General features: G+C 42.0%; 1 protein-coding gene across 8 annotated transcripts; it reads right to left on the bottom strand.

Annotated features, from left to right (window-relative positions):
* Positions 1 to 29,246: 29,246 nt before the first annotated feature.
* On the bottom strand, positions 29,247 to 130,358 carry TMEM260 (transmembrane protein 260). Of its 8 annotated transcripts, XR_013556102.2 has the most exons (19): positions 130,065 to 130,358; positions 124,238 to 124,269; positions 123,364 to 123,515; positions 104,859 to 105,036; positions 102,970 to 103,083; positions 93,025 to 93,204; positions 91,320 to 91,360; positions 87,540 to 87,623; positions 86,233 to 86,347; positions 85,078 to 85,247; positions 82,258 to 82,429; positions 78,745 to 78,893; positions 71,511 to 71,687; positions 69,488 to 69,541; positions 67,861 to 67,951; positions 41,452 to 41,560; positions 39,512 to 39,677; positions 32,299 to 32,723; positions 29,247 to 29,487 (listed from the first exon to the last, which is right to left on the bottom strand). XR_013556102.2 is itself a non-coding variant. In XM_078448224.2 (16 exons), the coding sequence occupies exons 1-16, from the start codon at positions 130,222 to 130,224 to the stop codon at positions 57,175 to 57,177; spliced, it is 1,920 nt and encodes a 639-aa protein (XP_078304350.1). In that variant the 5' UTR covers positions 130,225 to 130,358; the 3' UTR covers positions 56,719 to 57,174. The 8 variants fall into 8 exon arrangements, 7 of the variants coding, with proteins under 7 accessions (XP_078304350.1, XP_078304349.2, XP_078304348.1 ...); XM_078448224.2 differs by lacking the exons at positions 29,247 to 29,487; positions 32,299 to 32,723; positions 39,512 to 39,677; positions 41,452 to 41,560 and adding an exon at positions 56,719 to 57,225; XM_078448223.2 differs by lacking the exons at positions 29,247 to 29,487; positions 32,299 to 32,723; positions 39,512 to 39,677; positions 41,452 to 41,560 and adding an exon at positions 60,149 to 61,095.
* Positions 130,359 to 144,179: the final 13,821 nt, after the last annotated feature.

The raw sequence follows: 144,179 nt of genomic DNA, 5'->3' as shown, positions 1-144,179 counted from the left end.
CTGAAGGATTTTCAGCTGGGGGAGATAATGGTACCTTGGACTCGGGCAGTGTGGTTAAAGGAGAGAAGTGAGCGTATTTGGCAGACGTTTGGAAGTGAGATGCAAAAGCTTTTGGGGATTGATTGTTTATGGGGAGTGGCAAGAACCATTTTTTTTAAAGGAAGACTTTTTTGTTTTTGAGTTTATTTATTTTGAGATAGAGCACAAGCAGTTGAGGGGCAGAGAGAGGGAGAGACAGAATCCCAAGCAGGCTTTGCGCCATCAGCACAGAGCCCAATGTGGGGCTCAAACTCATAAACTGTGATATCATGACCTGAACCGAAATCAAGAGTCGGACACTTAACCTACTGAGCCACCCAGGTGCCCCTAGGAAGAACCATTTCTTTAAAAAAAGGCTTATTCATTTTTGAGGGAGAGCGTGTGCACGGGAGAGGGGCAGAGAGAGGGGAGGACAGAGGATCCGAAGCGAGCCTCATGCTGACAGCAGAGAGCCCTGTGCAGGGTTCAAAGTCAACAAACCTCAAGATCATATCCTGAGCCAAAGTCGGACGCTTAACCGGACTGAGCCATCCAGGTGCGCTGGGAAGAACCATTTTTCATTGAACGCTTTTATGTCCTGGCACCATTCTAAGAACTAATTCGTCTAATGTACACTGTAGCCCTGTGTAGTAAATGTATTATCTCCAATGCGTATATGGGAAAACTGAGGCACACGCCAGGTGCTTGGGGTCCAAGCCCTTCCTCTTGACCACTGTGCTTGAGTGCCCTCCATGTCTCAGTGGCTCCATGTATGAATGGAAACATCATTCAGTGAGATCTAAACAGTAGTAGAGGGCCTGCTGCAGGAGGCGGGCAGGGAAACTGGGGGTTTGGATTAGGACTTGTTGAATTTGAGTTCAAACGCATTGTAAACATCGAATTCATCTGACAGTCTTTCGCACCTTTTTCACCTGCTCCTCAGTCCCCAGATCCTTTTCTCAGATGTTACCTTCTCAACAAAGTTTACCCTACCCACTCTGTTTAAAATTATATCCTGCCCTATCTCCTTACACTGTGTCCCCACCTCCTATTTTCCACCCTTCAACATTTATCACCTGCTAATGTTTTACATATGTTACTTGTCAAATGTGTTGTTATTGTCTGTCTGTCCTTTGAGAATGTCAGCCGCTGCAGGGGAGAGAGCTTTGAAATTTGTCTAGAAGACTAAGGCTTATGTTTCTTTGTCAAAATCATGGAGATCATTTGTTGGAATAGGTCCATGAGCAACTTTGACTGATGTTACCTTAGTGGCTAATATTAAATTAGTTGATGAGGTCCATTTTGACACTTTGCCTTTTAGTTTTATGAGGAATGGCTACTGTCTCATGATAGGTAGTATTTGTTGAGCTTGTTAAGATGAAAAATTGGGCTTGTGTTTTCTCTTTTGCTCCCATTTTTCTTCCTTTATTCACATTGTATTGATGTGCTAACATCTTTAATATATTTAATACATTTAATATAAATAAGTAAAGCAAAGCTGGATCGGTGGTCTCTTCCTTTCTGCCCTGGTATCTGATGGATAAAATGAATGGTTCTCAGTTTAACCAAATATTGTCACGATTGGCACTTATTGGGGATTTTTGTCATGAACTGATGATGGTGATTCAATACCAGCCGGAGAATTTTAGTGGGATAGCAAAAGCACACGTTCATTATTCATTCTCCCAGATCCTCCAAGTTCTCTCACTATATTAAGTAAACCAGGAGAAAGTAAAATATTTAGCACTACGTTCTCGCAGCCCCTACTCCCCTTCTCCAAAGCCGCAATTAAACTATGGGCATTATGACCTTACAGTAAACAGGGTGGGTGCAACAGTTCTCTTTGAATATGTAAAGCCATAGTGGAGAGCATTATCCTGTTACCCAATATACTACATTCATGAAATCACATCATACATTTCTGCTGGAAATTAGTTCCTAGGAAAGAATTTCTCTTTAGTCAAGCGTGTGTGTGTGTGTGTGTGTGTGTGTGTGTGTGTGTTGTGTGTTGTGTGCACGTGCACGGGTTCGGTGAGGAAGGACATTCATGGAACCCAACATACTTTCCTCTTTGTTTTCGTTGCCTAGAGACTTAAAGCCCAAATCAATTTTCGGCAACACTAATTAACTCCTCTTACAGAGTTCCTGGAAGACCCATTTCCCTGCTTCCCCAGATGGTCTCCGTTCTGTTTCTATCTTTAATTGTTCCGTTTGATATGATGTTGCACACTGTAAGTCACCTGAAACCCTTTGTGGAAGATGTGAGACGCAATCTGAATTGTGGTCAGTTCTTCTGGTTTAGGCTCACATTTCTTGGAAGGGAATTGGAGAAATCTCTGGAAGCAATACTAACAGTGAAGGTAGACTTCTACTTTCCACTCTGGAAAATAAAGTGCTGAACACTTCCAATCCTTCACAACAGCCCTAACTTTCTGAATGTAGCTTTCTGCTCACAGCAAGCAAGTGCAAAGTCAGGGTTCTAACTGCAAGCTGCCACATTCGAATCCTGGGTACCGGAGGATAAGACGATGGTGTGTAGAGAGCCCCATGTTTTCCCAGGTGTACTAACTCAAGAAAGGGAGAACCCCAAGCTCCAGGCCCCTCCCTGGGGAGAGGACAGGGTGACATGAGCCCTGAGGCAAGGGCTCAACAAGGCACCCTCCACTGAACCCCTACTCTTGGTTCACCCCTTCCATACCCCTATGAAAGGAAATAAAAAATAACCCTCCCTCCTCAAGTTAAGGAATAAAAGACCTCCCGATGACCCTTACCCCACAGGCTGGGACCAGCATGGGGACTGTCCCCTAACCTCTCTCCAGCTTTGCTGGATCCTAAGGAAGATGAGAGTTATCACGGAACTCTTAGGGGGTAGGGTTGGGATTTCCTTTTGAGATTCTCTACCCCATCTCCAAACGGTCTCCTTGTCCTCTGTGAATTACAAAAAGCAGATTTCCAGTAGAACCAGGCCCTGGGACCAGCCTCCATCCTCCTTGGGTCTCGACCTTCCTTCCCCCCCAAGCATCCCATCTCCCTACTTGGTTTGAATTTTCCCTTCACTGGATTTTAAATCTCAAACTCCAGTTCTCCCCCATCCCCCTTCATTTTTCTGTTTTTCTTTCTTTTTCCCTATATAGCATGGTATCATGTCGAGCCCACCATCCTGTACTTCAGCTATTAAGTTGTTGGCCATATTACACAGTGGATTTTGATTCGGATCAGTTAGAGCTAATAGCAATTTTCAGTAAAATATTAACCAAACACACACAAAAGTCACTCGTGTGGCTCCATCCTCCCCTTCAATAGGATTAATCGAGTTAGCTATTTACTCTCGCCACCACTCCAGTGTTTTCCCACCTTCCACTCCAAACAAGAAAATGACGCTAAATTCATTTAATACAAATTTATATTATTGTCTGAGGCATTTTAAGCAATGCTTAATTTAATTTCCTTGTTTGGAGTGTGGTATTGGAGAACAGGACCACAGTGTAATATAAAAATAGGATTCATGCATCCACCAGGCACCCGGCTATATTCTCCAGTGATTCACGAGAGCTCTGTTTACATTCAATTGCAATTCAAATGTGCCACATCATCTCTCTGTCCTGCAATTAAAAAAAAAAAAAAAAAAAAAAAAGTCAGCCTCTGAAAGCAGATCATCCCGCCCCAGGCTGACAAAGTCCGAGGGCTTGACCTTCGGGCTGTGGTACAAGTCCTCTGATTTGATTAGACTTCTGACAGGTCAAATATCTTGACTGTTCACATCTCTTGGCCTAATAATCAGTTAGCTAGAATTCTAGTCCTTTATGCTCGGGGAGATGGAAATAACCTTTATTGAGCATCTATAATGTGCCAGGCATTAAAAAAAACCAACAGTGTCTCATTTTTAATCTCTTCGAAGTCCTGTGGGTAAATGGGGTTACCTACCTCCATTTTACATCTAAGAACAACGGGAGGAGAGAGGATATGTAATTTGTCCAAGGCCACATGGCCAGTAAGCGGACACTGTGTATACAGCCATATGCCCCCCAGTGCTGGCACTTTGCACTGTCTCCCAGGCCCAACTGCACAGGGTCACCCATTGTGGGGCAGAGTTTCTTAGCGAGGGGTTAGGAATGATGAGCTTCCGTCGGATCACTAATTCCCTGAAATGTTATATAAAATTTGTATGCTTGTGTGTACCTTTTGGAAGAGGACCCCCATAGCTTTTTTTTTTTTTTTTTTTTTTTTTTTTTTTTTTTTTATTCTGAAAGGCTACATGGTTTGAAAAATAAGTACCATTGCCTTGGGTTTTCCTTGAGGCCCAGTGACTGAGGGCTTGGGGGCAACCGATATACATGCTCCTCATTCTGCACTTGGATTTGCCCGGATACTTGAGGAACAATAATACATCAACAACCACCATTTGTTGAGGACCTACCATGAGCCAGCTGTCATCCATTGGAAGGGTTGGGGCAAGGCGGGGTAGGGGGACAGAGCATCCCTTTTAGAGACTTTCAATCCTACCTGGGTGGTAATAAGACCACAGTGCCCTGCAGCTGCTGATTGAAGAAAATCTCCAGGCAGCTTAGATTTCTAATATGATGTTCTCTTCTTTGACCCCAGTGTTCCTGGCCCCTGACTGGAATAACCCCATCAAGCTTAATGGCTCTGTCACACACAGAGCAGGACAGTGGGAAGGAGAGAGGCAGGTGGGAAAATCAACAAGCTGGGCTTCCAGCTCCTTTTCTGCCATCAACTCCAAATGGCTTTAAGCAGAATACTCTTGTTACTATTAAAATACTCCTCTCAGGGCACCTGGGTGGCTCAGTTGACTAAGTATCCTACTCTTGGTTTCGGCTTAGGTCATGATCTCATGGTTCATGGGCTTGAGCCCTGTGCTGGGTTCTGCAATGGTGGTGCAGAGCCTGCCTGGGATTCCCCTTCTCCTTCTCTCTCTTCCCCTCCCCTGCTTGTGTTCTTTCTCTCCCTCTCTCAAAATAAATAAATAAACCTAAAATAATGAAATTAATACCTACTTCCAACTCCACATCTTAAAAATCAACAAAACAAAACACAAAACAAACTTTAAAAATATGTGGGCATGAGTTAGGATGATCAAACTAATGAGATCCTAATTATTAAGATCAGGGAAGGCATCGGTAGGAGGTGACATTTGAAGATCTGAAAGGATTTCAATAGGCAGAAGACATTTTTGAAGCATGAAGAGCAGAGGGCTCTACAAAGGCATGGGAAGTCTGGGGTATACTTAGGTGATCAGCTGCTAAGGTCGCCTGGCTGGTAAGATTCCGCTGGGCCTACTGCTCCATTGGCACAAGGGCCAAATGGATTTACACATCACCCCTCCTCAAGAGTCTGATTTATTTATTTATTTATTTATTTTAAAACTTTTTAATGTTTTATTTATTTTTGAGACAGAGAGAGAGCATGAACAGAGGAGGGGCAGAGAGAGAGGGAGACAGAGAATCCGAAGCCGGCTCCAGGCTCTGAGCTGTCAGCACAGAGCCCGATGCACGGCTCGAACTCACAAACTTTGAGATCGTGACCTGAGCCGAAGTCAGGCACTTAACCGACTGAGCCACCCAGGCGCCCCACAAGAGTCTGATTTAAAGACCTCAGATGAAGTTCGTGCTTTGAAACTTTTTAACCCCCCCACCCCCCACTGGGGATTCTAATTTGTAGCCAAGGTGGGGGAACCACTGGGCTAGATGGTCTTCAGGTCCTCTCCAGCGCCTGAGAGATTTGTGCCCTTTCTTTCTTTTTTTTTTTTTTTTTTTTTTTTTTTAACATTTTATTTATTTTTGAGACAGGGAGAGACAGAGCATGAACAGGGGAGGGTCAGAGAGAGGGAGACACAGAATCTGAAACAGGCTCCAGGCTCCGAGCGGTCAGCACAGAGCCCGACGCGGGGCTCGAACTCACGGACCGTGAGATCATGACCTGAGCCGAAGTTGGCCGCTTAACTGACTGAGCCACCCAGGTGCCCCAGATTTGTGCCCTTTCTGATAAAGGTGACTTGGTTTGGAAACGTGGGGGGCTGGTTGTAATTGCTGAAAAGCTGATTTGAAACCATTTGTCCTCAGGCAATGGGTCCCTGAATAACCCTGAAGGACTGCTGTAAGAGCAAGGCCCAAAGTCTAGATCCATCCATAACGTCGTCAATGAGTTAAGTGGGACTGGTAGGGACTGCCAGTGGGTAGTCCCACCCCATCCACATGGGGAAGCCTCTGTTTGACTGCCAACAGCTGCTGTTAAGTAGGGACATAGGCCTGGGTTTGTCAAATCTTGTGACTTTTCTTTTCTTTTTTTTTTTTTTTTTAATTTGAGAAAGAGAGAGAGTGAGAGTGAGTAGGGGAGGGACAGACAGAGAGGGGGACAGAGGATCCGAAGGTGGCTCTGCACTGACAGCAGTGAGCCCGATGTGGGGCTTGAACTCACAAACCTTGAGATCATGACCTGAGCTAAAGTTGGAGTCTCAACCAACTGAACCACCCAGGTGCCCCAGATCTTGTGACTTTTCTTTTTTTTTTTTTTTTACTTTTTTTTCTTGGTTTTTTTTTTTTTTTTGTGACTTTTCAAGAGAAGCCAGGAATCTGACAGGAGATCTTGATTTATGTTAGTAAAGAACTTATTACGTTAGTAAACAATTCAGATTTTGATAAAACACGACGGCAAGCCCGATTCAATCAGTAGGTCTTTGGTTTAATCCCTCTGGTTTAGAGTTGTCATCATTAGAACTGGCTTTAAATTTTATTAAGCGATTGCTACTGGACAAATAATCTTTAGAGAGACAATGCTTTTGTTGACTTCATATATTTTGGGGGTTTTTTTTACTGTAATATTGGGCTAAGACATTAAAAAGCTTCCATGTGCATTTATCAATTAATGATCAATATTGTTTTATCTATGCTCACCCCTTCCCATATTATTTTGAAGCAAATCTCAGATATCATATTATCTCATCCATAAATATTTAAACATAACCACAATACAATTATCACACCTAAAAATTAACAAGTATTTCTGAACAATATCCCTTCAATGTTCAATTTCCAATCATCTCAAAATGTCGTAACTAAAAAAAAAAAAAAAAAAATCCAGTTTGTTTGAATCAGAATCCAAATAAAGGCCACACATGGCAGTTGGTTGATATGCTTATGTTTGCTTTTGATATTGTTTTTTGCATGTTGATTTTGCTGAATTGGCTATTATTAATGTGTTTGTGTGGAACCTTCCGCTAAAGGATTTGTAAAAATGTAATGAAGGTTTGCAAGGCCAAGCTCTGTGATTATATTAGAAGTTAGTTTGATATAGTAAGTCTTACAAACAGCTAAATTCTGTCAAAGAAAAATCCATTTTTAATGCATGATTGAATATTGATAATTAATGGGAACTATGAGGAAGTCATATGCAAAGATTAATTACCAACTGAGCTCTGAGAACATTTTTCTTCCTTTGTAATCTCACCTCCTGAGAGAAATAGTCTATATTGGTCCTAGAGTGAATTGACAGATATGTCCAGAAAGAAAAGCCACAGACTTTAATCTTTATTGGTCATGCTTAATTGGATGTACTATTATTTTTTATTTGCAGAGACAATATTTTTCCGTTAATTCTTTTTGTAATGCTGGAATGGGAAGGTGGGGGTCCTGAGGCTTTCTCACCATACTGGATGTATGAGGTTAGGAGTATTGGGCTTCTGAATATTGAGCTGTGTTGGAAGTTGTTGGAACTCAACTCTTTACAATGGAAAATCTAATTGTCCCAACCACGGTCAACTTCTATAGGCCAGCTCTCGCCGTAGCGGTCACTGAAGTCTGACCAAAAGTGATGCCCTGGGCTTTCCTCTTCAGAAAGTAACTTGAGTAGAACTTACCCCTGAAATCCGAGTGCATTAAAAGGAGGGAAAATACTGTGAGCCCGTCAAGTAAAAAGCCAGACAGGCATGGCTGTTTGCCCCTAGCGGTGGGCATTCCATTTGTACAGCTACCTAGACTTCTGTTCAGTGGCGTCCACAGGCCAGTCTATGACTGGCAGCAGCTCAGATTCAGTTTACAAAGGTGGCTGGTGGCCGGTGGCTAATTACACGTTTGATGAACTTGTTGTTAAGACAATGCCGCATGTGTCCTCCCCCGGCTGCAAACTGCCAGGTTACTGGAGCGTTTCCTGTGTGGATACTAATTACGCCTAATTTGGTCCTGAGCTTTCCTCATTTGTCTTTCTGTCACAAAGTTTGTGGTTACAAATCGCTCATGTTGACTGGGAGTGAGGCTAAATTTCTGATGGTTCACACATGTAATAAAGCCATTCACACAACCAGCGGTGTTCAGCTGACTTTACAAAACACAGAACATCCATGGTTATTTGCATCCCTGAGAAAAGTTTGCTCTCTCCAGGTACTTGTTTTCACAATGGACTAATCACCTGAAAAACAGACAGAGAGCTTCCAAATGTGACACCGTGTAGCAAGGACAGCCACACGCTACCTGAGAAGGGACAGACATTAAGTTCTTTGGGGGGTGTGCATTAGCCCCACACAGGTGGGGTGGAGGGTGACCTTGCTTCCCAGGGGGTGGGGGAGATGCCCCCCCGTTGTTCTCTCCAGGGTCACCCCTGCCTGAGAGACCCTGGAGAAGAGGGACTCGCTTGTCTATAGAAAATGGCAGGCAGCCCCTTAGCAGCAACTTCCTGAGCCAGAAAGTTCTTCCAGGCTGGGAGCCCCACGACCAGCTGGGTTCCTGTCTCCGGCTGCTGGGCACACAGGCAAGAACTGAGGCCCTCAGGCCCTTAGGTTGGGGGCCTCTTGATCTTCTTCACATGTACCTGAAGGTTTTTGCCAGGAGCCTGATTAAGACCCCGACTCTCAAATATTTTTCTCCGACGACAACTCTAATATAGTATTTCCTCTTCCCAGAAAACAGACTGTGAGCACCCCGCAGCAGGAGGAAGGCCCCGGTTCCAAGCCTGAGACTAAGGGTCCTGTGTGATGAAGAAGGGGAGGGACAGAGATGAAGCGGCAGGCGAGGACAGAGGTGAAGACGGATGTCCTTGCCGGTGTGGCTGTGGGGACGGGGTGGGAGGGCGTGAAACAGACGGATTGAGGTGAAAGGGTCCCTCCAGAGCTGACCTGGCTGCAGGGAGCATGAGCAGTATTGGGCAGGTACCGCAAGGCCTGATCCTGCCGAGGGAAGGAATAGGCAGTTGAGGACCGCCCCACATCCACTGCTCTGTCCTTGCCAGGTCTCCGAGCTGGGCCCCAGGTTGCCATCTTTCTCTGTCTTTAAGGAACTGTAAGTATCTGGGAGCTTAGCCATGGACTGGAGAACTCCCTTTGAGAAGGGCCTTTGGTGCTGTCTTCCCATCGGCTAAATCCCTAGATGTTTTCGCGAGATATGTTGAGTCAGTAATGTACAAACTCTTAAGTGGCTCTGAACTGATTTTATTTGGACTCGTGGGGTGGTCTGTTTCCCCAAGAGATGGAGGTGATCTTTGCTGCTCTATCAAAAAGCCTTCTGTGCGACCACAAAAGTCAGAAATCAGAGGGGTCTAAGGTTTCCCCAGCTGCCCTCGTTAGCATAACCAGGAAAAGACAGTTCCCTTGCTGCATAGAGGTAGCCCGTCTCTCAATAGGTGGTCACGATCCATACAAAGCAACTAGAGTCATCCACATTACACTAGAAATGAGAAAACTAATCCTGTTAACTAATAACCCGGATAAAGTCAACATCCCTGGCCGTAAAGATTAGCCAAGTGGCCACTCACAAGGTCGTGGAGGAAAGCTCAGACGGTCTTGTTTTCCCTTAAGAATGGCAAAGGCCAGGTGACATTAAGGTCTGTGATTGTCCCTCTCAGGTCTTTATCTGATTCCACTGAAATATGGATCATAACTAGATATAACATCAAGCAAGTTCAAGCCACAATGGCTCTTTGTATCAAGTGTTTTTCTCCAGGCTAATTTTGGTGAGGACTACCACTTATCTTGGAATTGGAATTGAATCAGCAAAGATCAACCTTGCTTTCTTTAAAAAGCACGATGCAAAGTTGCTGTGGTGTTTTCCTTTGGGTTTAATCCATCTTGAGATGGTGCAGGGGTGACTGGATGACCTCCCAAGGCTTTCTCTGTTTGTGGCCCTGCTAGATCCATTCTGTTTCCTCATCTGCTAGATGGGGAGAGAACAATCTCCTTTATACTGCAGAAAATGCGTTGCGAGCCTGAATTTGGCATTGCGTTTCAATTCCAGGATTTTCTGCCACTTCCTAACTGCTTGAGTGTGGACAGTACCCCAAAGTCTCTATGAGTTTGGTTTCTTCCTCCATGTAAAAGTCAATTCTTGCCTCACAGATGTGTTGTGCAGATCAAATGATAATGGGTAGAATAAAGCTCTTAGCAGGCGTGCCTGGGTGGCTCAGTCGGTTAAGTGTCCAACTTTGGCTCAGGTCATGATCTCATGGTTCTGGGTTCGAGCCCCGCGTCGGACCCTGTGCTGACAGCTCAGAGCCTGGTGCCTGCTTCAGATTCTGTGTGTGTGTGTCTCTCTCTCTGCCCCTCCCCTGCTTATGCTGTCTCTCAAAAATAAATAAACATTTAAAAAATTAACAAAAAATAAAAAGCTGTTAGCAGCCTGTAGCCCTCAAACCACAGCCACCAGAACGTTGTCAGTGACTGAGCCAGACGCAGTGCTCCAGCCCTGCTTCCCAGAAGGGATCCCTTGTTGAGACATTCAGATTCGTTCTGCCCACTGAGAAGCCTCCGGGGTGCCCTGGTTCCTTGTCCTCACTGAGGCAGAAGAGAGAATCCAACCCAATGCCCATAAAATTGGATGCTCCTCAAAAACACTGTTATTGTTCTCGCTCCACCCTCTCCAGCCCTGTTCCACATAAAAACTTCAGTTCCCAGGTTGTTTCAAGTTCTCCCGAGTGTCGGAGGCAAGGCCTGCAGCTTGCGGACCCTCTCGGCAAACAGGTTACTATTTTTCCTGGAAAGCCTGTCCTGGTGTGGAGCAGACTCAAAGCCCAAGGGGTGAAGGCAGGGGTATGAATGGATGGATGGCGGTGGGGTTGGCGGGACGATGGTCAGCCTGGGCACTCGTTTGCTGGATGGGCCCCCCCAGCCGATTCTCGGTTGCAGCTGCCTTGGGAGTACCTCCCACAGGCTGTCATCTTCAATAGCACACCCCATATGTTCATTGTCGCCTGGCTTTTCCATGAAAATGTGCTGCAGGCGGAAATCTGGCATGGTTGTCTCAAGCCAAGAAGAAGCTTTTATTTTTCCCTTTTGACAAAATTTTTAAATCATCATCATTCAGTCGATTTGACCCAGGAAAGTTATCTCAAAGTAGAGCTCCACCCCAAAGTAGAGCCCCGCCCCACCCAATCTTCTGGGGGTGCAGGCGCCAGGAACAACTTCTCTAAGATGACCTCAGACTACCCTTCTGGGACGGAGCCTTTAGGAGCTCCGCCCACAGCCTGTCCCGAGCACACTGGTATTCTCTCCTTGGTGGCAAACATCATAACCTTCCTCTTGGCATCATTTTCTTTTATTTATTCTGTGCCCAGAACTTCCCTGGGCTCTCATGAGAATCTTACAAGCAGAGAGAAAACAACCTCTGTATGGTGTAGACAGCATAAAAAAGGACCGGGGAGAATGAGGGATGTCTGAAGCCCTTAAATCTCATGCCAAATTGCTAAGAAGTTACCATTTTTGCTGGGAAAATTACAGACACGGAGAACCAAATAGAAAAATTTTTCTTCAGTGCAGAAAGGTAAAGTTTGCGTTTTTGTGTTTGATCAAAGGAAATTCCACTGCCAAACGAGAGCCCTTGAAAATGCCCTGTAGGCTACTTTCATTAGAAAGAAATTTATTGATAATTAAGAGCAAATTTTAGGAGAGCCTTTACTCTTAGGTTAAATTTTAATTAATCTTACTGTCCATTCATTGATTCATTCATCAGATATTATCGAGTGTCCTATATGCCAAGTTCTCACTGAGAAAATTTATATGGTTCTTTTCTGATGTTCTCCTTGGTAATCTTGTAATTTTATATTATGAGAGCATCTTACAAAATGCAGTTCTTATCATGAAAATTCATTCTCTGACGCTTAGAACTTTCCTTAGGAAGCTGAGATGCCAGAGAGAACCCATCACGCTGGAGCCTAGTTCGCATTGCTGAGATCAGAGTTGGAACTCTCTACCTTGACTCTCTTGGGACCGAAGTGGAAGACAGGTAGGGAAAACACTTTTCTTGTGTACCCATTATAGATCAGATGCTTCACAAAAATAATCTTATTTAATTTTAATTTTCACAACCGATAGGTAGATAAGATTTCCATTTTGTAGCTCAAAACACTGAGGCTGGGATGGCTGATGAAATTTGTACAGTCAATTCACTGTACAGTCAATTAATTCGCTAACCTTTACTGCCTTTCAGCCACATCACCCATTTCATGAGTCCATATTTATTGAGTGCCTATTGTTTACTAGGCGCAGTTCCAGGCACTAAGGATAAGTCACCGTCCTCATGGGGTTCCCAAGCCTGTGGTTGCAAAGACAGTAAACAAACTTGGTGAGATGCTTGGGGTGGCCACAGGGAGATGAAGAAAGAGGAAGCAAGTGAAGGGATGGGGAACGAGAGGCTGGGGCGACCCTGCCACGAACGAGCATCTCTGTGGCAGAGCACAGAGTCTCCAATCTGTTCCCGGATGAGAAGAAGGGAATGAGCACACACGTTGGCACCTGCAGTGAGTGGAAGGCTGCCCGTGAGGGTGGTGAGAAGGGAGGAGGAACAAGGAACTGAAGGAAAATTTGTAAAGAGGTGTTGTTCCTTGGGCTTTGGTCCATTTCTCTCTGTATGTCCTCTTTCAACTCTGTAATGACCACCTGGCCCAGTTAGTCTTTTCTCATCTGCACCCGTGAGCTTTGCTGTATACCCTGTACCTCCTGGGCGAGTCTGCTCTGAAGGTTGTAGATATCACCCCCTGTCCCACCCATCCCTCCCAGTCCCTTGGATGTCACCATTTCCTAGTGACCTTGACTTGTCTCCTTGATAGTGTACCCATCCTGTGTTTCAATCCTCCAGGGCCCATGAAGGAATGAGAGAGTTAATTTTTTTCTATACAGTTAGCTTATTTTGCATTTGCAATTACATTTTGATAAACTGCAAATATGCCTAATGTCGACGTGCCCCAGGACCTCTTCTTATCTTCACCTTCCCCTCCTTGGTGATCTCATCCAGTTTCAAGGCTTTAAAGACATCTCTATATAGATGACTCTTGAATTGACAACCATGCCCTCTGCCTATCTGATTTTTCCACTGGGATGTCCAATAGACATCTCAAAATGAAGACTGTATGCCCAAGCCCCAGTTTCCATCTACAGTCTTCTCCGTGCAAGTATATGGTAACTTTATTGTCCCAGCTGCTCAGGACAGCAAATTGGGGCCATCCTTTACTCTTCCTTTGTCCTCACATCTGAAAAGGATTGGTTCTCCTTCAAATAGATCCAGAATTCAACCTTCCCTCAGCTACCACTCTAGCCTAAGCCACCATCCACCCTATCCTGCTTTGGCTGTTCCAATAAGCTTCCAATAAGTTCCAATTCTCCTTGTGATCTACTCTTAACAGCCGGAGTGATCTTGTTAAAAAAGCAAATCACATCATCTGGCTCCTCGGTTTATACCCTCCCACGGCTCCTACTTTACTGGAGGAGTCAAGCGGGAAACTGTTCTCTTCACCTCTGCTTCTCTGGATAAAACAGAAACAAGCCCTGCTTGCTCTAGGCCCCTTCTCTTGCGTTTTCCCTGCAGCTCCTGTGGGGGGGGTGGGGGGGGGGTGGGTGCAGGGGCTCCTAATGTTTACAAGGCCACACCCAGCTGCAAAGTTATCCTCACATGCTAATCAGTTGGTCATTTTAAATTTGGTCAAGGTTAGATTTGTTAAGAAAGGTCTTCCCCAGATCCTAGAACTCTCCTCACTAGCCCTGGAAGATAAGACCTTGTAGTGGCTTTATCTAAGGAGAGATTGTCCCCTTTGTCCCCACCCCCCGACCCCCACCGGTGGCTGTTCTGTCGCCACAGGGCAGGTCAGGGCCCACACCCACAGGAAATGCCTATTTGTTTCAAGTAACATTTAACTCAGCAGCTTTCTTCTACTTGGGCCTGCAACTCCTTTTTCTCCCTTTTTTTCCCCCTTTAAGAAAACTAAGTCCATTTTAATTTTATGGGCTTGACAGAACTAGGACAATAGGACAATGTTTCCTCGGATCAAAATTTTTTGTGAGAATTTTTTTGGCAGAATCAGTGTTTGCAAGAAGCAGATAAAACTTGACTGTTGGAGAACCTCGCCGTAGCAAGCAGCTGCCTGCCAGCAAATCTTCAGTTAACAACAGAGCTGGAGTCATTGTTAGCCAGGTAGGAGAGATGGGGGGTGGGGGGGCGGGGAGAGAAAGCCCTAGAGCTTCCTTGTTAGGCTCTAAATGAATTGGTTGTTTAGCAATTACCGTAAGACAGCAGATCTGGGTACATGAGCTCTCTAAAGATAACATCTCAACTTGGTTTGCCTTCCTTACACAACATGGGTGCATATGCATCAAGGAAGCCCCACAGCCCCGAGATATTTTATTCACCTCACACTCGGAGGAGTTCACTGACTGGAATTCAATAGAAACTGTTCTCTGTGTGAAAGTAATTTCAGAAAGTAATCTAGTTTATGGAAATGAAAGGCATCAAAACACAAAAAAACACTGTTTCTCTACAAGTGCTTTGCCTCAAATATTTGACATGGAAATTTGTATAATCCCTCTGGGGGCACGTGGGTTTCACCAGTGTTAACATCTTTTGAAATGAATTTCACAAATGTTTATTTGCCGTGCCAGGCTGACAAATAATTTAGAATATCGAGGCATCTGACCGGAATCAACCTTGATACGGATCTCAGATGATTGTGGAGGTTAAAAGGTGTGAATTGTAATTGGGCATTGGGGTGACATCACTTTCAAACACTGCCCGGGGAGCAAAGGTGTCACTTAGCTCCTCTGGGTCCCCAGGTCTCCCTGTCAGGTGATGCCCTTCGGTAATGACAATGGATCATCCGCTGACATGTTCTGTTTTATTTTTCACATAGGAAACCAGTCTTTTTGCACCTGTCTGGAGGGAGGGCAGAGGAAGAAACTGAAGCAGTGGGCAGGCTCAGGTCTGATGTGGACAAAATCAGAAATGGGGTGAAATGGGGTGGTCCTTAAGAAACGAGTAGGCACAAGATGAGCCCGAGGAAGACAGGGTTTGGGTTTGAAGAGACTCAGGGAAGAGCAAGAGAGAGGGAAGGTTATGTGTTCCATCGTCTGAACCTGGAATGCTCTTTTCTTCCTTTGGGAGAGCACTGGCTTGTCATTTTAGAGGATCTCCTGTGGTCCCATGAGAACCCTTTTCCCTCACGAAGGCCCTTCCTTGGAGCCATGGGTCCAAGGCTCTTTGGCCCAGCCTCCTTGCCTCACGGTTGACCTTTTCAGTCTCAATGATCACTAAATGCTGATGCCTGGACCCGGGCCAGAGCAGGGTCTGCTGGACCAGGGAGACCTCAAGCAGGGGTCTGCGGACCCTACAGAGTGGTGGACACCACGGGTGGGACAGCAAGCTTCTGGTTTTACAACACCTCCGTCCCGTGACCTCTCTTTCCAAGTGTGCCCTGACACCCAGCCTGCTGCCTGTAAGACACCTCCAGGGGGAGGCCCCATGAGCCCCTCAAACTCTGTGGCTTCCATGCAAGCCTGTTCCTCCTCTTCCTGAATTTCCATCTCTGTTTATGATACCAGTCATCAAGTCTAGAAACCTCAGCAAGGCCAATGATTCGTACCTTCCCCTCTGCTCCTCCTCTATCCGGTCACTTGCTGAGTTCTGTTGACTCAGCCTCTAGTAGCGCATTCTATCTACAGTACTATTCAACAGGGCACAGTGGATGAGACAGTCCTTCATTTTGTGGGACTGTCCTATGGACTGCAGGTCATTTAACATTTCTGACCCTGCCCACCAAATGCTAGCAGTGCCTGCCTGTCACTGTGGCAGAAACAGCCCTAGACATTCCCAAGTGTCCCCCAGGCTCAGTGTCATCCCAGTTGAGAAACACGGGAACTTTTCTTCTGTCACTACCTGGGATTCTGACAGTTTTGCTTTTCATCTGAGATGCTGGATGTGGGATGATCTAACTGGCCTCCTCACTCTTAATCTCTCCCTTCCCCAAGCCGTTTTGCACGAAGCCGTTGAATAATGTTTCTAAAGCGCAGCTCTGATCACATTACTCCCTGTTCAGATCATTTAGTGGCGCTCTATGCCTGTGAATGAAATCTAACGCCTGAGCCTTGAATTCAAAACTCTGAATTTCCAGACTCTAATTAAGGCCCAATCGGCCTTAATATCCCTCTCTACTGCTTCCTTTTCCAGACCCTTATGTTCCCAAAGGAATGGTGAGCGACTAAATGCATATTTGACCAGAGCGCCAGTGTCTTTTTGCAAACACAGCCAACAGTGGAGGATTTGCAGGGCGGCCTGTTTAATGCCGCATCATAAAGCACTAACAACTCAGTGACTTAAAACATCGACCAACTTTATTTTTATTGTAAGTCTTTGGATCAGGAGTCTGGGCAGGGTTCTGCTGGGTGATTTGTTTGTTCTAGTGGTATCAGCTGGGATACTTGGCGGGTTAGTGCCTGGTCTGAAGAACACAAGACGGCATCACTTGGCACGTCCTGGTACCTCAGTGTCGACATCTGGCAGGATGGACTCAGCTGGATCCCTCTCTTCCATGGAGTCCCACTCTCCAGAAAGGGAGTGGGATTTTTTTTTTTCCATGGTGGCTCAAAGCTCTAGAGGAAGGAAGCAGAAACTGCAGTCCTCTTAAAGGCTGGACCCAGCATTGGCCGAGCAGTCATCGAGCCTGCCCGGACTCAAAGGGTGGGGTGCCCGGAGGGCCAGGGGTGCAGACAACCTGGCGGGAGAAGTCTTGAGGATTTGCAGCTCACTCTAATCCTTCACGACAGGGTCAATTAAACTGTACGGGTATAACAGCACAGATGTCAATCTGTGGCTTCCACTTTTACGATTCTGTAAATTTCTTTCGGACACTGTTGTCAGCCTAGCCCTGAAGCGGAACACATCCGCCCGTCTGTCCCTATTTAACCTCTGTCCTCTGGCGAGGCTCCCTGATTCTGGCCTACTCTCATCTTCAGCTTTGGAAAACCTTTCATCAGTGAGGCGTCATGGCCACGCCCAGGACCACCGCTGGACAGCAGGGTCCAGAGCAGCTCTGCCCGGTAGAAATATAACGTAAGCCACTTGAATTACTTTACGTTTCTCTTTTTTTTTTTAATGTTTATTTTTATTTCTGAGAGAGAGAGAGAGAGAGAGATGGAGCATGAGCAGGGGAGAGGCAAAGAGAGAGAGGGGGACACCAAATCCAAAGCAGGCTCCAGGTTCTGAGCGGTCAGCACAGAGCCGGACGCGGGGCTCGAACTCGTGAACGGAGAGATCATGACCTGAGTGGAAGTTGGATGCCCAACCGACTGAGCCACCCAGGCATCCTTAATTACTTTACATTTCTTACTAGCCACATTACAAAGTAAAAAGAGAGGTGCCTGGTGGGCTTAGTCGGGAGAATGTGACTCTTGATGTCTTGGGTTACCCCGAGTTGGGTGTAGAGATTACTTAAAAATAAAATCTTAAAAATAAATAAATAAACAAATAAATCATAAAAAGAAACAGGTTAAATCAATCATACGTTTTATTGAGGTCCCTGGGTGACTCGGTTGGTTAAGCGTCCAACTCTTGTTTTTGGCTCAGGTCATGATCTCACGGCTGGTGAGCTCGAGCCCCAAGTTGGGCTCCACGCTGCCAGGGCAGAGCCTGCTTGGGCTTCTCTCTCCTTCCGTCTCTCTGTGTCCCTCCTTCCCCAAAATAAATAAATAAAACTTAAAAAAAGTAGAATACGATTTATTTGCCCTGCTATATGAAGAAGTGATCATTTCAACATGTAATCACTAAATAATAAAATTATTGAGATATTTTACGTTCTTTTTTCATATGGTGTCTTCAAAATCCAGTGTGTATACACATACAGACCATCCTGATTCAGTCTGGTTCAGTCCTGCCTCCTCTCGAGTGCTCAACAGCTACAGGTGGTTGGTGGCTACCACAGTGGATAGCACTGGTCTAAAGCTCTGTCACTCTGATTTGTCCCCTCCTCGTCCTGTTAGGGAAAAATCTGTTATATGATGGCAGACGGGACTGATAAGGGAATTTCAGTCCCTGCCTAAAGACCTCCCTTCCGGTTCTTCCCACCCTGCTTGCCTCAGGCGCCAAATTACTACTCTTGAGGGATGCAGAAGTAACAGACTATAAATTGTCCCCTCTGTTGATGCTCTGGGCTCAGACCTCCAGAGAATGATCTCCTCTGAGCCTGCCAGTGTAAAATAAACCTCCTGCCTTCCAAGATCTCCGAGTGCCGCTTGGTTCTTCTGCCGGGTGATCCAGACCAGTTTCCGTAACAATCCTACCAAAAAAATAACAACACAAACCCCTACCCTACAAGTGGACTCATGCTAGAATAAACACTCAGGCATCCTTAAAGGGGACAAGCCACCCAAAGGGTCCAGATGAAGGAAAATTCTCCACTGACATCTAGGTGGGAGTGGGATAGACTGAGGGCTGTTATACCTTTTTCTGCAAGCTGCAGACCCATCACCTTCTCAGTGGTTGTCTTTCCAAGCCAGATCCTCAGTCTCTCTATCTTAAGCAAAGCACTCTACATAAAAATTCAGATTTGCTAAGGAGCTAAGTGGCTATTCAATTTAAATAAGAGTCTGCTTTACCAAAGGATTCACTTCAGAATTGCTTAAGCTAGAGCATTTCTCTCGTGTATTCCAAATACATCCATTTAATTTTAAAAGATTTAATCACATTTCACCGACATCTATTGAATGAAATAAATTATCCCTACACATGAAGGCTTCCTGAAAGTTGATTTTGGGGATGAGCAGGAGCAGAGAGGAAATACTCTAGAATGTGAGGGCTGTAACTTTGAGCTCACAGAATCTTGTCCACAGTTGGCACGTGCATGCACCTGGGCCGACCCTCCTCATGGGAGACAGCATGATGGCCTGCCTTGGAGACAGTCCAGTGTGGCCCCAGGCATCTTGTCTACCCCGCTGTCTAGGCAGCTGCTAACCAATAGACCTGCAGCAGCAGTGAGGTGAAATCTGCTATCTTTGTTCTTACATAACACCAAGGGCAGCTGTGGGATTACCTGCTGAACCTCTACTCTGGTAAATTTCTACTCTGAAATTTACCTGGGCCCCCATTCAGGGTTGATTGGTCTACAGTGGGCACCTCACTTAATCCAGGAGACCACGAGAGCAAGTCAGCGAGTCTCTCTGGTGGCTAAAGCTATGGCACAGAAAACTCAGGAGGTGCCTGGGCTCTGCTTTTCCACCAGGCTGGGGGATGACCCCTCATTTGTTCAACTCTCCTTTGGTTTCCACGACACCACGGTAACCATCTGTTAAGTTATCTTTCTGAGGAATGAGTGTGACTTGACTTCTCTCATTTGTGAGCCTGGAGTCATAACTGATACATAGGGCCAGCTTCATGGGTCTGAGACCTGGGCCTTCACACGAGGTCTGTCCTTACAAAGGCACTGTGCTTGGTTTAATATTCTGCTGTCGCCATCTTGAAATCCTTAATTTTTGAATAGGGGGCCGTGCATTTTTACCTTGTATTGAGCCCCACAAATTGTGTAGCGGGTCTTAAGAATATACCTTTGTTTCATAAGACGAGGTAATTGAGACTGCGATGAAGTCAGTAATTCATCTAAAGTCACAGACCTGGGTACAGCATCCACGTTCAGTCCGGTGGCGTCCAAGTTGGGACCGAGAAACTGACATAAACAGGTGATGAGGGGGAGAGGGAAATAATTTTTATTTCTGTCACTTTTTCCATGACGCAGAAGCTCCCTAACCCCAAATCTTAATGACCACTGTTTTGCTTCTCAGTTTCCCACAAATAAGCAGGAGAAGGGGTAGGTAGAAAAAGGCTGGCTGGTGTCACAGACCAATTGTTCTGAGAGAAGGAAACATTTGCCATGTTGCCAAAGCCGACCTCATTTCCCAATTTCCCAAAGACCCAATTTCCCCAGCTGCTTTGTTGACATAGCAACAGTGTATTCTGAAAGGGTTGTTATAATATTAATATGTATTTCATGGTGGGCTTGCCCTGTGTTCTTCGCTAACCTTGTGAGCCAGGCCTGAAAAGAGGGGCTGTTGGCATCTGGCCACTGAAAATAAGAAACCTGAGGCCCAATTCTCTGAGTGGGGTGAGAAGTAAGTGAGGAGCAGGTGTCTCCCTCAGCGCATTCAGACAACTGGAGGAAAGGTGGGGTACCCCAGCCCCCAGGCTCTTCAGCCTTCCCGAGTGGAGGTGCTGACTCTGGAGATATTTTAAGTTAAAGCTGCACCTTGGGATACATTTCCTTCCTCCTACTACTCAGGGTGTTAAATGTAGCACCTGTGAGCCATTGTGTAGAAAATCAATTATACCTTGGGCCCAGTGATAAGAATTCATCCCCCCCTGAGCTCAATTTTCAAAAGGCTTCAAAAGGCCTCCCACCTCTTTCCTTTTTTCCAATGCAAATGAGCAACACTCAGGAAATTTGCATGCCAAATTCCAACTAGGGTTTCAAGCGAGTAAATGGTCATATTTATTAGTAATAGCGGTAGTAGATGAGTACGAGCTATTTAATAAGCATATGTTCAATGCGTAGCATTTTGGTAGCACTTCACAGTTTTCAAAGCTTCCTCCCTCCCTGTACATCATCTACTTGATTCTTAAACAAGCAAACAAACCTAAGCGCCCCATGATGAGGGGTAGAGGGGGATTTAGTATCCTCATTTCTGAAGAAAAGAAGGCAGGAGAAAGATTTTTATCTCGCCTAATGTCACACGGCTGATTCATGACTATCAGAGTTGGGGTGAGAAGTTGAGGGTGACTCCAGCTGCCACTGTGTCACCGCTGTACCATTGCTGCATGGTATTTCAGAAGGGACAGATGGACAAAAGGGAAGTTGTACCAAGTGACTGCAGGAAAGTGCAATTAGTAACAGCTAAGATGTACTAAAGACTTACTCTGCGTCTGTCATGGATATTAACTCATTTGATTATTTCAATGAAACTTTTTAGTTTGAGATGATTGTAGATTCACATGTCATTGTCGGAAATAAGAGAGAGCCTGGGCATCCTTTATCCAGTTTCTCCCAGCAGTAATATCTTACAAGAGCAATGTCAGGACCAGGATACTGACAGTGATACAGTCAAGATACACAGTATTTCCATCACCCCTGGGTCCCTCGTGTTGTCCTTCTATAGACACACCTACTTCCCTCTCACCCCCTCTCCTCTGTAACCCCTAGCAGCCGCTAGTCTGTTCTCCATTTCTATACATTTGTCATTAACATGAATGGAATTATGCAGCACAGAATCTTTTGTGGGTTTTTTTTTCCCCCCCACTCAGCATAATTTTATGGAGATTCATCCAGATCGTTTCATGTGTCAGTAGTTCATGCTCCTTTAGTGCTGAGGACCATCCCGTGGTATGGATGTGCCATTTTTTTACCCACTCACCTGGTAAAGGATATCTGGGTTGTTTCCTTTTGGCTGTTAGAAATAAAGCTTCTGTAAACATTCCTGTACAGGTTTGTGTGTGAATGTAAGTCTTCATTTCTCTGGGATAAATGCCCAGGGGTAATTATTGGGTTGTAGGATCGTTGCACGTTTAATTTCTTAAGCAATTGCCAGACTGTTTTACATTCCCACGACGAATGCACGAGCGATCTCGTTTTTCCACGTCCTCACCCACATTTGGTTTGTCACTATTTTTTATGTTAGTCTTTCTGCTAGGTGTGTACCCATGTTTCATTGTAGTTTTATTTTACATTTCCCTAATGATGTTGACCGTATTTTCATGTGCTTCTTACAGTTTCTACCTACTTTTGGATGAAATGTCTCTTCACAGCTTTTGCTCATTTTCCATTGGATTTTTTTTTTTACTCTTGAGTTTTGAGTTTTTGAGTTTTATATATTGTAGATTACTAGTCTTTATTAGTACACAACTCGAGATATTTTTTCCCAGTCTGTAGCTTTGCTTTTCATTGTGTTAACGGGTTTTTTTTTTGTTTTGCTTTTGCAGAGCAAACTTTTCAACGTTGAGAAAGTCCAGTTTATCTATTTTTCCTTCTATGGGTCATGCTTTTGGTGTCAGCTGTAAGAACTCCTTGCTAGCCCTAGATCCTCAAACTTTTTTTCCTTATGTTTGTTTCTAAAAGTTTTATAGCTTTCCATTTTCCATTTAAGGCCAAAATCTGTTTCGAGTGTACTTTTGTATATGATGCAAGACGAAGGGAGGTCTTCCCCCACCGCCCGGGGCCCCACACCCAAAGGATGTCCAATTGCTTCAGCACCGGAAACTTGAAAAAGCCATTTTCCTCTGTTCAGTTTCTTTCGCAACCTTGTCAAAATTCCATTGGGCGTATCTGCGTGAGTCTGTTTCTCGGTTCTCTGTTGTGTCTTGTTTGCTTTTTAACAACCTCTTGCAATAGATGCTACTGTTACGTCCACTTCACAGATGAATAAACTGAGGTGCAGAGAGTGGAGGCAAGTTTTCTATCATCCAATATTTGCCACGGTAAGTGGCAAGCAATGAACACTAGCAAACACTTCTGCATATGAAGAGAGACAACTCTATTAAAAACAGGCTCAGTTACGTTAAAAGTTATCCTATAAGGAGTCAAATCAGAAAAAAGTGTCCATGCTTCCTTTGGAGATATCCTCATCCAGCTTATCAGAAAAGCACCAACAAACAAAATAACTAATTGTAGACAAAATAAAGTGCCTGCAGACTGGATTTATCATTCTATTAGGCTCAATAAACGTCACTTTGTTTTCCCTAACAAGCTAAGGAGAACTGTTATTTGTTCCATAAAGTAACTATCAGGTGAAGAAAAAAACAATGTCAATGGGGGGCCCTTTACCTGTTGATAGATTGCAGTGATGTGAAACCTGGTGCTGTGTCATGATTACTTGGGATACTTTAGAAAAATCCAGATTCTAACACCACATACTACAGCTATTCAAGCAGAATCTCCAAACTTGAGCTGCTTCTATGTATATATTTATTTATATTTATCCATTTATTTACCTTTTTTCCCCCTGTTTGTGCAAGGTTTTAAAATTCTCTAAGGAATTTATTTATTTACTCTAAAGTTTATTTATTTATTTTGAGAGAGAGCAAGTGGGGAAGGGGCAGAGAGAGAGAATTCCAAGCAGGCTCTGCACTGTCAGTGCAGAGCCTGATGTAGGACTTGAACTCATGAACTGCAAGATCATGACCTGAGATGAAGCCTGATGCTCAACCGATGACTGAGGGCTGCCCCTCTCTAAACAATTTTAATGCAGCTGGTCACTGGATGGGCAAGAGGGTTAAAAGAAGTTTTCGAAAATGAGGCCGACACTACCTTTTAGAGTAGGCGAGTCCCATTTTGAGAAATTGAGGGGACACGAAAAACCCTTTACAGTGTCCTAGGTTTGGTTTTATAGGAAAAAAGAGCTTCCAAAAGTTGCCCACCCACTTGTTTCTTATATCCAGGACTGGGTGTGATCACTAGCCATGTAACTGAGTTTTAATTAATAGAGATCGCTCTGCAGGGTTGAAAAGCATATTTTATGGGCTCTCAAATATTCAGTTGTGAAGTCCAAATCAACCCTGATGTAAAAAAATCTGTATCTCCCAATTTGAATTGTTTAAACAGATGGGACTTTTCAGGTAGAGGGTGGTGATGTGTTCAGGTGAGATTCTAACACAGGTTACTGGAATTGTCATTCTTTTCTCTTATAATCAAATAAAAAAATTGAGTAATCAACACATGGTCAACCCAGAACGACCTGCTCTCTGATTTCTGTGTCATTTGCCAAGAGTCTCAAAGGTTTATATTTGTTGTCTTCTTAATATTCAAACCACCTGGGGTAGATTTATGGTTCAGTCCCCAACATCCATCCTGTTTTAGATCAGCCTAATCTTGCAACACTGCTCATCACTCTCCCACCCCCTTGCAAGCTATTCATCAGTACTGAGCACAGTGACAGAGACTTTCCAGCACCCTCCCTATTTGGTTCTACAGTCCATCCCTAAGGCATAGGAAGATCACGCTTCTCCATCCACTTGCAAATGGATGGGGCCATATAACTAACGGGCCATGAACCAACGTGACAAGTATCATTCCAGGGTTCAACATTAGATTGTTGCACAAGGCCTTCCACCACTCTCTTCCTCCGACACAGCAACTGTGAAAGAATGTTTGGACATGCAGGTACCACAAGATTTCTGAGCCAACCCAAGGAGATCACCATCCTGGAAAGTCTCTGGACTCACGGCAGACTTTGCATGAAGCAAAAAGTAAACGTTTGCTGTGTGAAACCAGAGAGATTTGGGGGTCCTCCTTCCCTCTCAGCCTCCTTTTCTTCCTTATTCCCTTCCTTCCTTCCTTCCTTCCTTCCTTCCTTCCTTCCTTTCTTCTTTCCTTCCTCTCTTTCTTTTTGAGAAAGGCAGGCTGCCACATGCAGCACCTCATTTGGAGGTATCTGGAATCTCAGAAGCTTGACTGACCCCACCTTCTACAACTGGACCTCTAGAGCTTGTTTGGAGGTTCTAGCGGAGGAGTTATCCGAACACCATTGACTGAAGAAATATCCTCCTCTACTGGGGAAGGTTGTCCTCTCACACAGGTGAGCGGGCAGCTTTGGGAGGGACACACATGGAGCCATAAGGGAGGAAGGCAACACCCACCTAGGCAGCCAGATCAGCCAAATCAACCTTGGCCATCAATGGGGTGACAGATGTCACAGCCAGCTCGTCCTCATATCCTGGGGATTATTTCTTACTGGAGCATAATTTAGCTCAAGCTAAGACCCTCTTCTAGATATGAGCTACAAGATAAAATCAGATGGGGTGGGGGAGCGTTGGGAAATGTTTCTTTTCTCCTAAAAGGAACCACTAGACGAGGTAGTCTCTCTTTTTCCTCTGGATTATGGGGTCTGGGTGTGAAGCTTGGGACTGACTGCTACAACTTTCTCACTCCCAAAGGTGAAGCCAACACTTAACATGGTGGAGCAAAGAAAACTTGGGTCCTTGATGACATCTTTGAGCTGCTGACTCAACCAGCCCGGGAAATGTACCTCTTTTCTTTCTGTTATGTGAGAGAATAAATTTCTTATTGTTCAAGTTGGTTTGATCTGGAGTTTCTGTTACTTGCAACCAAAAGCATCCTAACTGATAAGTCATGGCTGATCGCAAGACAATATTAAACTTACTTAAGTCTGCTACAACTACTACTTTTGTTGCAGACATTGCTGAGAGCTTAATTTCTCATTTAAATGGGAAACTAAATTTAAAATAAGATCATGTACAAACTTGCGATTATTTCAAATGTTTTATAGTAAGTAAGGCTTTAAGACTCCACTTAAGCTACTGAGAGAATCTGCCTTCCAGCTGCAGGAACAAAGGTGCTGAGCCTTCCTGGCTACAGAGGGGTGTGTGATCACTCTCACTACATTCTCCCACAGAGGTCCTGCCTCCCCTCCTGCCGGGTTCAGCATCACTGCAAGTGGAATATACAGGTCGCAGAGAAAAATCATCACAGTTGCACAGGAAGTGCAGAGAGAGGGTAACGGAATTTGAACAGAGCTTGCTGGCACCCTGAGATGCCTTGCAAGATGAGTTTCTCTTCTTGGTGCCAAGATGGCTTGGTCTTTTATTATAGGGATACAGGTAAAATATGGGGATTATGTGCCTTGTCACCCCAGCTCTGAGTGATCCTAAAAACTCATAGAAGACCTAAAGTTTTTGCTATGACTGCCTTATCCCCTGGAGGAATCTCTGAAGGGAAGTCTATGCAGATCCAAATTCTATCTAAAAGATCACCCAGGAAGGCAGAAAAAAGGGATCAAGTTGGGGTCAGTTCTCAGTGGCTACAAAACAAGAGGCTCCAGAATGATGACAGGGGGGGAGTCACAGGAATGACAAAAGCATTCCTTGTGTGTGTGCACATGAGCATTTTTCCCCCTGAAATGTCCCTTAATTCTGTTAGATCATTTTATATTATATCGCGTTTGTATTTGGGGGGATGTAGATGTGGTTTAGGTAGAGTGAATAATTAACTATGATAAGTGTTAGGGAACAACCATGGTTCTCTTGCATTCACTCATTCATTTATTCTTCCATCCATCAAGAATGTTTATTAAGGGAGCCTGAGTGGCTCAGTTGGTTAAGCATCCAACTCTTGATTTTGGTCAGGTCATGATCTCCTGGTTTGTGAGTTCGAGCCCCACATTGGGCTGTGTGGTGTGGAGCCTGCTTGGGATTCTTTCTCTCCCATCTCCCTCTCTCTGTTCCTACCCTGCTTGCTCTCTTTCAAAATAAATAAATAAATAAATCTAAAAAAGAAGAAAGAAGCAAAGAAAGAAAGAAAGAGAAAAAGAAAGAAAGGAAGAATATGTTTATTAAGCACCAACTTCATGCCAGATTTGGTGCTGGGCACATGGAGACAGAGGAGATGCCATCCCTGAATTCGGTGTGTTGGGAGACATACATAAGCAGGCCATGACAATCGAACATGACAAAAGCCATAAGCGATTATGCCTAGATAACTATGGGAGGGGAGAGGAGGAGCACTGTCTCTCAACAAATACCCCACAGCCCAGAGATTCTACCTGTGGACATGTATTGTCTTAGACTGAGAGGGTCTTAAGAAGTCCTCTGTTAGAAAGGATGTTTTGCCTTGGGTTCTCTCCAAACAGAAGGCCTGAGATGAGGGCCTATGTGCAGGTAGTTTATTTTGAGAAGTAAACCCCAGGATCTAGAGTGGGGGGACCAGGAAACAAAACAAGGAGGAAGGGAAAGGCAATCCAGGGGGTGCATTTGGGAACTGGCTACCACTGTGGTCACATGGGTCAGTCCCTCAGGCGGAGCTTCTGAGGAACACGGGAGAGGGGAGAGGGAGAGTGAAAGACACGGGAGAGGGGAGTTTTACCCATGGGCTCTTGTCTCCATTGGTCAAAGTTGGAGTGTTGACTCCAGCACACCTCCAGGTCTGTGCGTGTATGTGTGTGCGTGCCCACGCGGACATGCATGTGTGGGGGCATGGCTGGGCTGGCTCCCACTGGCGGTGGGGTGGGGGAAGCCCTGAGGCAGGAGGAAAGGGGCTGCCAGGCTACATCCGGGTACAGGTGTTGCCACAATAACAGCTGGAACTAAAAGGTGGCCTGAGTCCACATGGGAAAGGGCACCAAATCTGTCTGGCATAAAGGAAATGTTATCTGTGGGGAAGAAGTCACTATTACTTACGTTAGGCCAGTGCCAATGGCTGAATGCATATATTCAATTCTAAGGAAGCTTTCCTGGAGCTTTCTACTAGGGTACCAGGTTGCTCGTTCAGGGTCCGCCAAAAAAATGGAACAGGGGACAGGTAAAGCTTGATAAGTCAGTGGAAGGAGAACAGTTTGGGAGCAGTGAGTGGTGGTAGGGAGGGGAGACCCATGAGGCTGCTCAGGTCCCAGCTGCCCGAGAAAAGCATAGCCAGAAGCCTGGGGTCCCCCGTGGAAAGCAGGAGAAGGTGCCCCAAGCACATCTCTCCAATCACTCAGCACTCCCTCTAAGAAGAGTTCAGATGAAGACACCTAAAGAGAGGAGGGCACTGGGAGTTTCAAGAAGAGGTAGGCTGACAAGTTTTAGAGAGGGCTGAGAAGCCCGAATCCTTAGCATACTTTCTGAACTAACACCATGTTGCAAAACCAGGCCATTACACATGCTTGAAATGTAAGACATGTTTCCCCAGAAGGCGAGGCCAGTTTCTCTAAAGGTTGGTCACGATGAATAGCCTTCTCATTGCTTCACCAAACTTGGGTTTCATTGGAATTGAGTTACTCCATTGCTGCTTCGAACATACAATACTCCTCAGCTGGGAGCCAACACATCACCTCTGTGGCCATAACTGCACTATAATGGAATAACTGTCAGAACCACTAGGCATCAGTTTTGATTCCTCTTTCCTTGCTGGTGTTGGAAAACACCTTAGATGTGTTTAAAAATAAATGCCCTCGTGTTTTATCTCAGAAGGCTAAACATAGCCTGGAATTTCTCCAGCAACCTGGGCCCCCACATACCCCACCTGGTTTGTTTTTTGCACGTGGAAACCTATAGTTTCAATGATCCATACGCATGGCTGTAATTCCCAAACCAGGAGATGCTAAAAGAGAGAAAATTATCCACAAATAAGCAACCAGAGTTTCAAATCTCCTACACTGTAGATATGTTTATTAATTAGAGCTACTGTTTCTCAAACACTTGCTTTGGGCCAGGCCCGTACGACTTGCACTCATCACATTTGGCTTTCCCAACGACAGCATGAAGTAGGGTTAGTTTCCTATCAAGGAAATTCGATAAAGTAACTTGCCCAAGATCACACAGTTTGAAGGGGAAGAGCTAGAACTCACACTTGGGTCTGAATCTGAAGCCCAGGTTTTGGATACTGAGTTGGGAAAAACTGATTTTTATAAACAAGAATAAAAATATGACCATGAAAACACATTCTCTCCAAAGGGATAGAGTTGAGACGTTTCTCATGGTTTGTCATAACTGCTCCAGGTTAGAGATGTTACCCTTTCTCCTCCCTGGTTATTCTTCTACAAAACTAGGCCACCCAGCCACTCCCTTTGCCAGCCAATTGGGCATACACACTCCTGCTAATTGTGCCGAGTTATTTAGGCTCTTTTGGAGGCAGAGGGAGTGGTAGGGCGAGTTGGCCATAAAACATCTTCCTTCCATGAGGAATATTCCTCTCTGGGGCTGAAGACTATTCTTGGCTACTCAGAGCTGAGACATAGTAAGGTCCCTGAGCTGAGAGACTTTTCCTTCCTTTTTGACTCTAAGGGATGTTTACTTGCATCCCATGGTGCTGAAAGGAGAGTGCACTGGGTAGATGGGCTGTCGATTTTGACTCTCCTCTAGGGTTAGGCTCTGGGATGATTGATTTGCCTCTCTTTATTACAAAGACTTCCTCTTTCACACACAAGGATGCCTACTGAACCCTTCAGAGGCCACTTGTCAAGTAAAATGAGGCACTTGAAAACAACTGAATGAACCACCTCCCTCTATTTTCAAATTTAAATCAATTCTTTCATTTTGCCCTTGCTCGGGGTGGGTGACTTAAGCGTTTTAAACGCACACCTTTTCTCCACTGTGCCCTCTTATCTGCTTTTGGTGCCTTTCACCTCCTTCTTGTGAAGCAGAATCAATATTCTGTTATTCTCTGTCATTTGGATGCTACTTTGGGCAAACGGTAGGGTTTTTGTTGCTGTCGTTGTTAGTTCAAATAACATCAGGAACTCTGCTGTCCACACAAAATCAACAACAACGAGAAACCAGAAGTGGATTACTACCGAAATCCTTTTTGTTCTAAATTGTAATCAACTATATTGGATGCGAGGTTTGTCCATTTTAAAAATTTAATAATGGGTTTTGGGCCTCCTGGTTCTATAAAAAGGGCATTTATAAATATTAATATGGAATGCCACGGAAAGAACAATACATAACAATAATGAGAATCACAAAATCCCATCACATTTGACACTGTCATATCACCAGCTTAAGGATTAGCAGGTTAACCTTAGAGTTAAAAATATTGCTTCATGATTAAAAAAAAAAAATCTCAGCATTAAAAAAGCTCCTTGTTGCATTATACATTCCTTTTGCCTTCCTTATTTTTCTTCAGGTTATGGGATCACTGCTTCGATTAACATTTTTGGGGAGAGTGGGCTTAGGGGAAGGTGGTGGGTTGAGTTATCTGCATTCTTTCTTGCCCACATCGTGCTCAGCTGGCTTTTGTATAATTCTAACCCCTGACACTGCTTGAGTCAAAGGCCTGGCGACTAATACCCCCATTTTAGTGGTGTTTTTTTTTTTTTTTTTTTTTTTTTTATCCACCCAAAGCACCATTTTAAATGATAAAGTTACCCAAGGTGTCAGTTTTCACCAGTATTTCTAAATACATCTAGTAAAAATGCAGCAATTTCATAGAAAATCCAAGCTATTGAGATCTAATCGCGGCTTAAGCTGTGGCTTTATTCAAATCTGGATCACCAATATGGCTTAAGATGTAAATGAAGTGCAGAGAGAAATAAAGCAAGAAAATCTGCGATGGCCTTTCTCTCTGCTATTTGATGCCCAGCCCTTATCAGTCAATTACTGCTGCTAAACTTCAGTGACAGCCTTGGTGTAACAGCCCCAGTAGCTGCTGTCCTCCTTCAGCCCGAGCCGAACAAAACACACTTTCAGTAGCCTTAATATGAAACGGAAAAAAGGTCAAAATAGACGGGCTTTGCCAAACAAATCCCGAAGATCCATTCTAATTTCCACCCATGGATCTTTTAAGTCGTCCTGGATGCTCTTTATGATACGTTGATCCACACTTAGTTTCATTAAAACTTTGTGACTTGGTATTTTTCAACCTGATAGCTTCACTAAACTAGTTCTCAGAGTGTTCGCTAAGCCGCTATGCATAAAACTACTTTGCTGTCATGGTGGCTTCTAATATCACCTAAATGCAGGCAGCGGCCGTTCTGGAAATGAACCTGATCTACATACATTCCATCTGAGCTTGGGAATTACTTTGCTTTTGCTTTTACTGGATGTCTTAGAAGGAAGAGGTGCTGGCCTCTACAGCCCCCACCCTAAGCTCTCCTGAAACTGAATGCTAAATTATCTACCACCCCCTATTTGTTCTGGAAGCAATCTACACAGAACACGACTTTTATCTGCTAAGGTTTCCAACTGGGATTAACAGATGCTAAAACATTTGGGGAGGAGGGAGAGAAGGAGGGGCCCAGAGAAGAGAAAAGAATGAAAATTAAGGTCTCTTCCAACAATGGCACGGCAAATGCAGACTAAGCTTAAGAAGCAAGGGGTTTCTCAGAGGGGTGCACCATGAACCTGGCTTCACTGGCATGAATTTTAAAATGGTGAAAGGAAAAGAAAGCACACTCTGGGCTCTCAGCCACCTTGGGCATCCCTCCTGATTAGTGCCACCTCGGCTTCCCTCTGCACTCTGACATCTGACGGAAGCCTTCATTCTTTATCAATTGCTGTGGTCACTTACACGTCACTGCAGTCAACAGAACTATTGGCAAAGGGTTTTGAAAGAGGAGGAGATCATTTTTCTAGGGGAAAAAGGGATTAAACATAAAATAAATAAATCAGCCAGGTAGGATAACAGATTCCTGGCTCCAGGGGAACGTGTAGTTATCCTGTGTTCAGGTAACACGGTGTCCCCCAAAGTTCCACCCACGACAACAAGAGGGCAGCCTTGCTCAGCGGCCACTTGTTGGCATAAGGGGGTGGGGTGGGGTGGGGAAGCCAGTCCTCACTTGAGTTGACCTTGTCTTCTTCCCTCAGCTTTGTCTCAGGCTGTGGAAGGCATGGGCTAAGATTTGACATCGGGCCTGCATTTTCATTTTGTACATTGTCAGCCTTTGCAACGAAATCAACTTGGGTTGGAAACCTGACTCTCTGGGCAGCTAGTCTCTCTGACTCTCGACTGCTTCATCTCTAAATGGAGACGGTAACAGAGCCCTCTGCTAGAGTAGATCAGATGAGATGATTTGTGTAAAGCACCTAGCCTGGTGGCCGGCACCTGCTTGATGCTTCGTAACTGACAGGTTATGTCATGAAAGTTGTTATTGTCCTGTGATACCTCTGCACATATGGACAACTGGGCCGAGCATGACTGTCCGTGGGGCCCTACTGAAGAAAACAAACACATCCTGAGGCATAAACTTCACTTTGCTACTGTTGTTGAAAGCCGCTCAAGATAACCACACTGCTTCTGGATGCCCACCCCTCCCCTCCCGCCCCTGGCCCCTGTTACGGGGGAGCTGAGGATATGTAATTCTACACCCCACCCCCTCCCTACCCCATCGCCAGATGGTGGTGGGAGAAGGATATGACAACCACAGGCAGGCTTCCATCCCCAGGAATACCGGGACAAAGTGAAAAGGCCTTTAGGGGAACTCTTAGAGCACAGCATTGTGGGCTCTGCGAGGGGACCCTAGCACTGCCTGCTTCTCCTGTTTGCTCTCTCCCTGGGGCATTTTCCAAGATGGCCACGGCTGATCTGCTTACAAGACCCCAGCCGACCCAACCTTACCGAGAATGCTCAGTTCTTCTTTCTTTGTTGCGAATCTATAACCTCTGGGAACCTGGTTCTGAAAAGTGAAGCCTTGTGAAGAAAGACTGATGGATGCAAAGCCAGAGGAGCGGAGGACGAATCAGCCACGGGGTGTGTTTCCTACAATCCGGAAGAATCGAGTTTGGAGGCATGGCTTCAGGCTTCCAGAAAAGTGTGCGATCACCTTTACTGATGCGTGAGGAATGAGTCAGTCACCTCCTTATCGATGGCATCAAAAAGTTTCTGAGGACCTGGGGTGCTGGTAGAGGCATCCTTCGAAGAGGAGTAGGTGGAAAGAGCATTGGACAGAGGGATCACGGACCCCTGTCCTTGCTCTGCCACAGAATCATTGGTTTCACCTCTCCCAACAGTAGTGTCCACATCTTGAAAACAAGGGATTATCTCTGAAGGGTAAGATTACATAGAGAGCTTTCACTCCTCACTCTGAACACCACTACTCATTTAAAAAAAAAAAAAAAAAATATATATATATATATATACACACACACACACATATACACATACTTTTACAACATAAACTTTTTTTTAAGAAAATGAGGCTTGAACTCAACGACCCGGAGATCAAGAGTCACATGCTCTTCCAAATGAGCCAGCCAGGCACCCCTACAATATAAACTTCCCATTGAAAATGAAACTAAAGTAAAAGGCGAGGCCTAGATGTCCTCTGAGGGTTAAATGGTACGTATGGATTGCAGAGTAAAGACACAATCTGGGACAGCTGAGGGAGATGTCTCTGAACTCTTCTCATGCTTGGGCAAGATAGAGTCTGGAATATTACCACCAAGGTCATCTGGTAAAACTGGGCCTATAAAACCCAGTTCCGACTGAGACCCACTTCTCACAAGTTGGATAATCTTTTGACCAACTCCGCCCCTCCCTTCAGTCTGCTGTTCCTTGCAAACACTCCATGGCACCATGAACTGAGATTTGGGAGGGAAGGGGAACGATAGGGCTGTAGCTGCCCTAGAGTCTCTCTTGGCTTGGAAAATGGCCTCCATTGCTCAAGCTGAGTTTACAGGATGATCGTTCAAGGTGAGGGTTTGTTTGCACTTTGCCAAGAGTGACCCTGCTTCCCACAAGCTTCAGTCTATATACAGAGGCCATGGGTCTAACACCCTGTGATGGGCCTTTTCTGGCCCAGGGTAATGTTCCTGGGTCCCCCTGCCCTTCTCCCCTCTTCATGCTCATGCCCTTTCACTAAAAGACCACCTAATGGCTTAGACCAGTCCTTCTGCACATCAAACCTGGCTGCATAACAGAAGCACCTGGGTAGTGACTTAATAACATAGATTCCTGAGTCCCACCCCAGGAGGCTCTGGGTCAGTAGGTCTGAGTGGAACCCAGCCATCTGCATTTATTATGAAGTATTCCAGGTATTCTGATATCACCAGGCCAGTATACTGGTTTCTTTACCATTACCAGATGGTTTCTTTAGGGCTTCCCAGGTGCACTGGTCTGGGCCTGAAAACACAGTCACCCGTGGACAAACCATCTGGACAGGTGAGCCTAAAGACTAATCCCAACCTGCCAACACACCGCACACAGGTGGGTATTGGTGATGGGAACTCCACTCGGGCCACCGATGTTTTGACTATACAGAGTACCTCTCCCCTTCCCCTCCCCAGTGCGCTGCTCCCCCTCTCTTTTCCCCTCCGCCCAAGGGCAAGTTAACGCATGCACGGATGGAACAGACCTCTGAAAACAAGCTCTGCACGAAGCACCCTTGGCTTTGAAGAATCCAGTCCAATTTGCCACCAGTATCTAGGCTGGCTTTTGATTATGTTGATGATGAAGACTGTAAACAAAACCGCCTTTCTCTACTAATTAATTCCCTTCGAAGAACTCTAAAGATCTTTAATTACACAGTTTGAAAAGCAGCGGTTCCCGGATCGGGTTGATGGGCCTGTGCACTCCTCTCTCTGCCCACCTGAACGAAGTATTTTCTTGTTTTCTCTGCTTCCCACACCTAGGATGGGCTGGCAGTAAATCCTGTCAACTAAACGCCTGACAAAAGTGCTCTGATGTCAAGTATAAAGAATGCCACCTACAGCTTAATGTCTGAAAAAAAACCCCAAGGGCTGCAAACAATGAAGGTTTTTGTCTTCTTAATGCCCAGTATGCAATCGAGTGGAAATGCTACTTCCATCCGCAATTTACAAATGAAATTAAAGTTGTTGAAAGACACAGGGTAAACCAGAAGCCTTTGTTTCTTTGCAGAACAGGAAAAATTTAAACCACTAAATGTTTTAGCAGATTTACTAAATTTCCAATTAAATCATGAAATCTATTATTGCAGAGCTCGGAGAGGGCAGTGTGCCTTTGCGCATGCGCGCTTCCTCTCTCTCTCCCCCCACCCCTCCACCCCTCCGCCACCCCCGCCAACACTCACATATGATATCAGCAAACCAAACTCTGTCCCCCATAAACAGCCTCATTCTGTTCTACCTGCGGGGAATCTGGGGTGCAGAGAGAGGCACACAAGCTTGAAGGGGACTGAGGCCCGCTGGGCAGTGGTTTTGGGGCACGATCTAGGCCAGTTTGCCCCAAGTGAGCGTTTCAGGGCCCCCAGCTGGTGGAGGCAGTCTGGCTGGAACAGGAAGGCACCAGGAGCTCATTCGTGGGGAGGGAGTCAGATCTGCTATACAAGAGCACCCTCTGCCAGTTGGCACGGAGGGCTGGCTGGAGAGGCCTGTGGCCCAGAGGTAGGGGAAAGGGCACAGGACCCTGAGCTAACAAAGCCAGCAGGGCTGGGGACCAGGCAGGAGAGAGATTCTATCTTCCAAACTAGACAGAACAACTCACCTCTGGAACAATAGCTAGTGCAGGCAGGGTGGATGCTGATTTTCCAAGGGCTCTCCACGTTAATCCGCCCCACCAAATCCAGCCGCTAGGAGCCTGAATGGTCCTCCAGACACCCATTCAGTAGAAAATGACGGGTGATTTTTGCCCTTGTCTCCCGAGATCTCTGGTGAGCACCGCTGCTCTGGCTGACATGTGTTTGTAAAGATAAAGCACTAGGCTACTTTGGGGGCCCTCCCAGGCTATTACAAAGAGCAAGTGGTGCCAACTCGGGCTCTGCATGGCTTTTTAGAATTGAGCTGTTAATTTTTTTTTTTTTTTTATACACACCTCTCTTTGAAAAGGATTTGAAGCAACTTACAATAAAGGCAAACACAATAAGTTCATTCAACTAAAATTAGAAAAGCAAAGCTTTTTTTCCATAGAAAGGAGAAAGAAGCAAGCATTGACTGTCAACTGTAATAGAGTTACTGTGATTTAGCTTCAGATTAGGTACTGAGCTTCCTGGCAGCCAGGGCAAAAAAAGGATACCCAATTAGATAATCCATACAACCTACTGGAACGAAGGAGGTATGCCTTTTTTTTCTGGCATTAAGTCTATTTTAGGAGACTTTGTATAGGAACTCTAAAAGCATCATAGCGTGTGTTTGATAATCTTTTCATACAGTAAATGCACAGGCAATTCTGATACAGCTATTTCTTGCTATAATCTTTGGCACTTGTCAGAGGCCTTACGACTCAATCACGACTCAATAATGATAAATCTCGGTGGGAGGAAACAGAGTGGAAATGGGGAGTAGCTAGACAAATGTCATTCAAATTTTGGCTCCTGAGTATTTCATGCACTTACTGATTCACTTGATATTTCTTAAAAACCTACTAAATGTCACGTTCCAATGTGGGGGACAGAGCAATAAACAAGCAGGCAAGGTCTTACTCCCAGGGTATGACCTAACCTTTCAGTTAGGTATAACTAACAAAAAACTCAGTATCCTCAGAGGGGCGGATGGATAGCAGGCAAGCTTCCTTTAGCTTAGTTGCTGAATAAGGGCAGTTGTAACAGCTGGGATGCTTTCAGATGTAACTGTCAGAAATCCCACCTCAAACTGCCTTAAACAATGAAGAGAGGTGGTTTCCTTGATTTGGCAGCTCAGCGATGCTCTCTCTATGCTACACCGTCTTCACTGTTGGCTCCATCTTTGGGCTGATAGCAATATGGCTATTCAAGTTCTGGGAGCCACAGAGATAGGACAACCTTCAGAACAAGTCAGGAGACTATTTCTTCTCGGGACTTTTGCTTAGGATGGAGGACATTTTTTCCAGCCCCCGTACCCACCCCATTCAGCAGACTCTCTCTTTTGTCTCATTGGCCAGAGTTGGCCCATGTGCCCATTTCTGACCCAGTCCTGGTGAGGCAGGTGAGGTCACCCTTAGACCAATCAGGCCACCCCTGGAGTTTGGGCTAGGGTTGGCTTTCCTTGTAGTACTCGGTCAGGTGGGAAAGCAGGATACTTGAACAAAATTGGGATTGTTTGGGGCAGGAAAAGAGGCAGGGGATAAATGGATGCTGAGGCAGGTAGTTAACATTGCCATTTTGGTCTTTCAATGTTACTTCCCTGGCATATCAAGATTAGTGTAGGTGAATAGTAAACAAGGCTGTTGGAAGGTCTGTCTGCTTGGCTTCCTTCAGAAAAGAAGATCCTTACTATTTACCTTATTTCTTGAGCTGGACTAACCATTCCCCATATCTTCTGCCACTTCCTCAGTTTAGGTCTTTATTCCACTCATACACATTAAAAAAAAAAAAAAATCCTCCTAACTGGTTTTCCTACCTTCATTTTACTCAAATCGAATCTGTCTTCCATACTCTTGGAACAATCTTCTTAAACATAAATGTATGATATCACTCTCCTCCTTAGCAAATTCTTTCACTTTCTATCATGTACAATATAATGTTAACACTCTTTGCACTAGCACACAAAATTGAACTATTTAGGTAGACATTTAACAAATATATACAAGATCTATAATAAAGAAACTAAAACCACTCTGGTACAAGAAATCAAATACAATTTGATTTTTCAATAGAGAGCTATCCCATGCTCATGGATAGGAAGACTCAATATTGTTAAGTTGTCAGTTCTTCCCAACTTCATCTATAGACTTAATGCAATCCCAATCAAAATCCCAGCAAGTGATTTTGTGAATACTAACAGATTTATTATAAAGTTTATATGAAAGGCAAAAGACCCAGAAGAGCCAACACAGTATTGAAGAATGAAGTTGGAGGACTAATACTACCTGACTTCCACATTTACCATAAAGCTATAGTAGATTGAGATGGGGTGGTATTGGCATGAGGCTAGGCAAATAAATCAATGGAACAGAATGGACCCACAGAAATAGACTCATACAAATGATCTTTGACAAAGGAGCAGAAGCAAAACACAGGACAGTCTTTTCAATAAATGGTGCTGGAACAAATAGATATCCACGTGCAAAAAAAGAAAGAATGGATCTAGACACAGCTTTATGTCATTCACAAAAATTAACTGAAAATAGATCACTGTCCTAAGTGTAAAATGCAAAACTATGGAACTTTTAGAAGATAACATAGGAGACAATCTAGGTGACCTTGGGTTGGGTGATGACTTTTTAAAAAAATTTTTTTAATGTTTATTTATTTTGGAGACAGAGAGACAGAGAGTGAGTGGGGGAGGGGCAGAGAGAGAGGCTTCAGGCTCTGAACCATCAGCACAGAACCCGATGTGGGGCTCAAACCCACGAATTGCGAGATCATGACCTGAGCTGAAGTCGGACGCTCAACCGACTGAGCCACTCAGGCGCCCCTGGGTGATGACTTTTTAGATACAACACCAAAAGTGTGATTATGAAAGAAAAAATTAATAAGTTAAACTTCATTAAAGTTAAAACTTCTCCACAAAACACATTGTTAAATAGACTGGGATAAATTTGCAAAATACATATCTGGTAAAGGATTTGTATCCAAAATACATAAAAAAACACTTAAAACTCAACAATAGAAAAACATCTAGTTTGCCTAAAAAATGGGCAAAAGTTCTGAACAGACACCTCACCAAAGAAGATGTGCAGATGGCAAACACACATATGAAAAGATGATCAACATCATATGCCATCACAGAATAAACAAGCTACCACTGGGGCACCTGGGTGGTTCAGTCCGTTAAGCATCTGACTTCAGCTCAGGTCATGATCTTGTGGTTTGTGGGTTCGAGCCCCGCATCGGGCTCTCTGCTGACAGCTCAGAGCCTGGAGCCTATTTCAGATTCTGTTTCTGCCTCTCTCTCTGCCCCTCCTCTGCTCACACTCTGTCTCTCTCCCCCCACCTCTCTCAAAAATAAACGTTAAAAAAAATAATAAAACATAAAAAACGAGCTACCGTACACACCTATTAGAATAGCTAACCACTGACAACATGAAATGCTGGCAAGAATGTGGAGCAACAGAAACTCTCATTCATTACTGGTGAGAATGCAAACTGGTATAGCCGCTTTGGAGGACAGTTTGGCAATTTCTTACAAAGCTAAACAAAGTTTTGCTACATAATTCAGCACCTGGGCTCCTTGATACTTGCCCACGCGAATAGTCCCATGTGAGTAGTGTGCTCATTCTACAGGGTAGGAAGTGATGCTCCAGGAAATTCAGGAATTTGGGTAAGATTGCTAGAAAATGGCGGAGTTGCTATTCAAACTTGGGTCTTTCGAAAAACAGAATTCATAACATCTGCTGCTGGCTTCATCAGAGCTCAGAAAGTAGCCTGATAGGGAGTTCGTTTCAGAATGGAGGCTGGTCTGCCTGAAAAGCCAAGCTGAAGTCTACTAGGGTCTGTCCATAAAGAGAAGGATTGAAAAGATTCTCCAACCCCATGAATAAACGGAGGCACTGGACCGCTGGACCCAGTCTCCTCAAAACCTTAGTGTGGCAGGGGAGGGCGTTGTTAGTTTTCGCACTATTGCATTGTCTCTGCCTAGTATAGTGTCTGGCCCACAACAGGTGCCCTTTAAATACCTGCTGACCAAATAAAATTAATAATATTTTCTTTTATTTTTTTTAAATGTTTATTTTTGAGAGAGAGAGAGAGAGAGAGGGAGAGAGCATGCGGGGACACACACACACACACACACACACACACACACACACACGTGCAAGTGGGGGAGGGGCACAGGGGGGCGAGCAGAGAATCTGAAGCAGTCTCTGTGCTGAGCCCGCTGTGGGACTGGAACTCCCAAACAGCGAGATTATGACCTGAGCCGAAGTCAGACACTCAACCAACTGAGCCACCCAGGGGCCCCAATAATATTTTATTTTCTAATATTTATTAAGTACTTACCTTTTTAAAGACACTTTTACCTGCACTGTATCTGATGTGCGCATTAGCCCCAAGGATAGTGTTGAACGGAATTCACAGCTCTCATGCTATGATGAAGGAGTCGGGACCAGAATCCCAGTCTCCTCATGCCCATGATGGGGCACATTCCCTGTGTCTCAGAGCCACCCTTGAAGAAGCAAAGGCTCAGTGAGTAGAAAAGGCCAAGGGACGGAGGCTAACATTTACTAAGCACTTGTTATTGTATTATGTAATTTAACATTCACACAATCCTGTAGAGGTAGTTATCAATATTTCCACTTTAGAGATGAGAAAACGGAGGCTCATTGGAAGTCATCACTTGCCTAAGGTCACAAAATTAATAGGTGCCAAAGTCTGGATTCAAATTCTACTGGGCCCCAAACCTCATCCATTTTCGTTATATGGTGCCAAGATACCTCCCAGTTTTCTAAATTAGGAAACTTTGAAAGAGTTGCATAAAATAAGTGCATTATTTTGGACCGGAAACTGGCTCTCTGCTATTTAAATAAGAATGAGGTAGTGGTAATGCCTGTGGCTCAGTGGGTTCAGTTGAGGGTTGCTGATCTGATGCAGCAGTCGGCAAAGGGAGGGGCCAATTCACCGCCCGCTCAGGCTTTGTGCTGCTCAGCTTACACCTGTGGCTTTGAACCCACTTCTGGAAGCCGGCCTTTCAAGAGGAACACTGCCTTTTAACCCCATGGCCCCAGAGGTCACCACGATGATGGGTGGTATGAACCTGCAGAGACTACATTTTTGGGCGAGGGGTGTGAAGAGATTAGTTGTGTCTAACCCGGAGAAGACTGGGGGAGGCCATGAGTTTGGTAAAACATGGAAAGTACTATCAGAAGAGGAGTAATGGATTCACCCAATGTGCTCATGACCAACATATAAGGAAGCAAACTTCAGTTTAGAGAGAAAAGAGTGCTTCCGAATTAGGGAGAAAGTGAAGATCAATTCTTTTTTTTTTTTTTTTTTTTTTTTTTTTTTTTTTAGGAAGGAAAGAGCTTGACATATTTTTTAAATGTTTATTATCTATTTTTAAGAGAGAGAGAGAGAGAGAGAGAGAGAGCACATGTGGGGGAGGGGCAGAGAAAGAGGGAGACAGGGGATCCAGAGCAGGCTCTGCGCTGACAGCAGAAAGCCCAATGTGGGGCTAGAACTCACAAACCGTCATCAGTTCTAAGTTAACAGGGCCTCAGAGGCTACTGCACGCCCCGCCTGGCAGGGGAGGGGTAAAGAGGGCCTTGCAGCCCTACAGCAGCTGGGGAGTCTCTGTTCAGTACCCTGGGAGGTGGTTAGGACAGAGAATCCAGGGGCTGTCTGCGAATGGGGAAGTGCTACGCCATCTCCAAGACCCCCCTTCAGGTCTGGGCTGAGACATCCTAAAGGGGGAAGCGGGCTGTAGGAGGGCACAGGGCTCTCACTATACATTTAGCACCTGGTTGTCATCAAGGGGGCCAGATACTACCTCGGGTGGCCCTGAGAACAGGTGTAAAGGGGAGGCCCTTCCACTCCCCATATGTTTCTCTGCCCTCATGCAGCCCCTAACCTCCCCTATTAAAGTTCAGATTCCTGAGGGTGGAACAGAAGAGCCTTCAGTAGATGGCCTCAACCTACCATTCCATGTTTTCTCCCTGTTACTCAGCCCTCACTCCTATTTGTGAGGTACACAGACCTACTTATTCCCCAAACACACCACATTCCTTCAAGTCTCCATGCCTTTGCCCATGCTGTTCTCCCTGCTTGAGACACCGTAATCTTTCTCAGGCTTGGTGAGCCCCTTATCATCCGGATCTTGCCCTCCTCTGGAAAGCCTTCCATTTCCTTTAAATCTGTGACGGTGCTCTCACACAGACTCCATGGCAGCCCAGGCTCACCCCAAGGGTAGCATTTCTCGCACTGCAATTGACCCGTTGACCCACCTGTTTCTAGTCCTCAGCTGGAAACTCCTCAGGGGCAAGACTGCCAGGTTTCCACTAAGCGCCCAGCCATAACGGGTCAACCCCACGTTAGTTGTGTGACAAGTGGGTGCTGAAAGAAAACACCGTTTGTTCAGTAAATACGTAAACAAAGTATTCATAATTCAAGTCACTGTATTTAAGTTTAATTGTAGGAGTTCAGAAACGGGTTTGGGAAGAAGACATGGAAGCTTCACCGGGGTGGGGGGTGGGGGGGTACGTTAGGTAAGTGATGAAGCGGTTGAGAAAGGGAGGGTTGAGGAGAAGGAGTAGAATTAGACTCCAGAGTGGAGAGTCCATCCTGGAGAGAGATGGGAACACCCTGCACACGTTGGGTTTGGAGCCCCTGGATACCTGGCTGAGGACTTTGGGCTTCATCTTACCGGCAGGGCTTGGAAAGAGGAGGGACATCATGACAATGTCATGTGAGGAGGCTGAGTCTGGTGTCTTGCAGGATCACTCGGAGGTGGGGAGGCTGGTTGGGAGCTACAGCAAATCGTACCACATACAGCTTGGATGAGGTGAGGATAATCAAGATGGTGACGCTAGCGTCCTCTGGTAGGCTGCATTATTGCCTCCATTCTTCACCTGCTCCCCACCCCCATAGCAGAAATACCCATTCCCAGCCTTGCCGTGGCCTCATGAGGGCAGAGCGTCCCCGCCTCCCCTCTTGACTTGGAGCTTGGCTAAGTGACTTGCTTTCACCTGTGGGATGTCAGCAAAGGCCAGAAACGTGCTTGTGGGTTGGGCTTTCTCTGTTGGCTTCTGCCATTGCCACGAGAGGAACACACTCTGCTGGGCCCAGAGAAATGAGATACTTTGAACGGCCCGGAACCGAGGCCAGCTGTACCCCACCTAGACCGGCCGAACTCCAATCTAATTACAGATGTGTAAGCAAGAACCGCATCCTTGCTGTCGTGAGCTGCCGCTCATCTCCAGGCCACCCCTCCTCCACTTTCTTTACCTGTTCTCCCTGCCACGTCAGGCACTGCAGTCTCTCAGCTGTGTCCACAAAGTTCTCTCTGCTAGCTCCTTCTCCTCAGCCCTGAAGCCGGCCCTGTTCTGTCCAATCATTACATTGACGCCTGGCCCTCCTCCAGGAATCGGCCTGTTTCTCCTTCTCAGCCTGATTTCCTGGAGACCTGTCCGTACCAGCTGCTCAACCCCCCTGCCCCACCCCTCCACACTGAAACTGGGTGGGTGCCTCTACCCTCTCGTGAAGCTGCTGTCCTTGGACTGCTTCCTCTCAGTCGTACTTGACCATGGACCACTTCCCCCCTGCTGTGCTCGCCCGCCTTGGTCATCTGATGCCACACGGACTGCTGCCTCCCAGTCTCCTTCCAGGGCACCACTTTCTCTGCTTTTCTTTTATGTTCCCTGGGGCTCCTCTTCTTCTACTCTCTGCCCTGCAAGTGGGAGATCACAGGCACTCTGGAGGCGGCTTCGTGCGCCCTCTATCTGTCCATGGCCTCCAATCCTCATCTTCAGCCCAGAACTCACTCCTGAGTGCCAGACTCATGAATCCAGATTCCTAATGGAATCTCATTCCTTTATTCAACAAACATCTGACTGAAGACTCCTATCTGCCAGACACTGTTGTAGGTGCTGGACAGTAGTGAAAAAAAACCCGAAAAAAACCCTGCCCTCATGGAGCATCTATTTTACTAGAGTAGGGGAAGTCAGACAATAAATAAAGAAGCAAAATAAATACTATGTTAGAGCCACTGGAAGGCGATGAACAGAGGAGGTATGCCATCTGCCCATGTTTTTAAAGACTCACCCTGGGGCGCCTGGGTGACTCAGTCGGTTGAGTGTCTGACTCATGATTTCAGCTCAGGTCATGATCCCAGGTCATGGGATCGAGCCCACATCGGCCTCTGCACTGAGTGTGGAGCCTGCTTAAGATCCTCTCCCTCTCTCTCTCTTTCTCCCTCTGCCTCTCTTCCCCACTCACATGCTCTCTCTCTAAACTTTAAAAAAATTTTTTTAAAAATAGAGGCTCACCCTGGCTGCTGTATTACAAATAAACAGGGGTGGGTGGGGGTTGGGCAGGCAGAAATGGGGATACTAGTTGGTTTCTATTTTTGAGTGCCCTTAGAGGCACCTCAGACTCAAAACTCCAAAACTGAACTCATTATTTTCCCCAAGCTTGCTCTTTCCCTGTGTTCTGCAGACCAGTGAAGGGCACCTGAATCCCTGACTCCAGCCAAAACCTGGAATCCCTGCCCCTTCCCCTCTTATCCAGCCAGTCACCAATCCAGTCCATTCTACAGTCTAAATATACCTCATTCATTCTTTCATTCATTGTTTCACTCATTCACCGAATATTACTGAACACAGAGCTGGTTTCAGACCAGTATTAGAGAGGTGAATGAACAGATACGATCCCTGCCCTCTTGCCCCTTAGAATTTAATGTGGGAAAGAGACGATAAAAACAAAAATGAGCCAATAAATGTATGACTGCCTCTCATGGCAAGGGCTATAGAGAAAATGAGTTAGTTTCAACAAAGAAAAAAATTGAGAGAACTAGTTTCAATAAAGAAAAAAGCCAGCCCTATGCCTAGTGCTGCCATAGCAAATGACCACAAACTGGGTGGCTGAAAACAAGAGAACAGTATTCTTACAGTTCTGGAGGCCAGAAGTCAGAAATCAAGATATCAGCTGGGCCATGCTCCCTCTGAAGGCTCTAGAGAAGAATTTTCCCTCATCTCCTCCTAGCTGCTGTGGTTGTTGGCACAATTTCTGCCTCCCATCTTCTCATCGCCTTCTTTCCTCTGTGTCTATCTTTGTGTGACTTCTCCTCTTCTTATAAGGATACCAGTCATTGGATTTAGTCATTGGATGCCTTAATCCAGTATGACGTCATCTTAGTCACATTTACAGAGACACTGTTTCCAAAGAAGGTCACATTCTGAGGTTCTGGGTGGACATGATCATTTGGGAGCCACTCTTCCGCCCGGTACAAATGGCAAGATCTTTTTCAGGCAGATGGAGCAGTTTTCACACAGGCCCTCAGGTAGGAAAGGGCTTGGACCATTTGGGGCCAGGCAGGCTGAAATGTGAAAGGACTCAGAGGAGGGAGCTTGGAGAGAGAGACAGAGCCGGATCATGGAAGGAGGAGAGAGAGAGACAGAGACAGAGAGAGAATGAGACACCAGTGATGCAGAAGAGAAGACGCTCAAAGGAGCAGAGTCCTTGAGAAGGTGGCCAGCCCAGGATTTCAGGCTGTCATGGGTGTTGGCTTGTGATGGGAGGAGGCCTCGGGAGTGGAGAAGGGGAAGATGGGCACAGACGCAGGTGGGTGTGATGGTGAGGGGCAGAGAAATCCTTTCTAATGGCTTCTATTTTCTCAGCGACATAGGAGACAGCTAAGAGGTGAGGGAAGGGGGCCGGAGGTGAGAGGAGAGAAAGCAGCTGGTTGTGTTGACTGTAAGAGACCAAGCTTCCGAGGATTGTTGGCAGGCTTGCGGTTCTCCAGGGTATGCCCGTTTCCTTCATGCCCACCGCCACCCAGCTCAGGCCACACCAGCACCTCGCTGTGACCGCAGTCACCTGCAGTCCTCTTCCTCTGGCCCTGCCTCTGCTCCCAGGCGATTCCCTCCAGTGCCACCGCCCTCATCACTTTAAATTCACAGGGCATCACGCCCCAGTTGGAAACACTTCCCACAGTGTCTCCTTGCCTTCAAGATACAATCCAAACTCTTTAATGTGGCTCTTAAGACCCCTTACGAGCTGGTCCATTTTGGCCCACAGCTTCATTTCTTGCCACGTCTGCCTCCAATTCTGCACCTCCACCGTCTGCGTCCCTTAAATGTGCCGTTCCCTCTCTCCCCTCCAAGGCTTCGTACTCGCCATTTCCTGCTTCCTGCGGTACTCTCCCTCCTGACGTGCTGGCCCCCTCCCCTCATCAGTCCGGCTAATTCTCCTCCCATCCCCGAAGCCTGGCCTCCTCCCCAGGCAGCCCTCCCTGGCATCCTCCCACGTACAGGTGAGGGGGGTAAGTGTTCTGCATAATCCTCTATGCCACCCTTACTATAATGCAATTGCTTCGTTACTTATCTTTGGCCCTCACAAAGTTATAAACCCCCTAACGTACCATATCTATGTTTTTCATATTACCTGACATATAGTAGATACTTCAGAAAAACCTGTTAGAAGCACCTGGGTGGCTCAGTCGGTTGAGGGTCCAACTTCGGCTCAGGTCATGATCTCATGGTTGGTGAGTTCGAGCCCCACAGCGGGCTGGCTGCTGTCAGCGCAGAGCCTGCCTCAGATCCTCTGTCTCCCTCTCTCGGCCCCTCGCCAGCTTGCACTCTCTCAGAAATAAATAAACATTTAAAAAACCTGGTTAAATAAGTAAATTAATGGAATCATTAAAACAGTTTATGTCTATGCTGAAGGTCACAAGTAACTCAAAGCTTCAGAGCAGTTGATCTTGCTTCCCCTCCAGGCACAACGCAATTGCACTTTATTTACTTATTTTTTATTTGTTTTTATTTTTTTAATGCTTCTTTATTTATTTTGAGAGAGAAAGCACAAGCAGGGAAGGGGCAGAGACAGGGAGAGATAGAGAATCTTACGCAGGCACCACACCCAGCGCGGAGCTTGACATGGGGCTTGGCTCGATCCTACGACTCTGGGATCATGACCTGAGCTGAAATCAAGAATCAGTCACTTTTCTTTTTTTTCCCCCTTCTCCTCCCCCATGGGTTTCTGTTAAGTTTCTCAGGATCCACATAGGAGTGAAAACATATGGTATCTGTCTTTCTCTGTGTGGCTTATTTCACTTAGCATCACACTCTCCAGTTCCATCCACATTGCTACAAAGGGCCATAGTTCATTCTTTCTCACTGCCACATAGTACTCCATTGTGTATATAAACCACAATTTCTTTATCCATTCATCAGTTGATGGACATTTAGGCTCCTTCCATAATTTGGCTATTGTTGACAGTGCTGCTATAAACATTGGGGTACAAGTGCCCCTATGCATCAGCACTCCTGTATCCTTTGGGTAAATTCCCAGCAGTGCTATTGCTGGGCCATAGGGTAGATATATTTTTAATTTTTTGAGGAACCTCCACACTGTTTTCCAGAGTGGCTGCACCAGTTTGCATTCCCACCAACAGTGCAAGAGGGTTCCCGTTTCTCCACATCCTCTCCAGCATCTATAGTCTCCTGATTTGTTCATTTTGGCCACTCTGACTGGCATGAGAGAGGGAAGGAGGCAAACCATAAGAGACTCTTAAAAACTGAGAATAAACTGAAGGTTGATAAGGCGGTGGGAGGGAGGGGAAAGTGGGTGATGGGCATGGAGGAGGGCACCTGTTGGGATGAGCACTGGGTGTTGTATGGAAACCAATTTGACAATAAATTTCATATTAAAAAAAAAAGAATCAGTCACTTAACTGACTGAGCCACCCAGGCACCCCTTTTTTGATTTTAGAGAGAGAGTGTGTGCATGAGCAGGGGTAGGGAGAGGGAGAGAAAGAGGGAGAGAGAGAGAGAGAGAGAGAGAGAGAGAGAGAGAGAGAGAGAAAGAATCTCAAGCAGGCTCCATACTTCAGCGTGGAGCCTAATGCAGGGCTCAATCCTATGACCCTGGGATCATGACCTGAGGCAAAATCCAGAGTTTGATACTCAACAGACTGGCTCACCCAGGCGCCCCTGCACTTTATATTGGTGACATCAGGGAACCACACTCTGTGCGGCCATTCAGACTCGGCTGACTGTTCAGGCTCTAATTCTCAGGTGGACTTGTGACCGTCCATCTCAAATTGCATGAAGCTTTGTGAGGTTTTCCCGGGTCTTTCTGGTCCTATCTACTTCCTGTCTCTTCTGCAACCCTTGGTCTCTTTCATTCCATTGCAGGTTATGCTTTTCTTTATAAGTGGCCTTCCAGCTTCTGAAAGCCTTGGGATTGTGTACCTATTGTAGTCTCTTGGTCACTTGATTTTGAGTTCCCAGAAATTCTTTTTTTTTAAGCTGTTCCTTTCCTGTACGTTGTCCCAGTTCTGACACTCGAGGGGCGCTTCCTACTCTGCTTTCCAGCAGCGTCCCAAGGATGGACTTCCACTCACACCCATGTTGTCCTAACATGGCTTCTCAAGTGACAATGCCGAGTGGACGATGCTCTGGGGTCTGTTTTGTGCTTCTTGCCTATGGGCAGGCCGTCTGATCTTTCTCGAAGTATGTTGATTCTATTGCTCCTGTGTGCAGACCCAATTCCTGCAGGTGGCCGTGACTTTACATCTTTAACCCATTCCATTAATGATGTGGCTGTTCCTTCTCTTACTTCTAGTCTTCACAGCAGGAAACTTCCCACCAGCTTCCATGTCATTAGTGGGTAAAATCAGCTGCCTCTTGCCCTTCCGCTCCGTGTTCTAGTTATGTACTGATTACCATCGCAGAAAGTAGACACAACACATTGATCTTTGCTAATTCCTCTATTGCTAGGACAGAGGAAATAAAATAATTCCCACCCTCCCCTGCCCTTTTTGTGTTAACCTCAGTACCTATAAATTCTTACTGGAAAAATCCTGCATTACTGATTTGTCCATTTCTGAATGCACATTATTTTTATTGAAGAAAAGAAGCTATTTGTTCTTGTGTGTAGTTTGTAAATAAGCTTCTTCAAATAAAAGTACGCTTTCACCTCTGTACTTGTCGGGACTGTAGCAAATCCAATGTATTAACGTTCAACACTTACTCCAACTACCTTCTAGAATGCCTTCTGTACTGTAGAAATGCAGTGAGAATGCAGTTGTCATTTCCCAGAGGCCCTTGCAGCTGGAGTTCCAGATGTGAGCACAGCTCAGCCATTCAGATGCACTCCATGGGATTTGGGAGGCAGGAGGAAGAGATAGCCCTCGTTTCTGCACTTCGCTGGCAAGCACAGTCAGGCACATTGAGCTCCCCTGTGTCTGATCACTAGCTTTGCAAGTGTCGAAAGCAGTGGTGGGATGGCCACTTGCTGGCATGATTTCCAGAGGGCACTTGGGTGGTTCTGGCTGTAGCAGGGGCAAGGACCTCCTGACCATGGTGGCTTCCTGAAGATGACAGTGATGTTAAGGTTCTGGAGTGGAAGGCAAGAGCCGTAGCTTCCAATTTTAACAGAGAGCTTCCTTGTTATAGAAGGGTATAGCTCTGATGGTGGTCAGGTTCTGCAGAGCAGTGCTGAGGTCATTCTGGAAGGTTAAACTTGGAACCTGTCTCCTCAGTCCTTCCTGTGATCCTGAGAGCCATTTAGTGCCTTGTAACAGTCCCTTTCTAGTTTCCCTAGCTGGCACAGGTTCTGTCCTTTGTAACAGGAGCCTGACTGATATACCACAGGAGTACTTATTTGCAATATTAAATATAGTTTCTGATTAGAAAGATCTGAAGGCAGGAGAAGCAGCTGAGAGGGAAGATTTAGGCATTTATTAACAGCTGCAACTATATAGGAGCCAAATCAGGACACTTGCCATTTTGGGCACGCATGCGACTTTCTGCGACAGCAACACCTATAGGATCTGGGGGCGTGGGTGTGAGGCAGAGCCCTGGAGACCCTAAGTCTCACATTAACTTGAACCTATCCTAAAACTCAGCCCTAAATCCATAAGCCTGCAGGTCAGATTCTTCTGCTACAGCCTTTTCAATGACGAATGTCCCCTCCCCATTCTCTCCCTGTTGTCTCTCTTTCCTTGCCTCCTCTCCTGCAAGAGTCCTTCACCACCATCTATTCCCACAACATACATGCGTGGGAGACACCCAGACACCAGGGGGAGGAGTCCATTTGTAAAGAAACCTTGTGATACAAACAACACACAGAAGTTTCAAGGGAGACATGAGAACAAGATCTGCAGTCGAGCACATACCTGGGAGAAAGCGCTATTACCCCTATGTGAAAAGCACAAAAAGGGGGCGTCTGGGTGGCTCAGTCGGTTGGGCGTCCAACTCTTGATTTTGGCTTAGGTCGTGATCTCACTGCTCCTGAGTTCGAGCCCTGCTTAGGGCTCTGCGCTAATAGCACAGAGCCTGCTTGGGATTCTCTGTCCGCACCTCCCCCCCATTACCCCCCGCCACTCTCTTAACACTAAAGAAATTAAACATTAAAAACAAAAGCACAAGAAGGGGAAAGTGGTTCACATGGCATGGGGAGAGGCTGTCCACAAGAAGGGGTCTAGGAAAGGGCAAGTCTCTTCTCTTCTGTAAGTGTCGGCTCTATTTCACTACAAGTTTCGTATCAGGCAATACTTGCTCAAGGTGCACAACTTACAGCTCAAAATGACACAGCGTGTCTCCTGACACCCTTGAGCCCGCGCTCCTGGCTCCCCACCCAGAGGCTACCTCTCTGGCGAGTGCCTTCCCCAGCGCATTTTCCCCGTGGGGTGCCTCTGCTCCGGGGGTTGCGTGGAGGCCTCCGAACTGGTGGGGAAGCGCTCCAGAGGGGGACGAGGTGTCTGCGGTGGGGGGCGGGGGGTCCCGACAACCAGGATTCCAGACCACCCCCCCCCCCCCCCCCCGCCCCGGCAGTGCCTGGCCACGGGTCAGATCATGCACGTGGGCAGGACACCAGTGGCTGCCCAGTCCCGGTCACCCCTCAGGAGACGGCTGATTTGCGGGCAGGAGGTGGGCGCACGCCTTTCCTTTCCTTTACCTTATCCAAATAGGTAACGCCGTTGCCTGTTAGTTTCATTACGCTGTGCTCCGCCCTCTCCCCCCAGCTTTCCCTTCAGGTTACAGGGCTTGTGGCAGGTGTCTGTTTATGTATGTCATGTTGTTGTTCTTTGGGGTCCAAATACGTGCATCTGAGGCCGAAGACTGTTTGTTTTGTAACCTAAGTGGGCCTGCCAAACAACCCTCTGCCTCGGTCGTGGAAAGTCGCCCTATTCGGCATTTACACACGACAAATTGTGCCAGTTATCGCAGGTATTGAGAATGGGACAGAAGAAGAGACAGGGAACCTGAGTAATCCTTTGGCAAGTCTGAGTGTGACACAAGATTCTGTTCCTTCTTAGCCATTCTGTGCCTCGTTCCTGATAATTTTGGGGTCTGCTCTGTCTCTTGCTATGAGAATTAGCATCAGCAGCTTTCAGAATGACTTACCAGTTAACCCCTCCAGAAATCTTAAGACATTATTCTTTTCTTCTCCAAATTTCCCATCCCTAAGCCTTCTAATTCTCCTTCAAATTTCCATCTGTAAAGTTAATACAATCCAATAAGAAAATAATGTGCTCTTGAGACGTTGACATGCTCAGAGCCATTTTATCCTGCCCTAAAGCCTGGAAAGTTTGAATTTTCCTTAGGATAAAAAAGTAAGAAATAATAGAATAATTCACTGTACTGTAACAATTAAATCCAGCAATTTAACATTGCGCATTGGTAAATATAATGCTCGTAACAACCAAAAGTCTCCCATGTATTGACAGACAAAAACAAAGTTATAAATCTAAACCTCCTATTCCGAACCACATTCCTAAATGTAAATAAGCATCCAAGCATGTTGCTACATATCTTTACAGAAGCAATTACAAACAAGCCTTATCAGTCGCTAAGTCACCAATGCACACAACGCTTATCTGCTATGCCCTCTACTGGATAGAGTACACAAGACAAGTCGCATTATTTCCAATTAATTTTTGGCATGATCACCCTGCATCTGCTTTAGGAATGCAAGGCGTGAAATTTATAGTAGCAGGTTTAATATTCCAACCAGCCAAAATTATTTCGCTACAAGGACTTACCTTTGGTGGAATATTTGGGGTTGGATTTTTTTTTTTTTTAAATACATAGATTGCTTCTCCCCGTCTTGCAACCCACTGTCCAAACTCTCAAGCTGTCACCAAACTCAGTACGTGGCAGGAATAATTTCATGCTGAGTAAAATGTGTTTAATTTCACATCCTGTAAGAATAATTACTTAGCATAATGCCACTTAAAATGTATTTCTATCTGCAAATGCTAATGAAGCTACAAAAACCTGAATCATCTTCGGAAAGAATTAGGGTATTAAGGGGGCTTCTCCTTCACTCCCTCTTCTCCTGTAGTGACTGCCTGAAGAGAGAAACCGGGACCACAGGAATAATCCGAGACTAGATCCTGCTGTCTTTAAACTGGGTGTGAGTCCAGTGGCTTGCAGGGAATTTAATCCCACAGACCTCTGCTGAGCCTCCCTAAGATGCTGGAAATAGAGCCAAAGGCTCCCTGGAGATACCCAGTCCTCACCCAGGTCCCACTGGATAGGCACCAGCAGGTAGCTGAGGCCCAGTGCCAACAAGGACCACCTACCCTGATGGCAGGGCTGGGGGCAGGCCTGTGGCCTGTGGCCTTTGGCCTTAAGGAACTTGTCTCTTGATCATTGGTGTGGCCAAGTAGTGTAGACCACTGTTCTAACTACTGCTCATCTTGAGGCTGAAAGCGGTCAACAAAGAACGACAAGGAGCAAGAGGAAATAGGAGTACTTTGCCTTTAAAGAAGTTAAAAAAAGAAAAACAAACAACCTTTTTATTTTGAAATAATTTTAGGATTACAGAAAAGTTGCAAAACTAGTTCAGGGAGCTTGGGGCGCCTGGGTGGCTCAGTCGGTTAGGCAGCTGACTCTTGACTTCAGTTCAGGTCATGATCTCACAGTTCGTGAGTTTGAGCCCCAAGTCGGGATTCTCTGTCTCTCCTTCTCTCTCTGTCCCTCCCCTGCTGGTGCGCGCGCTCTCTCTCTCTCAAAATAAATAAACTTAAAAAAAATAGTGCAGGAAGCTGTTGAATACCCTTCACCCAGCTTCACCTAATAGAAGATCTTACTGAGCACAGTACAATGATCAAGACCTAAAAACTGTTAGTACAATGCTTTAACACTACAGACTTCAATGTGAATTTCACCGATGTTTCCACTAATATCTTTCTTCGGTTCTAGGACCTGAGCCAGGATCCCACATTGCCTTTAGTTGTCATATCTCCTCAGTCTCCTTTAATCTGAGACACTCTGTCCTTCCTTGCCTTTCATGACTTTGATACTTTTGAAGAGTATTCGTGGAGTGTCCCTCAGTCTGGTTTTGTGTGATGTTTTCTCACAGTGAAACTGTGGTCACACATCCTGGGCGAGAGTACGACAGAAGTGCTGATTCCTTCTCACTGCTCTGTAGAAGTGGGACCTGCTCCCTTCCTGCAGGGAAGTTCAAGGAGGCAGTGTGTGGAGGGCCTCAAGGAGTCGGTGCGCCTCTAGAACCTGAGTGGTGGGTCTCAGGAGAGTTAGGCACCGAGCCTAAGAGCACCTGACAGGCTTCTCTTACCCGCCTCTTCCTTTCTCTGTTACTATGAATGGTGGCGGGAGACGTGAGAACATTTCCTTGCTATAGGAAGGCAGCACCAGTGTTTTTAAGTAATCTCTACGCCCAGTGTGGACCTTGAACTCACAACCCTGAGATCAAGAGTCGAATGCTCTACTGACTGAGCCAGCCAGACACCCCAGCACTAGTGTTCATTTAATCCGGTGCCGATGAGATCTGCAGAAGGACAAGGGGCAGCCAGGGAAGGCAGAGTATGGTGGGTGGTGGCGGGAAAAGGTGGTGTGGGAAGAGGACCACATGGCAGTGGGTCCAGTGCCCCCTTTTGTGGACTCAGCAGGGCTCTAGATAACCTGAGAATGAGATGCAGACATCTCTGTGGGTGGGCACTTGTTCATTTGTATGGAGGGAGTGGTGGTAAAGTTTCCAATCAGCATTTCTAACAGTGAAAAAACAGGTTTGATATCCTCAGCGGGGGCTAAAGAGTAGTAGTGGTCCAAAAAAGGACCTTTGGGCAGATTTTTAAGACTCGCACTTTGGCTTTCTCCCCCTCTGGAAATGGAGGCTCCACAGGGGACAGGCCCTTGTCTGTCTGGTCCCCCTCTCCCTCTGAAAACCCAGTACACGGGCCTGGCACCTTGTAGGAACTCAAAAAATGTTTTTCCTTTCTGTTAAGTATTTATTTGTTTATTTACTTTGAGAGAGAATGCATGAATGGGGTAGGGGCAGAAAGAGAGGGAGAAAGAATTCCAAACAGGCTCTGAGCTGATAGCACAGAGCCTGACATGGGGCTTGAACTTATGGACTGCAAGGTCGTGACCTCAGCTGAGATCAAGAGTTGAATGCTTCACCGACTGAGCCACCCAGGCACCCCCAAAATGTTTTTTTTATTAAATGAATTCATTCATTCATTCATTCATTCATTCATTCATTCGAAGGAGAGAGAGAGCAGTGTGAGCCAGGGAGAGGGGCAGAGAGAGTAAATCTTAAGCAGGCTCCACTCAGCCAGGAGCCCAACTTGGGGCTCAATCCCATGACCCTGGGATCATGACCTGAGACAAAATCAAGAGTTGGATGCCTAACTGACTGTGTCACCCAGGCGCCCCAAATGAATTAAAAAAAAAAAAAAATAAGCAAGTTAATCTAGTACTCAGGCACTCCAGTCATCCCCACTGGGAAATCTATGACTTTGTCCCAAGCATGGTTTTGAAAGCCTAGCACAGGTCCTGAGATGAGGACTCCAAGCTTTCTGCCCCATGTCAGTCCTCTAAGTGCTGTGAGAAGGTGTGTTGGGAGGAGACTACTCTTTGAGAGGTCTCTGGGACTGACAGACTCCACACTGTTTGGGGGAAGGTAGAAACAGATCAAATGTATAGATGGCAACATCTAAGTTTGGAGACAGAAGGCAAATGGTAGTAGTTGAAGCTTCCTTCCTGGTGGACCATGCTCTGGGGAAGCCAGTAGGAAGAGGGAAGGACCATTGTGGCACTGGGCTCACACGGGATGGATCACACTTGTGTGTGTGCACACACATGTTCACATTGAGACATTTCCCTTATCGATGAGACTGATTTCATTTCTTCATCTGCTCAGTGTTTCTTGGTTACTTTCTTTTAATTTCCAGTCTTCCATAGAAGTTAAATAGCACATTATTTATAATTATCGTTGCAATTGAAATTGAATTGTCTATTTCATGCTTTCCAGATGCATATTTAGGGAGGACTTTTTTAAAAATTTCTTTTTAATGTTTATTCTTGAGAGCGAGGCAGAGCATGAGCGGGGGAGGGGCAGAGAGAGAGAGAGAGAGAGAGAGAGAGATACAGAATCCGAAGCAGGCTCCAGGCTCTGAGCTGTCAGCACAGAGCCCGATGGGGGCTCGAACTCACGAACTGCAAGATCATGACCTGAGCTGAAGTTGGATGCTTAACCGACTGAGGTGCCCAGTGCCCCTAGCGAGGACTTTTTTAAACATACAAGAGAGAAGCAAAGCAGAAGGAGGCTCGTTACTCATTTTACTCAGGTGTATAAAATGGATGAGAGCTGGTGTTACCGGCATGTTAATGAAAGCAACTGGCATTGTGAATAGTTGCTACGTGCCAGGTACTCTTCAAAGCACTTTATACATATCGACCCACTTCATCCTTGCAGACATATCATCAGGTGAATCTGTTATATCACCCACTGTACAGGGTGTATATACCCACTGTATATACCCAGGTTATACATGTATGGAAAGGGAAATTAAGGCACAGAGACACTTGCTCCAAGCCATCCAGCTAATGAATGGCAGAGCTGGGAGTCCAGCTCTGAACATGGTACTGTCCAGTGCTTCTAGTGCAACCCAGAAAAGGCCTGTGCTTTCTGGAACAGCCTGTAACCTGGGAAAGTGAATGGAAGACTTGGGAAAGACTCCGTTTCTACTCTCTGCTCTTTCAGGGACAAAATGAGCCCAGCAGGCACACATCCTTACGTGTGCTTCTTCATGCAGGCAGTCAGGACCCGAGCCGCCCTTCCCTCACTGGAAGGCCATGGGGTGTTCCTGCAGGAGACTAAGTGCGGTTACGGGGACCTTCAGGGATGAGACGAGGGTCTTTGTGAAGGTATTTATCTAATCCTGTGACAATCCTGCACTCTAATAAAAAAGGAAGATAGAATCTCCATCCTTACCAAAATTTCATGAAATTGCTTTAAAGCAAAGTTCTGGTTTTGTTTGATTCTTGTATAGGTCACACATTTTGCTTTTTTCACAAGTTACCTTGTATTAGCTCATAGTATTTGACAGATTTAGGTTCTGTGGATCAACTCACTGCTCAGAACGCACATGCAAAAGGAGAAAAGTAAGGTCACATAAATGTTAACCCTGTGAAATAGGTCGCCTTTGTCAAACGCCCAGGGGGCACGCAGCGTGGTTCGGGTGGTCTCTGTCTCATGGGTTATACCAAACTTCCTTGCCTCCCAAAGAGGAAGGCCAAACTACTTTCAACTCTCACAACTCAGTGTGGGAAATTTAGGTGATTTCAGATCACTGAAGCCATTCAGTGGATACTAATTGGAATTAGTTGTTTTGTCAACAACAGTCATAGTTATTGATATGACTATTATTATTGTTTATAGAGTTTTACAAATCATATATAGTCAAGAGCCAAATTTGGAAGAAATCACCATTACCTAAACACTGAATTGGTAACGTTCACAATTAGAAAACGAAACCGTTAGGTCTTCAAAGAGGAATCTGCCTTTCTGGACACTTAAAAATATTTAATAGAGTGGCTGAACCAAACAGGATAATCATGGACACTGGCTCCCGATGGCCTTGGTTTCTAGGGAGAAGAGTCTAATTCGCAATCAGTGAACATTCCAGGGGAGCTGGGACATATTTCCTTCTGTAACACACAGAAATACTATTATGTTTTGAATCCTGCTTCGGAGGGGTAAGGAATATATAGATTAATGCGACATTTTTTCAATTGGAGTTTCCAGTAGCTGATTCAGCTGGAAGGTAATTTATGCTAACAACTTCCAAGATTTTAAAGCGACTTTTTCTTAACACACGAAAACCTTTTCATTTCGGTGTATGTTCCTAAGTCCAGAATGGGTAAGGAAATCCTCTGCCAGAGACCAGGGATACAACTGACTCTGTCTAAAACGGAAGGGGAAGAAAAGAAATTACATCCCAGAGGTCTGGAGAAGGGGAAGAAAGGAACTCAGTGGATGGCTTTTAAACCGTGTCCTACAACACAGTTCTTGGTTTTACATACCATTTGCCTCTAGAAAAGTTTATCGTAATTTTAATAGGGCCACATCATTTGGGGACTTTAATGTGACACACAGTTGACAGCGGAATGCAGCGGTTTTAGTGGACTGTGATGGAAAAAGGGGAAAGTACACCAGATTGAGCGCAAAAGCTCATGTTCTCGTCCCAGCACTGCCATGACATAGCTGTGTGATATAAAGCAAGTCTCTTAGTGCAGGCGTCACTTTTCTCATTCATTAAACTAGATTACTTGTGCTAGTTATACTAGATGATCCCTTATTAGCTTTTTTGGCATTAACGGTCAATAAAGTTGGGTAAATTCTCCACGGCCAGTGGCTCTCCAATTTATTCTTTACTGTGATCCACAACGAGAAGTACCTTTTCTATTATGACCCAGTTCACATACATGTATAGATTTATATATAAAGGTCTTACACACACACGCACACGGATATATAGTATGATATATGTGTTATACGTGTAACCACATACACATGTATAGGAAATGAAACTGAAAGTTTCATCAAAGAATACCCTTGTCCCCTCAGATGCATCTTGATATTTGTATTCTATTTCATGAAGAAAGAGATGGTCAATTTCCACTAACTTGACTTCATGACCCAGGATGACAATCACCATGACTAGGCACAGTCCTGCACTGTGTGGAACAGCCTCAAGGCGAATGCAAGGTGACCGCATAGGCTAGTGGTGAGAATGCTGACCACTGAAAGGAAAATATAAAAACAGTGTAGATACCAGTCCACATATTGAAGGAATGTATTCTAATTTTAGTAAAAAAAGTTGTGACACACTAAATAAAAACAACCACTAGGTACAAGTACTCTCCCATCAGTGAACTTTCCCATTTTTTTAAGTAATTAAAAAAAATTTTTTTTTATGTTTATTTTTGAGAGGGTGGGGGAGGGGCAGAGAGAGGGAGACACATTCCGAAGCAGGCTCCAGGCTCTGAGCTGTCAGCACAGAGCCCGACGCGGGGCTCGAACTCACAGACTGTGAGATCATGACCTGAGCCGAAGTTGGACGCTTAACCGACTGAGCCACCCCAGGCACCCCTTAGGTATTTTTTTTTAAGTTTACTTATTTATTTCTTTTGAGAGAGAGCAAGTACATGCGGGGGAGGGCTGAGAGAGAGAGAGAGAGAGAGTCAGAGAGAGAGAGAGATTGAGAGAGGACCCCAAGCAGGCTCCACACTAACAGCGCAGAGCCCGATGTGGAGCTCAAACTCACGAACCGTGAGATCATGACCTGAGCCGAAAACAAGAGTGTGACGCTTAACCGACTGAGCCACCCAGAGCGCCCTGAACTTTCTTGTTTTTAAGTGATGCATAATTGAACTTTCGGTTTTCAATCTTTTTTTTCCCCAATTATTTATTTTTTTATTTGAGAGAGAGAGAGAAAAAGAGAGCGAGCTCAAGCAGGGGAGAGGGGCAGAGGGAAGAGTGAGAGAGAATCCCAAGCAGGCTCCCCACTGTCAGCAAGGAGCCCAGCACGGGGCTCAATCTCAACAACAGCGAGATCATGACCTGAGCTGAATCAAGGCAGCTTAACTGACTGAGCCACCCAAACACCCCTTCATTCTTTTATAGACAAAACTTCTTGAAACTTTCTCTCACCTGTTAGACTGGTTAACTCTTAAATCAAAGGAAACCTAGTGCTTTGGTCAATGAATCATCTTCCATTTATAAACAATTCCTTTTAGCGTTTTCCATAGCATTTGCTAGAGTATTTTAAAAGAGCCCTTGTTTCTTATATATTAACTTTTAAAAGCACTGTTAATAATAATACAATAATATAATGCTTCCCCCTTCTATTTTCGGAACCTATTTTGAGGGAAGATACCATAAGAAGATTCCAGTCCTTGTGTCTTTTACCCTGTCTTCACATCCTAGATCACCCTCTGTTGGAGTTTTTGAGTTCACGTCTTGGCATGCCAGAGTATCCTTGGAATTTCTGTCACGATGCTCATGAATCTAGGGTACCAGGTGACACCTGTAGGTCCCATCACACCATAAGCCAATGATGAGAAAACTGGGTCTCATTTCCCAAGCAGCGTTCCCCTTTTGGCTTTAATCGCTCACACTTTCCCATACAAGCAACCCCCACAGGTATTAAGGGTATTTTCAGTGGTTCGACTGCCTAGGGAATATTTCATTTAGGTGAGAAAAATCTCAAAATGTCTTCTTTTTTAGAAGGTTACATGCAAAATAACCCCTTGTAAGGTAACACTTCTAAACACAAGATGATCATGGTGTGCATATTTTTAAAAACAGGATATAATGTCCATTTATTAGTTTAAAATCTGTACATAATACAAAAATAACTGATTGATATAAAGATTACACTGCATCTCTTGTACTTCTTTCTCCCGATAACTACTTACACAGATTTACAACAAATTATAAACAACTGAAATTATGAAAGGGTTAAATCTCAGATTTCGATTTCTATTGATTGTTACAATGTTATTTAACGCTATCCTCCCCTAATGGCAAGTAAGTACAGGACTGGAGAATACCGGGCCGCTCCAGAAGCTGGATCACTGGGATGGACACCATCCTCTGTGTTCCATCCATCTTGTGAAACTTTCTCAACCTTATCAACTCAACTTTTCTAACATCGTCACAGTACCTATGTTATTGAAAATTAACCCCAACCATTCATGCTTTGGATCTGCACAAAAGATCCAGATAACTCCACGTATAGGTCAGTAATTGTAGGCTTCCTGTTTATAGTTTTAGCACCTCTACCCATCTCTCCCCCTGACGTTTTTCTTTTTGCAATAGGACATAAGCTAACCTTCCCAGTACATATAATTTCCACCAGATATACATTACATTGTTGAAGAGCAATCAGAATTTTTTTCAGAAAAATCCCTTTCTCAAGATATATTCCTATTAGTTTGCTTTCCTATATCCAGGTAAGCACATTGTGTTATTCCTGAGGCTTTTTTTTTTATACCATCCTATGCTGATCCAAATCAAACAGACCTTTAGAGGGTACTGACAATGACGTCTTCATTAAATATGATCGCTGCTAAAGCTTTAGCTCCGTGTTTGCTCTGTAATGCTGTGCCAAGATATGGCCTTTAGATGTTCCCAGAATCCCTGGAAACGTGACTTATTTGTTTGTGAGCACAAGCTTTAGAGTGATTTTTGCAGCCACAACAAAATATGAGGATGAATCTTTCACTGGGCTGGAAATTTTGTCTTTACCCAACCATTGGGCTTGGAGCCACTTAGAAGAAGAGGACTACTCTACATTGGTGCAACTGTAAAACATACCAGCATTAAAACAGAGCAAAAGGATTTGCTCTAACAGCGAATTTTCATTTCTTCTGAATATTAAAAGTATTAACATTTCTAAATTCCAATGGCTATTGGTGGGAACTGTAAGGAAGGCCTCACATTGTAACTTTCAAAATACAAATTTAAAAAGCCGGTCTTCATATCCTAGCCTGATGACTTAAAGAAATCAGCAGGGTATCAAAAAATAACCCTAACACTCAAAATGGGCTTTGTTTAGGTATCATAAAGGCTAAGTCAACATAGTGGTTCTACCCTAGGAAGATGGCCAGAGATAACATTTCACAATTTCTACTAGAAGATCTCAAGAAAGCATACTAGTAATTGATGTCCTTCCAGTTTGGCTTTATTTTGAGTAATAGGACAAAAGCACTTTAAAAAAAAAAAAAAATGAGACCTCTGAAGAAAGCAAAGGAAAGAGGAAAGTCGAAAGTAAGAACCAAGCACAGCTCCCATCAGTGGGAGTGCGGCTGGGGGGCTTTGTCAGAGGGCTCAGAGCCACAGTCCCCTTCCCTGCTTGCCTCCCGTGTGCGCCAGCCTCCGCGCCAGGCAGGAGGGCACTGCATCGCGGGGAGAGGCAGACAGTTTTGTCGGCTCCCACTTGCTCTTCAGGCCAAAGTCCGGGCAGAAGTTGGCCTTGTGGGGTTCCTGTCGCCCTGCCAACCCGTGGCACTCCAGGGACATTGCTAGGAGAATCCTGGCCAAATCCTGCATGAGAAGTCACCTCCTTCACATTGTCTTCCATGTCGGGGGGTTAGACAAAAAGAGACCCCTTCTGTCAGGTTTTATGGTGTTTGTGCACCAGCCGGGGAAAAGTACGAGAGAGAAAAAGAAAGCAACTTGTTTAACCTCGCACAAGAGAAAGGAGAGAATTCTTCAAAATAGTTGATCTGGGAATGAAGCCCAACCTCCCCAAATCTCAGTTCAGTTTGCTATTTTTTCATTTACTGTTGGTTTTTAACAATTTAAATAATTATCACCCTATCTACTTGGGGCCATCATATCATTGCTTTCTCAAAGAGAGAGTGGTCCAAAGCCATTGTTGCCCAAGTACCGTCCAGAATAAATCTATGCACCATTTGACAACAGTCAGCACACAAAGCATATTCAGACGTATATATGTAGCACCACAGTACAGACACAAATAAGCCCATCTTCTCGAAGAGACTTTTATTTGCCGTTCTTAAGGCCATGAACAGGAAATACTACTTTGAATGAGGTTCTTCTGACGCCACGTGTATATGGACGCCCAAATGCATTTTCACATCCACCTGTATAGAGATGTTCAGAAACAAACACGATCATCTCACACATGCACGCGATCTCTTTGCTGAACCAATAAAAACAATGCACGTCCAGGAAATGTTTATTCGAATTTTACTGTACCTTTCGTAAGCAAAATGGAAACCATAATCTCACATGATTTCTTTCAAATGGATAAACTTAGACAATTTATCAATGCCTCCTTAAATTTTTACACCACACTGAACTCCAACAGGTTTTTGTTTTAAGGTAAACCAGGTTTTCGGTTCTTCCCCGTGGAGAAGTTACTTTCAAGTCAGTGAAAGTTCTTGGCCCATGATTAAAAGTCTTTGCCAATTAGCACTCAACAACTCCAATTCATTTTTTTCTGGTTCAAGATGAGTAGGAGCCTAATAAGGCTGTGATAAAAGGGCAAAAGGCACTGAGAGCCAAAAGCGGATTAATGAGCTCCTCCGTTTATTTGTCTTCCTAACAGCTGAACTGTTACAACTATTGACACTCTTCAAAAGGTTCCGCTCTGAACCCTGTCCAGGCACTGCAGGCTCCAATGGACATCTTCAAATCCAGAGAATGGAGGGGCAAGAGCTTCCCCTGTGTGATGCCAAAACCAACAAAGCCCCATGGATCAGGTAATGAAACTTCAGCTTTTCCCCCTTTGAGATTTATTTACTGGCAGCTGACAAGGGGCAAATTCAGCTCGAATTGTGCAGTCAAGGCCCTGTCAAGCTTTGAGAGGCACCCTTGTCTTGAAGCACCTTCATGACTGGCATTTCACTCAAAAGCCCTCGGCGCTGGTCCTTAACAGCTTATGACATCACAAAGGACACTCCAGACAGATGCCTACATGGCATCCTGCAGCATTTTAAAAGAGAATTAGTGGTTTTAATTATGGTCGTAGTATGAAAGGGAACCATGCAAGCTCCACAGGAGACCTTTGATCAGACCCTTTTGCTAGTACAATGCCACGGAACTGTGACTATTCCTGGTAAGGGGCCTTTTCTTGCTGAATGACTCACCAGTGATCTTTGAATGCAGACAAGCTTCTAGCCCTCCCTCTTCATTAGTGAGCATTTCTATACAGGGGCCTATATAGTGCTTGGAGTCTAGGAGCTATACAATTGGGGGGAAAAGAATCCCTACAGATTCTGGCCTCTACTTAGGAAGTGCTGAAGGACTCGGAGTGACTTTATTCATTAAAACAGGTTGCTATTAATTAACTGTCATAATAAAATAAAGAACTATTATTTGCATTTCTTACTATGTTCTCTTTAGTAATATGTATAAAAGATGCTTGTAACAGAAATGAATTTATTGAACAACTTCCCCCATCCCCCCCCACCGCCCCCCAATCCCCGCCTTTTTTTTTTTTTTTTTTGCATTTTGGCTGCAGGAGCTTACTAATTATTGGGCCCGGATTTATGAATCCAAATAGAAGTAAAACATAAATATAAAATTAAGCAAGGAACTACAAGATTCTTTTTATTTGCCACTTTATGCAACTGAGAGAAAGCAAACAACAGCTTAGCTTTATTTTTTAATGATTTCAGAGAATCATCAAAGACAATAAAACCCCAACTTTTTTCAAAATATCACTGGGTTGGTGTTTAGCTTGAAGTGTGAGATTATGTAATAACCAGAGCTACTCCAAAAAAAAAAAAAGTATTTTAACTTGAAGAAGAGCAAGATTCACTCTTAAAAAAAAAAAATCACTTTTTGGGAAACAGAAAATGTGTCTTTGGTCTGGTATGACTGTTTCAAGAATTTAACCTCAGAACGGATCCCAGTAAAAGGGCCCTTAAAAAGATCCACAATCGATATTTAAAGTATATGAAAATAACCCATTCTCTTCTAGCATCCAATCAAGCAAAGTCATTAGGTGAAAGACGAGGAAGTAGGAAGGTTTTTCTGAAAGATTCTCACTGAAATGCTAATTTGGTAACACTGGATAAACAGAATTTGCATAGGGAGCACATGGCAGTAAGGAGCACAGTATACTGAACAGTATACTGCCTCTGAACAGTATACTGCCCTACCACGTTGCTGATATCTGGGAGCTGACTCGGTCTTCGAGTTTTGTGTACAATTTCTTTTCTTGGAGGAAAAACTTTTGGACTTTGGAATTTTGGAAGCGGGAGGATGAGCAGGTTTTTCACATTCTGCTGCCTCAGACATTTTTCTTATTCCTCAGACTCTGCAGTTCTTTTCTCAGGTGCTTTAGAGCAACTAAAATATCAGGCAGCTGTGGATCATTCCGTGCTTTCTGAGTGTAGAGACGGAAATGTCTGATGGTTTCCGATAACAAGACTTCAGGGTCTGAGTCTCCTGCCCGAAGGCGTAACATCCGCTCACAGGCGATGGCATAGTTCTTGTGCCAGTTCACCGGGTGCTCCTTTCGTAAATAGACAATCTCCTTATAGAGCTGAAAAACGGCAAAAATGTTGGTATTCCATTGTTATCCCTTGACTTTTTTTTTCAAAAACCAGAAAACACAGAGGAATTAATAACACAAGGAAAAAAAAATCCAGGCGGACGATAGTCAAAATCTAATCATTGCTAGGCCATGCAGAAAATGCAAGAATGTTACTGTAATTATGACAGTGGCAGGAGGCAAATGTACTTCATCTAAAACTGCTTCTGGGGTTTTTGGATGTGCAGAGGGAACCTAAGACACACGGTGTCAGGACATAATGCTCTTCCTCCAGAAAGATGTTCTGGGAAAGGGATTTAGTTCTAATTCATGGAAAGCTATTTACTCAACAGGCAGAAAGGTTGAAACTCTAAATTTAGCTGTTAGAGGAAAAAAAATAGCTTTCTTTAGAAAACTGCATGGAAAAAGAACTTGAAGGAATTTAAATTTTGACCCTCATTTTCACATAGATTTCTCTCTACATTAAAAACAACAGTAATAACAATAGCAACAATAAAACAGCTCAAACAAATGCGTCATCGAATAGGCTGGGCGTAACAGAATTTAAGAGATGTCCTCACGGCAAGATGCTCTTTGGAGCACCCTATAATTATAATTTTAATAGTTAACACTTTGCCCACAGGAATCAGGAATTTTGTTTTTCCAACATCAGAGATAGCATTAATCGGACAGAGCTGGAATCTTTGGTATTGAGTTTTCCAGGGAGAAACATCAAAATTCAACAAACGAAAGACACAAATCTGCACAACGGAATATTAGACTTGCTTATTGGGAAATTTCACAGCCTTCCTGAGGACTGTCAGATTGGACTCGGATGTACAGGAACTTGAGGTCAGCAGCGGACTCAACGCGCAGAACAAGCAATGATGCTTTTCTACAGGCACAAGGGCTTTTGCAGTTAGAACTGTATTCATCACGGGGCGCCTGGGTGGCGCAGTCGGTTAAGCGTCCGACTTCAGCCAGGTCACGATCTCGCGGTCTGTGAGTTCAAGCCCCGCGTCAGGCTCTGGGCTGATGGCTCGGAGCCTGGAGCCTGTTTCCGATTCTGTGTCTCCCTCTCTCTCTGCCCCTCCCCCGTTCATGCTCTGTCTCTCTCTGTCCCAAAAATAAATAAAAAACGTTGAAAAAAAAAAAATTAAAAAAAAAAAAAAAAAAAAAAAGAACTGTATTCATCACATCATTCAGCTGAAAGGAACCCAACAGATTATCTACTGGCCCGACTTCTACTCCAGGGCAGATAAATGCATATGTCATCTTGGTATTTACTAACCTCTAGTCTCCAAGCTGGCCTTTTTTTTTTTTTTTTTTTTTAAGTTTATTCTTTTGAGAGGGAGAGAGAGTGAGAGTGAGGGAGGGGCAGAGAGAGGGAGAGAGAGAAGCCTAAAGTCTCCGTGCCGTCAGTGCAAAGTCTGGCTCATAGCTCAAACTCACCAACCGTGAGGTTATGACCTGAGCTGGTATCAAGTCAGATGCTTAACGGACTGAGCCACCCAGGTGCCCCCAAGCTGGCTTTTAAAGCAGTTGGCCCATGCGCTTCTTTCGCTCCATAACAAAGGAAACAGTCACCTCGCACTTGCATGTAAGTGGAAACTGTGACGCTATCTTCCACTCTTCCATTCTCTTGGTCAGTTATCCAATGTTTCCCTGTCTTTCCTCGGGTTTTTTTTTTTTTTTTTCTCTGTCTGCTGCTTCTTTTTCCAAGCCTTGCTGCCAGGCACAAAGCAGGCACCCAGGAACTGTTCAGAAAACGGTTCGGCTTTCAGAATCCCACCTGGGTTCTGGAGTTCAACACAGAGGCCAGCCCTTCAGTGAGCATTTCCCCAACGGCTCAAGAGGATGAGAGGCTCGCTCATGACCTCCCTGTTACAGTCATTAGATAACAGAATGAACATACCACCCGTCTCTCGAACGCTTTGTTACCGACGCATCGTCAACTTCTACCAGGTGGCCCGTTAAGCCACGTGTGCTGCATCTTAAGAAGCCGGTCATTTCTCATCACATGGAATTACGTTTCCTCCTCTATGTGAATGTTACCGTGACATTAGTCTTAGCAGACTGTATTCTATTTAGTGGGGACACCAACTTATCGAATGCATTCCTAAAGCTAATGGGGATAGTCCCTGCTCCCCCACTACACCTGAACTTAATGTCTCCTGAACTGAAAGTTCTGCATCAGCTATTGAGTGGAATACTATAAATCATGACAAAAATGTCTTACACCTAACAAGAACGTTCTTGAAATACCGGTACTGGGGGGGGTGGGTTTGTGTTGACCCATCAAGTATTTGACTTCATTTGTCTTGCAAACAAAGTCACATATCTGGAGGCATATGCAAAGAAGACACCCACGGACTTGTGTCCACTGGAAAGAGTAAAGCTTCCAGGTCCAAAGGGACAATGAATCCGTGAATTAGCTTCAGTGGCGCCCTAGCAACGGTGGCCATGGAACAGGTCACTGATGAGAATATGAAGTATCAGTAAGTCTCAGGGATTTCTCCCAACTAAATACTATTTGTTTTTCATGGAATCACAGGGTATGAGAGATGAACAGGATATGACATGACCAGGGCGTGAGAGATAATTAATAAAGCTTAAAGCCCACTTCTATTTTTAGAAAAAATCGAGGCCTGGAATGCTTAACTGACTTACAGTTGACAATTAGTGGTGGAGTAGGCCTTGAACCTGGATCTTCCAAACGCCAGACAGAACTCCAGCTTGCTGCCTCCTGCAATCGATCCCTTGCTGTCCTCGAGTGGGCACCTCGGAGGGTTCTGCCTTTGTCCCTATCGACTGTCCTTCCTCGTCCACTCTCCCACCACCCTGCCCACAGTCTGTCTGGCTAGCTCGTCTGAGCTTTCAAGATGACACTCCAGTGACATCTCCGAAGACTTCCCCCTCCTTCCTCACCACCCCTCGCCAGGGGGGTGTACTCACGTACAGTGTGCTGTTCCCACAGCACCTCTGCAAGACTGAATGTAACCGAGGACTCTACCTTCTGTCTCCCTCTCTAGCCTGCTACCTCTTTGGTAGCAGGGACAATACTTGGCCATCTCCAACACAATATTTGGCACAGACTGGGCGATCAGTAAGCGCTCTGTGAGTAAATGAATAAATGAACAATGAACCCACGATCACAAAATTTAGGAGTAAAATGAGTCCTACGGATTGGACGCTGTGTGATTTTGACTTAGCTGTAAACCACTGCCCTGGTGAGTAGACCCACAGCACCTAGAGGCTGCAGAAACACCTCAGGTGCTCACGTATATGGCTCCCGGGCTCTGGTCTCACTGGCCCATGCCAGGACATCTGTTTCCTACATAGTAGGCTCCAAGATGATCTCTGAAGGTGTCTGAGGAACCCAGGGCTATAAGTCACAGAAAAGAAGGGGCTCGTTAAAACGGAGCAACAGCAAGCCTGTGCTCCACCCTCTCTTTTCCTGTCAGTGAGGACCGCCTGCACAAGGGTCTGTGTGTGGCCGGGCCATCTGAAGGTTGGGCTGGCTTCAGTCAGAAGACAGGGCCACAGTCAGAAGACAGAGCCTCTTGCCAAGACCCTTTATCTTTCTCATGAAATCCCACCCAGCCAGGAACCTATCCTTTCGAGTGCAGCCAGGGTCATGACTTTTGTCTAGAGGGCAAACCTGTCAGAACTTGTCTGGTGGTGACTGTTTCCTGTTCCAATGGCTTCCTATTAGTTTCCTCTGCTGTTGTAACAAATCAGCACAAACATAATGGCTTAAGACAGTATACATTTATTATCTTACCCTTCTGGAGGTCAAAATGCATAAAATCGAGGATTTTGTAAAAGCCGCAGCGCTGTGTTCTTCGAGGAGGCTCTAGAATCTGTTTCTTTGCCCTTGGTGGCTTGCAGAGGCTGCCTGCACTCCCTACCTTGTGGCCCCTTCCTCCCATCTTCCAGGCCAGCCACGTAGCGTCTTCGAATCTTTTCCTCTGACCTCTGCATCATCACGTCTCCTTCTCTCTGACCCTCCTGCCTCCTTCTTAAAAGGGCCATGTGATTATGCTGGGTCCACCTGGATAATCCAGGATAATCTCCCCACCTCAAGATCCTTAACTTAATCACATGAGCAAAGTCCCCTTTGTCACGTAAGGCCGTATATTCACAGGTTTCAGAGATTAAGACATGGACATCATTTGCCAACCACACTGTTTACTTTAGACATTATTTGTGATGTACGAGTAGTTTTCCATTTATACTGCTTTATAAAAGCCAAATAAAACTAGAAACAAAAAAGTAAAAACTCTACTGGGATACACACTCCCTCCGTTCTAATCCCCACCACCTTCCTCCCAAATATATTTATATATATAAAAATGGAACTTACGTTATATGCGTGAGTATAGAGTTGAGCCTTCACATTTGGAGGTACGTTTGCTGTTTCTGCCAGGTTAAAGATGAAGAACGGGGTTTTCATCCTGGGAGTGCAGGGGTGGGTGGGAATCTTCATTAAAACCATGATGTCAAATTTCACACGTACAGCTATATCGACCAGATTTTTCCACTGATAAGGACCACACCAAACCCTTTACTGCATGGTTTGTACCTCTCCCATATTCACAGAAGTTTATTCTGAACCAACAGCAACTCCTTCTTTCCCCACTGCCAACACGCTGCATCCGCACTGCTTGCCAAAGCTTTTAGAAAAAAAGCTTAAATTCATCATCGCTATTATACATCATTTCATTCTTCCTCCAGATGCACATTACTGTCATGCAGGAGCAGCCAGGAAGGGGGAGACTTGCTGAGTTTGTCAGCACACCCCTGAAGGGACCCATCGCCACGGCTCAGGCCACGTGTGACTAGTTCTTCAAAGGTAGCTGGACTCTTTGACTACATGCACTCATCCAAACTGTATTCAGCACGCCAGTTAAATCAATACCTGCCTGAATAATGACTTGCTTCCTTCTTTTAGGTGATTTCTCCCCCAGCTTTCCTACATTCAGTCACAGTAAAGCGTTGTACAAACATACGGTGCGATGCATCTTTGATCAGTTCTTCAAAGCAAGTATTTGTCCCTATAGCTAAGCTGATAACTTGAATTATGCTGTTTTCTGGCTTTTCAAAAAACACTATTGCATAAACCACAGTACATCTATTTTTGTAATTGCTATTTTGGAGCGGTATTTCTGGACACTTTTTTTAAAAGCTCTTTAAACTTATGTAAATCCTTTATATCATAACTCAATCCTCGGTGTGGAGCACAGTCCCGGGCTCAGATTGGGCACCCTTCCTTTGCTGAAGGAAGTACTTCCTATGTACTTGGTATCACCCTCTGTATACCACTTAGGACTTTCATATTAATATCCAGGCCAAAGTCTGTTAGCGTTAGAGATTTTTGAATGTTTCAAAATAATGGCAGTCAACAGCATCACCACAACGTGTTCCACACAGGCACAACAGGAAAGTATAGCATCTAGGTCGTTGATATTCAAATCTGCTCCCTTAGACTGTGAGCCCCTCGAGGGCAGGAAATGTGTTGTATTCATATGTGTAGCTTCCAAGCCTGGCATGGTGTCTGGCCTCTGGGAAGTATTCAGCAGGTGCTTAATTAAATTAGCACATTCCACATGGATCCAGGGCAGTATTAACTGCCCCTCAACAATTACACTCGCTTTGGTTTACTCGAGGCGGAGAGCACCGGAGCACAGTGCTGTGCCTGAGTCAGGGAGATGTGAGTTTCAGACTCCCATCACTTGCAGCAATCTGGCATTGGCCAGTAACCTCTCTACCTCCAGTGTGTTTCTTTTATAAGATGGGGATAAAAGTAACTTCTTCATAGGTTGTCGTGAGGATGAAATGGGATAATTAATGTACAATGATTAGCACAACGCCTCAAACAAAAGGACTGCTCATAAATGTTATTTTTATCATACCACTGACCCCCTACCCTACTGGCTGCTTCCCCACCATATGAAAAACAGACCACAAACACGTAAGTGTAGGATAGTCACCTTGCTTGCCACATCTCTTCGTTGGCCACAGATTCCCAAGAAGATGGGTCAAACCTGCAGTTACAAGAAAGCAGTGAGAGTTTTCTGCAAGCTACATTTATTGCTACAGGCAGGTATGGAATCCTTGTTTTATAATCTTACAAGGCAATAAAATAGGTTGGATCTTGAAGTACTGATAGGGACGGAAATAATAAACTTATCCTAGAAAAGTCTGATCCTTAGGAATTTGAAATTTTGGTAAATGTATTCTTAATCTGCATAATGAGCCCTGGTGCCTCATGGGAGCAAACGAAGGATTAGTGGGAAGAGGCTGGAGGCATCTGAGGAACTAGCTGTTCCCAAGAACTGCACGATGGGCAACAGGGCAGGGGCGAGGCCTCGGTCACTCTATGGACACAGCTAAGAGCCAAATAGCTGTGAAGCTAGGGGATAAGCTTGAGAGAGGGGACTCCTGGCTTTGATAAAAATCACTGCTGGAGCCAGGACGCTGCTCAAAGAACAATGGCTAAACCATCTGCTGGATTTTGACTTCTCTTAATTAAATTTCTTATTATGTGTCTATTTTGATGGAATGGAAATAACGAGTGGTGTCCTGTATTTGTACTATGGTCACTGTTTGCAGAAAAGGTTATTTTCTTTCTTTTTTTTAAAGTAAGCTCTACGCCTAAGGTGGGGCCCGAACGCACAACCCCAAGATCAAGAACAGCACACTCTACTGATCGAGCCAGCCAGGTGCCCAGAATAGATTATTTTCTAACTTCTCACAATGGTCATGGAGTGCTCTTTTTTTTAATGTACATATGTAAGTTTATTTATTTATTTTGAGAGAGAGTGAGCAAGTAAGAGCGGGGGGAAGGTCAGAGAGGGGGAGAGGGAGAGACTCCCATGCAGGCTCCCCATTCTCAGCATGAAGCCCACCATGGGGCTCGAACTCATGAACCATGAGATCATGACCTGAGCTGAAATCAAGAGTTGGACACTTAACTGACTGAGCCACCCAGGCGCCCCTACGGAGTGCTTTGATATAAACCTACTTATCATCTCTGGTTGGTGCACTGTGGACTGTTTGCACATATTGATTCAAAAAACCTTTGTAGCATTTTTCATATGATCTCGCCTGTCCTTGAATTATAAGCAATAATTTTTTTTTAATGTTTATTTAGTTTTGAGACAGAGAGAGACAGAGCATGAACGGGGGGAGGGTCAGAGAGAGAGGGAGACACAGAATCCGAAGCAGGCTCCAGGCTTTGAGCTGTCAGCACAGAGCCCGACGCGGGGCTCGAACTCACAGACCGTGAGATCATGACCTGAGCTGAAGTCGGACGCTTAATCGACTGAGCCACCCAGGCGCCCCTATAAGCAATAATTATCTAATCTTTAAGTAATTCATAACTTAAGAAATAGGCAAGAGAAGCACATTTCTAGAGATGGAGACTCAATTTCCATATGGGTGAGAGTCAGCTCTATACAGATGCTTCAAGGAAGACTGATCACACCCACAAACAGCATAACCAGGATTAATGACAAACAACATAACCAGGATAATGACTTTTTCCTAATGAGTAGGAAAAAGTTACTCAAGGGCCAGTCTCCCCTATAGACAAGTTATGTGCTACTCCTGAAGAGAGGAAAATATGGCAAGTTCATGCACATAAAACTCTCACGGGAAACAGAGTACCTTCTAAAGCTCTACTGCAGTTGATGGATCTCTTCCACCTTTAGGGTGCGAGACAGAGGATGGTGGACAATATGGCGTCACAAGAGCTGGAAGCGGAAGGTGCAGGGCACCAACCTGTTGTGGTGCCCACTCAACCGCAGCCCCCCCTTCCCCTCCCATCTCCCTACTGTTCTTCAAACATGAGAACAAGAAATACATGTTCTCTGTTACAATTCATGTGGGCAGCAAATAATACTAATAACTAATTAAAAAAAAATCAAAACTATTCATAGGCATCTCAAAATTTAGTTTTTTAAGCACACAAAACTGCCATACTCTGATGAAAAACAGAACTGCTGTTCCTACCTTCCATATTCTTCGGTCCAGTTATAGATATTTCTTGTGAGTTTAATCCATTCCTCAGGGTTGAATACAATCTCTGAAGGAACTAATTTGTCACAAGAACCCCAAGGCCAAAGTGAATAGTTCTTTTTCCAGGTTGGGTCACCTTCATGAATTCCTATGCAAACAAATGTTTTTTTCCTATTGAAAACAGAAAAGAAAATATTTTTAACTCAAAGTTCTAAATGTTAATAAATACAACTCATAAAGGGTCACTTTTGACTCCTTGAACCTTGGTTAGCAATAAACAATTGGTAAACCTTTCGGTTTATTTAAATCTTTCCCAAATAGACCGTTTAGAATTTATATTAGTGCAAAAAAAGCTGTTTGGGGAGAGCTCGGAAGAAGTTAACAGACATAAATAATAAAACCTACCTGCTCAAAACATAAGAAATCATTTGGGGACAAGCATTATTATAATGAAAGAAAGCTTCTGTGGTCCTGTTTCACATGTAAACTTAAATATTATTTGACACCTTTCTTTTTTCATTTTACAGGTGGAAATATAAGTCTTCATTTGTTTCCCTGCTTAGAAGTGGTTTCTCCTTCCTCAAATTCCCATTGTACTTTCTTCTTCTCTTTTATTGTTACTGTATTGTACTTATTGTTTGCATTCACAAATCTCCCCAAGTAGCCCAGAAGCATCCTGAGGATAGGCTCTCTATCTCTGAATTAACTCTAAACCACACATGGCAGGATGCTTAGCTAATCCACAATATTTGCTGACTAAAATCAGTTAGATTGAATAAACTATAAAAAGCTTCAAATCCTGCAAAAATTAGGAATAGAAACGGTTTAAAAAGGTTGGTTTAAACTCACTATAATCGAATAGTTCTGTTCCGATTTGTGGTGTGTGACTGGGTAGCTATTATGAAATAGGAAAAAAGACGTATATTAGAAGAAATTACTTGAAAGTAATAAAAGATGCCATCAACTTTGAAACAAGATACTTCCGGCTTAGATTTTAGGTTTTTTCCCACCATCTCTGACCTCTGTGATTTGGAGGAAATTACTTAACTACCTGTGTCTAGTCTCCTCAGCTGTGAAATGGGCAAACCCTCTCAGAGCTGTTTAAGATTAAGTGGGGATCTGATACCAAAGTGCGGTTTTAAAACAGAATAAGAGTTCCGGTTTTGGGGAAGATGGAGGAAGCACGCTCTACTCTGTCTCCCCCACTGCATACTAGACTTCTTGGACAGCACGCCTGGAATCTGAGGACTCTGAAGAGTAAATGGCAGAAACAAGCACGGGGAAAGACACCGGAATTCTGAGTTCTACCAAACCTGTGGGGAGTTTACCATTTCCCCGCTGCTGATATTGCCTAGCCTGGACTTAAGGGAAGCCTAATGCCAAGTGAGGACAAAAAGAGCTCCAAGAAAAGCCCCTGTTTTCAAGCCCAAGAAGGAGGAAAGGGAAGGTTGGGGAGAGTAGAGGAAATCCCCTGGATCTCCCCTCCTCTCCTTCCCCAGGCACCAGGAAGTACTGTGCCAGCAACAGAGGCAACAGCCCAGTGACGGCAGGGGCAACCAGCAGGTTCCTACAGTTCTGAAGGAAAGGAACACCTCTCTAATCAGAGGAGCCGTGGCTGCAAGAGCCAGGAGCAAATCCTCACTGCTCTTTACCTCTGTGCGGCCTCTGGCAGCCTGGCTCCAGACACAGACACAGTCACAGGATTTGCGTGGCAGGTGAGGGAAATTAAAGCTCCAGCTTTCTGGCCAGACAACCAGGAAAGAAGGCTCCAAAGAAGGAAAAGGGCAAGAGTGAAGACAGAAAGGAGGGAGGTCAAGAGAGCAATCCCATGAAGTTGTGTAGGAACTCCTGGCATATCTCTGAGCTCAGCATGCATGGATCTGACCCTAAATAGACTCTGAGAAATGAGTCACTGGACAGATGGCCACCCAAGTCCCAGACTGAGTAATGGGCAGCACACAGGGATTGATTCAGATCGCACTGCAAATGCTTTGAAAACAGAACCAATATTGGAACTACAGGACACAGAAGGCAGGTCAGAATTTGCAGCCTGAGATTTACCTGGCTGACAGCCTGCTACACCAACAAACAAACAAATCAACATTCTCGTTAGGATTTAAATAAGGCCCAAATATCCAAAATGTCCAGGATATAATCCAAAAATGATTTGGCTTATAAAGAAGCAGGAAAATCTCAATTCACAAGGGAAAATATAATCAATAGATGTGAATTCCAAAATGGTACAGATGTTAGAATTGCCAAAGACTTTAAAATATCTATTATAACAATGCCCCAAGAAGTAAAGGCAAATACTCTTGAAATGAATAGAAAAATAGAAAATCTCAACAAAGAAACAGAAGATATAAAAAGGAACCAAGTAGAAATTACAGACCTGAAAAATATGATGGAAATTAAAAATTCAGTAGATGGGCTTAATGTAAGTCTGGAGAGAGAGAGAGAGGGAGGAAGAGAGAGAGAGAAGCAGACAGTAAACTGAATGGTGACAGATCAAGAGAAATGAGACGATTTAAACCACAAGCAAAAAGACTGAAAAAAAAAAAAAGTACAGTCTCATGCACCTGTGGGACAGTACCAAAAGGTCTAATGTTCATGTCATCAGAATCCCAGGTGGAGAAGAGAAAAAATGTGAAGCAGAAAAAGTATTTAAAGAAATAATGTCAAAAAAGCTCCCAATTTTTGTGAAAGACACAATCTTACAGATTTAAGCAGCTCAGCGAACCCCAAACAGATTAGACTTAAAGAAATTCATGCTCAGATACACCATAACCAAACTGCTAAAAACCAAAGACACAATCTTGAAGGCAGCCACAGAAAAACGACACATTTCACACAGAGAACAATGAGGATGATATCCTGGGATCAAAAGAAGGGCAACGGATATGATAAATATCTAGATAAATACCTTAAATTATTTTTTCTCTTAAATTAAAAAATATATGTATGACAGGTGAAAACAAAAATTATCAAGTATCTGGTATAATTAATATATATGACAACACAAAAGTGAGGAGGTTAAAGGGACTTATATGGCAGTAAGTTTTCTATATGCCACTCGAAGTAGCAAAATATTAATCCTAAGTAGACTGTGAAAAGTTAAGTATGTATACTGTGATTCTCAAGATCAACTGTTAAAAAAAATTTACCAAGAGACATAGCAAACAACTCAATAATTTGAAATGGAATACTAAAAAAATCAAAATTTCCAAAATATGACAGGAAAAGGGAAGCAGTGGACTGAGAAACAGAAGGAACAAACTGAGAGCAAATAATGAAATGGTAGACATACATCTAAATATGTCAATATTTTCATGAAATGCAAATGGTCTAAATACACCAATGAAAATATAGACATTGTCAGAATGGAAAATAAAACAAGACCCAGATATATGCTGTCTACAAGAAACCCACTTTAACTATGATATGGGTGGTTAAGAACAAAATAATAAAAAAGATATAACATGAAAACACTACTCAAATTAAAACCCAATCAAAAACCCAGAAGAGTTTTTTCTTTTGTAGATACAAAGATGAAAATGCCATTTAATGAAGAAAGGATGTTTTCAACAAATATTAGGACAACTTGACATTTATACACAAAAACAAAACAACAACAAAGAATCCCCAAGAACCTTGTCTTAATCCCTTGCCCCCTTACAAAAAGTAACTCAAAGTGGATCACTGATATGAAATGTAAAAGATAAAACTATTAAACTCCTAGAAGAAAACACGCGAAAATCTTTGTGACCTGCCACTGGGCAAAGAGTTCTTGGATACGACACCAAAGAGTATGATCCATAAAAGAAAAAAAATGATAATTGGATGTCATCAAAATAAAAAATTTATCTGCAAAAGCCACTTCAAAAAAGAATAAAAGTCAAGCTACAAAATGTATGAATCACATATTTGCTGAAGATTTGTACCTGCCATACAGAAAGAATTCTTAACTCAATAGTTAAGAAAACAATCCAATCATCCCACTCATGTTCACACACAAACCTGTACATGAATGTTTACAGCAGCTCAGTCCCCAACCTGACAACCCAAATGTCCTTCAACAGGTGAACTGATAAACAAACAGGAACATCTATAGAATGGAATACTACTCAGCGAACGAAAAGGAACTGTTCTCTATCCTGATTGTTGTGGGGGTTATCCATGTATCCCACATGGATCTGCTCTGTATCCTAATTGTTGTGGGAGTTATATAAATGTATACATGTGTTAAAATTCATAGAACTATACATAAAAAAATATCACTGCATCTTAAAAATAAAATAGTAAGTGTTCAATAATATTAGCTTTGTTCCTTTTAAAAAGTGCCCATTTAGAAAGCTTTCGTGTGATGCTGATGGCTCAATGCTTTGGGGAAAAAAATCTCTATCAAGTGCCTTACGATTGTTCATGTACTTTGACTTAGTAATTTCACTTCTGAGAATCTATTCTAAGAATTCAAACTTCTATCCCCTCCAAAGAAAACTACATACACAAAGTCATTTGTTGTAGTATATAATTTTATGATAGTTAAACATTAAGATATTCTATTAACTATCTACTCATAGTTCCTTTCCCCTCTTATTATTAAAATATAGTACATGTACCTACTAAGAATAGTTTGTAAAAACATTAAAAAATGGTTTTATGATATTCAATGGAAAGACAGGATTCTTCCACATTATGCTTTCAACTTTGTAAAATATTTGATTTACTTGTATATGTGTAATAGAACCATATTTTTTCTAGTTAAAAAATTTTTTTCTTGGGGTGCTTGGGTGACTCAGTCAGTTGGGCGTCCGACTTCGGCTCAGGTCATGACCTCACAGTTTGCGAGTTCAAGCCCCACGTCGGATTCTATTCTATTCTATAATGAACAAGGCTAACAATAAACTAAAAATTTCATTAAAAAAATTTTTTTTAATGTTTATTTATTTTTGACAGAGAGAGAGAGAGACAGAGCATGAGCAGGGGAGGGGCAGAGAGAGACAGGGAGACACAGAATCCAAAGCAGGCTCCAGGCTCTGAGCTGTCAGCACAGAGCCCAACGCGGGGTCGAAGTCACAGACTGCGAGATCATGACCTGAGCCGAAGTCGGATGCTCAACTGACTGAGCCACCCAGACGCCCCCAAAATTTTATTTTAAAAACTGATACCAATAAGCAATATTTATCTTGAGGCCTTGGTTAATCAAAAATACTAACAAAAATTTATGGGCCAGAAAGTTTATCACCATGCTATATTATAATAGTCAAAGTCTTCTAGACTTCACAAAAATGTCCAAAAATAGAATATTTGTTATCATGCATCTACATGAGAATATTAAACAGTCAAGAAATGATGGTAATAAAAGCATTTTTCTGAGTACATGGGGAAATGCTTATGATATGGTATTAGGTGAAAAAAACTGAACAGAAAACTATTATCTCAGCTAGTATTGTAGCAGTCTGTGAGAGTGTATATGTGTTTGTAGAAGTAAATAATTGATGTTAAAAATGAATGAAATTCCGAAAAGCTTACCAAGATGTTATCAGTGGATATCTTAAAGACAGACAGTATTGATCTTCTTTATATTTATTTGCCTGTATTTTTTAGAATTTCCACATGGAGCATAGAGTATTTCTGTAACAGGGACATGCCTCATTCATGCCAATGGCCAATGGGGTAATGCCTTTCACAATCTGGGCCTCCCCGTGCCTCCCCACTCATCTCTTCACCTAGCCCTTTAAGCACGTGCCCCAAGCTTACTGGACCACTCCCAGTTTCCCCAGGGCTCAGCAGGCCCTTCCCATGACTTTGCACATGCACTTCCCTTGAATTGGCCTTCTCCTACCCACTTGGCAAATTCCTACCTAGTCTTTAAATCTCCAACATTTTGTCCATACTGACACTTCCATGCTTACCAGATGACAATGTAATTTATCTGCTTCATATTTACAGCACCACCTGAAACCCTCTCCAAAAGACTGCAACAGCAGGGGTCATGCCCACGCATCTGTAGCTTATGTAGTTGTTGGGTCATTTTGGACAGTCAATTATTTATTAAATAAATGCTGAATGAATGCCTCCAGGCAGAATTAATTGCTTCTTCACCCATGCTCCCAGTTAAATCATCCTCAGTAAACACATATTGAACATTGACTGGGTCTCACACTTCACAAAGCTCAGCTAGCATAGTAGAGAGCTTACCTCATTATATTACAGCCAGTTATACTCATATCTATGTGTATATACAACAAGATTGTGGTCTACTTAAACTTGGAACTGAGTCTCACTTTATTGCCAAGGCCTAACATAGGCTGGAGCATAGTAGATTCAATAATGTTTGTGGGGTTGAATTAAATAAAATTAACCAAAAAAAATGTCCATTTAGGGATGTTAATGGCTCTTAATATCTTATTCAAAAATAGAACAATTAAAATTACTCTCACAGAACATTTATACTCATTACTTATCACTTCATTAGCCACAGTAAACTTCAGGTTCTGAACACCAAAAGTACCATGTTAATCAAATTCTTAGTAAGGGATAATTTAACTTGGGAATTTAGAAAGAATTTCTTAAATCCCCTTTGTAAGAGAATAGAAATTATGAAATACGTTTTCTTCTTCACACTCTGGACAATCTCAAGCATTTCATGGATAGGAAAAATGTTCAACACTCTACCACTGAAGGAGTTATTTATTCTTGACCTTAACTATGAATAATTTTACGTTCTTAAGTCTAGAATTCACAGTTCTCATATGTTATCTCAGCCAGCATAACTGTAGGTGTTTTTCTTATTTACAAAAATGCCTTATCCTTTATTAGAAAAATCCTTAAGCTATTTTTATATAGTGATTATTCCTGGAAAAAATTTGCTTTACACTTAAAAGGGGGCCATGGTGTTGATCGGGGGGAACTATAATTGCTTGAGATCCACCTGCAATGATTTCAAGTAGACAGGCACATCTCCAATTTCTCTGAATTATACTAAGATCTTATTTGCTATTCTTGTTAATCTGTCCTTATTTTTCCTTTACCCAGAACAATAACATTTATTTCTGCCTGGCCTCATTTATGCACAGATATTCAATTTAATTACAAAGATAATCTCACCGGTGACAGGGAAATAGGTGTAGAAAATTGGTCTTTTGGATGAGGCACAGCTGCTACATAAACAATTTTAGAAAAGCTTAAGATTTTAGAAAAGCTATTATATGAAAAGAATGCTTACTGTTTATTTATTTCAAGAAAATGATAAAGATTAAATGTGACCATTCCACTAGGTAACATTCCTTCCACAGGATTCCACCGGTTTCCAGGAAAGCTGACACCTGGTAAGTGCTTTGCCATCTTGGGTAAATACCACTCATAAGTCATCATCTATCAGAAAAATAATAAGTGATGTCATATTTTTGATATACTTCTTAAAAAAGAATCAAGTTGACCAAGTACAATGAAAAAGTTCTTTTTTTTTTTAAAAATTTTTTTTTTTTTTCAACGTTTTTTTATTTATTTTTGGGACAGAGAGAGACAGAGCATGAACGGGGGAAGGGCAGAGAGAGAGGGAGACACAGAATCGGAAACAGGCTCCAGGCTCCGAGCCATCAGCCCAGAGCCTGACGCGGGGCTCGAACTCACGGACCGTGAGATCGTGACCTGGCTGAAGTCGGACGCTTAACCGACTGCGCCACCCAGGCGCCCCTTTTTTTTTTTTTTTTTTTTTTTTTAAATTTTTTTTTTTTTTTCAACGTTTTTTTATTTATTTTTGGGACAGAGAGAGACAGAGCATGAACGGGGGAAGGGCAGAGAGAGAGGGAGACACAGAATCGGAAACAGAAAAAAGTTCTAAAATGTGGATATTATACTCATTAAATATTAACATGATTGAAAAATATGAACAAGCACAACCGAGGTATTCGCCACTGACTACTCCTCTAAATGACTTTCACCTTGGATTTCATTTCTTAAGCTGCGCCTACTATTGGTAACCTAAGCACTTAGTTTGATCTTACCTGCATGCACTTGACGGACGCACTGGCCAGAATGACCTTCCCCCGTCTCACACCTAGAGAATGTGTGCCCAACTTGCAGACCAAGCTTAAGTATCACTTCATCCATGATGCCCTCCCCAGGTTCCACCGCAGAATGATAGGCTCCTATAGCACCTTGTACCTACCTCTGTCACAGCTCTTACACTACTCACTAGACTGTGAGCTTCTCGAGGGAAGGGACTGTATGTTTTCATCTTTGTGCCTCTGCACCTAGCACAGTGCCTGGCATTGAATGGTTCTCAGATTATGTTTGCTGAAGTTGGAAGGTCTTTGGTGGCCAGGCTAGACAACCTGGGCAAGATACAGAGATGTGTCATTACTCGACTCTTTTGTTCATCCATTTACTCCAGAAACAAGTACTGCCCACCTACAATGAAGAAGATAAAATCCCTGCCCTTGAGAAGCTCAACATATGACAATCTAGACCTCAAAGGGAAAAATTATCTGAATGTATCAGTATGTCCAAATTGTACATTCTCACATGGTCTTTTGATTAAAATAAATCATCAGTATCAGGAAAAATCATTATTTCTTAATTCTATACTTAGTATATCCTTATCTATACTTTCATATGTACAGATTTACTTTTTTTTTTTTTAAAGAAAAGACTCCCATTTACACCTTCAAAGCTTTGTTATCGTTTAGATATCACCTTTTGAGCAATTATGCTTATGTGTTACTTGCTTTATATAAGTAATTTAACTAGAGATGACAAATTAATTTTAATCTAGGTGTACATTGTAAATACTCAAACATACTTATTGAATTAGATTTTATGACGCAATAGTTTCAGTTCTTAGGGATATTAACATTAATTCAACACCTTCTATATGCTACAACCTTAATATTTCTCATTTAATTCTCATAGTAACCTTATTGCATAGTAATCACATTAGACACTGCTGGGTGCCTACTCAACAGCTAATACCCTCTTCTTCCTCACTGACACAATCCTGACTTTGACCTGGTAGTCCAGGGCAGCTCCATCCTTGGGTCTAGTCTTTCCCTTCTGCCAGCAAGGAGTTTAGGAATTAGCATATGACCCAATACTGATTAGAGGGGGGCCCTCGGGGTGGTCTGCTAGGGGCTTCTGGGGCACATGTTACTCTCAACAGAGAGGGGAAGAGAGATAGGAGGTTGGTGGGGGGCAGGGGACGGGGGAGAGAGAGAGAAAGAGAAAGAGGAGGAGAGGAGAGAGGAGGAGAGGCACTTTGCTTCCTTTTAGGATGTGATGCTTGGAACTGGACATTCATCAGTTCAAGATGGATGTAGAAAAGTGGGCCTGGAACACTGACATCACTTGAACTGCTTGTATTATCCATCTTAAAACCTCCTATCTTCAGACTACTTCTTACGGGAGATTAAACACTCTATGGTTTAAGCTACTCTTAGGTATTTTGTTTCTTGCATTCAAAAGCATCCTAACTTAAATGATGATCATTTCCATTTTATAGATCAGGAGACAGAAGCTCTGAGAGGAAAAATCATTAGCCCCATGTCACACATCCTGGAAGTGACAGAATGAGGACTTGAATTTAGGTCTAATTAACTTTGAAATCCACGCTTTTCAACGATAGTGACTGCCGTCCTACACAGTATTTTAAAATCATGGTGGGATACCACATTATCAACTAATAACCTCGCTTTTGTCAGAAGCTAGGTTGAAGATCAAATTAATCAATTTGTGTACCTGATATAAAAGCAAACTGCTTACAAAAAAATGTGTAATTTGCAAGTTTCCCCATATTTGCAAATCTGTTTATCCAGTTTTCTCCAAAAAATTCCAATTATTCATTAATTCAACAAAATTTATTAAGTATTGTGCCTACTAATTTGCTCAATCAAACTAATCATAGTATTAAGATTAGTATAAAGATTAGGAATTCTCTTTCCCTGATGACTGCTCTAAAAACACCAGAGATAGATTTGTTCCCTTTTAGGTATTTATGGTTTAAATTAGAAATCTTATAGTTTAAATATATTTCTTCAGTTTCAGAAGATTGTTTTAATAGACCTGGAAATTTTCACAAGTCCTCTCCAAACGTATTTTTGTCACAAGACCAACAAAGTTTACTCAAAATTCTATAGCAGAATTGGGGTTAATAATTTCTACTTAGAATGAAATGTTTACTTACCTGCAGTATAACTTATTTTATATTCAACCTAAAATATTTTAACCTCTGGACCAGTGGGCAGTGTTAATTTGAATGGCTGTGTTGGCCAAATATATTATTTGATTCTACCATGAAAAACATTAATTCTTAAAACATTCAGTTTAGAAAAGTTTTTTTAAATATTTACTTTTGAGAGAGAGAGACAGAGACAGAGTATGAGCAGGAGATGGGCAGAGAGAGAGGGAGACAGAATCCAAAGCAGGCTCCAGGCTCTGAGCTGTCAGCACAGAGCCTGATGTGGGGCTCAAACTCACAAGCGGTGAGATCATGATCTGAGCCAAAGTTGGACACTTAACCGACTGAGCCACCCAGGCGCCCCCAAACATTCTGTTTAGATGAGAAGGAACCAATTCATATGGCTTATACATTAGTTAAAATAAACAAAAGAACATGATGTATATTCTATCTAAGAGTTTTCATGAAAACTGTACCCATCCACTGTTAAAAAATAGTTTAAAAAATATTTGCTTTAAAGCGATTACTGTTACTATATTCTAAGTATATTCTTCACATACTTACTTCCTGATCCACTAGTGAAATATCTGGCCTCAGTCCCTCGCAATAATGCATGTAACGGAGAGAATTCCCTGGCAAATCTCCTCTGAGTAAGATAATTGCATCATGAGGCATAGAGGCTAGAAGGTTCTTTGCAAATTTATCAATAACATAGTTGGTCCTTTGGTCACAAATGCTAAACAAAAGAATAAAGAAACATTAAAATAGCAACATATGGCTACAGTTTGAACAAGACTGAATTTATTTTCTGCACCATTCTTTTCCCATTACACACTCTACATGTACTGTTTCAAAGTATTCTAATTTATATCTTTTAAGAAGATAAATATATTTGAAAAAAGAACACTATCATCTGAAAGAAAACTGATTGTGCAATTAAACAAAAATCAGTGGACTGCTTTGCTTCTGGAATTTATCATTTCTATAAAAAGGGAATCGGTTAGTGCTTAGAAATCAGTCCTTTTTTCCCCCCTAAAACCACACCCAATTTCACTAAAAAGAAGTAAGTCTTCTGATTTCACTTGGAATTCAAGGTAATGTCATGTCAACTTCATTTAGACCAAAGGACTTTTCAGAAATTGAAAGGAAATCTACCAATTTCTGGCATAACTTCGTATGACATTGGTCTGACTCTCTTGCATGCAAGGTTGATCCTTTTCACCACTTCCCCCGCACCATAGGCTCTTCTCTCCTTTCTAGACTGAGAACTAACTCATTAGGGAATGACACCAACAAGAAGGAAGGGAAGGAACCGCTGGTTGAGTTGTTTACTTCTCTCCAGGCATTTTTTGCTATTGCCAACAACAGCGGTACAACTCTTTTCAGTGATGGAGTGGACTTTCTAACTTCAAAGAAAACTGGCATGAATTCTAAGAGCTTCCCATGAAAAAAGAAATAGACTACAAGAGAGTAAATGCATCAAAACACGGAACAAGCAATGTCCTTCCTGTTATTATCAGGTCTGTTACATTTAATGGTTTGGAGACACACAGTCTAAAGTTGAATCACTGGGCTAGCGTCACAAAGCAAATGAACACTGCTAGGAACAAAATATTAACCCTTGCCTTTGAAACTGCTGCAACTGCTTCCTGCTAGGATTCCCTACTTCGCAGGGTGATGCCTCACATTTTGCCACCTAGTGAAGTTGCCATCTATTCCATTCCCCTGGGACAAATACAAGAATCAAAACAAAATAACCCAGCCTTGTACAAGCATCCCTGATGTCGAACCTGGATTGCCCTAAAGACCCGAGTCAGGAGGAGATTGGGATAAAACAAACGTGGGAAACATGTGGGCTTTGCAGACCCTTGTTAAGCTAGCTATGGAGTTGTGCCTGGGACACACGTCCCCTTCCCACCAGACCTCCTGTGAAGCAGCCTTCCCAACACTGGCTCTACCCTGGTATTATAAAGAACATCAGTTTTTAAAGTTAAGTTGAAAGGGGACATTTAACCTTTTAATCATTATTTTTTAAAGGCTTTAAGTATATATGCATGTATATATGTATGTATGTATTTATGAGAGAGCAGGCACATGAGTAGCAGAGGGAGAGGGAGAAAGAATCTTATGCAGGCACCACCCTACGCCCCCCCACCCCCCAGCACAGAATCCCACGCAGGGCTCGATCTCACAACCTGAGCCAAAATCAAGAGTTGTACCTGAGCCACCAGGTGCCCCAGAAATTTAACCTTTTAAAATACCAATCAGTGCGCCTGGGTGGCTCAGTCGGTTAAGTGTCCGACTTCAGCTCAGGTCATGATCTCGTGGTTCGTGGGTTTGAGCCCCATGTCAGGCTCTGTGCAGACAGCTCAGAGCCTGGAGACTGCTTCAGATTCTGTGTCTCCCTCTCTCTCAGGCCTCCCCAGCTCATGCTCTGTCTCTGTCTCTCTCTCAGAAATAAACATTAATAAAAAAACTTTTTTCAATACCAATCAAATCTCACTATCATAAAACTCCAGTGGACTCTTTCCACCTCTGTAACGTTTACTCAACGCTGATGGAAATAAATGAACTATCATCTAAAACTTGGACATCTCTTATGTTAGACTGAGGTTTTCATTGGCATGGTTATCAAACAGATTTTTAAAAGTACATATAATACTAATGCATAAGAATGAAGAAACTTTTAGAACTTCAATGATTTCAAAATAATTAATATTCACTGCTATGGAGTGAACTAGAAAAGGGCCAGGTGTTACTCAAAAGATGCAATCTTTGAAGGATAAAGGGAATTATTTCAGGGCATACAAAGAGGCCCAAATGCCTTTACTCTCCATCCAAGTGGTATTTAAAAAAAAAAATTTTTTTTAACGTTTATTTATTTTTGAGACAGAGAGAGACAGAGCATGAACAGGGGAGGGGCAGAGAGAGAGGGAGACACAGAATCGGAAGCAGGCTCCAGGCTCCGAGCCATCAACCCAGAGCCCGACGCAGGGCTCGAACCCACGGACTGCGAGATCGTGACCTGAGCCGAAGTCAGCCGCTTAACCGACTGAGCCACCCAGGCGCCCCCCAAGTGGTATTTTAGATCATGGACACATCACGGACGCATCCTCCAGATCCTACAAAGTCTCTCTAGGGCTCCTTGAGGGGGAGGAAAATATACAACTGGTTGGTATGTGCCACCCAAAGCCTTGCTGGCAACGCCCTGAAACTACGCATGAGTCAGGCTGAGATTCTGTTCAGGCAGAAGCACCGCATCCAGACCAAGCCGTCTCACTCTGAAAACCAGTGGAGGTTACAGGTGCAACAAAGTCCAAGGATCTAAACATCCAAACGTCTCTTGTTTGGGTGAGACTTTTCATAAAATCAAGCATGTGTTACCTGAAATTAGAATATATTTGGTACATTATAAAAAGCGTTGCTGAAAGCCACTCCAGACACTGAAGCCCACTGGTGCTCAGCACTCGGTTGCTCTCAGAAACTAGCGCGGCCAAGCCGACGCCGGCGAGCACGGCCACCACAGCGTTGCTCTGCATCCAGAATCTTTCCACCTGTGCAAGAGACACAAGAGCAGCACGTCCGGCTGGCTGCTTTATGCAACCAATCAGGCACCTGTCGACTTAAAAAAATACACCGCGTGTGCCTAGCTGCTTAGGCCTGCTGTCACGCAGGTCTTGTTAACTGACTCTCCCCAATCCGACTCCACGTCCCTCTAGCTTTCAATTTTCAAATATTTCCCCTTTCCCATTTGACACACGAATCTCCCTTTTTGGATCCACACATTCTTTTCAATCCCGTGGCCTGCGCCTTGAACTCCTGCCACTTGTAAGGTGGAGGGGGTGGAGAAATGCTTTTGCTTTGCTCCTGGTGTCTCCTCCCACGTGGGGAAGCGCCACCAATGTAACACCCCTCACTTCTTTCCCGAGGGGTGCAGGCACTGAGCTGACGGGGGGTGGGGGGAGTCTGGGAGCTGAGGGTGGGTCCGCATAGCCCTCCCCTTTCCTCTTTCTCTTGGAAGTGATCTGCCTACAGGATGCACCTGTCCAGGGGCAGACTCTGTCCCTGTGGCACCAGTGGGGTGGGTGTGGGGTGGGGAGGGTCTTGCCCTGGACAGTGCTGCCTGTGACTAGTAGGTGGGTCTGTCCATTCCAGGAAGTGCTATGAGGACGCCCCCTTGCCCGCAGACATAAACCACACTCTCCAATCTCAGAGTGATCAGTGATAAAGGTGATTCACCCTGGTTTATCTCATTTCTCAGTTGATTCAGGATTCAGATGATCAAATAGGGTATTGTTTATTAGGCCTCTCGAACACACACACACACACACTGCATTGGTTTCCGCCATTAGAGAAGAGCTATCTACATTTATAATTTCTACTACAAAGAGAATACGCTAATAATTTTTGATCTATAATAAATTATACACAATTTTAACTATTCTAAGATAAGTCACTCTTCTACAAGATTCGTGAAGACAAGATTGTACATTCCTAATCACCTTTTGGGTCAAAGGGCCATATCCAAGTCAAACTTACCACACCCATGAAAAGTGGTTTTGAAATATCTAAATTCGCCCTCCAAGCGAAGAACAATGAATAAATGCAAAACATTCCAGTAAAAAGCCATACTAATGATGGGTTCTGTCTGTCCCTATAAAAAAATTTAAATATGTCCAAAATTATTTATGTGCATGAATATTAATGACAATATCACATAGGTTTAAACTACAGGAAAAAAAAATTAGATCCATAAAACTTTCCATTTTTAACTAGGGACAAAGAAAGATCTCAGTTGAAAGAAATCTGAGTGGGAACATATAACCAAAACATAGCCATTCACTACACACTGTAATACATATCACAGACGACTTCACTTGGAACTATACAGCAACAGATAGAAAGTTAAGATTTGCAGAAGAAATACAGGTTATTAATCTTGTTAAATTTGAGATGCAATTAAACATATGCAAAACAAAGGAATAATGTCATGCATCAAAATAAGAAGATTTTACAATGACAAACCTCAATATTGGTGAGGACGTAATACTGTGAAAGCATGTGTTATTATAATCTTCAAGAAAAGATACTTTGATAATATATATGAAGAGCCTTAAAAATAATCACACTCATTGACCTAGCAATTTGACATGTAAGTGTAAATCTTTAAGAAAAACCAGAAATGTGGATAAAGGTTAATCCATAAAAATGCTTTAATATTACTTGTAGCAGAAAGAGTGGAAGCAATCTGAAAGTTCTCAAATAGTTAAAAGTTAATTCTCCCAGGTCACAGAATGGAGTTTTACACAGACGTTTAAATGATTTTAAGTGTTTTTATGATACGGGAAAATGTTCACAATATAACGTTAAGTGCCAAGGAAACACAACTACAAATATATGTACATGTATAAATTTACATAAAACACTTAGACTAGAAAGCAAATGAACAAAAAATTAATGGAGTGTTGCATTTTTCAGGTTTTCTTTTATCATCAGAGGTTACTTTTTTCTTCAGAGGGATTCAAATTATGGCTTACTTCTTTTGCAATGCAACAATAAGTGGCTATGGGCAGAGTATGGGATCAAACCAGAAGTTTAAGACATCAAATGACTTGCTTACTTAGATTGTAATGTAATGAATGCTCAGTCTTCCAAAATCATTAATTTATAATCAGGAAAAAAAAAAAAAACTAGCAAGAAAGAATACAAATTTGCTGTAACAGAAGTGTCAGAGTCATTTATATTTAATATAAAATAATACTTGCAATGTTCTACAATGACATATTAAAATATGAATGGAATTAGTGAATATGGGGAAGAAAACAGGGAAAAATTATACTACTCACTTTCTTGCTAAAGATATATTTGCCCAAACTGCGAGGGCTTGAATGTTGAATGAGAGTTGGGTCCTCATACTTGTTACTTGAGAACTGTAAAAGACAATCTAACTTATTGTTGGTAAAAACAAACTTGGTTAGTTCCAAATAAAACATTATTTGTAAGACACACCTGATAATGCACTGAATACTTTTAAGGGCTGGAGTCAGATTTTAAAATTACTTTGTCTTCTCATTTTAAATTTGGGAGAAAAGGTAGCACAAGAAAGAGTTAAACAGTTCTTTTTTTAAATTTATTTTTTAACGTTTATTTTTGAGAGAGAGAGAGAGACAGAATGTGAGCAGGGGAGGGACAGAGAGAGAGGGAGACAAAGAATCCAAAGCAGACTCCAGGTCTGAGCCGGCAGCACAGAGCTCAACGTGGGGCTTGAACTCACGAACTGCGAGATCATGACCTGAGCTGAAATCTGATGCTTAATCACTGAGCCACCCAGGCACCCCAAGGGTTAAATAGTTCCAAGATGTTTTCCAATTGTGACATTGGGTTACCAATTTTATATTTGGCTTAGGATCAGAGCAAGTAATTCTTCTGTATTTGTAATATTGGTATGGTGTATCGATATCATAAACCAATTTGTATCCTCTGATTGGTTTGGTAAGAAGTCATCAGAAATGGGTTTTGGAACTTCTGTCAGCATTGTACACATGGCCTCCTGTGATTTCCTAATTGAAAACAAAATTAATTCAAATAATTTTCTGGAGATCCAATCATAAAAAAGGAAACAAGAACAAGAGAGGTGATCTCCCTTAAAAGGCTTCCTTGTTTTCTATATTATGTGGTTCAAAAATGTTGAAGCCATCTCTGAGAAATGTATTCTTTTTCCTGTAATTAAACTAAATTCTTCCATTAACTAATAAGGATTTTCCAACTGCTTTCTGAGTTCTAAAACAGCTCTAGCAGTCTCCACTTTTCAAAAAAGAAACGACTCTATACACCATCTCAAAGAACTTTCTTCTCCCTACCGGCAATTTTGCTGGAGAAAATGCGATGCCATAATTATGGAAACCACACAATGTGTCTTTTACTAATGGAGACTCATCTACTATGAGAAGATATTCTTACCCATTTTCAAATACACTTGAAAAATTGATTCCAGCATGCGGCCCATTTCAAACCATTCTTCAAAAGGAATGAAGTCAGTCTCAAAATTAATTCTTGGAGATCTGTTGCTTAAGTGTTAGCTCTAAAACATGGTCACTGCCTAGGGTTAGATTCAATAATTTCCTTGTACAGGATTGCAATTTAGAGATATGCATGGGGAAAGAATTTAATTTGCTTGACTGGAAAAGGATAGATGATTAGGTCCCATCATTTTGAAGGATTTTCTAGTAGGTTAATTATGAGTTGCTTCTCTCAACACTCCTGTCCACCTGAAACAATTAAAGGCTAGAAATTCTCTCCCTCAGTCAGAGAGTGCTAGGATTAAGCCTCCATGCTACATTATGATTTGGTTTGAACAAATAGCGTGGGTGTGAGTGGTCATTACTGTTGTCATGTCTTTTTTCTGGGCATATTTAACTGCTATTCCTTCACTATAAAGGAAGCTTTTGTGTTCCCCAATAGATGACTTTTATGTGCACCTAATAAAAGTTAGATGTAAAGTCTAGCATTACTTTTTTTTTTTTTTTTAATGTTTCTTTATTTTTGGGAAAGAGAGAGGGAGGAGAGGGGCAGAGAGAGAGGGAGAGAATCCGAAAGGCTCCGAGCTGTCGGCACAGAGCCCAACGCAGGGCTCAAATCACAAACTGTGAGATCATGACCTGAGCCGAAGTCTAATGCTCAACGAACTGAGCCACCCAGGCGCCTTCACAAAGGTGCCTTACTCTTGAGAGTTCTTTGGAGTTCAGGTGGGATTTGTGAAGGTAAAATATACTAGCAATCTTCAGTGTGATAACCCTGTGAGGTGGGTAAGAGAGCAGCAGTGAGTCTTCTGGCATGGAGCAAAGCAGAATAAAATGAAAGTCCACGGCCACTGGTAAAGCTGTCTTTATAACTGAGCTTCTGGCGACCTTTTCTCCAAACGAAAAAGAAAAAGGACCCACAAAGGTTCAGTCAGACATAAAAAAAAATATTCAAAATTAGTTGTGAGAACCAACAAAAGGTTACATAAGAATAATTGGTACCAGGAAAGTGTTTTCAAATTACAGTATAAAATGAAAACCAGCAGGCTAATAAAACAGTATGCATATTACGATGCCATTTTTAAAAACAAAAACAGAAGAAATATTGGAAGGACACAGACAAAAATGTTACTGGATTAGCAACAGTGGTTATCTCTGTATGTTGGAATTATAATAATTTTAATTTTCTTATTTTTGCTTACCTGGATTTTCTAAACTTCTTATAATGATTATGCATCATATTTGGGGAGTAGGGAAAAGGGTCATTTAAAAAGAAAGGAAGGATGGCAGGAAGCAAACAAGCTAGCAAGTTAACAAGACAGAAACTGTAAGAACCTATGAACTGCCTTGTATACAGAGTTGAAATATTCTCCCCATATTTTAAAAATGGTTTTCAGATTGGGGCGCCTGGGTGGCTCAGTCGGTTGAGCGGCCGACTTCGGCTCAGGTCATGATCTTGCGGTCCGTGAGTTCAAGCCCCACGTCGGACTCTGTGCTGACAGCTCGGAGCCTGGAGCCTTTTCAGATTCTGTGTCTCCCTCTCTCTCTGACCCTCCCCTGTTCATGCTCTGTCTCTGTCTCAAAAATAAATAAATGTTAAAAAAAAACCAAAAAAAACAAAAATGGTTTTCAAATAGTCCTGGGAATCCCACATTAATAATTACTTAGGAGATCACCTGTGATAGAAGACTATTTGCCATAATTTTATATTGAAAATATTATAAAAATAGTAAAGGATTGGTATGGATATTTTTCAAGTTGTCTTAATCTGTGTGTTTAAAGCAAATATTAACCCATTTTTCAAAGAACCCTAGTGGGTAATGCAGATGAAATTTATTTGCTTAACCTGGCTCTAAAAAAGGCTGGATATTAAAAATATTTAAGTCCAAAATAGAGCTTAAGGACAGCCTAAAGAAAAAGTCTTAAGAGACATCAAGTAAATAAAGCTCTCAAGAATTAAAGAACATAGCTCAATTCTAAATAAAAATAAAATAATCAAATTGCTAAATACAATGTTATAAAATATCTCTGAAAAAAAAGCATATATAAAACCAGAACAAAGAATAAATTATGTATAAAGAAACAGTGCATTGGATAATTTCGTATCCAAATGAAAGTTGAAACATTTTAGTTGCGGTAGGTTCTATGTAGTCTCTTAATAACTGCTGTATTTATTACTCACTTCAATCTTTACCTTATTGAAGGAAATGCTAGAATGTTTGACAGTATACACACACAACTGTTACCTGTACAGGCTAAAGCTACTTCTCAGACATACTGCTTCACAAAGAGATAAACCCAGAAAACCCAAAACTCACTTAAAGGAATGAATAGAGAATTTACTTAAAATCAGTTTCAGGGGCACCTGGGTGGCTCAGTCAGCTAAGCATCTGACTCTCGATTTTGGCTCACATCATGATCTCAGGGTTTGTGAGATCGACCCCAAATGGGGCTCTGCGTTGACAGCCAGAGCCTGCTTGGGATTCTCTCTCTCCCTCTCTCTCTCTGCCCCTCCCCTGCATATGCACGCTCTCCCTCTCTCTCTCAAAAATAAATAAATAAACTTAAAAACAAAACAAAACACAGTTTCAAATATTTCATACTCACAGCAAAATTTCAGACATACTGGATCCTATTTCAGATTTGGCCTAAACATAAAAGAGAAAAATTTACTTGTGCAAGCATTAAACTGAAGCTTTGTTAGGCTATTGTATTTTAACTACCTTGATTTAAAATATGCGTGTTTTAAATAGACAAAGCAACATCTCTCTTTATTCAGTCTTTACTTCACAGCCTTGCTGAGTTTTTGCAGAGAAGTCAATGAAAACTAAACACTTTCTTTAGGAAGAATTAATGCAGAAATAATGATTGGCTAAAAATCAGTTAAAATATTTCCAGCAGGAATGATTAACACATTAATGAATTAACAGACTTTACACTTTTGTTACGGAGTCTCTTTAAGGCACTTTGATTAGAGCTCATTATCACATGTTAGTCTATAATTTCACAATTACATGTGAATTATACAAATTTCAAATCTGGAATGGCCCTCAAGCAATATTGTAATGGAATAACCAATATAAGTAAGCCAGAGTATAAATTTAAAGTATCAAACTTTCTAAGTCAAGAAGTAATTAATAATTATCCTTTCATTAACCTATTTTATTATGAAATATCTCCTCCATACAAATAACATATATAATGTGTATTTAAGGCATAAACAGTTTTTTTTTTTTTTAAAGTCTATAGAGCCACCATTCACTTAAGAAACAGAACTGCACCAATACCATAGGGTATCTCACAAAGCACTCATCAGCCTCACTTTTCTTACCCCCCAGTGGTAACTATTACCTTGAATTTGGTGTTAATTATTCCCCTACTTTCTAATAATATATAGTTCTACTTCTTTTGTATGTCTCCTTGAGTAATAGACTGTTTAGTTTTTGTATGGTTTAGAATTTTCTATCAATGGTGTCAAATAACATGTAGTGTTCGGAGATTTGCCTTCGTAGAAGGCACAAAAAACACAAACCATGAAAGAAAAATCCGAGACAACTGTCTCTATTAAAAACAAAAAACAAAAAAAAACATGAATTTGTCCTCCTATTTTTCAGATAACCTTTACCGTAACCACACTCAGTGTTTTGCCCTGACTTATGTTTTAGGGACAGTAGGGCCTTTTGAACTTTTATAATGCAATTTTAGTGAAATTATATTTTATAAAGTATTTACACATAGGTATTACAGTAAATAGTACCACGAACACTATTTGTCAAATGTGAAAAAAGGAAGTGTTTTGGTCGAGGTAGATTAAGAATTTTGAGGTTTTTTTTTCTTTAATCTTTTCCAAATATTTTTAAATCACAGACTGAGGGACCAAAGTGATACCCGATGCTAAGAATGAAGTGTTTCAAGTGCTGGCGGCAGAATCTTTTTAACTTTGTCATACTGAGAAATATATTCGGGATATACGACATTATGATGTCAGGTTTGGGGATTCCAATTTTTTTCTAATGTCTGTTAAAGGCCATATTCCAAGGAGCAAGTCTGTTATGTAAATAACTGAAATGAAAATTCTCTGTACTGTCATTGATAAATATTGTTTTTTTCAGTCAAAGCCCAGGCAGAACACTGAAGTTTTGCCATTTACTTCCTTAAAAGTGTTTTACTTATTTTTAAGAGTTTATCTTATTTTTTAAGTAATCTGTACACCCTACATGGGACTTGAACTTACAACCCGGAGATCAAGAGTCTCATGCTCTACCAGCTGAGCCAGCCCAGTGCCCCAAAAGGGTTTTAAATATAAATTTACCAGACTGAATGTTCCATATTCTTCCCTGAGAAAATGCGTCAAAAATCCTAGCAATGTTGTCTGGTCTCCCCAGGTCCAACGGGCTTGATTGAGGTAGGACGAGACAGGAAGGTAGACATAGGGCAACAAGCCAGCACCGAAGCACAGACTCAGCTTCAACAAAGAGCCCAGGGAGAGTTCCTGCATCAGAGCACATTGGGTTGTATAACAACGTTTATTTTAGTCCCTTCATCCCGGAACTTCCAGAACACAGCGAGGAAAACACCAAAATGTTTACTCAGAGCTGATCTCTCAATTTATAGTTAAGTTACCCCAGAATCCTATGTTAAACCTTCTGAGTCCTGTGGATTACTAGAGAATTGCATCAGCCTGAATTCCTTTGCATGGCAGGTGAAGCAAATAATATTAGTGAAGACTCCCGAGTATCATGTGGATTGCATCTTTTATATTTAAAACCATGTCATGACATGTATTATTCTAATACCAATTCACTTCACCACCATCATCGGGAGTAGGCTTCAACTATATTCTCTCTTGTGATTACACACTGATGATATGATTCTCTCTACAAGGGTTTTGGATATTTCGTGGAAATATTGGGCACAAATGAAGCTAGCTTTTAAATTACCTCCCAGCTCATCCAAATGCTTTCTCCTCAGTTTACATATAGGAAGGAGTACTGATGGAAATTTGTTGTATGTAACAATGCTGTTACGTTCGTATGAGAATGTATTTTTTCATCTGCACATTTCTAAAATAAAGGACAGTACTGACAAAGTCTCATAAAGATTATATCCAAAAGAATTCTGATATGCTAAAGATTCAAAGAGTGGTTGCTTTAGTAATTGGGAAAGGGAGTCTCTTACAAATATCATAATTGGAAATTGCCAACTTTTCCTTTACAAAAAAGGAAAATTCATATGTGACAATGAATACAAGAACTAAGGTTCACAGTCACCAGAAGTAGAACAGGCAGTTGACTTATATTAACATTTTCAAATAAACACTCTTAATTGAAAATGGAGTGTTTTTATTATAGTACTGATTTCATTAGATATTTCTAAAGAGGTAATGAGATGCACAAAAATGATGCATGAAAAGAGTGTAAGAAATAGCTAATCGGATAACATGTCTTTGCTATTCTTAAAAGTAATTTTAAATAAAGCAAATGTTTATATTTTGACAGTTCCTACATGTTATAAAGTTTGATTTAAAGTGGCACGATGCACAATTTTCCTTTTGTGGGGGAAATACACAGGGAGACAATTACATGAGAGCGTTTTCAGAGAGCACTGGAGAGTGGCTCAGAGTTCTAGCTGCACAGACATTAGAATCATCTGCAGAGCTTTTTGAAAATATTAATGCCTGGGCTTCACCCCAGACCAATTCAAACAGAATTATTTTAGGGTGGGATCAGCATAAACACACACACACACTATATATATATACATATATATATATATATATATATATATATATATATATATATACACATGGATGTATACATGCACATACATATATGTACACACATATACACTCTTTTTAAAAGCTTCCTAGGTAATCTGAGTAGCGAGGGTTGCAACCAACTGACTCAGGACTTCGTACTCTGCCTCAAATCACCTGACCAGTGAGATCCAAGTACCCTGTCACTTTACTGGTAGACCTTATTCTAGCCTCTGCTATTTAACTAGTGAAAATGAAATGCCCTTTGAAGAGTCATACTTCCCAAAATGTCATCATGCATCAGTAGCTGACCTAAGTATAGGAAAAACAGGCTCTCAGACAAGGCTCCCACCTTATCAACTCTGAGTCCTGCATGTTTCATAGAAAGAATATGGCTCTTCTTTCAATTAACTAACACAAGACATTTCCTTTTTTTGTTATTATATTTATTTATTTTTGAAAGTGAGACACAGAGCGTGGGTGGGGGAGAGGCAGAGAGAGAGGGAGACACAGAATCCGAAGCAGGCTCCAGGCTCCGAGCTGTCAGCACAGAGCCCAACGTGGGGCTCGAACCCACAAATGGTGAGATCATGACCTGAGCTGAAGTCGGATGCCTAAGCCACCCAGGCGCCTGAAGACATTTACTTTTTAAGTTCCTGACTGTCAATGCACCGCTCTGGTATCTGAAAGCGCCTTCTCTGATGTCAGAAGCCTATCTACGAGTAAGGCCACCAAGATGGCAACATAGATCATTCCTGACTTCAGTCTTCCTCACAAAAACACCAGCTAGCAACTATCCATAGACAAGACATCATTGTGAAGAATCCCAGGATTTAGGGGTGAGGCTGAAGCGCACTGTGCACCACAAGGACTAAGAAGGGCCGTGTTAGGAAGAAGGAGGAGCACTCTGACTACATCACCCCACCCCTAGGCCAGCACCGCACTGCACTGGCAGAGCATCCCTGGGGCTAGTTTTTCCAGTGGGAAAAGACAGTCCCAGATGGACATCCAGCTCCCCCAACATGCAGGACACTTCCCAGGAGGCTCATTCAGTTCTCACCTCATGAGGACCATGGTGGGGGAAAGGGGTTGGCTGGGCTCAACCACTGGGATCACACAGACAGGAGATGGGGAGCAGGGTTTTCAGCAACCAGTGCTCAGATTTGGCAGATGGTGTCCCTCCTGGCAGCGGTGCCCAAACAGAGATCCCAGCCAGGGTTCACCCACCTGCAGGGCTGAGCCAGTAGCTGATCCCACCCTAAAATAATTCTGGTTTAATTGATCCGGGGTCTACTTTAACATAACAAAGTCCGCATATGACAAGTCCATAGCTAACATCATACTCAATGGTGAAAGAAGGAAAGATTTTCCTCTAAGATCAGGAATAAGACAAGGGCACCCACTCTTACCAACTCCTGTTAAACACAGTCCTGGAAGTACTACAGAGTATTCAGGCAAGAAAAAGAAAGAAAAGGCATCCAAATCAGAAAGGAAGAAGGAAAACTGTCTCTGTTTGCAGACGACATGATCTTATATAGAGAAAATCCTGAAGACGCCACCAAAAATCTGTTAGACTAATAAATGAATTCAGTAAGGTTGCAGGATACAAAATTAATGCATAACATTAGTTGTGTTTCTATAGACTAAAAATAAATTGCCTGAAAAAAAAGAAAATTATCTCATTTACAATAGCATCAAAACCAATAAAATATCTAGCAATAAATTTAACCAAGGAGGTGAAAAATCGATACACTAAAAACTAGAAGGCATTGATGAAAGATATTGAAGAGGGCACAAATAAATGGAAAAATATCCCTTGTTCACAGATTGGAAGAATTAAAAATTTTTAAGTGTCCATAATACAAAAAGCCGTCTATAGATTCAATGAAATCCCTGTCAAGATTCCAATGGCATTTTTAACAGAAATAGAAAAATGAACCCTGGGGCGCCTGGGTGGCTCAGTCGGTTAAGCGGCCGACTTCAGCTCAGGTCATGATCTCGCGGTCCGTGAGTTCAAGCCCCGCTTCGGGCTCTGTGCTGACAGCTCAGAGCCTGGAGCCTGTTTCAGATTCTGTGTCTCCCTCTCTCTGACCCTCCCCCGTTCATGCTCTGTCTCTCTCTGTCTCAAAAATAAATAAACGTTAAAAAAAATAAAATAAAAAAAAAGAAAAATGAACCCTAAAATTTGTATGGAACCACAAAAGACCCCAAATAGCCAAAACAATCTTGCAAAAGAGGAATGAAGCTGGAGGCATCACACTTCCTGATTTCAAACTACATTACAAAGCTTCAGTAATCAGGAGGCAGTTCAAGATGGCAGGGTAGGAAGATTCTGAACTCACCTCCTCCCATGCACACAAATTTACAAAGACCTAAAAACTACCTGAACAAGCGCCTCCACAACAAAGAACAAAAGGGCCACCTGAAAATGGGTAGAAGAGGCAGAGACATGGTCTTACAGAAAACCTCACCCCAATGCTGCAACCCACAGTCAGGACGGATCTCATAAATACAGGACTTCTCCCTGAGGGGTATGGGGTTTGTGCCCCACATAAGGCACCCCAACCTTTGGAACCTGCACCAGAGTAACAACCCCCCACCAAATGTCTGGTTTTGAAAGCCAAAGGGGCAAACATTCAGGAAATTCACAGTGCTGTAGGAAACACAGACTCTGTTCTTAAGGGCTCAACGTGTAGACTCACTCGCCCCAAAACCTGGTACAGAAGCAGCAGTCTAGAAAGTGCTAGACCATAAGTGAAGAAGATTCATTTGTTAATCTTTTTTTAATTTTTTTTTTTAACGTTTATTTATTTTTGAGACAGAGAGAGACAGAGCATGAATGGGGGAGGGTCAGAGGGAAAGGGAGACACAGAATCTGAAACAAGCTCCAGGCTCTGAGCAGTCAGCACAGAGTCCGACGTGGGGCTCAAACTCACGGACCGCGAGATCATGACCTGAGCCGAAGTCAGACGCTTAACCGACTGAGCCACCCAGGCGCCCCTCATTTGTTAATCTTAAAATGTCTGCTGTAGGCGCAGAAGCCTGGTAGAACTCTCTCTGGGGACAGAGACGCTGGAGGGTACCATTTCTGGCATTCTTTCTTGACCCTGTTATTGCCAGTGAGTGCGTCCCACTCCTGTGTGCCACTCCATCGTGGCTCTACCAAAGCCAGCCAGTGTGCACAGCCCACACAGGGGATGCCCCTTCAGTGCGTGGATCTGGTGATCAAGGGGGATTGCATTTAGGAGTCCTATGGGTCTGAAACCATTGGAAAGACGGTTCTTAACAAGCTACCATCCCCAAGGGGCTGCACCGACAACAGACTAAAACACACCCTTAGCCTTCCTGTGAAAAAACTTCAGCCGGAGGGGTGGGGAAGATTCAGATTTACCACACATCTAAAGGCTACAGAAGTGCTCTCAGGGAACGCTGGCTGAGGGATACCATCTTTGAGCTCTCACCTGGCCTCACTACAGCTTGCTGGCATCTCCCAGAAAGAAGCTCATATACTCGTCTAGAGCCCCGAATTTGCATCAGTTCCTAAGGGGAGGCCTCCAGATTGCTTGGTCTGGAGGCCAGCAAGGCCTATGATTACAGTCCCACGGGACCATATATATATATATTTGCATACATTAAAGATGCTAATTGAAGTTCTAGTTTCCAATCAGCCTGAAACTAGGTGCTGAGATCCCTCCGTCTGGAACACTCACAGGCCTTGACACAATAACTGGAACCTACCAAGGAAAACCCAGGCTGCTCAGACAATCACAAAGGTTTGAGAGACAACTAGAGCAAGGTTAAACAATGAGGTACATCCCCTACACGATGCGACTCCTGCAAGACTAGGAGAGGCAGCCATTTTGCCTAGTATAAAGAATCAACCTCAGAGAGTCAAGTAAAATGAGGAGACAGAGGAATACATTTCAAATGAAAGAACAAGATAAAACCCTGGGGAAAAAAATCTTAATCAAACAGAGATAAGTAACTTGCCTGACAAAGAGTTAAAAGTACCAGTCATACAGATGCTCACCAAACTTGGGAGAAGAATGGACGTACACAGTGAGAAGTTCAACAAAGACATAAACATAAGGCAGTGCCAAAGTCACAAAACCGAAGAATACAATAACTGAACTGAAAGATACACTATAGGAGTTCGAGAGCAGGCTGGATGAAGCAGATAGAATCAGTGAGCTGAAATAGGGGGAGTGGCACTCACCCAAACCAAGCAGCAACAAGAAAAAAGTTGTAAAAGTGAATATAGCTTAAGAGATTCACAGGACAACATCAAGTAGAAAATCATGTGTATTATAGGGGTCCCAGAAGGAGAAGAGAGAAAGGGGCAAAAAGCTTACTTGAAGAAATAATTGCTGAGAACTTCCCTTACCTGGGAAAGGAAAGAGACATCTGGATCCAAGAAGCCCAGAGACTTCCAAAGAAGATGACCCCAAAGATACCCACACCAACACACATTATAATTAAAATGTCAAAAGTTAAGGAAGGAAAGAAGGAAGGAAGGAAGGAAGGAAGGAAGGAAGGAAGGAAGGAGGGAAGGAAAGAAGGAAGGAAGGTGGGGAGGAAGGAAGGGAAAAGAAAAAAGAAAATTATAGGCCATATCAGATATCCCTGATGAACATCAATGCAAAAATCCTCAACAAAATATTAGTAAACTCAATTTGACAATACATTTAAAGGATCATATACCGTGATCAAGTGGGATTTATTCCAGGGATGCAAGGATGATTCAACATCTGCACATCAATCAACATGGTACACCACACTAATGGAGTGAAAGATAAAAATCATATGATCATCTCAACAGATGCAGAAAAACCACTTATAAAATTCATTTACCATAAAAACTCCCAACAAAGTAGGTATATGGTCACTGAAAGGCCATATGTGACAAGCCCACAGCTAACATCATACTCAACAGTGAGAAGCTAAAAGCTTTCCCACTATTATCAGGAATAAGACAAGGATGCCCACTCTTAACATTCTTAATCAACATAGTATTGGAAGTCCTAGCCAGTGCAATTAGGCAGGAAAAAATATAAAAAGCATACAATTGGAAAGGAAAAAGTAAAACTGTCACTATTTGTAAATGACATGATTTTATATAATGAAAACCCTAAGGACTCCACCAAAAAGCTGTCAGAACTACTAACCGAATTCAGTAGAGTTGCAGGGTACAAAATCAATATAAAAAAGTCTGTTGCTTTCTTTTTATACAGTAACGATGAACTATCAGGAAGAGAAATTAAGAAACCAATTCTGTTTACAATTGCATCAAAAAAGAATAAAATACCTACAAATAATTTTTAAAATAATTTTATTTATTTATTTATTTATTTATTTATTTATTTAGAGAGTGAGCAGGCAAGAGGAAGAGAGAAAGAGAATCTTAAGCAGGCTCCATGCTGAGCATGGAGCCTGATGTGGGCTCGATCCCACAACCCTGGGATCATGACCTGAGCGGAAATCAAGAGTCGGACACTCAACCAAATGAGTCACCCAGGCGCCCCTACCTACAAATAAATTTAACTAAGGAGGTGAAAGACCCATACACTGAAAACAATAAGACACTGATTAAAGACACTAAAGAAGACACAAATAAATGGGAAGACATTCTATGTTCATGGATTGGAAGAGTTAGGACTGTTAAAACATGCAAAGCAGTCTACAGATTCAATGCAATCTCTAACAAAATTCCAAAGTCATTTTTCACAGAAATAGAACAATCCACTTGTATGAAACCACAAAAGATCCCAAATAGCCAAAGCCATCTTGAAAAAAAACAACAAAGCTGCAGGCTTTTCAAACTATGCTATAAAGCTACAGTATTTAAAACAGTATGGCACTGGGGTAAAAACAGACACAGATCAATGGAACAGAATACAGAGCCCAGAAATAAACCCAGGCACACATGGTTAATTAATTTATGACAGAGAGGCAAAAATACACAAGGGGAAAAGACCAGTCTTTTCAAAAAATGGTGTTAGGAAAACCAGACAGTCACATGCAAAAGAATAAAACTGGATCACTATCTTACACCACAGACAAAATTAACTCAAAATGGATTAAAGACTTGATTGAAAGACCTGAAACTATAAAATTCCTAAGAGAAAACATATATACACACATACATAATATGGAGTATTATTCAGCCACAAAAAAGAAGGAAATTCTGCCATTTGCAACAACATGGATAAAACTTGACAGTATTATGCTAAATGAAATAAGTCAGACTGAGAAAGGCAAATAATGAATGACCTAACCTATACGTGGGATCTTAAAAAACTGAACTCCCAGAAACACAGAGTAGATTGGTGATCACTAGAGGTGGGGTTTAGGGATTGAGGGAAGTGAGTGAATGTGGTCAAAGTGTGCAAATAGTTATGAAATGAGAAAGTTATAAAATGAGTAAGTCTGGGGGATGGTCATTATAGTATTGTACTGTACATTTGAAAGATGCTATGAGAATAGATCTTAAGAGTTCTCAACACATACGCACACACAATTTTAACTACATGAGGTGATGGATGTGTTAAGAACCACATTGTGGTAACCTCATATATCAAATCATCATCCTATATACCTTAAACTTACACACTATTATATGTCAGTTGTATCTCAATAAGCTGGAAAAAGAAAAAGGAAAAAAATGAAGACTGGAAAAATAAAAAAGACGCCAGCTAAGATCACGGACAGCAGGGTGTGAGGGCACCCCCATCTGTGTATCTGTCAATCTGCAAGGAAAATATTTGCGCCTCCTCAGGTTTGTACTCTATAGAAAAGTCTTCACTGAATTATATATATATATATATATATATATATATATATATATATATATATATATTTTTTTTTTTTTTTAATGTTTATTTATTTTTGAGACAGAGAGAGACAGAGCATGAATGGGGGAGGGGCAGAGAGAGAGGGAGACACACAATCGGAAGCAGGCTCCAGGCTCTGAGCCATCAGCCCAGAGCCCGACGCGGGGCTCGAACTCACGAACCGTGAGATCGTGACCTGAGCTGAAGTCGGACGCTCAACCGACTGAGCCACCCAGGCGCCCCTTTTTATTTTTTTTTTTAACGTTTATTTATTTTTGAGACAGAGAAAGAGCATGAACGGGGGAGGGTCAGAGAGAGGGAGACACAGAATCTGAAACAGGCTCCAGGCTCTGAGCTGTCAGCACGGAGCCCGACGCGGGGCTCGAACTCACGGACCGCGAGATCATGACCTGAGCCGAAGTCGGCCGCTTATCCGACTGAGCCACCCAGGAGCCCCTGAATTATATTTTTTATGTTATATCTCCAACTTTAAAAATCAAGGGTTTATATAATAAAAGACCAGATAAAGAACTTTCTGTATATTCTATAATACCACTATTAGACACTGCCTGCTATGCTAATATTCCTTACATAATGGACGTGATTGACTTCACAGAATCCAGTTCCAAGAAAAAGTTGATCTCTCCTGTCAATTGTTATGTTCCGTTTTTATCTATTTTTGATCGCATAAGAATTTTATAACCTCCATGTTATCCTTTTTGCTTTGTTGCCAGAAGCTAAGGACAAAATATGTTCCAGTACAGTAAATACAATTACCTAAAGTTTTGGAACAATTACCCTATTTCTGTATAATAATTTTATTAAACATGTATTTTCTAATATAATTCTGACTATAGCAACAAACAATGAAATGATAAATAAATGTAGCTGACAAATAAACAATAATTAACAAACCAATAAACAATAAGTAAAATGACTCCAGTGTTGGCTTTGTATTTAGATTGTTTCCACCTCTGGGAGGAAGACTGACAGAATAAAGGGCTTCTATCTTTCCAAAAACTCACACCTAACTCAGCTCCCTGCCTTCTTACGTACATCTCCTAACGCCTTACAGAGTATAGTAATTTTCTCATGTCGCTTTATACCGCTATTGAAATTAATAATAATTTTTCCTTTGAGAGAAAGGAAAAGCTGAAATAAATCATCTTGAATTCTACAGAAATCTCTTCTGAGAAAACAGGATTGTTATTTACCAGAGATTTTATTCTTTGGGTCACAATAGCAGTGACAGTGTCTTGTTTTGTTGGGCGCTGCATCCCTAACACCTAGGGTAGCATCTGGCGGCGAGCAGGGGCTTGACAAACAGCTGGATGAATGAATAAACTATTATGAATACACTATCCTTTGTCTTAGAACATATAATAAAACAATCAAGGAAATCTGTTACTAGTGTTGTAACTCCTATTTTTATCAAGGTGCTGTTCAGAATCACTAAGAAAATGATGAAACAGGCGAGATGCCACTGCAATCAATACTGCATTTTTGTAAATCCTATTTTTTTTCCAGTCAATGTTGTTAGAGCCCAAGGTCACTTACACATTATAGAAAACTAAAAAAAAATTTAAAGCTACACATTTTCTGATGCCATAAATGTTATATCGGGCCTTAATAAAATATTATGAATTTTCATTAAAAACACTCAAAAACCTACCTTCTCTTTTAAAAGTCGGAAGAGAATCCATGGTATTATGCACAAAATATAGAGTACTATTGTGTGCTGATTACATAAGCTAAGGCCACAGCAGAAAGCACCAATTTTAGCTACCTGAAAAAAAAAAAATCTAAGTTAAAAATTTATCTAAAACTCGTAAGTAAGTGCAATGGTAAAAAACTATTCTTTATATTAAAACCAAGCACTTGTACCATAGGTCAGGCTGAAGTCAACCTCTTAGACACAAGCAGTCACACTTCAACAGACACTAATATTTATCACCATTATTTTTTATAATATTGCCCATTCTCGTCCAATCACTGCAGTTTGACCTTACATGACTGCCTTCAAATTAAGTTTCCGAAAGTTCTGTGTGATGACTAGATAAGTCCTAACAATAATAGGATACGGTGTCATTGAAGTAAAACCTGTAACTAAAGCTCAGTCATTCTTTCCGTTTCATTTTTTCTCCTATTTTTTTTTTTTTCAACGTTTTTTATTTATTTTTGGGACAGAGAGAGACAGAGCATGAACGGGGGAGGGGCAGAGAGAGAGAGACACACAGAATCGGAAGCAAGCTCCAGGCTCCGAGCCATCAGCCCAGAGCCCGACGCGGGGCTCGAACTCACGGACCGCGAGATCGTGACCTGGCTGAAGTCGGACGCTTAACCGACTGCGCCACCCAGGCGCCCCTCATTTTTTCTCCTATTAAATAAAGCATAATAGGGATGCCTGGGTGACTCAGTTGGTTAAGTGGCCGACTCTGATTTCAGCTCAGGTCATGATCTCATGGTTTGGGAGTTTGGGAGTTTGGAGTTTGTGAGCTGCACTCACAGCTTGGAGCCTGCTTCGGATACTCTGTCTCCCTCTCTCTGCCTCTCCCTCTCTCTCAAAAATAAATAAATGTCAAAAAAAAATTTTAATAATAAGTAAAATAAAGTATAACACTTTTTTATTTAGAAACCAAGTCATGGGTGCTGTTTTTGCTTTTTTTGAACATATGCAACTTTCATAATCAGAAAAAGTTATTTTGAACAAAAAGTAAACTCTAAAGCATCACAGAACTGTTTATGGAAACCCCAGATAAACCAGGGTATTCTTCTGTTCATATATTCTTTAGCAACAAAAAGTTGCCTATACTAAGATGGTTTGGTACTTTCCAATGTGTAGACTGTAAGCTCCTAGAAGACCGGGTTCCTTCACATTTCAAATGATTCTGATATTAGCATTTGCCTTACAATTTATTGTAACCTCTTCTGAACTACTTTGTTTATACATTTGATACTCTTCTTATAGTTAAAAAATAGTACAATATTTTGGGGGTTTTTTGAGGGAGAGAGAATCTTAAGCAGGTTTCTCGCCCAGCATAGAGCCTGATGCAGGGCTTGATCTCATGACTGTGAGATCATGGCCTGAACCGAAATCAAGAGTCGGATGCTTAACTGACTAAGCCACCCAGGTGCACCCCGCCCCAACAGTACAAATTGGATCTTTTTGGCAATTAGAGAGTCAGTCAATGTACCATATTGGCATATAACCTAAGGTGGTCAGTCTGGAGCTTGGCCTCTTACGACCACACATGTGCACATGCACACACACGTGACGGTGGGGCTAACCACCAAGCCTATCTCTCCCATAGGACTCGGAGGGGGTTCCAATCCTCTCATTCTCCAGAAAGCTTCTGAACTCTGAGAGGAAAAAAGTCCCATGTTGTATAAAGGCTATCACGGGTCACCGTAAAAGCACTCAGAATATTTTCTCTCTCGACATGCCTAGATTACCTTGACAGTAATCAGATACACAGCGCCCAAACCAAAGTTAAAAGGAAATATAGCAACTGCCTAAAAATTAAAACAAAAAGTGATTTCACTTTGATCAAAATAGGTTACCTTTGATCTTTCTTTGGCGGTTGCTGCCTCCTCAAAATGTACAGTAAGAGCCATAAGCAGCCCCACAAACAGATTGTTTAAGCTGAAAACCTCTGCTGCAATGGACCAGTGCCATGTTAGACGAGAGAATGAAAACACCCCCGCAGCAAGGATTCCTCCAGCATGGGAGCCAGAAAGCCTGCAAATACAGATAACATGAAATCTTCTTTCCCAACAAAAAGAACCGACTTTATTTTCCTTTTTAGAAACTGTAGCGGCAGAAATTATGACAGTCACCCAGCCCTATCCCAACACATTATATGGTTAATACATTACTTTCATGTAATAATTTCTTCCCACACGTTTTAATTAGCAAGTCCATATATTAACTTATCAACAAATGAGGGAACGAGCCGGCTGGGTCTCCCATGCACTGAATGAGGTTTAGTTCTCAGATGGAACCTCTAGGATTCGAGCCAGTGCAGAAAGCCTGAAGTGATAGTAGCTGGAGAGATAACAAGTAGTAGCTGGAGAGATACTGAGTCACTTTTCTTGCTATAGCTGCAAAGAAGGATGGTCTGGTTAACACGGAGCTATGCTGAATTGTAAAAATTAATGAAATGGCAGAAGATCTATTCAGGAACACCCTTTCCCACTTCTTGTGGCATGTACGGACCTAGGCACCTTCCACACGACCACACTAGAGTGTATCCCTCAACATATGGCAAAGACGTCTTCGTCACAATATTTGGTGATTTTAAGATCTTGAAAGTTAAGGTCTTAGTTTCTAGTGATTTCTTCTCAACACAAAGTTGAAGTTGAAAACGGAGTATCTTCTTTTAAAGACAGGGATGGGAATGTGAACTTCATTAACACAAAGAGAACCAAATGCTACACTTGGAAACAAATTTCTCAGCCCCAATGCCAACGAGAGGCAGACATCTCAAATAGATCAGGAAGCTGGATCTCAATCCAGAGATCTGATTTGAGACTGGCAACGTGATGGAATACGTTAGCACAGCAATGTCCTATTTCACTAGAAGTCTAAAATGATGAAAGAGCTGTTACCAAACATCTCTAACACGTGTTGTGATTCAGTAAGCATTACCATGTCTAATAGTTACAATATTATATAGCCCTAAGTCATCGCTTTTAAACTATATTGTTTTGTGTAAAAAGTGGAGTAATTTTGTGAAGTAGTTGTGGCTTTTAATCAAGCATTTTAGAAAAAAAGTTAAAATACAATTTTGATATCACTGAACCTGTTTTTGAGGTCCTCTTTGCAATTTATTTCTTTTCTTTCCCTTATAAAGGTCACCAGTTTCCTATTTCTTTCAGGGTTCCCCATTCTTCCAATGACCCTGATTCAACACATTAAAGCATTTCTTCCTTCCAAATTACATTCCAAATTCCTTTCAACTTGTCCTCATACTACCCTAGACTCAATTATTTTAATAGTTTCCTAAGTTGTCTTCTGTTTTCCAATCAATTCTGCAATATAACATCACATTAAACTTCTTAAAACATGCTCTTTATGACTACCTAGCCCCCCAATTTAAGGACTCTTCGTTGCCTGTAGGAAACGAGCCAGGTTGGAATCCACGCTCCCAGCAAATAGTACCTAGCCGCTAATTACCAGCATTATTATCTCTACCAACCAGTTAGGCTCCTCAAAATTCCCTAATAAGACATGCTTATTTCCAGTGCCATACCTCTGCTCATGCTGTACCCACGAACTGAATGTCGTCTCAGCTTCTATTTATTCAACCTCTACTCTTTTCTCAAATTTCTCTTCAATTCCCAGGTTTCTAGCTCATCTTGGAATATTTATGGCATGTTAACTGCCTACAATAATTATTCTGACATTATTTTTGAGATGTGAACCGGAGTTAAACTTCATTTATATTGGAAGTCTTTAGCTCCAAGCACAGAAAGGAAACTCAGTGAATGAGAGAATGAATTAATCTTAAAGAATGGTGACATTTTTAAAGGAATTTCCATGTTTCATCTGTCAATATTATTTTGGAAAGTCAGCATAAGATATAAGATTCCTTCCTCTACTTAAAACATAAATTCAGGGTGCCTGGGTGGCTCACTTGGTTAAGCGTCCTATTTTGGCTCAGGTCATGATCTCATGGTTTGTGAGTTCAAGCCCCGCATCAGGCTCTGTGCTGACAGCTCAGAGCCTGGAACCTGCTTCAGATTCTGTGTCTCCCTCTCTCTGCCCCTCCCTGCTCAAGCTCTGTCTCTCTCTGTCAAAAAAATGAATAAGCATTAAAAAAAAACTTAAAGAAAAAACACACACAAATTAGCTTCCTTGGAAAACTGGCTGATTCCAGGTCTGTGGTAGCTCAAGTATAAAATGAATCTGAACTATCTTGTGCCAGAACGTAAGGAAGTGTTCAAAAGGGGACATGACAAAAGGACAAGGAGTCAGCTTAAAGGGGCCAAATCAGGGATAATTTAAATATCAATAATTATAGTAATAGATTGCAACCCAACGAATAAATAACCTATAGTGATATAAACAAATAAACAGGAGAAGAGAAAGTCCATAGAAAGTCAACAACTAATAACTGTATAAGAAATGATGGAATTTGGCAGTGATCACCATCAGAATAATGGATACCAAAATTAGTGGGTAAAAGTTTTGCAGTAACAGAAATATGTACATAAGTCGAAAGGTGTCTGTCTAGAAATAGATTAACTACAAAAGGAAAAATGCTAACGTTACAGTGGCAAACCAGGCAGACACAATCTTAACCACATGATCAACGTTAATGCCCAGAAATGGGACAAACATCATATACTTCCTGATCTAGTCCCATCAAAAGAATAGAGCATCATTTCTATGGTAATCTTGCCAAAATGTATTACCTGAAGCTACAGACAAATTCAAATTGAAGAACATTCTATAAAATAACTGGCCAATATATACCCCCAAAAATGTTAAGGTCTTGAAAGACAAAAACAAAAAGCAAAAAAAAAAAAACAAAACAAAAAACAACATAGGTCCATATGAAGACTAAAGGGATACAACAACAGAATAAAAGTATGATCTTGAATTTTCTTCTGTGAAATAGGATATTATTGGAATAATTGGCAAAATCTGAATCACCTCTATAGATAACAGTGTTGTATCAGTGATAATTTCCTGACTTTAAGAAATGCACTGTGGATATGTAGGAAAATGTGCTTGTTTTTAAGAAACACCCCTTGAAGTATTTAAGGGTAAAAGGTACCATCTATGCAGCTTACTCTTAAATGGTTAAAAACAAAACAATACACACATATGGCTTGTGGCTAATGATATTGAGCATCTTTTCATGTGCTTATTGGCTATCTGTATGTCTTCCTTGGAGATGTTTATTCAGACCCATTGCCCATTTAAAAATTAGGTTGTCCTTTGTATTATTGTACAGTTCTTCTCAACTTCCTTCTGATACATTTCTTTTCTGTGAAACACAGCCAGAGTCCATTGCTTGCATCCAAGAGCCTGACTGAAACACGCTGCCTTCCCTCTTTGTTATTTCCATTACGTTTTCAAGGGAAACTATGTGAGCAAATTCTGAAAATAAATGCTGAAGATGCCATAGCTTTGTGAAAAGCAGAAGAGACAGCAGTATGTCTAAGAACAGAATGCATGCATACATACATAAGATATGAAGAATACAAAACATTTTGGAGGCCTCATCATTTTACTATTTGATTTGCGGTTTTCTTAGCAATGTATATAAGCTAAGCTTATACAAATTTCATTGATTTCAGCAGCCTTTTGTAAACAGTGAATATCCATTAAAACACACGTATTTCAACAAACTGCCTTTAAATCTGCTTTATGCTAAGATTCAGAATCAATCACCATTTTCTCGACCATGTAACATGTATAAATGAGTGGGTTAAAAAAACAGAGACATGGCACAAGAACAGACACTCAGATCAATGGAACAGAATAGAGAACCCAGAAATGGACCCACAAATGTATGGTCAACTAATCTTTGACAAAGCAGGAAAGAATATCCAATGGAATAAAGACAGTCTCTTCAGCAAGTGTTGCTGGGAAAATTGGATAGTGACATGCAGAAGAATGAACCTGGACCACTTTCTTACACCAAACAAAAAAATAAACTTAAAATGGATGAAAGACCTAAATGTACAACAGGAAGCCATCAAAATCCTCAAGGAGAAAGCAGGCAAAAACCTCTTTGATCTTAGCTGCAGCAACTTCTTACTCAAAACGTCTCCAGAGGCAAGGGAAACAAAAGTAAAAATGAACTATTGGGACCTCATCAAAATAAAAAGCTTCTACACAGCGAAGGAAACAACCAGCAAAACTAAAAGGCAAACTGACAGAATGGGAGAAGATATTTGCAAATGATGTATCAGATACAGGGTTAGTATCCAAAATCTGTAAAGAACTTATCAAACTCAACACCCAAAAAGCAAATAATCCAGTGAAGAAATGGGCAGAAGACATGAATAGACACTTCTCCAAAGAAGGCATCCAGATGGCCAACCGACACATGAAAAAATGCTCCACATCACTCATCATCAGAGAAATACAAATCAAAACCACAATGAGATACCACCTCACACCTGTCACAATGGCTAACATTGACAATTCAGGCAACAACAGATATTGGCGAGGATGCAGAGAAAGTGGATCTCTTTTGCATTGTTGGTGGGAATGCAAGCTGGTGCAGCCACTCTGGAAAACAGTATGGAGGTTCCTCAAAAAATTAAAAATAGAACTACCCTATGACCCAGCAATTGCACTACTAGGTATTTATCCAAGGGATACAGGTGTGCTATTTCGAAGGGACATATGCACCCCAATGTTTATAGCAGCACTATCAACAATAGCCAAAGTATGGAAAGAGCCCAAATGTCCATCGATGGATGAATGGATAAAGAAGATGTGGAATATGTATACAATGGAGTATTACTCGGCAATCAAAAAGAATGAAATCTTGCCATTTGCAACTACGTGGATGGAACTAGAGGGCATTATGCTAAGTGAAATTAGTCAGAGAAAGACAAATATCATATGACTTCACTCATATGAGTACTTTAAGATACAGAACAGATGAACATAAGGAAGGGAAACAAAAACAATATTAAAACAAGAGAGGGACAAAAGATAAGAGACTCTTAAATATGGAGAACAAACAGAAGGTTGCTGGAGGGGTTGTGGGAGGGGGGATGGGCTAAATGGGTAAGGGGCACTAAGGAATCTATTCCTGAAATCATTCTTGCACTATATGCTCACTAATTTGGATGTAAATTTAAAAAAATTAAATCAAAAAAAAAAATAAAGGAGCATCCCCCCCACCCCCCAAAAAGAAAAATTAAAAAGGAGACAATTCAAAACATCTGTTGGGGGGCACCTCCACAAGTCGAGGAGGGACACATACAAGGATTTGCAAGTTGCAATAAATGGTCAGGGAGGCCGCAGAGACGGTGGGTGTGGAGTGGCAGGATCCATGAGCGTGGCTGTGGAAAGGTCTGAAGCAACCTGAGCTGGCCTGGAAAGGCTGGATAGAGCCAGGGTTAGCGGCTTTACTATGTGGGTAGGACAGAAGGGCAGGAGGGAAGGGAGTCTGTACTGAACCATGGGGCCTAGACTGGGTAGGGAAGGAAGCAAAGCAGCAGAAGGCTGATGAAGGCAATAAAAAGGATGAGCAAAGGGCTCTAGGTCTCAGTTAAATGGAAGACAAGTGTAGAGGCATCAAGGAAATGAGTGAACTGAAAGCTGAAGTCACTCCAGGTAGTGGAAAGTCAGCTGGGGAAGGGGACATCGAACTGGTAAAGGGTGGAACAGGCCTGTTAAACAAGAACTTGATTCTATTATTGAAAGCAGGGGATGGGAAATCCCATGCTAACAAGGACATGTGATGCCCCACATTGGCACACTGCAAGCTGAGTCTGGGTTCTGCTGACAAGTCAAAGGATGATGTCTGCAATGGGAAGCATGAGGACTTTCTGAAGACTCTGGCGGTCTTCAGTTTGCTCACTGACTGTGCACAGCCAGGCAATCTCGGTATATTGTCCAAGGCATATTTCATTATCTGAGCTTGCTTCGTTTCACCCGAATGGACAGAGCTAACTGACTAGAGAGCAAGTTGAAGTCAACGGTGATTTCATGAAGACATTTCAGGATCATTTTGAGGATCATTAGCTTCCTGTTGTCCACATCCGTAGCCTCTATTCTCTGTTCTCACCTTAGCATTCTCTTGAAATAGCACCCAGTTATCCAACTGCTAAATACAACAGGCCCCCAGGACCTCTCTGCTGTACTGATCCCAGACCCAGACCCACTCGACTGAGTTGACCCGGGCTCCGCTTCCCTCTGGTGTTCCTTCTGTGTTTTCTCTGAATGGCTCCCCTTCATCCGTTATGTCCTTCAAAGCTGATGTTGCCAAGATCTCATTCTCAGCCAACTCTTCTCACGCGTACATACTCCACATGGGTGGCCTTATCCACTCGCTGTCTTGACTTCGGCTACCGACTGCAAACTGAAGTAACCAAATCTGTCTCTAGTACTGCCTCCCCCTTAGTTGCAAACTGACGTGTCTCCAACTGACTGCTGTACACCTCACAACAAAGCCACTCCAGCTCTGGGTGTCCCGCAGAACCTGAATATCAACATGTGCAAAGTTAATTTCTCATCCTCTTCCCTAAATGATTCCTGCTCCTGTATTCTGTCTTAGTGGTTTTCAGTATCTACCTAGTTTAGTTAGCTAAGAAACCTAAAGTCGTTGTCAAAGCTCCTGTCCCTATCTCCACGTCGAACATACCATTTCCTGCCAGTTTTACTTCATCAACGTTTTAAAAACTCATTCGCCTCTCCGTCCATACTGCTACTGCCCTATCTCAGCTGTTAGGCTCACATCAACTCGACAGCTTTGCATGTTGTGTGCCTCCAGCCCTCAGCCCACCATTGCCACCAGAACGAAGGATCCAAAACATACTTGCTCTTGCATTCTGCCTCCAACCCTGTAATGACTCCTCTTTGATTATAAAACATTTTACAATGTCCTCATTACGACAGGCAAGACCTTTCGTGATCTGGTCTCAGCCTACGTGCAGCTTCATTTTTTGACATAACCCATCTCATAGTTTGTGTTCTAGCAACACTAGGTGAGTTTTAAGTTCCAGTACTTACAGGCTGTTTCTACTCCATCTCTGGGTTTCTTTGCCGATGAGCAGTGCTGCTAGGTACATTTTTCCAGCAAGTTTTTCCTAAAGTACTTTCACTAAGACTAGGGTAGTTTGCTCCTTCTCCAGATTCTATTAAGTCAAATGTATTAAGTGGGTACTGAATAGACATGTTTTTCTGTATTTCTAAAACTGTACAATCCTGAGGAATAGAAATTTTTAACCGCAACCTAATCAAAACACAGTTAAGGAAGCCAGATATGGGGAACTTGAAATCCTCTAAATAATGTATTACAAAGCCAACAGAATTATTTTTGGACTACTGAAACCACTGTATGGCCATTTCAGCATATCTGTATATTTTAAAAATTAAAAGCATATCTCACTTTACATTATGTGTGCTTGTCCCTAAAAAAGCCTTTTGATTTTTGGGAAACTAAAGGTTTTTTCACCTATGTGTTTCAGACATTCTTTATCTTTAGGTTTTGATGCTCTCTGAATAACAATGGTTTCTAATTATCTCAACATAAGTCCAAGTATTTCTAAATAAAGCTTTTATAAAGTTACATATGCCACTATTTAGAAGTTGATCTCTTTTTTTTCATTGCAAAAAAACTGAAAGGAAAGATGTTTTGGTATTGGGGTAAATTTTGTTTACGAATCATGTTGTCTTTCATTGTTGTGCTTTACTATTATAAAAGTGGTACCTTAGTAACAAATGAAATTGAGGGAAATATTAAAGGATTCATGTTTGCTTCTGTTACATTAACTTTTATTATACTAGTTTTTGTTACATTAGTAACAAAATTTTATTTTTAAAAAATAAAGCAATGTCCATATGGATGTATCTTACAGAAACTAGGGAATAATCCATTTTTCCACCCCGTACTTTATTTATTTTTTTTTTAATTTTTTTAACGTTTATTTATTTATTTTTTTTTTTAATTTTTTTTTTTTCAACGTTTTTCATTTATTTTTGGGACAGAGAGAGACAGAGCATGAACGGGGGAGGGGCAGTGAGAGAGGGAGACACAGAATCGGAAACAGGCTCCAGGCTCTGAGCCATCAGCACAGAGCCTGACACGGGGCTCGAACTCACAGACCGCAAGATCATGACCTGAGCCGAAGTCGGACGCTTAACCGACTGAGCCACCCAGGCGCCCCTCCACCCCGTACTTTAATTCAAGTGTTTCAATATTCTCTTGGCAAGAGTATAGAAATCATAATTTTACCTAAAAGAATTTTATATTACTTTGTTCCTTGTCTAAAGTGAATATTTCAAAGGAGATAAGAAAGTAGAGATTTACAGTTACTCACATTGCCTTTCACATACTAATGTATAAATAAAGTCCCTTAAATTTTCTCACGTTTTTCAGAAATTTCAAACACAATAGGTTTTCACCTTATGTCTTATTGAGCCAAATATCAATGAACCATCCATAGCAATAAGCCACTGCAAGTCTAAGATAGAAGACATTAAATGTGCAAAAGATTTACTTAAGTGATGATGCAAAAATCACACTGATGAATACGTCTGAAGGTGAATCTTGTTTAAGCAAACAAGATGACTGAGCAAACCCTTTTATTATCTGTTTATGTATGAATCTTTAAAAAGGTATTTTTGAGGGCGCCTGGGTAGCTCAGTCGGTTAAGCATCCGACTTCAGCTCAGGTCGTGATCTCATAGTTTGTGGTTCAAGCTCTGCGTTGGGCTCTGTGCTGACAGCTCAGAGCCTGGAGCCTGCTTTGGATTCTGTGTCTCCTCTCTCTCTCTGCCCCTCATGTTCTGTCTGTCTCTCAAGAATGAATAAACATTTAAAAAATTAAAAAAATTAAATAAATAAAAAAGTATTTTTGTATGAGCGTACAGAATACCTACAGCCTCCAACTAAGCCATCATCTATTCTGATTCCTGGGGTCTTTGTTATTTTATGAACCTGGACAAAGATGATCCCTCTGAACGAAGGGTGCCCGGAGTAAATGATTAGGCAGGTTAGCTGTAATCTCTTTTGGGGAATAACTATTTTTTATCTATTTATTTATTCATTAAAAACAATTTTTTTAGACAGGGGGAGAGAGAACACGTTGGAGAGAGGGGCAGAGGGAGAGAGAAAAAGAGAATCTTAGCTCCCTGCTCAGCATGGAGCCCCAACGCGGGGCTGGATCCCACGACCCCAGGATCCACCTGGGCTGAAATCAAGAGTCCAGTGCTCAACTGACTGGGCCACCCAGGCACCCCTTGGGGAATAATTCTAACCAGAACACATATTCCGCAATTTTTTTTTTCTCCCTCAAAAGGCTACAGCATATATTTATAGTTTGGGGTGGGAGGGCAGAATTAAATTATGTAAGTAGAAGGAAACACTATTCATACACCTTACTGAATACAATACTGTTAAGTGAATTGGTAGTCTAAACTTCTGGCTAAGTAATCTTTCTTTTAAAAATATACAGAAGGAGGGCTGCCTGAGTGGCTCAGTCAGCCGAAGTGTAGGACTCCTGATTTTGGCTCAGGTCATGATCCAGGATCATGGGATTGAGCTCCGCCATGGCTCAGTGCTGAGCACAGATAGAGCCTGCTTGGGATTCTCTCCCTCTCTCCCTCTGTCATCTCCCCCACTCATCCCCCCTCTCTCTCTCTAAAATAAAATAATAATAATAATAATAATAATAGAAAAAAAATATATGGAAGAAATTTCCAATCTGACATTATTACTTAAGCATGAGATTTAAGTAAAATTGTTGTTCTGGGTCCACAAAATGAGCTGTTTGGTATCAATCCATAAAGTCAAATGTACAGATGGACTATAAATAGACGTAAATCCAAAATAAGGTAAAACGACTGTCATCTACCCATAGACGTAGTCTGAGGATTTTTTTTTTCAAATTAAAATGACATAATTAAAAACACCATTGTGTTTTCACTCAGCAATCCCAGAGTCCTACTTTCCATTTTCATTTTATTCTTTTGAATAAATATGCTTAACCATTTTTTTACAAAGCAACTAAGGAGTTAGTAAATTTATTTATATATACTTAATGCATTAAAGTGGCATCTTAAAATGAGCTCACTAAAAAGAGGCACATTTATCTACTGACATTGATGAAACTGCTTCAATAAAAAAGAAAAAGAGAAATTCAAATGAGGTGGTGAATAAAATAAGAAGTCTCTTCACCAGAACTCAAGAATAAATTGCAAAACAGTCTAAACTACTTTCCATTTTAATTTAAGGACACCTTATGATATGAGAAAAAATGTTTTCCATTCTCATTTTGATTCTCACAGAGACTCATAGAAGGAGGTCAGAAAACACATTTCTTCAACTGAAATACGTATTTTTAGAATCTAACCTGACTTATAGAAAGATAACATGTTATGAAGCTGTATGAAGAAATGATCGCATCCTTAAAACACCATTACTGTGATCATTTTAATAACACAACCGCTATATTGTAAAAGATAGTCACATGTCAGTACTAACAATCAAAATCCAAGTTGTCACACTTTGAGAGAGGGATGCTGAATTTAAGGGCTCATACTAATAGAGTAAAGCAATGATACAGATGATTCAAAACATCCAATAATCTAAAAGTCACTGAAGTATGTTTTCTTTTATATAAACACATTTTTATGTTACATGTAAAACATATTTTCCAGTATATTTGCAGTAAATAAATCTTCCAAATTGCTTTGTGCTTGGGTTAACACTAAATGTCATACAGTTCACATTCTAGTAAAGTACAGTGGTTAGTCAATAAAGAAAGATGTGCCAAGAGTATGATAGACAGTATGGGAAGGGTGGTCAAGTATTTAAAATTTCATCCAGATAATGCAAATAACAAGAATTCTCCACTGGGGTACGGAATATGGGGTAAGGATTAAGATCGTCCTAACAAATGTGAAGCTCAGAATTCTATGGTTAATACACAAGTGCCTTCTTTTTGGTCCACAAAATCCATGAGACCTAGATAAGATTCCTAGGAAAGGTACTGATTGTGCAGGAGTTTTCTCACTGATGGAATACTCTTCATCTGTTGACACAATGGATAAATCAGGAGGTTACAATTTACACCATTGACACAGGTTTGCTATTGATGATAAGGTATATTTTTCTTTCTACTACGTGGTATTTGATTTTCATGTGTAGTCACATGTTTGTCTAACCCACAATCAAAAGGCAAATAACAGAAACCTGAGATTCTTTCAGAACACACATTTGACGTGCCTCATAAAATTCATGAATGTATTTGTCTTCAGTGTTACTTGCATGCAAAGGACCCAACATGGAAGGTACCCGACGCTCCCTTCTACGCTGCAAACTCCTGCTTGAAGTAAGCAGGACCGAGCAGGCAGGCCACAGTGCAGCATTCGAGAATTACTGTTAAGTATTTACTATTAGCGTCAACTCTTACTGACAACTAAAAACACGTAATGGCTTACAGGGAAGAAGTAAGGTAAAGCAGGACACAACGAACAGCACATCTACCACCCTACCCTCCCAAGTTCTTATCCTTCTTGTTCACGAAAACTATATAAATGTTACTTCTGGCTCAATCACATAATCAACACTTATCTAGGTATCTCTTCAGTGCACCTGGAAAAAGGTCAAACTGGGAAGCCAGCTACTGCTGAACCTCTCTTTCCATGGTCATTCACTCACCCCCAGTTATAACAAATACACACTGAGCATCTCATATGCTCCAATACTCTGTGGGCAAATTACAGTCAGTGGCCAGTTTGGACCTGATTAACATAAACCAATCATTGAGGGCAGGGTATATTAAAGTTACATCATGAAAGATAAATTAATTAATTAAAAAAGTAAAGTTACATGTTGGAAGCCACCACCACTGCCTCTAAAAAAATGTAAAATACTTCCACCTTTAATAACTTGGCAAACAATCCCTTTTTCCACATTTTATAAAAATTTACTTTCACTCCAGATAAAATCCTACCAAGGTTTGTTCCATTTCATGAGATTCAATCAAAAGGAAAACTGGTTCTAGCCTGAATTTTCAGTTACATAAGTATCAACTACTAAAAGTATGCTAAAAGGAAAAGTATGAAGTATTATTCCTGATTTTAAGCCACTAAATAACATTGGGGGAAAAACTGTAAAGTCCTCAAAAACACCCAACTGAAATGGAAGGAGTAAGATTATGAATATCTTCCATAAAGTATAATCACACAATTCCCATTAAAATTCAGATTTATGCATTAACCACTAAATAATAAAGTTACTCAAGGTTTAGAACAATTCCTTTTATTATAGCTCATCAACTTACACCTAAATGTCTGAAGGAAAAAACACTGAACTGGGCTTTCTAGGAATCACCATCGTACGCTTCACTTTTTACTAAGTTTTCATGGTATGCCAAATAATTTGCACAGTGGGAGGCACGATTTCTTGAAAGCAACCAACTTCAAAATAACCCCCAAATTACAAATTTTCATCACATTTTGTCTGAAATGTTTAAAAACACAGAAGACCCCCAAACAGCCTATTACCCAAGCTTGATGGCGTATTTTGTGTTCAGTAGCAAACCCGGATGGTTAAAAAGTGTACTCCAGCCGATTGTTCTCAGAGCCCTTGGCCATGACACGGCATCACGCTAAGTCCCTTTAAACCCAAAACTTAGAAGATGCTGCATACTTTTTTAAACAATTAAGATACGAAACGTGTACGAAGGAAACTTAAAAGATCCAAATAACTCAACTCAGCAGAATGAGCGTATTAAACTGTTTTCACCAGCAACACTAACCAACTCAATAAACAATAGAGATTTAATGTTAAGTAGTTTCATTATGCAAAGTTATGAAGCATATCTTAATACTTCCATTCCTTCAGACTGCTTTGTTTTTATGGCTTTGAGAAGTAGCAAATTTATATGAGTTATGATCTATAATTTTATTTGTAATTTTAAGAAATATATGCATTTATGATTACAGCCCTAATGACTGATGACTAGTTCCAGTGGCAAAATCTCGGCAGGAAACAGATTTAGCAATTTGAATGTTTTATAAGTTTTTGTAATTGAGGAAACTTTTCATAATCTGACATTTGTTAAAACCACTTATTAGAAATTATGCAGCACAGTAGCTGTGGAAATATGAGCTAGCTTCACAATTATAAAGTCAGCCTATGTAGCCCTTTCCTATTGTATATAGTGGCATAAACCCCACAGCGGCCTATCAGCTAACTGGCAGGCAGGGGGCTGCTCTATTCAAAGTGAGAGATACAAGCTGCAGGGCAAAAACCTGGCAGCTCCCATCTGACCCCACAATCCCCTACTGGTGACAGCTCCAAGCTCCATGGCAAATTAGGCCTTCTCATATTACAATTGGAGAAGACAGATTCCATTAGCAGTATCTGAAATTGAGTGGAGAGCTGCACTGTTATCAGACTTGACTCATAAGCACTGCTATTAATCAGAGCTATGATAGCATTTATATATTTCAAGCTATCTGCTGCCGCTGTGATATTCTGCTACAAAGGGTTGATGGGACTTAGGAAAGTGAACAATAGAGCTTTCTGGGAAAAGCAGAGTAAATCAAGAAAGTCTATGACTTCCGCACATTCTGAAGGGATTGTGGTTTACATAAATTTTCTCCCAATTGGAGATTGAGCTCTTCCTCATCTTACACATGGGATTTAGTTGTCACTCAATGGTAACAGCTGTGAAAAGGTGAAGCGGCCCACCGCTCAGAATATTGCCTTCGCTTTTAAAGCAATTAACCCATGAACAGGAGGATACCTGGTGATATCAAAGGGATTAGGCCAGCCAGTGCATTATTAACATTTCCTTGAACTAATTCTAACTCTGACTAGCTGTCAGAAAAGACTCTACAGTCTTAAAAAAGAGTTTTTGCCCTGCTTTTTTTCCCCTTCAAAATGAAGTGCTGCTATTTGAGCCTAATATGTCCCTCTACTTATAAGAAAATGCAAATGAACCAAGCTCTTAATATGCTTAACCAGTCTGAGTCAATGCAATTTTAATACAAGTATGAGAGAAATATATGATCAATTAACCAGGGATCAAGACAGATATTCTCCTGAATGGAAATTAATGCTCCAGTACTTTCCATTCTTCTTCAACTACAAAAACTTGGGGCCTATTTGTTACTTATGCATAGTTACCTCTGAAATTAGGAAGAGCTTCACATTATTCTCTATGGCAATAATCTAAAATACTCTCTGAGCTGGAAAATCCAAATGTCCCTTAAGCAGGAGATTCTACATTCTCTAAGGTATGGCATTTTAATTTTCTATTCTTTATTGAATGGAGTCTTAGCTGAAGCTCAAGAGTCGCAGACACAGGGCTCAGAATCAAGTATTCCTCTTCTAAAAGTTTAAGCAAATTAATTTTTAGCAGCAGCATAATGTTTAGAATTATATTGCTTATACAAAACAAGATATCCCACAAATAAAATACTGGCACAAAACAACCTGCCGGAAGATATTTAAATATCACTGAAACTGGTTAAGTTCTTTGCAGCAAGTAGGCAGTTTCAATATACCTTTAATTATTATTTGTACTCATATTCTAGCTAACGTGGTTGACATCAAGAGACCTGATTTCTTACTGTACAGTGTTAACAGTGTTAGAAAGTTTTCTTTATGCAAGTGTCCTAAAACAGTAGTTCCTAGAAAAAAAAATTGAAAACCTGTTTAATGGTTAGCGACTTTGTCTTAATTCCTTTAAAATAAGCACTGAATTTTGATTATAAAAACTAAAATAGTTTTACTTTCGAGCCACGTTAGTCCTCAACAAACACTGTTGAATGAATTCTTCTATAGTTCCACTTGGTCCATAAGAGTTTGGAAAGGATATGCTGACTCTCAAACCTATCGAGAATATATTTCCTGCCCTGTAACTCCCAAAATAAACGATACAAGATAACACCCTCATCTGAGATCATAGGCAATTTAAATCTTCCCTGAGGTAAAGAATTTTTAACAATGCTATCAACATACTCCATCTTCTTTTAGTGATACCAGAACATATGAGACGTAAGCATGTTGACGTTTAGTGACCGTGATTTCAGCGCTCCTTCCTTATTAAGTACATAGGACCGAGTGTGATACTTCTTAGGAAGTAAGTTTGAAATTCAAGTAGTAAGCAATGCTAAGGCATGTTCATATTCATGATTTACAAGACCTATAACTTCTTAAATTTTGTATTAATAGGATTTGTGAATTTCGAATATGACACTTTAAATATTGTGCCATTAAACTTAAAAATCATTTGCTTTAATGGCCTTAAAAGAGAAAATCCCAGTTCCTACGAATCACTGACTGCGTTTCGTAGTCTTAAAAACACAGATGTACATATTAATAAAATGAATACTATTTCATATAAATGAAATGCATTAAACTCTCTTAACATAATGAATGCTTAAAAATACCCCTGAAGGGGACAATACATAAATAAATACATACAGAAACAACTGCCATGATCTTACTATTTTTAATTCAATAAACTACAATGACACATACAGCTTTCCACGTGCTGTTTTCCTCATATGCTTTCTACATTAAGGCAAAGCACACAGACATGAGTTCTTGCCAACCATTAGGAAAGATTGACAAAAAATGCAGTGTTAATGACATCTTATGGCTTTTAAAAGCAAGAGAGACGCAAGGAAAGCAAAAATTACATCGTAATTGGAAACAACGAATAAATTGTTCTTTCAACCTAAGTCATGTTTACTGAAAAAAACGCAGCTTTTTACATCAACACATTTAAACAGAAATTTGCTTTTAAAATGCAATCTTTGTTTAAAAGGTACAGAAGGTCTTTATGTCCACCCCAAGAGCTAAATATAGTGAATGCTATGTGAACAATTACCTGAGAAAATCTAAACCTGTTAAAAGAATTAATTTACTGCACACCAGTCAGCACTAATCCTACATGTACAGTAATGTTCTCTTAAGTGATGGGGGAAAGAAAGAATAAAACTGTTTCCTAGATCAAAACCCTTCAATATTCAACAACGAAACGGAATGATGATTTGGCCTGTAAATGAATAAAGTAGTAAAATGTCCCCTCAACAAATTCTGATAAAAGGAGTCAACCTGTAAAGGAATACATTTACTATACGCTGATACTGGGGAAAAAAGCTGTCACTGTAATGGCTGTACAAAAACTGTGTCCTGCTGTTGGGTTTATATTCACAGAAGAAAGGTTTTAAAGGTTAAGTTCAGGTCATACAACAAATGAAATTGTAACAAGCCAGCTGACATTGTATAATGTCTTCTTCCACTCAATCAATAGGCTACTGTTAGTCCTATTACCATAGAGATGGCTTGCTCTTTCCTGAAGGGTGTCTATTGTTTGACAAAACAGATTTGCCACTTGAACTAGGTTGTTCCCAAAGGACGTGTACCTTGTCAATTATTTGTATTCAAAATAATGAAGTATTTTCATATTAAAATGTATGTAAGAGATAATATCGTTAGATCCCTTTTCTGAAAGAAAGCAACTTTCCCAAGTACAGTATTACTAAAACATTACTAAAACCACTCAAATATCCAGTTTAGTCATATTAAGAGTTTTTGATTTAAAGCATCTGTCAGCAAATACACAAATTTATCATTAAGACTGTATTAAAAGAAAAGGGTCACAGGTTAAGTGTGCTAATCTAAAACCCATTATAATCAAGCATAATAATAAAAGGTATTTTAAAATGTGGACAACTCAAAGGAAAATTATTGTCCAAAGCTATTTGGATTCAGTAAAGATAAAGACTTCTATGTACGATTTTTACAGCGGTTTTCATGGGGAATGGCATCACCAATGAATATAGTGAACAGCATGAAAAAGTTTTAGAAACCAAATCACTTTATTTGCATAAGAGCTTTTTATAGCCACATAGCATTTAAATACACATGTTACAGAAATACCTCCTAAAATACAGGTAAAGAATTAAAAATAAAATAAAATAAATAAAATACAGATGAACTAACAAAATAAATACAACTATTAATTTTCTTTATGTGCTTTTGTCTTAAATGTCTTATGAAAATTATTAATTTGTACACTCAATACAGTACAAGTAAGTTCTGTATTTCAACCTAGATATTTAAAAATTAAAAAGATCAGTATTTTTTTGTCTGAATAGAAATAATGACAGATTCTTAATTATAAAAGACTCAGGAGAAAGAATTCTAAAGAAGATTATTCTAATCATTTAGAAAAAGAAAGTATTCGTAATACTAATCAATTCAAGCAGAGATGTTATTTTCAACACTTCATACTTAAAGAATTGGCTATCACTGAAAACCTGTAAGACTGAAATAAAAATGAATTAAATAATATAGATAAAAATTTAGTAAATGATCAACAGTCATGACATTTGAATCTGAAATCTTTCCACAAATAAATTTAAAAGTAAGCTTTAGAGTCATAATTATGTTAACTTTTACCTTTCTGTAAATAATGAGAAAGGAAACTTAGGAAGAATTTAGCCAAAGGGCAATATTATGACTAATGCAAATAAAAACATTAGTCTCCAAAAATGGCATTTGAAATTGTCTATTCAAATTACACTATATTTACAGACAAAAATTTATTGTTATATTAAAAACTACAGTAGTTTTTGAAAGAAGCATTTTAATTTGTCTCTCCCTTTGCAGGAAGTATCATTGTATTTTTTACTATAATCTCCTTAGGCATAGGTTAGACTGAGTTAAGAATGAAGAAGACAGGAACAGCAAAGACAAATAAGTTTACCAACACCCTAAACTAATGACCCATTTTTTAAAACAAGGTAGCCTTTCAAACTAAGAAAGCCTTCCATCCATGAAGTAAGTGGGGTCTAATTTGCCTCCCTTTCCTACCGCTATAATGGAACAAAGTGAAACCTTACTAAATCCTTATCCCAAATTTATTTCCTTAGTTAACAGCCTCATTTCAAAACGTAGACAACATGTGCGTATTTAGAATACAACATAATTAGGTAGTAGCTCTGGCCCTGACAGGCAGCTGCCCATCAGCAACACTGTGAGTAATTAAATGATATTTACCATTTACCAAAAGATGAACGTCATATTGTTGAATTAAACTGGCCCATCTGCATCTTCATAAAATGACAAACCTTATTAGTTCTGCCTAACCAGAGAACTGCGATAATGAACTTGTGACACCTTTACTCCATTGTACGAAGCACAACCAACTGTGTCATCATCTGAGGGGTCAAATGCATATGAAATTACCGGAAATTAAGAAAGTGAAATCACATGAGTGATTAGGAAAACCATTCAAGCAACAAAAGCTTTTTTTTTTTTTTTTTAACGTAAGCACTTAGACCATAAGACAGCTACATCTCCAATTAGCCAAGATTAACTTTAACTGATCAACTACTTTACCTGAAAACGGTGAAAAACAGTAATGCTGCAGCTACTGCTCCAAATAAGCCACACAGAAGATTGACTCGGTAGGCAACTGAACCGAAAGGAAATAGTCTAATTGCCAGTTTAGCCACCAGAGTGAACAAAGGATAGCCAGGAGGATGGGCAACCTATGGAAAAATCAGCAGGTTAGGAGGTTTTCACCCACTGAAGAGTCACACTGGCTTTAATTGGACAGGAGCCTTTTTCTCGGGCAAGTAGCGAGATTAAGAGGCAATGACTCAATGTTTGAATGGTGGTTTTCTATTGTAATCCTTTTGTGCCAATACAATAAATATTTTCTTTCGTGGATTTGGCAGTGTCTACCACATGGTGTGTCACCTACAGAAAGGGTGACATATTTCATTGTCAGTTCTTAAGCAGTCTGTTCTCTGGGTTCACAGTGCATTAGGGTCATTTAAAAGGCTATTGAGAAAAAAGCAGGTTCTGAAATACCGTATTGGTTAGAAAGTTGAAAGACCACACTGCTATCGGATTACCACCACGCTGACAGTCCTAAGGTCTTGCCTAAAGGGATCATGCACCATAATAAAGTTTATTAAATAATAAACTTATTAAAACTGTTAACCCGATTTATTTTATTCTCCATAGCTTATACAAAATTTGGGGTGATAATAAGCCAGCTACTGTATATATAGTAAAGGCTTTGCTTTATAATTTAGTTTAATTGGATTTAAAACTTAAAGTAAATTGTCACGTACTGTACTTATAAGTTACTAAAAACTGGGGTTTGAAAATAAATTAATCTACTTTACTCCATGCTTAATTAAACTTTCTTAATTCCTAAAACTGTTAATGAGAGCATTGATTAAACAATAAAACTAATACTTACTCCAAGCTCATGTGCGGCTGTGATCAGTTCCCCTGTGAAAAAATAATGTAAAACCAATAATTACTATTAGAAAATGACACTCCTCCAAAGTTTTCAAAATCCAAATGCTTGCACTGGGGTTTTGCATTAATTTGACTGGATAAAACTGTAAATCTGTAGAGATTTAACAGCATGAAACAGTCTAAGGATATTTTCTCCCTTAGGTCTTACTGAACAAATGATCTTTGATAGCTTTTAATAACTGGTCAGTGGAAATATAGGTGAATTCCCGTTTCTAAAAAGTGCCTATTGTCCTTCCTAAAAGTTGTACACACTTACAAATATATAAAATCTCTTGTGAAATGATAGTGTAATATGCTGTATTGTCCAAGATTTTAGTATTAAAATGTCTACAAAGATGCAACTTTATGATATATAACATGTGCAGACATCTGAGGCTTGGACACTCCATTACATGTACCATTCTGCCCTAAACTGGCGTTTGAATACCTTCTCTACATTAATTACGTTGGAGATCTTTAAATGACTGCTAAATACTTCTTGCTCCAGGTTATTTTGGGAAGTTCCGACTACCATAATACATTTCTTCAAACCACTAAATCATTATATTACTTATAGCCCTTTGTAATTCTTCGCCATCAGTGATTATTTCTAAAATTACGATGCAGTCATTCAATGCCTATTTGTTAATATTTTAAGTATCCAGAGCACAGGGACTGTAATACATACAGTACAATGTAAGAAATCAATGTTGATGATTTATGAGTTACTATTATCTATTAAGAAATCTATTAATGGCCATTTTCTACCCTTCGATGGATGTTAATTTGAATACTCTTAATTTCTACTGTCCCAGCTACGATGTAGATCTTCACCCTCTGGCCTGGACTACAGCAAAAGCTTTGACCAGTTTTCTACTTCAATTCATCTTCATACTGAAATCACTTATCACCATACCACCCCCCAAAAAATGTTGGACTAGATCACTAACCCAAAATTTCTGTTGCTGCTCTCATTTTACTAAATGAAGTTCAGATTCCTCAGCACAACAGGCTAGCCCTCTATGGCTTCGAGGGCCCTTTACGAGGCTTACATCCTACGAAACCTATGCTCGCCTCAGTTAAATCTTACTACTCACCGTTCCTCTGGAATGGTTCTCTTTTGCACCTCTTATCACTCATTTCCTCACCCAGTATTCTCTCCTAAATCCTTCAAGGCCTAATTCAATTGCCACCTTCTCAGTGACACCTTTCCTTATACATATCCTTCCCCAGCCTCCCCCATCAAGATTAATCACCTCTTCCTCCTCCATAGAACCTGCTCTAAGCTCTCTACGCAGCACTTAGATTGCCTGATATTCCGGTTAGTTGTTTTCATTTCTGTCGTTCCTATGAAGTTGAAAATATTACCTTAGCCACTTCAGGAGTCTGTCAAGACACCACCACCTCTCCCTCCTCTGGTCACACAAAGAAACTAATTCAAGCCCTGCACACAGAGGTTGACAATAAGACGAATCATATTGTCACCCTTGCTACTAAGATGCCCTTAGTAGCATCCAAGGGCCAGTGAATGGTTGCATCATGGAAGCCCCATAAAGGCACCCAGAGATACTAGACACTGCTCACCTAAGTCAATGACGTAGGGACATCTTTTAATTCTGGAGATATTTAAGAGCACCTTGGAAACCAAAGGCATTTTTTGTATCTTAAAGACTTTTTAAAGAAATTGTTTACGGCCTAAAAACATTTAAAGTAACCATTCCCTTCAGAACAACCATCAAGAATATTGGATAATTTTACTCCAGAATGGATTAGCATGTCTTCAGTCCCAAACTGTTTTCATCAGCTTTTGATATTTCTACAGTTATGATGAAACACAGTTACATTCAAATTTTCAAAGTCACTATTCTCCATGTAAAATACCTTTAGAATTACATTTAACACGAAGAAAAATAGCCTACTTTCTCTAACTTCTTTTTACCATTAAAAAGTCATAATGCTGTTATTTTTTTTTTTCTTGAAGTTAATTTATTTTGAGATACCCATGCACGTGAGGGAGGGGCAGAGAGAGAGAGGGAGAGAGAATCCCAAGCAGGTTCTGCACGGATAGCACAGAGGCAGATGTGGAGCTTCAATTCATGAACTGGGAGATCATGACCCAAGCCAAAGTCAAGAGTTGGACACTTAACCAACTGAATCACCCAGGAGTCCTATAATGCTGTTATTCTTTGCTGGAGTTCTGTTGGCATAAAAATCAGGAATGTGACAAACTTCCATCACCAACTCTTATCAAATGTTAAACTAGTATCTACATAGAAACCATAGCTATTATTAAATTATTAAAGCCTATAAATGTATCCTTGGAAAACGCTAAAGGGAGACGTTACTCTTAAAGTTGAATATGATTAAGAGGAAAGAGAATGTGACTTGGGGGGGAGGGGGCGGGTGAAGGAAGAACCTCCTGAATACTTGCTTTCTCCCAAACCTTTACCCTAGGGCTTCCTCAAATTTAAGTCCTACTACAACTTGCACCAGAATGCTTTTTTAAAATGAAGATTCCTTGACCAAACCTACCTACATTAAGACCCTCTGGCATTGGGGCCCAAGTTTCCTAGGCAATTCTGAGGTGCATTCAAGTTTGAGAATTACAGCTTTTCTAAGACACAAACGGGTGGCAAGCTCAGAACTGTTAGCAGATGCTTAACGTTTACAAAAACTAGCTCCCTCTGTATTATACTTTTTGTATTAATTACAGTTAATTTTCATCTATCAAGTCTATTAAAGACAGCATCCTTAAAATATATAAACACATAAATAAGCTGATTTATTTTTCCCAAGAATAACAAGAGAAGTGATGGCTAGATTCCCACACTCTCCTCCAAAGGATGAGTATTTCCTGCCCATAAATCAACTATGTGTATCAAGTAGTACAAAAAATAATTTTGGCAAGGCCACACAATGTGATAGATTTATGGAGTATAAGACTTATCAGGAAGAAAAATACATACTTTATATTGGTTTTGAGATGTGTTCCATTTATTGATAAAAAATATATTTCATGAACAGAAACATTCAAGGAGGACAGTACTTCCATCATATAAACAAAATTGTCAAAGACATGATTATACAAATTCACTGGCAATACCTGGAAAAGTTTATTTATCATTTCCAACAATGAACCCCAAAATATTAGAAGCAACCACTATTTAGCATCAAATTAAATCAGAACACCTAAAAAGTCTGGTAACTCAATCTGAATAAATAACTTTATTCTACTGGGGAAAATGTAAAAGACAATATTAATAAAGATACCAATCACAGATTTTAAATATCAGTATATATGTAATGACGGGTTTAACTACGAACTTAGAGCAGAAGTTAAGAGAGCATGTTCTAAGTCAATCTACTGGAGTTCTTTCCTCGACTGCCCCTACTTTCTAGCTGTGTGATTCTGGACACAGGTTGGCCTCAGTTTTGTCAGCTATCAAAGAAAGATATTGGTAGTGCCTACCTCATAGGGATAGTAACTGAATTAAAATGACAATCCATGTAAAGCACTTGGAACAGTGCCTGGCATACAGTAAGAGCTCAGTAAGTGTTTGTTTTTATTCATCCCCTCAATACTGCAGGCTCAAAGAACCGTGGTAACCTGCAATGTTTTTTTTCTTTTTTTTTAAGGTACAGAACTACTCAATCTTTGAGTAATGCTCTCCATTGTCAAAACTCTCACTTGCACTGCTGGTGGGAATGCAAACTGGTAGAGCCACTCAGGAAAACAGTATGGAGGTTCCTCAAAAAACTAAAAATAGAACTACCCTACAACCCAGCAATGGCACTACCAGGTATTTATCCAAAGGATACAAAAATGCTAATTCAAAGGGGCACATGCACCCCAAAGTTTATAGCAGCATTATCGACACTAGCCAAATCACGGAAAGGGCCCAATGTCCATCTACTGATGAATGGATAAGGAAGATGTGATACACACAATGGAATACTACTCAGCGATGAAAAAGAATGAAACCTTGCCCTTTGCAACAACATGGATGGAACTAGAGTGTATTATGCTAAGTGAAATAAATCAGAGAAAGACAAATACCATGTGATTTCACTCATATGTGGAATTTAAGAAACAAAATATGTGAAAGAAGGGGAAGGGAAGCAAAAATAAGATAAGAAAAAAAAAAGAGAGGGATACAAACCATAGGAGACAAATACAGAGAACAAACTGAGGGTTGCTGGTGGGGGGTTTGACTAAATGGCTGATGGGCATTAAGGAGGGCACTTGTTGGGATGAGCACTGGGTGTCATATGTAAGTGATGAATCACTAACTTCTATTCCTGCCATCATTATTATGTTAATTAACCGGGATTTAAATTTTAAAAATAAACTCTCACACCTTAAAAAAAAACCACCTCTCACAACTATAGTTATTTCTATTATTTAATGTAAACCTTGGATACTGCTCCTATTTGTTCAACAGGACTTGAAAGAAAGATTAAAGGTAATGATTTGTAAAAAAAAAAAAAAAAAAAAAAGTATCTTCAATGTGGCAGACAGCCCTGAAGACGGCCCCCAGTGATCCCCAACTCCTGGGGTTCTCACTATATAATCCTCTCCCCCTTGAGTGTGGGTTGGATTTATCGACTAACTTCCAGGAATAAAATAGGGCAGTCCTGCATCAATCACTTCCAAGACTAGGTTTACAAAATGACCGACGTGTCCGACGAAGATGCCATCTTTCTGGTCACAAGAGTCGGCTTCCCGAGAGACCCACTTGGCAAAGAACTGGATTGAGGTTACAAGCGGTTCCTCTCCCCAAGATGACCCTCGAGAAGACGACAGCTCCCGTCCACACCATGACAACAACCCCGTCCTGAGTAAGAGCACCCAGCTAAACTGCCCCCGGATTCCTGACCCACAGAAAATGTGAGATCATAAACATTTGTTTTAAGCTATTAAATTTGGGGCTATCTTGTCAGGCATCAAAAGATAACTAGTACACTCCATGTTTTCGACCTATAGATTCACTACCTGAAGTTACAACACCATTCTGACAAAATTAGGAATTACTGGATGGTCATTTAATTTGGCTACAAGACAAAAACAAAAACGGAACCTGGGTCTTGTTCCTCACCCCAAATATAAGACAATCCTATAACAAACACAACAATTGCTCGTGTCATTTAAATGGTCCCTGCTTTTCTTTTTAATAAATCAGCTTGTTTTAAGCCACACCTAGCTTCCACTTTTTCAAGTGTTCGCCCTCAAATTTCCTGCATGGCCGGTTCCTTTTCAACACCCAGGTTTCAACTACAATATGCTGCTCAGAGGCCTTTCCCGGCTAGCCTTTCTGGTGGAGCCCCACTCTCCATCCCGTCTCCCTCCGACTCCCTCCACTCATCACTACTCAACTTATCACTGTTTATGCAGTAGTTGGTGTACGGTCTCGACCTGCACTGGAATATTCTCCACGATACTTGGTCACCACCACTGTTATTCCTTTTGTCTGGAACACGGTAAGGACTCAGTAAGTAGTATTTGGGGGGGGGGGGGGGCTGAAAAGGAATGGACAACGAAAACTCGGGTCCCGAAAAATGGAACCCGGGCAAGCGGAGAAGTCGCTAAGTCCCACCGGGTGAAACCAACAAGCCCCTTCTCCAAAGCCTGAGAACAACAGAACCCGGTTACAGGAATGGAATCACAAGCCGGTTCTGGGACGCAAAACGTTGCACTGGGCCAGGGGGGGGACGGGGAGGGGGGCGATGAAGGGCGCGAGCCGACCGACGAGGGAGAGGGGCAGGAGGGCGGCCCTGAGATACTTTACCCGAGTCTCCCCCCGGCACCGAGGGGGGCAGCGTGAGGGTGAACACGGCGGCCACGGCGGCGAACACGGCCAGGCCGCCGCGGAGGCCCCCGGAGCGCCGCGGCCCCACCCGGGCTGCCCGCCCCCCGGCCGGGCCCCTGCCGTCGTCATGGAGACCCATGGGCCCGTGGGGCCCGGGGAAGGAGGCCGCGACGGACCCAAGGACTCGGGTGGCCCGGAGTTTCCCCGGCGAGAGGCGAGCGCAGCCCGCGCGGCGGCTTCCGGGTCGGGCCCGGGCCGGCCGGAGCGCACCTTCCTCGGCCCGGCAGCGGGGGGGGTGGGGGGGGTGGGGGGGGGTGGGGGGGGTGGGGGGGGGTGGGGGAGAGAACGCGGCCGGCCTGGCGCGAGCGGCTCGGGGGTTTTGCGGGAGCGCGCCAGGCGGTGGGAATCCGCGGGGTTATTTGGTGCTTTACCGACGCCCACCACAAGCACGAGCCTACTCTCGAGAAAGCAAGCCGGGGCGTGGGGCTGCCGTGTCCACGGCCTCCCCCCGCTCACGCTGACTTGGTCGGGTCTGACGGAGACGGAGCAGGGTCGCAAACCGGGCGGCGCCGGGACCGCCTCTGCCCCCGCTGGTGTGGGGGTGGAACTACACGCCGGGGCCGTGATCGCCAGCCTCAGCCTTCAACTGGGCGGGAACCAGGGGAGGGGTGCGTACGGTGGGCGCCACGCGGGCCAATACGGACGTCGGTCGCGTGTTGGCGGCGATGAATTCCGAGCCCGTGTGCGAATTGTTGAATCGCTGAGTTAGTTTCAGAGAGATTAAAATAAGCTAGTTGGTCTTTTTTTTTTTTTTTTTTTTTTTCTTATACAGCATGAGGAAAACTCAACGATGAGTTGAGAAACTTTGAGTTTCTGCGTTAATCCCAATAACTCCTATCCTGCTAAAGTTGCCTCCTACTTTAACGAAGAGGGGTATTTTGGTGGAGTTTGACCACAGCATGGCAAATGAAATGGAGACACGGTGCTTCACGATTAGCTGCACTGCAAAAAAAAAAAAAAAGAACGGGGACTATTGAACAACCCACATAGCACGGCTCTTAGTGAGATTTTTAAGCTTACATTTTGCATTATTATAGCAATTATTCTGGAGTGGGAGGAGGGGAGGGCATCCTCTGTGGAATGCATCTCAGAGTACGCCAAAGATTAGCGACGATCTAAAACGTGTCACGGGTAACCTGCCAGGAACACAGCGTCTGGACTGTAGAGTAACATACACCTACATAAATTGGCAATTGTACCAGCAATACCTTAGTCTTTCTCACGTACTTACATAATGCTTTCTCAGCCATGTTGGGGGTTGCTGGAGGGCAGGGGCCCTGTGATAGGCAGCTCCTAAAATAGCTCCCAGGGATCCCGGGCTGCTGGTATTCACTCCCTCGTGCAACCCTGTCCCTTGTGTGGGGGCCAGATCTATCAGCAGAAAAAGGCAAGAAGTGATGGATGAGCCTTTGCAGATTTGGTTACAAAAGTCTGACCTCCGTCTATCTGACACAGGTTGCTTTCTGCTTCTTTTCTGAAAGAGCATGCCAACGATTAATACTGACCGAACCAGGCATGTCCATTTCATCTTTTGCTCGTGAGCTTTATAAAGAGATACATTTTTATCACGGCACATTACTTTCAAAAGGGCCTAATTCTTTGCCCATGTTTGGGAAGGGGAGATCCGTGCTGGAAGGAGTTCTCAAGCAGGGATGAGAAGGATGAATCAGTTCACAGAGGCACAGTGTAGTGAGGACAAGGTTAAGGTCAAGCATTAGCCCACGTCTTCAATTATTTAGCCTAATAATTAGCAGGAGAGGAGGAGAGAACAGTGGCAGAGGGTAACCTGTCCCGAGAAGCTAAGGAAGAAATGATGTCCGTGAAGGATATGTGGTCAGGTAATCACAGAGAGGTGAAGGATGCTGAAGAGGACCACATCTAGGTTTTATGGGGCTTGAGGACATACAATTTGGAGAATCATCTAAGCAAAGGAATACAAAACCGCAGATACGAAATTAGGTACAGGCATCGGAAGGAGCCTGTGCTAGTGACAGGTGGTGAAACAAGTTTTGTTAGCTTCACAGTTAATCTCTTATGAGGATGAGGTACAGCTAGTTCTCCGTCTGTACCTGACCCTGCTTTCAGGAAGAGTGCTGCTAACTCTTGCCTCCCCCGCCCCCTCCAACACTTTCTCCTCCAGGCTTCCCTGATAGCACACTGCTTTGGCTCTCCTTTTACCACTGGCTTCTCCCCCCCTGGCTCGGCTTCTGTCAGACCTCCAAATACTACAGTGTGCCAGGGCTTAGCTGTAGACTTCTTTTCTCTCTTTCTGCCTTCTTTCCCAAAATAATTGTATTGAAATGTTAAGTAGTGACTTCAAATTATTAGCCTAAACTATAGGCTAATAAATCCCAAAACTACATACCACCCACCTTTCCTTTAATCTACTGCTTATTAAAAAAAAAAAAATAGCTGCACTGTGGTTTCTCTATATATCTAAACATTTCAAACCTGGCAGACTTTGCTTTTCTTACTTGCCTAAAATGGTGCCTGGCACAAAATAGTACTTAACAAATATTTGTGTAATGGATGGAGAAATGAACAATGATGGGCCACTGGTGTATCCATTAGGGATTGCATTTAGCTGCTGATAACAGAGACTCTGATACAGTGTCTTAAACATGCAAACATCTATTTTCTTATATAGAGGTCTGAAGGAAGTCAGTCCAACATTCATTTGGCAACTCTCTCGGGTCATTAAGGGAAAAATTGAGGTCCTTATATCTCTCTGCTACATCCTACTCAACATATGTCCTCAAAGTCATCTCTTGACCCATGATGGATGCTAATGCTCCAGACATTTCATCTGTATTTCAGGAAGAAAGAGAAAACATGGCAAGAGATGGCAATACCCCATCCTTTTAAAGAATGTTATGGAAATGCCATTCCACAATTATCCTACATCTCATTGGCCACAGCTGAGTAACAGACCACTCCTAGGGCCAAAGGCAGTTGAGTAATGTACCTTTTCACCTAGATGGCTTTTCAGGATTCTACTGCCAAGGAAGAAAGGGGAGAATGGATATTGGAAAGCAACTAGCAGGTCCTGCTATAGTTGGATTTGGTGAATTGGAAGTATTTGAACTTTGAAAGTTCAAGGGGTCAGTTTCAGTAGAGTAGTAGGTATGAAAATCAGGCCGTAGGGGGTAAGATATGAGGAAATGGAAGAAGAGAAAATAGAATACATTTGTAAGAAGTTTGACAGTGAAGGGAAAGAGAGAAGTAATATCCAAATTCATAGGGATTGAAATGTCAAATGAGTTTTGTGTAATCCAAGGGAGTATTTGGAGAGAGATAGTGATGAAGAAAAGATGTACAGGAGGCAGAAGGAGATGGAACCAAGGACGAAAGAAGAGAATGGATGAAGACAGAAAATATTAGACTTAGGAGGGAAATTAAGAGAACACATGACAACTGAGCTCGATCCTTGGGGGAGACTAGTAAAATATATAAGGAACCCATACCTATGATGTATGCTCTGGTTCACTCCACAAAGAGTTAGAGACAGCTACTATAATAAATAGTGTAAATGAGAAAAACATGTGTACCATTTAAGACTCAGCCAGAGAAACAAAAGTAGTAGGTGATATATGAGTGTTAGAGATATATTGCAAGAAATGATCTCACATGATTATGGAGGCTGGCTAGGCAAGTATGAAATCCCCAGAGCAGAAAGGGCAGGCTGGGAAGGATATCCCTTTCCCAGAAAGGGTAGGCTGGAAGCCTTGGGCATGGGGATGGGAGTTGAGCGGGGAGGGAGGTGGTGGATGCTGCTGTCCACAGGTGGAATTTCTTCATCAGGGAATCCTCAGCTCTGCTCTTAAGGACTTTCAACTGATTGAATCGTGTCTACCCAGATTATTTAGGATAATCTCCCTGTCTTAAAGTCAACTGATCACAGACTTTAATCATAGCCACAAAATACCTTCACAAGAACACCTAGATTAGTGTTTGATTGAAACACTGAAAAATGCAGCCAGGCCAAACTGACTCATCCAAAGAACATCACAGTATGCGTAATGCAAATTCAAGGACAGGGAACATGTGAGTTAGAACATCAGACTGAAGGAAAGTAAATGCATGGATGTGTGGGCCTATGGTATACCACATTTGCCTCTGGGAGCTGTGAAAGCAAAACAAAAGGGAAATAAGATCATTCGTGTCCCCGGGGAAAGCAAAGTCTTCCTGGCACTTAGGGTCAGCATCTAGCCTCTATTGACACCTAAGAGAGTGGCTCGTCCATACAGTTGAGCAGGCGTGGGCTTTCCAGCTCCCCATTACGTCTCCATTGAAAACTTCCCTAGCTGGACGGGGAGTAGGAACATCTTATTGATACCAGGATGAAGGCTCTGGCTCCTTCCTCGACCTTCTCCAACATCACCCTGGTGGGTGTTTTGGGGCACCTGGAGAGGGTAGAAGTTTAGGTCCCCACTCAGCCTTCGCTAGAATGGTCAGGGGCCGGGGCCACAGTTTTTTCTTTGGCTTTTGGCTACAGCAGAGATGTCACTTTCTAAATGTATCTGTCCTGACCCCTTCCCTGTCTTTGGACCAGAGAGAGCAGGATTTTGTTGGGGCCTTTTTTGTTCTGTGCCCATTGCTGTCCCAGGTTGCCTGCTTTTCTAGCATCCAATCAGGGTCCACAAGGCAAAAAGAAAACCCAGGGAATCCACTACCGTGGATTCAACTTTTGAGGCTCCTATCTGGTCTGCCTTCTTCTTTCTACCTTTCAGTCTTTTTTTTTTTTTTTTTATGTTTATTTATTTTGAGAGAGAGAGCAAGTATGAGCAGGGGAGGGGCAGAGAGAGGGAGAGAGAGAATCCCAAGCAGGCTCCATGCTGTCAGTGCACAGCCTGATATGGGGTTCCATCTCAGGAACTGTGGGATCATGACCTGAACCCAAATCGAGTCGAACGCCTAACCAGCTGAGCCACGAGGGTGTGCCATTTCAGTCTTCTTATCTTTGTCTTACATATAATGTTTAGTTGTACTTAGCAGGAGAAATAGGGAAAAGCGTGTCTACTCCCATCTTGCTGGAAGCAGGAGTCACTCCCCTTTGTTGTATTCTTTCTGAATATTTATAGCAGCCTCATAGACATTAATGCACTGAAATCCTCCTTCAAAAATTGTCATTTAGAAGTCATGATCTCTGGGGCACCTGGCTGGCTCAGTCAGTGGAATATGTGACTCTTGAACTTAGTCAGGGTTGTGAGTTCAAGCCCCATGTTGGCTGTAGAAATTACTTAAAAATAAAATCTTAAAAAAAAAAGTCATTATCCCAAATAAGCCCCACTTAAAATAAAGTCAAATGTGTCTTAATCTTTTAATACCCATGAAATTTTAGATTCAGAACCTTAGATTAGAAATTAGATACCTGGAAAACCACCCAATACATCATATACAATAGGACAGTATAGGAAGGCACAAATGTCTCTGTAAAGGGCCTTAGAAAAATAATTTTAAACACTGAAATGTACTAGTAGCCACACATATTTGAAATAAAAACAAAAAAGCCATTTTCAATCTTTCCAATTGTTGAAGATATTTAGTATCTATAGAGCATTAGTGATAAAGTAATTTGGTACATTTTAGAGGGCAACTGAGCTACATGTGTCAAAAATCTGTACAAAATTCATATAATTTGACCTAGAATTGCCAGTGAATGTCCCAAAATGTGTTCAACTTCATTAGTAAACAGAGAAATGCAAAATAAAACCACAGTGGGATTTTTGCTACCTACCAGGGTAGCAAAAACAAAAATCTGACTGCATCTAATGCCAGCAACTGTGTAGAACAATGGACATGCTAACAGGAATGTGAATTGGTACAACCACCTTGGAGGACACACGTTTTTCTAGTAAAGACAAAGATATGCAGAGCTTGTATCCTAGCAATCCCATGCCACACTTGTACCTAGAGAAGCCAGAGACAGATACGAAAAACGTTCTTAGCATTATTGTTCATAAAAGCCCCAAAATAGGAACAATCCCAAACACCCCTCAACAATGGCATAGAGAAATAAATCCTGGTATATTTATACCATAAGATGCTATACATTAAAGAGAATGAACAAACTACAGTTAACCACCATGAAAAGTATGGGTGCCTCTCATAAAAAGCACTGAAAGAGACAATTATAAAATGCTACAGATACAATGTTTCTAGCTATTTAAAGTTGAAAGATAGTGAAACTAAACAAAATTGTTTGGCGATCTACCTGTAAAGCTTTCAACTATAAAGGAAATAAAAAATCATTGTCACCAATGTTGGGATAATGGTAGTTACCTCTGGGGGGTTGGTGGGGGCCGTGACTGGGGGGTACATATGGGCTTTACTGTCTGTCAGTGCTTCTGTTCTAGGCTTGAATAGTGGCTTCCTGGGTATTTTCTTTACTTAATTTTTTTAAAGTTTATTTATTTATTTTGAGAGAGAGGGAGCACAAGCAGGGGAAGGGCAGAGAGAGGGAAAAAGAGAATCCCAAGCAGCATCTGTGCTGTGAGCAGGAAGCCCAATGGAGGGCTCGAACTCATGAACTGTCAGATGGTGACCTGAGCTGAGATCAAGAGTCAAACGCTTAAATGACTGAGCCACCCAGGCGCTCTAGGCATCTTCTTTATAATTATTCTTTAAATTGTTTACAAATGTTTTACACACTCTCCGATAGGTGATACATCTCACAATGAAAAAACAGGAAGGAAGGGAGATTGTGGAGCAGTTACCTAGCAGACAGTTTTGTAATGAATGCAACCAGAATATTACTCTCAGTCGGCATGTGGTAACTCATGACTTTTCCTGCATCTTTTTAGTTGTGTGTAATATAAGGGATTCCACGGAGGTGTTTTATACTCAAGGAAAATAGATTTCAGCATGAAAGTAAATTTTCTTTCAAAATCCCTTCTGGTAGTCTAATGTAATGGCATAGTAAACTCTCTCTTGAAACCAATTTACTTTTGAACATAAATTTTGTGAATTATGCTCCAGACCTTGGGCAAAAATAAATACTTGGTTTTATAGCGTGATGTCTATCAGTGTTCTTCAAACTTCCAATGAACCAACTTCTTTAAACAAAACTCTAAGAATGTCACTAAAAAAAGAATGTTATTTAAAGGAAAAAAGGCAGCAGTTAGATAAGGAGGCGAGGATTGTAGCAATGAACCAAATCCTCATTCTGTCTGTCTATGCTCACTCATCAAGAGATAATGTCTTAAATTGATAAATCAACAGGTAGCTTTGCAGGCCTATTATTTAGGGAAGTAGTCATGAGAAGGACCAAAACCAGAAAAGGTTAAAAGTGATTGCCTCTGAAAAAGGAGTCTTGTGGGAGGGGAAGAAGCAGGATGTGAGATATTTCTTTCATTAGAAGTTGTCCTGTATATTATATATTTTGCTTTCATTACAAGTTGCACTGTTCTTTTTCTCTTCTTTTCTTTTTCTAATGTTTATTTTTGAGAGAGAGAAAGACAGAGCACAAGCTGGGCAGGGGCAGAGAGAGGGAGACACAGAATCCAAAGCAGGCTCCAACCTCTGAGCTGTCAGAGCCTGACGTGGGGCTTGAACTCATGAATCACGCGATCACAACCTCAGCTGAAGTCGGTGCTTAACCCACTGAGCCACCCAGGCGCCCCATAAGTTGCACTGTTCTATTATACATTTTGCCATGTACATTGTATTACTTTGATAAAGAAAAAGAAAGTATTTGTAAAAATGAGAATGATAAAAAAGCCAAAACCACAGCTGTTCGGAATTGCAGATTATATGCATATGAAGAGCCTGAAACATAGGAGCCATATAAATGTTTGCCCTAAATCGGTTGTTTCCTGTTTCAGTTACATTTTTACAAGTCTCGCATTTAGCCATTCTACTTTGATTTGTAAATATAATTTCATCCAGATTTGAGAAATTAATTGTTCATAAAGTATTTTGAAAATCTGTGTTCCAGTTACCTGCTTTTGTGTTTAAAAACTACCCTAGGGGCGCCTGGGTGGCTCAGTCGGTTAAGCGGCCGACTTCGGTTCAGGTCATGATCTCAAGGTCCGTGAGTTCGAGCCCCGCGTCGGGCTCTGTGCTGACAGCTCAGAGCCTGGAGCCTGCTTCCGATTCTGTGTCTCCCTCTCTCTGACCCTCCCCCATTCATACTCTGTCCTCTCTCTGTCTCAAAAATAAATAAACGTTAAAAAAAAAAATTAAAAAAAAAAAACTACCCTAAAACTTAGTGGCATATCACAGCAACCATTTATTATGAATCAGTTTTGTAAGTCAGAAATGTGGATAGGGCTCAGCTGTAAGTTTCTCCTGTTTTGTGTGGCACGGAGTCAGGTCACTTGGGGGTATTCAGCCAATAGATGGTCTGCAAGGCCCAAGACACCTTCCTTACGTGTCTGATGCCTGGGTGGGGATGGCCGGAATGCTGAGCTCAGCTGAAACTTTTGATCTAAGGGGTCACATGTAGCTTCTCCAGCCCTGCAGTCTCAGGGCACTTGACCTTATTACCTGCTCAAGTTTCCTAAAGAATTAAGAGAGGCCAGGATGGAAGCTGCAAGGGTTTTTATTTTGTTCTGTTTTGTTTAATATTGTGCCCTTAGAAGGCCAGAATGTCACTTTTGCTGTATTCCATGGGTCAGACAAATTACGAAGGCCAGCCCAGATTCAGGGGAAGTGGAGTTACACTCCACATAGCAAAAGGAATAGGAAAGGAATTACAGCCATCTTTCATATTCCCTCCAATACGGCCCTTGATACAACAATAAAGAAAATGTGTGGGGCAAATGTTACATATTTTTTCTGCCTGAGGAAAGAAAACACATTTGAAATAATATAGCTGGAAAATTCAAACCATTAACACAATATGCATTTAAGAAAGGAAATGTCTCGTCCCAACACGGAAAAGTCTTGTAATGTGTATTTCTGTTTCAAAATCTGGTGAGTTTACACCTGAATAATTCAACTAGAGTTTTTAATGGTTTGTGCCATTTTCAAAATGTTTTTGTTCTAATTCAGGGTCAAATAATGAAGTTTTTTTACACTCAGATGCAAAAAATGTAAAGATGATATTAAAATGTACCTATTGGGGTGCCTGGGTGGCTCAGTCTATTAAGGGTCTGACTTGCTTTCGGCTCAGGTCATGATCACACATTCTTGAGTTTAAGAGCTGCTTGGGATTCTCTCTTTCTCACTCACTGCCCCTTCCCTGCTCACACACATCCTCTCTCTCTCTCTCTCTCTCTCTCAAAATAAATAAATAAATTTTAGGGCCGCCTGGGTGGCTCAGTTGGCTGTGTTCAACTTCGGCTCAGGTCATGATCTCACAGTTCGTGAGTTCAAGCTCCACTTCGGGCTTTGTGCTGACAGCTCAGAGCCTGGAGCCTGCTTCAGATTTTGTGTCTCCCTCCGCCCCCCGCTCACTCACACTCTGTCTCTCTCTCTCTCAAAAATAAATAAATATTTAAAAAATTTTAAAAATAAAGAAAATAAATAAACCATAAATAAATAAATAAATAAAATGTACCTATTAGATTGAATATGGATATTGAATACTATAGCGGTGGATTTATCTTAGTGCCTATCATAGTACCTAGATAAGCACTCATAACATATTTGGTGATTGGCAGTAGAAAGGTTGTAGAGGGGATATATAACTTTACCAATTATTTTCAAAAGAGATTATATCTAAACCACCCACTCTAAGGAAGATCTTTCCTAAAGCAGACTTAAGATATAAATCAAATGACAAAAGAAATTTAAGAGACATGTAACTATACAGTAATTTTTAAAGTAATTATAGCATATACGTGACATTAAATATTTTCATAGTAGTTCAGGGAGCAGCTTGTGTTAACTCCTGGCCCTACTAATTATCCTTGTGATCTTGAACAAGTTTCTTAGCTTCTCTGGCCCTCAGATTGCTCATTTAAAAAATGAGAATGACAATAGCACAATCTTTGTAAGTTTGGCCTGAACAGTAAGTAAAATAATGAAAAGAACAAAGACTGGCTCATTGTGAGTTACAATAAATATTTGCTTTCATTACTATTATCTAACATTTAGAAGAAAGAGCCAAGGATACGATTTTAAAATAGAGTAAATAAAAGTCATACTTTTCTACTTCCATTTCAAAGTTAATTTGTTAGAAATGAGAACGTATGAAAGAAACAAAGCATCCATTTGCAGCCTAGCTGTGATCTGGGAAGCTCCTTCCTCCCTGGAGATGTAGTCTAACTTGGATAAACACCTAATTCCATGGTCTGTGGAACTCTAAATCCCTTCCCAATATTTGGGGGTGGGAAACCTTGCCGCCATGTTCCCTCTGCCTCTAGCTCTTTGGTCATGCTGCATCAGCCCAAACGCAGCCCTTTTTACAGTTTTCATGGAAATCCACTTGTGCCAAATGAGCTGAGTTCTAGTAGCATGGAAAGAAGTGTTCCACCAACAACCATCATCTCAGCTTCCTACTCGCGCTCTCCTCCTCATCCTCCTCTCTCCCAAAGGTGCCTCTGCAAACTCAAGTTCGTCCCCCTTTTTACGTACAGCATATTAGGTTGCCCAAACCAGGGTACCCAAAGTCATCAAAGGCATTTAGTTAGTAGAAGAAAGGACCTTCCTTATGACAGGGTTTATACGCTCCAAATCACAGGAATAATGATCTAGTACCTGACTCTCAGTCTAGTTTCTTTTCTTTTCGCTCAGGTTTTCTGCATTGAGGCTTCCAACATCTATAGAAAAATTACTGAAGTATAGATATGCAACATCTTGATGAGTTTATAACAGTTGATAAATTGAATTAAATATTTTCATATATATGCATACGAGTAGTGATTCCACATACAGTTAAAACTGCAATGACATATCACCTCACACCTGTCAGAATGGCTAAAATTAATAGCAGGAGAAACAACAGGTCCTGGTGAGGGCGTAGAGAAAGGAGAACTCTCTTGCACTGCTGGTGGGAATGCAAACTGGTGCAGCCACTCTGGAAAACGGTATGGAAGTTTCCTCAAAAATTTCAAAATAGAACCCTACAATCCAGCAATAGCACCACAAGGTATTTACCCAAATATACATGCATCTCAATATTTATAGCAGCATTGTCTACAATAGTCAAATCATGAAAAGAGCCCAAACGTCCGTTGACTAATGAATGGATAAAGAAGATGGGGTATATATGTGGTAGGGTCCCCTGCTGAAGGAAAGAAAAACCAAAACAAAACCCCGAGGCAACTTTGCTATTTGCGTGCTTGGCAACATCCCTCACGACCTTGTAACATGAGACTACTTAATCAGACTACATGTTTGTGTGTTACCATATCTGGGAGACAAAGAAGTAAAAAATATATAAAAAAAACTACGCTTTGTGGCGTTCGGGGCTCAGTTCTTTGGGTACGAAACCAACTGAGCGGTGCCAGCAGGAATAAAGTTGCTTCCTGGAAAGAAAAGCCTCAGTGTCACGGCTCTCTGTGCTAGAATCCTGCTACATATATACAATGGTATTTATTCAGCCATCAAAAAGAATGAAATCTTGCAACTTGCAATGATGTGGATGGAGCTAGAGAGTATTATGTGAAGCAAAATAAGTCAGTCTGAGAAAGACAAATACCATATGATTTCACTCATATGTGGGATTTAAGAACCACAACGAATAAACAAAGAGGGTGGGGTGGAGACAAATCAAAAAAACAAACTCTTAACTGTAGAGAACAGAGGGTTACCAGAGGGGAGGTGGGTAGGGGGATGGATTAAATAGGTGATGGGTATTGGCAGGTGGTGCACTTGTGATGAGCACCAGGCATCGTATGTAAGTGTTGAATCACTAAATTGTACACCCGAAACTAATATTACACTGTATGTTAACTAACTGGAATTTGAACAAAAACTTTAAAAATTAAAAAAGTGAGTACGTAAAGTCCACCTACCATGAACTATGCAGTGGTCTCTCTGACTGTAGTTAATAGAGTCCCTGGATGGTGCTCTTTGTTGAGGATCAATAACCCGTACCCTATAGGCCACTCAGGCCATGACCCAACTCTTTACTTCTCCCTGACCTGAAATTCTATGATGAGTCATTAGCCACACTAAACACACAACTCAGGGGTTTTTGCCTCTAAAAGTGTCAGTTTGCTTGTGGTGATCTAATATTGGAAGTTAGGGAGAAAAAATGTCAAATGGGTGTCAGACTGTATCTTAATGATTTTCTGAGACTGATACTTTTCTGTCTTGTTAGGAAATAGGGTGTTTAGAATAGGTGGGGTTTAGGAGAAGGCAAACCTTGGCTCAAAATGTTCTGAGAGTCAGTGACAGGGTAGTGCTTCATGACCCATCAGAAGAGTGTCTCATTAAATTTCTCTACTTAAGTAAGACAAGATGGATCATCTTTCGTCTGTTTGGACCTTAGGGAGAAAATAGAATGAGGGAGGGAGAAGCCCCTTACCTCTTGGTTAGTAGAGCCCAGGGGGAAACTGGCTCTTCTCTGAAGGATGGGAACTCCAATAAGGATGGGAGCTTGCATAGAGTAGGAAGAGGGGGGCACTTCTGGAATCTGAGCCCCACACGGATTCTGGGCCTGGCTTTGCATCCTGTTAGACAATGCCCTAGATCTATCCCTCCTGCTTGTCTCTCTGAGATGGGAAAAGTGAGGATGCTGAGAGTTGAATCCTCACCTCGGAAGGATAGTAACAGCAAGTCCAAGTGAAGTCAAACATAAGCCATGATGAAGAATAGCTGAACACATGAGACTTCTTTCAGGCGTCAAGAGAAGGAATATGGCAGACAAGGCAGTTAATGCCATTCCTAGTGTTTTATTTTTCCACAAACGCAAAAAAGGGCTTTGTTTCCTTGTGGGAATACACCATGTTGAGTGCATCATTTGGTTGAATCATGACAGTTGGGTTCAGGACGTTGGCAATAAGCTGACTGTAAATGAGTGGCATTAGGTGAGGTGCCACCCATCAAGTGTTATTTAGATTAAAATATCATATCTGAGGGACAAATGAGGACTCCCTCCCCATGTATATGCAAGAAGATGGGTTTAGTAGGCTTTCACCCTAGAAGGCAACATCCTAGATATGAGGGTAGTACATAAGCATACATGTTTGTAGAAATGAAGGAAGGTAGCAAAAGCAGTAGGGGTTGGGGCATGGAGTGAGTAGACAGTATGTTTGGACTGTAGGAAATGGTCATGAATGGTGAGATGGGCCTCTCAGCAGAATGGTAGTCTTGCTGGAGTCCAGGAATATGTGGTACCTGGACTAGCAGGATGTATGCTCCTCTCAGGACTAGAGGGCAATGGTTAACTCCATGGGCTTTGGTGTTAGACTGCCTGAGTTCAATCCCACCACAATCACCTATGAACTGGGCAAGTTGCTTAATTTATCTTCCCTTATTTTTCCCATTTATGAAATGGGAATATGATGAGAATTTAATGAAACAATCTAGGTTAAGTCCTTAGCAGCCAGCCTGGAACAAAGTAAAGCCTCCAACAAATGTTTGTTCTTATTATTATTCACCTCAGAAACATCAGTTGGGTATCTATCTATTGTGTGCCAAGCCTTGTGCACTTGTAAGCAATTAAAAGTATGGCAGGCATTATTTCTGTCCTCCCAGAGTTTACAGACCTTATTATGAAGGACAATAAATAATCTGGCAATCAAAATACCATGTGATGAGGGCTATGATGGGGACGTGCAGGGTGTTATGGGATCGCACAGGTGGCTTTAAAGACGCTGAGGCCTGACGTGGAGAAAGAGTTTGGAGTTTGCTGGAAAAGGGCTGCCTGGGTGGGTGGGTGGGTTGGGGTTTGTGTGTGAACACCTGGAGTTGAGGAAGTCATGGTGTACTCAAGCAAACAAATCTGTGGGCCTAGAATGCAGAGCACAGGGTAGGCTGTAAAGGATGAGGCTAAGGTAGGTCCAGGGAGGCTACATCATGGAGAGTGGAGCAGAGAGGAATTTTAATTCACACCATAAGTGTACATTGATTTTATTTCAGTAGTTCAAACTTAATCTGTTTTGAGTCTCTATCCCATTTGGTTGTTAGGAAATTTACCCA

The sequence above is a fragment of the Panthera onca genome, chromosome B3 (assembly GCF_046562875.1).
Source record: "Panthera onca isolate mPanOnc1 chromosome B3, mPanOnc1 haplotype 2, whole genome shotgun sequence".
In the NCBI taxonomy this organism is placed as follows: domain Eukaryota; kingdom Metazoa; phylum Chordata; class Mammalia; order Carnivora; family Felidae; genus Panthera; species Panthera onca.
Note: the sequence above shows the minus strand (reverse complement) of the source record. Positions and strands in the feature narration are given on the sequence as shown.

Excerpts from the sequence above, each read along its gene's own strand:
- TMEM260 (XM_078448222.2), bottom strand. The coding sequence starts at position 130,224 with ATGGGTCTCCATGACGACGGCAGGGGCCCGGCCGGGGGGCGGGCAGCC. Across the intron at positions 123,516-124,237 it reads CAGCCGCACATGAGCTTGGA|GTTGCCCATCCTCCTGGCTA; the intron begins GTAAGTATTAGT and ends ATTTTTCCATAG. Across the intron at positions 67,952-69,487 it reads GAAGAGATGTGGCAAGCAAG|GATGAAAACCCCGTTCTTCA; the intron begins GTGACTATCCTA and ends CTGCACTCCCAG.